This window comes from Crinia signifera, chromosome 7 (genome assembly GCF_055691185.1).
Source record: "Crinia signifera chromosome 7, ASM5569118v1, whole genome shotgun sequence".
NCBI classification, from domain to species: Eukaryota; Metazoa; Chordata; class Amphibia; order Anura; family Myobatrachidae; genus Crinia; species Crinia signifera.
In genome coordinates, this window is record NC_139223.1 from 19312759 (window position 1) to 19451210 (window position 138452).

At 50.1% G+C, this 138452-nt stretch overlaps 4 protein-coding genes and 1 long non-coding RNA gene across 13 annotated transcripts; 3 read left to right on the plus strand and 2 right to left on the minus strand.

The window, feature by feature from the left end:
- Window positions 1-2232: 2232 nt before the first annotated feature.
- SH2B1 (SH2B adaptor protein 1) lies at window positions 2233-23593 on the minus strand. 6 transcript variants are annotated; one of them, XM_083152545.1, is made up of 10 exons: window positions 22211-23591; window positions 16330-17168; window positions 14946-15047; window positions 11314-11405; window positions 8788-8897; window positions 8432-8620; window positions 8063-8274; window positions 7800-7971; window positions 6050-6149; window positions 4914-5073 (listed from the first exon to the last, which is right to left on the minus strand). In XM_083152545.1, the coding sequence occupies exons 2-10, from the start codon at window positions 17140-17142 to the stop codon at window positions 5055-5057; spliced, it is 1809 nt and encodes a 602-aa protein (XP_083008671.1). In that variant the 5' UTR covers window positions 17143-17168; window positions 22211-23591; the 3' UTR covers window positions 4914-5054. The 6 variants fall into 6 exon arrangements, with proteins under 6 accessions (XP_083008668.1, XP_083008666.1, XP_083008670.1 ...); XM_083152546.1 differs by having other exon boundaries at window positions 4935-5073; window positions 6054-6149; XM_083152542.1 differs by lacking the exon at window positions 6050-6149 and having other exon boundaries at window positions 2233-5073; window positions 8788-8894.
- A 28178-nt stretch (window positions 23594-51771) lies between these two features.
- Window positions 51772-82394, plus strand: ATXN2L (ataxin 2 like). The gene is made up of 23 exons (XM_083152547.1): window positions 51772-52216; window positions 61557-61590; window positions 62290-62346; window positions 67348-67419; window positions 67505-67655; window positions 67909-68033; window positions 68607-68698; window positions 68810-69010; window positions 69109-69287; window positions 69419-69520; window positions 69617-69784; window positions 72025-72111; window positions 72200-72264; window positions 73708-73967; window positions 76348-76417; window positions 76611-76754; window positions 76919-76988; window positions 77119-77294; window positions 77380-77506; window positions 77602-77714; window positions 77795-78004; window positions 78091-78292; window positions 81741-82394. The coding sequence occupies exons 1-23, from the start codon at window positions 52065-52067 to the stop codon at window positions 81788-81790; spliced, it is 2907 nt and encodes a 968-aa protein (XP_083008673.1). The 5' UTR covers window positions 51772-52064; the 3' UTR covers window positions 81791-82394.
- A 3677-nt stretch (window positions 82395-86071) lies between these two features.
- TUFM (Tu translation elongation factor, mitochondrial) lies at window positions 86072-93570 on the plus strand. The gene is made up of 11 exons (XM_083152548.1): window positions 86072-86201; window positions 87250-87287; window positions 89270-89429; window positions 89753-89919; window positions 90013-90117; window positions 90406-90570; window positions 90804-90936; window positions 92612-92716; window positions 92799-92950; window positions 93032-93151; window positions 93230-93570. The coding sequence occupies exons 1-11, from the start codon at window positions 86120-86122 to the stop codon at window positions 93401-93403; spliced, it is 1401 nt and encodes a 466-aa protein (XP_083008674.1). The 5' UTR covers window positions 86072-86119; the 3' UTR covers window positions 93404-93570.
- Window positions 93571-102119: 8549 nt separating this feature from the next.
- CDKL4 (cyclin dependent kinase like 4) lies at window positions 102120-129916 on the minus strand. 4 transcript variants are annotated; one of them, XM_083152552.1, is made up of 10 exons: window positions 129671-129916; window positions 125711-125902; window positions 119787-119908; window positions 115204-115276; window positions 109273-109363; window positions 108717-108917; window positions 107532-107620; window positions 107254-107310; window positions 106845-106967; window positions 102120-102850 (listed from the first exon to the last, which is right to left on the minus strand). In XM_083152552.1, exons 2-10 carry the CDS (start codon window positions 125876-125878, stop codon window positions 102749-102751), a joined length of 1026 nt encoding a protein of 341 aa, XP_083008678.1. In that variant the 5' UTR covers window positions 125879-125902; window positions 129671-129916; the 3' UTR covers window positions 102120-102748. The 4 variants fall into 4 exon arrangements, with proteins under 4 accessions (XP_083008678.1, XP_083008677.1, XP_083008676.1 ...); XM_083152551.1 differs by having other exon boundaries at window positions 129662-129916; XM_083152550.1 differs by having other exon boundaries at window positions 125711-125925; window positions 129671-129913.
- A 956-nt stretch (window positions 129917-130872) lies between these two features.
- Window positions 130873-132061, plus strand: LOC146021401 (uncharacterized). The gene is made up of 3 exons (XR_014450892.1): window positions 130873-130928; window positions 131877-131920; window positions 131981-132061. It is a non-coding gene; the product is annotated as an uncharacterized LOC146021401 (long non-coding RNA).
- The last annotated feature ends 6391 nt before the right edge of the window (window positions 132062-138452 follow it).

Here is a 138452-nt window from a genome sequence, read left to right on the forward strand (position 1 = left end):
GGGCGTCCTCCGCTCTCTTCAGCTGTCCGCCAGTCTGCCGCTTGGAAACTTCTGTGGCTCTAAGAATCTTCACTACCACGGGCCGCCCGGAAGCTGCACCTCTCTGCTAGTCAGGGAGGGAGTGTCACATGACTGGTTGTATGAGCCATCTAATGACAGATTGCATGTGCTTAAAAGCACATGCAATCTGCTCCCAATCCCAACTGATCTGACGTGCGGCACATCAGATCAGAGGACCAATCCTCCAATCTCCCAAGGCTGGGAGATTATGTGATTGTATGATCGTGTGCACACAATCTGCATAAAATCCATTTTACAATCCATTGAGATTGTATGATTGGGTGCAATGTCTTCCGGATGTATGACCATAACATTTCTCCAAAAACTCACCCATCAGTAAATCTACCTCATTGCCTTCAGGTGGGACTTTAACTCCGGTACTTGTTTCCTAGCACGACGCCCATCGCATCGCATACCATAAGCCATACAATGGTATGCGATTGGCACCCAATAAGATACAATTAATATTGTATACCATTGTTTATGGCATACAATGCCATACAATGCAATGTGATTTTAAATTGTATAAGCACCCTAATGGGTGCTTACAATGTTAAATGCACCCCCACAATGAACGTCAACTCGAAGCGTGGCGAACGCAGCGAGCCCACGAGGGGCGGCGGTACGCGTCCTCCGACCTTTTCACACCCCCACCATCCACGTCGGCGTGGAGTTGATTCTAGATAGTGTGGCAAACGCAGCGAGCCCGAAGCGTGGCGAGCGCAGTGCGCCCCGCGAGGGGACGCGGAATACATGTAAAGTAATATGCATCCGCTCACCACGCTTCGGGCTAGCCGCACTATATAAAATCAACTCCGTGGATAGTGGGGTATGAAAAGGTCGGAGGACGCATACCGCCGCTGCTCGCCACGCTTCGGGTTGATGTTCATAGTGGGGGTGGCGTGGGGATGCATTTAACATTGTAAGCACCCATTAGGGTGCATATACAATTTAAAATCGTATTTGGGGGACATTTAACATTGAATAAACCCATTAGGGGGCTTATACAATTTAAAATCCCATCACATACAGGAATATGGCATGCGATGTGATGGAAAAAAAGCCATACGACTGAATATCGTGGGCGCCGTGCTAGGAAACAAGTACCTTAACTCCATTGGCAGTTGCCGGCTAAGAACGTGTGCAAGCAATCATCCAGCAACCATGCCCACACTCCCAGGGCTGCCAAGAAAAATCCTGGGCCCCGGTACAACAACTTTCCGGGGCCCCCCTGGAGGGTGTTATTATCAAGAGCAATTTTCTCAAGGTTTTCTGTTCACGGAGATCTTTGATGAAAAATGTCCTGCGTGGTGCTGAAACGTCGGCCTACCTATGTTTGTATTGCAATAATACATTTGTACTTTGGACCCCGGAGGGCTGTGTAGCAGGTGCCGAGGCTACAGCACAGTGTGGGTTGCAGCCAGCCACATACAAGCACTCCGTCGCCATGTCTGCAGCGGGGAGTAGTGCACGTATCAGGCGCAGATGTGCTGCTTACTAGGTGAGATCAGGGAGCAGACACATACAGGCAGGGGATGACTATACCGGTGTGGGATCCAATATAACGGTTCAGACCCGTTCACACTGCACAAATAGCGGGTATGAACCGTGTAGGATCCTTCTTTTTACTGGTTTTAAATTACCGGTTTTCTTGAACCGGTAATTTAAAATTGGTACTTTCACACTGCAGCTCTTACTGTTTTAAAAGGCTAAGGGGTTTATTCTAGTTCATTGTTTCTGACAAAATCCTTCTTAGATGGACAAAACCATGTGCACTGCAGGGGGGCAGATGTAACATGTGCAGAGAGAATTAGATTTGGGTGAGTTATTTTGTTTCTGTGCAGGGAAAATACTGACTGCATGATTTTACACTTCAATATAGATCTCACTTTGAAGAAAAACCCCACCCAAATCTAATTCTCTCTGCACAAGTTACATCTGCCCCACCCGCAGTGCACATGGTTTTGTCCATCTAAGAAGGATTTTGTCAGAAAGAATGGACTAGAATAACCCCCTAAGTGTGAAAGGGGTATCTGTGTCATTTTTGCTTTGATTTGGACTTTGTAGTTCAAATCGGCCATGTGTTCACAGCATTACTCTGGTCTACCCTTGAGGAAGCGTAATATGGAGTGAAAGAAAGACAAGGAGACAAAGGAGGGAACAAAAAAAAAACATAGTTAAGTGTTTTTAATCTTGTTAAACAATACATTTTTTTTGGATGTTGAAGAAAGAAACTGCTCCTTTCCCCCGGTTTTTATTTTTTTGTATCTAAAACCGATCGAACAATTTTGTATAATAAATAATTTAAAGATATACTTTAGGCAAATAGATTTTTAAACGTAAATACGGTTTTACAAATGCAAAATAAACAAACAAAAAACCTTAGATAAAATAAAAAGCTTCAGAAACAAAACAAAACAAAAAAGTACCTATATGCACTATTACACAGTAGAAAAATAAATAAAAAAACAAAACAAAAAAAAGGATTACTTAATTGGGAGAATTATATATATAATATATTATATATATATATATACACACACATACATAGATAGAGCAGAATTAAAAGAAGCCCAACACCCTTGTCAAAATGTAGATTAAACATCCAATTGAAATGATGGACTGATGACGCACTGTTGAGGCAAACCGGCGCACGTAAGGGGGAGACGGACATTTTGTGGGTGGGGCTTAACAGCCATGACAACGCAGCTTATAATTCATTAAGAACTCAAGGCGGCGTGAGACAGAGAGCGGCACTCTCAAAGACTGTCCCCGCTCGTCCCTCAAAATGGCGGCCTCCGCTTAAAAGGTACATAACCAGTTTCTGGCGTGCCTATCCTCACCTATACGTTCTAACTCAAACATAAACACTACTTCTCTGCCACAACCCGCTGAAGGGTGAGCTGGCATTGTCTCAAGATGCGGAGAGGGAGGTGGTGGCGTTGCGGTCTCGTGTAAGCACATAGACACAGGGTTTGCTCAGGCTGTGAGAGGGTTAATGTTCCGAGTGTAGGGAGAGTCTTAGTAGTGACATTCCTTCCCTCGCGAGTAGTCGGCTTTGGGTCGGTCAGGCAATAACCCTTAGCGGTAGAATGGGAAAGACGTGAAGTACCAGGTAATGTATCCGTTAGATCTGAGCAGCATATGACCACGAAGCCTTTTTTCTTATACATCATCAACAACAAAAATATATAGCGCCCCCTGGGGTTAACGGAGGCCATGGAAAGACAAGCAGCCTATAATACGCTCGGTTTCCTTACATGTGTACCTAAGGGGAATTATATCAATGAAGAGGCTATCCCACCCCCCACAAAAACAAAACAAAATCATTATTTCCTCAGTATACTATGTACCGTTGAATTCATCCCCTAATCCCCCCCCCCCCCCCACACACTCCTCATTTCCCCAAATCAAAAGGTGAGACATTAAAGCAAAAACATTGGCTCTTGAATACAGCAATTCTCCGCCTTGTATTTATGTCCAGTCGCGCCCCGTAGCATCAGCGACAGAAATACTAGTGTAGGTTAGAGAAGACCGTGGCTGGTTTCAGGGCCACCAAATGTAGTGATTCCCAAATACTGCTATATTGTGATTGGAGGTCTGGAAAGTACCATAGATGATCCTCAAATAATCTGAAGCCCACAATGCTTGCCGCTTTTTAAGACCTTTACCGTTTCCACCAAATTCTTTTGTTCAGTACCTAAATGGTCTAGCCTGCGTACCTTTAAAGTGCTCCACATCCACTGTGCACTTGTTGCAGCGGCCGTTTAATGGGCAGAACTAATATCCAGCCTGTTATTTGCTGTTGCACTACCAAACGGATAATTAGACAGTCATACATTCCACTAACTGGCAGATGTGCTGTGGCTCCTGCTTACTATTGGCGTTACCTTTGTAACCTCTCTTCCCTGGGTCACTGCTCCTAGCACAGTAGGACCTGTATTTCAGCACTGCTCTACAGACCAGGATGTGCTAGAAGAAACACAGCAGAGTGCGACCTCCCAAGCAGGAAAGCAGAACTGCACAGGTTTTGAAAGGTGCAGGGTGCTAGGATGAACATGACTTGATCAATATTAGGACGAGTGGTTCATCAGCAGTTAGGACTGCAGAGCTTAACCCACAATGTTCAGATTTACACTTCTAACCCCCCTTCCCCAACCAAATGCGAAGCATATAAGCCCCACGGAGGTTGTAACGGTGACCGATAAGAGTTCTAGAAAGGCTGATGGGTGTAATTTCCCAGGGCTAACCGCTACAGCTTACACCAATGACAGACCATGCGGAAAGAAGTATTTAGGTGGCAGGAACAAGCATCATAAGATTAGCGGAATAGAATGTAAAGCGCCCAATCAGGTACAGAGTATGACTCACTATACAGAGAGCGGCAAGTTAGGGTGCATTTCACACCTCTACAAGCCGCGTAGTGTATCAGAAGGGGTAGTGCAGGCAGTAGTGTGTAACCAGGCATACTGGCATGTAGTGTTTCCTTTGACCTATGCACTAGGCCTGTGCTCAGCCATGGCATAACCATGCCCAGGCACGTTAGTGTGTGTGTGTGTGTGTGTGTGTGTGTGTGTGTCTGTTTGCGAGATCACATAACTGTCACGACAAGCTGCAATAAGCAGGCGATATAGGAGCCTAGACAAATGAGGAAAGGTTAAACTCCAAGTATGTGCGTTAAGTCATTCCAACCCCCCAATCATACAAAGGAATACTGGTTGTTTACAGCCCGTGCCCTCAGAGCTGCGTTGGCATCGCTTGTGTCCTCCGAGCTAGCGCCCCCTGGCTGGAGCTGCTGCAGGAGGACGGCAGCCTCCTCTTGGTCTTCGGCAGCTGGTGCCCCCTCCTCGTGCTGAGCGACTGGGGGCTCCGGAGGGGGTCTGCTGGCCAGGGGTTCCTCTTGGGGGGAGGTGCTGAGCGGATACCAGGGGGACTGCAGGCTCCCCTCTGCACTCTGGTGACGAGACAAAGGGTGGGGGGGCAGCGGGGGAGGGTTACGGCTGCTGGCTGCCTCTGTGGAAAGGAAGAGAAAACAACGGATCAACAACCTGTGTATAGACCGGTCCACACCCAGGAAACACTCCACCCTGGAGCCAAACACTCAACCCAAGAGTTACCAATGTAGAAAGGGACACACAAAGCACCGAGCAGGTGGAGGTCCTTGAAAACATTCACAAATAAGTATTTAAAAAATGTTTTTCTTAAACTCGGATTTCTATTGGTGGAAAGTGTTAAATGTGGGTGGAGTGTGATCTGGATTTAGGATAATGTTTCTGCTGTTGACACTTAATCCGATTCTAAAGCTGCAGATATTTTGTCCTGTAGACAAGAGGCAGTCGCTCATCACCGCCAGAGGTGGCGCTACACGGAACTTCTTTTATCTTAACCGTCTCAAATCTAGTCCACACCGTCAGTAAGTATGCGCGCTAAACAATGTAGCTACGTACAGATTCATGAACCCTTAAATACAATAAAACTCTGCAAATTGTAGAGTGTTCATTCTAGCACCCTGCACCTTTAGGAACCCACGTAGTTCTGCTTTCCTGCCTGGGGTGCCACTTTCTGTTGTGGCACTTCTAGCCCACTCTGGTCTGTATTTCAATGCTTAGGTATAGACCAGAGTGCGCTAGTTGCCACAAAGCAAAGGCAGGAAAAAGGAACTACGTGGGTTTTCGAAAGGTGAAGAATTCCAGAACAATCACGGATGTAGATGAGGGAACAAACCACCAGTACATGGATTATTTTGTTATAATGCCACCTTAGCATTTTCCTGGGACGCGATGCTCTGTAATGGCAGCCAGTAACCTGGTGTCTCTCTGGCACACTATGCATTTATCTTCAATACAATATACACAATGATCCCCCCCCCCTCCCATAGATGCTGGTGTACACCCTCTGCATGGACACCTTTCTGGGAAGACATTCCCAGCGGGAGGGATTGTGGTAAGGGGAACATATGGGGGCATGGATGGTTGTAGTCAGCACTTACATACAGTCATTCGTTCCAATGAAGATGGGATTTGATGGTGACTCGGGGATGCGGTGGGGAACCTCACACACGGTCGTTCTACTGTCAGCCCTGTCTCGGCCTGCAAAGAACAGACGGGGCCCAATCAGAGAAAAGGATGGGAAGTAATGCATGTATCGGGGATGGGTGGGATGGGGAGGGTGGAGAGGAAAAGCACAGAGGTCTCCTCCACTGCAGACAATAATAGGTTTCCTCCGCAAACCTCTAATAAAAGTAGCCACTAAGGGCCACAACCGGATGCCCAAAACCTGTAGGTAAACGTCAAGCACATGAATATACCACGCACTTGTATTACACAGTCATGTATCACTTTAGGGTAATCTAGAAAAACACTGAATATGCAATGGGTTTCCTACAGCCACTTAAATGCCAGGGAGTGAGGAGGAGACAGACTCAGCTGCAAATCTAGCGATCGGCAAAGATACCGTGTGTTGTAGGTGAATGTACAGTTCCTGGAGCTCTCATATTACCATGTAGCTGAAAGAATCCCAGAGGAACTAGAAGAGGATTCAGTATTGAATCCCGGCGTTCAGAATCCCGACGCCAGAATCCCGACGCCAGAATCCCGACAGCCGAAATGCCGACAAGGGGGGGGACGTGGATCGCCCCCCCTTGCGGGCTCGCTGCGCTCGCCACGCAGCGGGCCCGGTGCCTCGCTACGCTCGGCACACTAATTTATTCTCCCTCCAGGGGTGTCGTGGACACCCCAGGAGGGAGAATGTGTCGGCATTTCGGCGGTCGGGATTCCGGCGTCGGGATTCTGAACGCCGGGATCCCGACCGCTGGGATTTTAACTGCATCCCCTAGAAGATTGTGTTATTACTAAATGGAGGATGTAATGACTGCTCCAGTGGTTGCCCACATGACGCGATTCACTGTGGAATAGCCCACAAGTTCATCTGATGAAGTAAGTTGTGGATTATTCCACAATGAAACGCGTCAGTGTGTTACTTTGGCTGCTTTTAGTAAGCAAAAAAACTCTTACATATTGCAAAATAACTCACAGGTGGTGACCCAAAACCCCCCCTATATGAGTGGATACTGTCCCAAAGTGCGACAAATGACACCAACTGACTGATCACCTCCCTTATAATGAGCAGAAGAACACTGGGGCTCCAATGCTGATGCAGTGACAGATGCAGACAGCTTATGCAGTGATCCACCCTCAGGACTTCCCTCCACCAGTCAGGGGCTGAGACCATGACTGGTAGATGTCGTTATACCAAAATGTGCGTTACTCCAAGCGCACAAATAAATAATTAAAAGCCACTTTGTACCTTCAGACGGCTTTCACTTGCCTCCGCTTCCCATCATCCTCTGCTTTTCACCCATGTACTTATAGCATCAGCCATACATTGTGGGTTCCCAGGGACAAGGCAAAGCTCTATACTGTGCAGTTATAGGTCAGTTGCCAGGACAGATACATTAAGTAAATCCTCCAAATGATACAAAGCCAAGGCTAAAAGGCACAAAAACTAAAAACCCCAACTTGTTCATTTATAACGTAGGAGGGTACAGAGAGACAATACACGTCTACCCTAACAGTACACTAGGTAGATCTACACTGCGAGCTGGAAAGTAAAGGCCTCACAAATCTATCAATCCAAGCAGGCAGCTGCTGGGTGTCCTTACTTCCAGGCTAATGAACACTTCCACCGATCAATCTATTTTATAAGCAGAGCAAATGGGGCGATTCGAGCCCTGTTCTTACCGTGCAACCTCTGAGAAGACACCACATAGCTGATGAGGGTGACGTCGCTCGAGCCCCCAGACTCTAGGGGGATGGGGTGCACGCGGAAGTGTTCTAGCATGTCAAAGATGGTCTGAAACCAGAGGTGCTGGACCCGACACTGGCCGTCCTCGTTCAGGGACAGGCGGAGGTGCTGAGCGGGAGAAGGATCGCAGAAGGAGTGAATAGGAGAAATCTGGCAGCGGACAAAGCAGTAAGGAAGCAGTTCTGGATTCCAGACTCACCTTGGCTTTTCCCTGGAAATTAAAGGTCAGCACGTACTCTCCTCTCCGCGTCTCGCTCTGCCGCACCAAGAAGACGCCGTGGCTGTTGGTGCCGCCTGCTAATACAAGCTGTGCGGCTTTGAGACGTGACAGGGTGCCGTGGAACCACTGGTACTCGGATAACGGGTGGTCACCATCTCCTGGGTCTGGCTCTGCTTGGAACAGGAATGAAGCTGGAGAGAGGGTGGAATAGGGTGTAATAAACGCTGACAGCATGAAAACCCCTCCCCCCCCCGGAAGAGGACACACAGGCCGACTGCTCTAATCCCTACTATAGTACAAACCACTCGATTGGCGACGTGATCTTTGCTTCTGCTCGGAACATCATACCTGTAGTGTCAGGCGTATCAGGGAAGGAGCTGCTGATAGAATTTTGGGGTCTCTCCACCTCGTCGATGGGGGCTCTTGGTGGCAGCTCTGGTGGGAGGAGCTCCATAGAGTCAAAATGTGAGGGTGTCATGGAAACGGAACTGGGCGAGATGGAGGCCGAAGGCCGGTCGGAAAGGCCTCCGTAGGCTCCTGTCCATGCACAAAAGGACACGGTCACGGGGTGTATGGGCCGCAGCCTTTAAACACAGGTCATGCCACCCTTCTCATGCTATCTCCACATTACCCAGAAGCTGATCATCCTAATGGAACATACAAAAAGAAACCAACCCAGGCTACAGACGGGCAGAGAGACGTACCTTGGCTGAGCTGTTCGCTGCTCTCTGTGGGTACGAGAGGTAGATCCCTGCTGGGCATGCTTTCCGAATGGTTAACGTGTGGAAGGTCGGAGGTGTCGACCTTGTCCCTGCTGAGTAAAAGGGAACAGGTTACTATCGGAGCAGAGACGAGACACTGTGTTCTGCTGCAGGAGTTCCCAGGGCCAACGGAAATGAATACTGCAATGGTCATGTTAAGGACTTCTTTTTCTTTTTTTTTAGTGACGTGACTAAACGCGTGCACAGGGGGCAGCCGTACGAACGTGTGGGCCCTCTCCCAAAGGAGAAAGGCCCCATGGTTCCCCTGACCCCCCTCAACCATAAGGCCGAGGAAGGGAAAAAAGGGATCGGTGGGTCCTCTTCGCCGAAGCTCAGAGGGACCCGCGTTTCCTCCACCCCCGGAAGGGTTTCGGACGGTGGGTCCTCCGCAGCCCGTGCTTTGGAGAGACCCGACTTAGGCTTCCCTCCGCCTTGCGGCTCGGGGTTGCCCTCGAGGGAACCGGGACTCTCCCCAAAAGGTGAAGAGTCCCAGTCACGTTTGGGGAACGGAAGGCCTGTTAGGGACAGCCGCACTACCCAAATGAAAAAACGTGACAAACTAACGAAAAACGTGAAGTGCAAAACGTGCAAATCATAAAAAGAAAAGAATAAGGCCCTAGCCAGAAGGCCGGGGGGGGGGGGCTTAATAGCACATGCAATCTGCTCCCAATCCCAACTGATCTGACAGCAAGTCAGATCAGAGGACCAATCCTCCAACCCCCCGGGGCCACGTATTACACGATGATGTGCACACAATCTGCATACAATCCATCATACAGTCCCTCCAGATTGTATGATTGCGTGCAATGTCTAATACCTGGTACACACCAGAACAATGCAGGTCGTGAGCAGATCATAAGACGATTGGCTCACGATCTGTTGGAGCACATGATCTGCTCACGACCTGCACACAATCTGAATCCGATCTGATCTCGACCTGTACCCGGCTGAACGGTCGTTTCCAGATCCTACCCGTTGCAGGTAGGATCCGTGAAACGACCCGCGGGGCCGCGTGTCGGATTGGAACAAAAATGGCCCAAAACATGCCCAATTTACATACAATCGGTCGAGATTGTATCTAAAATGGGTGTTTTGAGGCAAAAATTGTTCTGGTGTGTACCGTACATTTCAGGTCTCCATCTGTGCTGAAGCCGGGATATCCCTAAAACCTGGAGAGATAGTGGGCCTTGTGGGATGAGGTTGGGATACAGTGTCGTAATAGTTAATGGCTCTATCGTATATGGAAATTTCAGACCTACAGATCCTTGGCCGGGGATCGCCTGCATGCCTGCGCTGGCGATCGCCGGAGCAGAGGCACTCCATCTGACTGGGACGCACGTGAATCTCACACGCACACGCGTCCCAGTTTCAGGAAGGCACCGCAGCAGCATCCTGCCCGTCTCCTTTTCAGGGAGACGGGCAGGGATAGGGGGGACGGCGAGGGGCACCTCTCGTGCGCGCATGCCCCTGGCGAGTGCCAGCCGCTGGTGGGGGCTGTCAATAGAATCGCCAGCCCCTGCAAAGACGGAGCCTGCTCCATCTGTACATGACTAACACCTGGCATCCTGATTAGCCTTCCCGTTAACAATGGCAGCACCGACTGCTCAATATAGACAATATAATATAGACACTCATTCCGTGGTTGTGCAGTAACTGCAAACTGGCACAAGTCAGAGTTCTCTTGGTGTCCCGTCCGGCCCAAAATCTTTACCTAGTTTATATTGGGACACCTACATACCGCAGCATTACAAAACAAAAATCTGGATGGAGTGCTTAGAAAGTATTGACTATAGGCCCGAAACAGACTCCGTCGCTGATCCCTGAAAATCGCCCCTGGACTTGCAGTGACTACAGTTGAAGCTGCGACATACGGGTAATGGACCGTTTTGTGGGCGTGGTCTGAACAACACAAGCGAGTGCTCGGGGTAAGGGCCACCGCGGCGGCTGAGCGCGACATCCATGTCCGGTCCGCGGCTGCCTTCGCTGCTGGGGGACAGTGGAAATGTGCAAGCGGTTCGCTATACTCGCACTTTAGTGATGTACATCGCAGAGCAGGACCCAGCCAGCAGGGCAATCAGGACTTGTGCTATTTGGCCAGGTACCCCACAGCCTGGCGCCACCAGTTGCAGTTTTACGAAGTGTCACAAAACTGCAATGGACTCTGAATCAGGCCCTATGTCTGTTGTTCTGTATTATTCTTTATATACAAAAGAAAGAAAAAAAATTACTCTATAAGAGATCTACACAGTGACCCTCGGGATTTAGTTCCTGTGAATATACAAGAGCAGATTCTCTCAGTTCATGGATTCAGTCACTCTGTGGTTTAGGACATAGGATTGATATTTAACAGGCCCCTTAGACATTTATCAGACAATGTGGTCAGCGGCCAACCAAACTGATCAAACTTCCATCCAGCGCAATCAGTTGGCCATCGGGAAGAAAGAGGTCTTCTCAAGTGGTGAGTCTTACCTGGACCTCATGCAGTCTTGTATGTCGGAGAGCCATGACCTCATCTGCAACGGGTCTACCGATTCCAGGATGTATTCTGAGGAATTCTCTGTCTAGGGAGGGGACACCAGGGAAATGACTGTTAGTATCGCGGAGAGGACAGAAACAACCACTAACCTGAGGGCCAAACGTAACAGCCTGTGATTGGCAGCCGCCAGCTTTACTGCAAAACCTACTGCTGATGTAAAACTAACGACTATATCGACGAACATGTGCAGATGCCTGCAAATCTAACGTTATTACATCTATGGAACCAGAAATGTTACAGACAGACATCACTGCTGGTTATATCAAGCTCTAAGATGTCCTAAATGACCATCGGTCACCGTCGCACCACAGATATAACATGTGTGGATGCACATTAATGCTTTCAGAATTCCTCTCAGTGGCTGCAGCATGAACCATATCTCCTCCTCCGGAGGCAACAACAAGCCCGCGGCGGTCCAGATCTCCCACACACACCCATGCCAAGCACCCACCATCACATTCCCCAGACCTGGTGACCAGATCAGGGATTGGGCATAATTCAGCGAGGGGAGTCCATTCATATACACAGAAAAGTCTCCAGAAGATACAATAGTATAATTTTATAGATAGGTTGAACTTGATGGACTTCTTTTCAACCTCACAAACTATGTTATTAGTGCCAGCATAAAAATAGGTATAGCAGCCAGGGATGACACGGTATAGCAGCCAGGGATGACATGGTATAGAGGCTAGGAGATGACACGGTATAGCAGCCAGGGATGACACGGTATAGCAGCCAGGGATGACACAGTGATGACATGGTATAGAGGCCAGGGATGACACGGTATAGCGGCAAGGAGATGACACAATGATGACACGGTATAGAGGCCAGGGATGACACGGTATAGAGGCCAGGGATGACACGGTATAGAGGCCAGGGATGACACGGTATAGAGGCCAGGGATGACACGGTATAGAGGCCAGGGATGACACGGTATAGAGGCCAGGGATGACACGGTATAGAGGCCAGGGATGACACGGTATAGAGGCCAGGGATGACACGGTATAGAGGCCAGGGATGACACGGTATAGCGGCCAGGGATGACACGGTATAGCGGCCAGGGATGACACGGTATAGCGGCCAGGGATGACACGGTATAGCGGCCAGGGATGACACGGTATAGCGGCCAGGGATGACACGGTATAGCGGCCAGGGATGACACGGTATAGCGGCCAGGGATGACACGGTATAGCGGCCAGGGATGACACGGTATAGCGGCCAGGGATGACACGGTATAGCGGCCAGGGATGACACGGTATAGCGGCCAGGGATGACACGGTATAGCGGCCAGGGATGACACGGTATAGCGGCCAGGGATGACACAGTATAGCGGCCAGGGATGACACAGTATAGCGGCCAGGGATGACACGGTATAGCAGCCAGGGATGACACGGTATAGCAGCCAGGGATGACACGGTATAGCAGCCAGGGATGACACGGTATAGCAGCCAGGGATGACATGGTATAGAGGCTAGGAGATGACACGGTATAGCAGCCAGGGATGACATGGTATAGAGGCTAGGAGATGACACGGTATAGCAGCCAGGGATGACACGGTATAGAGGCCAGGGATGACACGGTATAGAGGCCAGGGATGACACGGTATAGAGGCCAGGGATGACACGGTATAGAGGCCAGGGATGACACGGTATAGAGGCCAGGGATGACACGGTATAGAGGCCAGGGATGACACGGTATAGCGGCCAGGGATGACACGGTATAGCGGCCAGGGATGACACGGTATAGCGGCCAGGGATGACACGGTATAGCGGCCAGGGATGACACGGTATAGCGGCCAGGGATGACACGGTATAGCGGCCAGGGATGACACGGTATAGCGGCCAGGGATGACACGGTATAGCGGCCAGGGATGACACGGTATAGCGGCCAGGGATGACACAGTATAGCGGCCAGGGATGACACAGTATAGCGGCCAGGGATGACACGGTATAGCAGCCAGGGATGACACGGTATAGCAGCCAGGGATGACACGGTATAGCAGCCAGGGATGACACGGTATAGCAGCCAGGGATGACATGGTATAGAGGCTAGGAGATGACACGGTATAGCAGCCAGGGATGACATGATAGAGGCTAGGAGATGACACGGTATAGCAGCCAGGGATGACACGGTATAGCAGCCAGGGATGACACAGTGATGACATGGTATAGAGGCCAGGGATGAGACGGTATAGCAGCCAGGGATGACACGGTATAGAGGCTAGGAGAGGACACGATGATGACACGGTATAGTGCTGGGATAGCCAACCCTAGTCCTCGAGAGCTACCAACAGTGCATGTTTTGCAGGTCTCCTCACAGAATCACAAGTGAGCTAATTAGCTCCATCTGTGGATCTTTTAAAATGTGTCAGTGATTAATGAGTGCAGCTGTGCAGCAGCTAGGTTGTCTGGAAAATGTGAACTGTTGGTAGCTCTCGAGGGCTAGGGTTGGCTACCACTGGTATAGAGGCTAGGAGATGACACAATGATGACACGGTATAGCAGCCAGGGATGACACGGTATAGAGGCCAGGGACAAGACAGTGATATTACCCCTTTATAAAGCATTAGAAAGGCCCCACAGGAATTCTGTGTCCAGTTCTGGGCACCACACCTTAAATAAGATATTACGGAACTGGAGAGGGGCCAGAGAAAGGCAACCAAATTGATGAAGGGTTTAGAGGCGTTGGACTATGAGGAACGGTCAGCCAGGCTAGGAACAATTACATCGGAAGGAAGGCGCTGAAGAGGTTAATATCTATAAATACATAAGGGGTTAATACATAGATCTGTCAGGGGCCCTGATTACATGCGATACGCCTGGGCATCCCCTAAGGCTGGAGGACAGGAGAGGTCACATGCAGCAGAGGAAAGGCTTCTTCACAGTACAGGCAGTAAGACCTGGAATCATCCGCCAGAAACGGCTGTGACGGCCGATTCACTTCATATATGTGGGAAAGGGTTGGACCAATTTTCAGTGAAAACAGCCATTAATAATAATGCATAGCGAGAGGTCCGGTAGGGCTCAGAGAACGCTGGAGATAGGATGCTATAGTATAACTTTATAAATAGGTTGTACTCCATGGATTTATGTCTATTTCTACCGCACAAACTATAGGCCTGATTCAGACCTGCTCGCTAGACTGTGTATGTTTGCTGGTAAACGCTGCCCCGCTGGACATCTTACACATGCGCTCGCATGCGGCCGAAGGAGGAGACATCTTCCCATGGTCGCTCCACTGGTCGTATAGAGTCAGTCTGGACATGACTTTTCTACCGTACGCTTCGCGACGTGTGTGTTCCCCTGCTTCTGACCATGTGGAACTTGCTGAAGGCATTCGCTCTGGGAAACTGCACACGCGCAAACCTCATCCACCGGCCGCGGTAGCGAGCACGGCCCGTGCCGAACGGGTATGCACCGCCCTCTATGCTACTACTGAGTACTGGGAGGAACGTCCTAGACGAGGCAAAGCGAAGCATACAGCGGATGATTAATTATACATAGAACACCGTTCTAAAACCCAAACGCAGCGCGTGTCGAATTCTGTCTGTATCATTGATTCCTACCTTCAACACAAAAGTGTTTTCCTTGTCTGGCATCTCCAGAGGGGTTGTGGTCCGTACGTCGGCAATTGACGAACAAAGGATGTTGACCCGTGGCTTGGTGGCCTGAAAAACAACAAAAAGTTTTAGAAATGGCACCACACGCTACAAAGAACAATACAAGTTGTGTCAAGTGTTTGTTATAGTAAACTGCAATTTTTAAAAACCCATGCAATTCCTCTTTCCTGCCAGGGGTGATGCTCTCTGCTGTGGTGCTTCTAGCACAGGTCTGGTCTGCATATCAGTGCTGAAATACAGGCCACACTGTGCTGTGACTTCTAAATATTAATTACAGATTCAGAATCTGGCTGCTTAAACAGGCAGACAAATGTGCAACGCTAATCAGGCGCCTGTCATGCTGGCATCTCATCTCGCAAATGTTGAGGTCCGGACACCAACTAATTTGGGTCTGCTAGCGGAGGTTTAGTGTGTCAAGCAATTGTTAGGAGATCAGGTTAGGGGTGTCCTCTCCTCCAGCACCTCCAAACACAAAGCAGCCAGGAAAACCAGCACCCCAGACCTAGGTCATCTTGGCACTAACTAAACATAATAGATTCCTTAAATGAGTGGTGGGATCTTATGCTTATACCTCGAACACAGACATGTGCACAGTACTTGCAGTCATTATATCACCACAGGCCTGCTGCCTGCACCCCCCAGACCCAAGCCTTAAGACAGCTTTTATCACCCTGTTACAGGTGCAGGCACCAATAATCCTGCTCTCATGCAGAAGGCTTATAATCCTGAAAAAGCCTTTATGGGTGGAGCCCTCCCAACTATCTCACAGCAATAACCCCAGGACCCATTATGCAGCTTTTACTAAAAGCCAAAACTCTACTCAAGTCTGTTTACCAGAAACAGACGTTTCCTGATGTGGTCACTTAGATCACCATATCTGCCATTTAGATCTGTACCTATGCTTTTTCCCCCCACACAATCTCCATAACCTACAATTTTTCCATTTCATGTTTTTTTGCTCACCTCCTCACATAAGACGATTCTAAATCGTGAGAAGAGTTTACTTAAAGCAGCCAGCTATACATACAGAAATAATGCCCCATACACACTAGACGGTACTGGCCGTGGATGGTCGAATTGAGTGTACGCACTGAACGATATCGGTACACGCTGAACATGTGAGTCGTTAGCTATATAGCCAAAATCAACCTGCAATTTCAGAAGATGGGAGGAGTCCCCGACGATGCGTGGGAGCATGCAACAGTATTGAATTTACATACTAGACAATATTTTAAAAGATATCGCTCGTAAGGACCTATATTTTGAATAATCCTCTAGTGTGTATTTTGCTTTAGACAAAATTGTACAATAGAGGAAGAGACCAACGAACCTTGGGAGGAATGTAGAACTCCAGCAGGTAGCGATCACTCTCCGCCTTGCGCAGGAGGAGCCGGCACTTCTGCCACCTGGCCCGGTTGCTGCTGTTGACCTCCTCAGCCACAACGTAATTGAGAACACCTTCACGCCTCACGTCACGCAGCTCAGCCCTGGGGGCAGGAGGCCTGCCTAGCCGCAGCTTCTCAAACCTGTGCGTCCATCGTTCTGCTCCGGCCCGGCTGGCTGAGGAATTGCAGTTGCTGTTGGCCCCAGTCTCCTCCGTGGGAGACTCCGCCGAGCTTCTCCACTGCAGGATGCCCCGGACGCTCCCTCGCACGCTGCGGCTCACGTTGCGCAAGGAGAATCGCTTCTTCAGACGCGGCTTTGCAGTGGCTGAAGAGGTGGACACATCCTCAGAGCTATGAGACTGGCTGCTTGACAGACCAGACGTGATCCCAGAGGAGTCTTGCCGTGGCTGAGCCTCAACCGGGGAGGCCAGCGAGGAGTCGCTGCAGGTCTCCGACAGGTCCCTGGTGGAGGTGTGAGCTCCTGTGAATGGGGCGATGCTGCAGCGAGTGGGAGAGGGGCCATCAGGAATTTGGGTCTTATTCACTTCGGTCTCAAAGTGCTCCACAAAATGCTCCGCAAACCGTCTGGAGAAGTTGCTTTCAGCTCCTGGAGTGGCGTACTGCGGGTTCTCAGTCAGGAAAGCCCGGAACCGGTTGGCGAAGTCCAGGGCAGCAGCATGAGCATGGATTTCACAGAATTCCTTCCAGTTTGGAGAAGGAGAGGAGGAATGACCCTCCAAGGGCAGGCTACCGTTCATTGTGGGGGAACAGGCTGGATCAGCTCCTAGATAGGACAACAGCAGAAAAGTGTTACGTGAAAGACATGCATTGTCCCTGCATTATAGGTATAGACACAGAACAAGGCAATACGAGGGGACAGAGGGTGGAGGGTCCTGCGTGCGAGAGCTTATTCCCTGCACATGGCACTGGAAGATGTCCAGTTTAGTTTTCTTCTGTGACATTGGGCAGCTGTCAAACCCTCTAAACATTGTTAAAGGATGGGCTCAGGGTGGACATAACCTCCCGTGGAGTAGAAGGGCAACACAGTCCTTCTCACAGTCAGGTCCATAAATATTGGGACATCGACACACTTCTAATATTTTGGGTTCTATACACCCCCACAATGGATTGGAAATGAACCAAACCAAACCTGACTTCCAGCTTTAATTTGAGGGTATTTACATCCAAATCAGGAGAACGGTGCAGGAATTACAGCGGTTTCTATATGTGCCTGACACTTATTAAGGGACCAAAAGTAATGGGACAAACTAAACAATCCTAAATCAAACTATCACTGTTGATCATTTGCAGTCAATCACAGCCTGAAGTCTGGAACGTACAGACATCACCAGACGCTGGGTGTCATCCCTGGTGATGCTCTGCTAGGCCTCTACCACAAATGTCTCCAGTTCCTGCTTGTTCTTGGGGCATTTTCCCTTCAGTTTTGTTTTCGAGTGAAATGCTCAATGGGATTCAGGTCAGGTGATTGACTCGGCCATTGCAGAACATTCCACTTATTTGCCTTAAAACTCTCTGGTCGCTTCTGCAGTATGCTGCGGGTCATTGTCCATCTGCACTGTTAAGCGCCGTCCAATGAGTTTTGAAGCATTTGACTGAATATGAGCAGATAATATTGCTGGAAACACTTCAGCGTTCATCCTGCTGCTTCTGTCAGTAGTCCCATTATCAATAAATACAAGGGAACCAGTTCCATTGGCAGCCATACATGCCCACGCCATGACACTGCCACCACCACCACCATGCTTCACTGATCAGGTGGTATGTTTTGGATTATGAGCAGTTCCTTTCCTTCTCCACCCTCTTCTCTTCCCATCACTCAGGTTCAAGTTGATCTTTGTCTCATCGGTCCATAGGATGTTGTTCCAGAACTGTAAAGGCTTTTTTAGATCTGGTTTTCCTGTTTTTGAGGCTCACCAATGGTTTACATCTTGTGTTGAACCTTCTATATTCACTCTTGTGAAGTCTTCTCTTGATTGTTGACCATGACACCGATACACCTACCTCCGGGAGAGTGGTCTTGACCTGGCCAACTGTTGTGAAGGAGTTTTCTTCACCAGGGAAGTAATTCTTCTGTCATCCACCACAGTTGTTATCCATGGTCTTCCAGGTATTTTGGTGTTGCTCAGCTCTCCGGTGCGTTCTTTCTTTTTAAAAATGTTCCAAACAGTTGATTTGGCCACGCCTAATGTTCTTCCTATCTGATTGATGGTTAGTTCTGATTTCTCAGCCCAATGATGGCCTGCTTCACTGATAGTGACAGATCATTGGATCTCCTATTGAGAGTAGACAGCAACAGATTCCAAATGCAAATGTCACACCTGGAATCCACTCCAGACCTTGTACCTGCTTAATTGATGATGAAATAACGAGGGACTAGCCCACACCTGTCCATGTGGCTTTTGAGTTGATTGTCCCATTACTTTTGGTCCCTTAAAAATGGGAGGCACATATAGAAACTGTTGTAATTCCTGCACCGTTCTCCTGATTTGGATGTAAATACCCTCACATAGGCAGGTATTTAATGCGACCAGCAAGGGGGGGGGGGGTTAAACAGCGAGGATTGCAAAAAAACAGGGGTCCTCGCTGTTTAACCCCCTCGCCAGCCGCTCGCCCTATTCAATGTTCTGGGGAAATCCTCGCCATCACAGGACGGCGAGAATTCCCCAAAACAGCGAGACCCACGGCTAATGCAGAAAACTCGCTGTTTTTAGCCGCGAGTCTCGCTGGTTCTGGAGCCGCATACGCCAATTCCCCCTCGCTCCAAAAACTGAGCGAGGGGGAATTGGCGTATGAGGGGTGTGTGTGTGTGTGTAGAATACTGACAGGGTGAGTGGTGACAGCGAGCAGGAAGCCCTGCTCATTGTCACCGCTCGCCCACTGCATTGAATACACCCCATTAAAGCTGAAAGTCTGCGGTTAGAGCAAATCTTGTTCATTTCAAATCCATTGTGGTGGTGTATAGAGCCTGAAATATGCATTGAGCAGCATGGCCCTCATTCTGAGATAGTAGAAATAGACTGTACTGCAAATCATGGTGCAATTTTCACTACGTGGTATGCGATTCCACTGTAATCTATCCTCAATGCCAACTTCCACACCAACACTACATCCACCTCTGCTCTTCTACAAGCCCTTCGCTGGCTTCCCTTCCCTTATAGAATACAATTCAAGCTTCTCACACTCACTTCCAAAGCTCTCACCCACTTTCATCTCTGAACACATCTCCCTTTACGCCCCAAGCTGTCCTCTTTACTCCACTAATGCAGGCCGCCTCTCTTGCCTACTGATTACTTCTCTCACTCTTACCTCCAAAACTTCTCATGTGCTGCCCCCTTCATCTGGAACTCTCTACTTCAGACTCACCACCTTTCTACAAAACTTCAAACGGGCTCTCAAGATCCACTTCTTCACCAATCCCAGCATTTTCTCATCCTAACCCACTGTTATTTGCTCATTTCTACACAATCTGTGTCACCCCCTCCCCCTTTAGAATGTAAGCTCTCACGAGCAGGGCCCTCTTCTCTCGTGTGCTTTTCCTTCTCTTACTTAAGCCATCGCTGACGGCACCAAATCCTGCGGTTTTTACCACGCTGATACTTATTCCAGTGTAATCTGCTGATGCAGCTCTGTATATAGTATGTACCAATATAAAAGATCCCAAGAGAGGTCATACTTTTCCTATGAGTGTGCTTGTGTATTGATGGAATTTGCTATGTAAAAATCAGGAGGTGGCAGCTCAATGGGGGAGGTAGGAAGTAAATAGCGAGTAAACTTGAAAAATTGCACAAGCTGGCATTCCATGAATGATGGGAAGGCTGGCAAGGTATTGGGGAACAAACTTGCTTTGAGTAAATTAAATGTGGCAAAAGCGGGGGATTAGGTAGAAACCGAAACTATGCAGACTCCGAAATGCCAGACTGGACCGGCTTTCTTTAGCCAACTTATGACAGCTGTCACCGGGGAGGCGGACAGACACCAACCTCTCTGTATAGTCCAGGGATGGGGTAATAACCCCAACAGTCTGGACCATACAGGGAGGGTGTAATCTCTCCCTCCCCCCTGACAGCTGTCAGGACAGGCCACCCCATAGACGGGGAAGAACGATAATAAGCAAGACCAGCTCCGAAATTGCAACGTTTGCTGCGGGGAGCTGGTCCAGCGTTCCAGCTTTTACCTATTCCCCACAAGCTTGCAAAGTGTTCCTTACACAGAACAGACTGACAATATGGAAAAGATACAGGTCTGGAAATAGTCCAGTGACAAGAGGCACTGATTGGCAATCAGCGAGAGACAGGGGGCACTGCTTGTCAATCAGCGAGAGACAAGCACATATGAATGAGACAGTAGGCACCAGTTGGGAAGGAGCAAACTACAAGGAGCGCTAGCTGGCAATTAGCAAGCGACAGGGGGCCCCGGCTGACAATCGGAGAGAAAGCCACATGCAACATGGGCGCTGGCTGTGAATGGGTGAGCGACACGGGGCACTGGCTGGAAAGAGGCGAGCAACATGGGGTACCGGCTGGGAAGTATGATGTAAACATTACTGAGATATCAGATGCCACAAAGGTACCTGCACCCATCTTCACACCCCTGACATTTGCATAACGATCTGTTTGTTACAGAACTGCCGGCTCCCAACACTTGGGAATTCTTTTGCAGGACTTCCTTATAGACATTATAGCTAAATAAAGGCTGATGCTCTTATGCTGCCCAATCTGTACATAGTGTATCAATGAAATAGAAACTGAACATTAATTATTCTGGTCCAAAATATGTCTGGAGGAGACCTTACGCTAAGCAGACCTCCCAGTCCCCAACCTTACAGCCAATATCCCCCAATGAAAAAGAAAATACAGTACTGGGGCATCGCTGGCATTAACACAGCTTAGGTTCGGTACTGCGCTTGCTTTACCTGGAGGGGACACTATTCCAATGTTACCACTCAGTAGAGGAGCTAGAGAGAGGGAGTGAGGATGTCACTGAAAACAAAAGAGGTCAAAGGGGTGTTCCAAAGACTCTCTGCTGACTGCATCATGTGCCTGTGGTCACCATGGTAGCCACAATACAATGCATACAATTTACAAACCAGTAGAAATAAAGGAGAACTGACAAGCTGATCTTATAGCCTGCCACAATGGTTTATAATATTAATAACATGAAATTGATTCGGTCAAAGCTTCAATTTGAAATTATACAATCGAGTACAAAGGCTTACATCGGTACCATGCGCTAATCCAGTAATATACACAGTACTCACTAAACTACAGGACAATTACATATTGCATTTAGCACAGTCTTCTAACTCTGGTAACTGATAACACCCCAGGTAAATGTTGTAATTTGGCTATATGACGTGACCTAGAGCACAGTGTGTGTGTATATAGCATTTCGGCAGTAGTAGTTAAGGCTCCCAGATTCCCCAGCCCTGGTGGAGCCAGAAGTGTGAGTCACCGGTTAATCCGACATTCATTGATGTTAATCCCTGTGCACAGCGATACTAGTAATAATCAGCTGCTCCTCTATAAACAGCTGTTTCACTTTCTGCACAATATACTACCAAACCTGTACAGCCGGCTAATAAGGCATCTGCGACTAACGAGCCGTGAAAATGAATATCTGTGATTACAAGGTCACACCATATGTGCCATGTGGTATTAATCAAATCATCTGGCCGTGGAAGGAGGATTCATACACAGATATTGAGATGATTTGATAACAGGGAAAGGCCTGCACTGCAGGATCATAGCTGAGAACTGACAGAGCACATGGAAATACACACAATAAGAATGGTTAGGTTATATTTACCTGGCAGTGGCCCTTTTACCTCTCCCCATCCTGTCCTGGCTCCTCCCTGCACAGGGTCCACAGGATGTGGCCCCTGGCTGTGTGCGATTCTCCTGGGCTGTGGCCCCAGCCTTTCTGCTTGACCACTCACTAAATAAGGTTTAGCTTTATAGTATCTTGCTAATCCCAAGGTATTTGTGGGGGTTTCAGGACATTTAGGAACCAGTTTAAAACTAAGACTAGGAAGACAAGTGAGGCACGGTACAAAGGGTATATTTGTATCCCAGGCGGTGGGATTGGGGCTGGAGTAATAATGCCCAATATATATATAGTTGGTTAGACAGTGGGTGGTCTTCAAAACGAAGAAAGGAATCTCCTGTGGCAGAAATGGGTGGGATACCAATGTCACAGATACCTGAGCTCCCAAGTGAAAATAATAGCTGAGCTTCTGAGGAATACTACCCTATTATAGAAATGGGTACTCCTCTGTGGAAGAGCCCCTGTGACAGTGATGGGTGGGATCTCAAGGAAGAGTCCCTTTGAGAATGACAGCTCCTGAGAGTGGCTCTTATGACAGCTATGGCCTGCCAAGGACCTGTGACAGTGATGGGTGGGCTCCTGAGAATGACCCTAGTGACAGCTATGGTCTCCTGAGGTGTATGGCCTCCCAGTACTGGTACAGTGACGGGTGGCCTCTCAGTAATGGGCCTCTGTGACAGTGACGTTGGGCTTCCGGTGAAGGGCCCCTGTGACAGTGATGGGTGGGCTCCCAGTTATGGGCCCCTGTGACAGTGATGGTTGGGCTCCCAGTTATGGGCCCCTGTGACAGTGATGGTTCAGCTTCCGATAAAGGGCCCCTGTGACAGTGATGGTTGGGCTCCCAGTTATGGGCCCCTGTGACAGTGATGGGTGGGCTCCCAGTGATAGGCCTCTGTGACAGCGATGGTTGGGCTCCCGATGAATGGCTCCTGTGACAGTGATGGGTGGGCTCCTGGTGAAGGGCCCAGTGACAGTGCTGTGGGGGCTCCTGGTGTAGGGCCCCAATGACAAGTGGGCCTGTTCTTGCCTTTGTCGGGGCTCCTTGTGTAGGGCCCCAGTGACAGGTGGGCCGGCTCCCCCCTGTATCAGTGCTGTGGGGGCTCCTGGTGGCAGCTATGGCCTCCTGCTGGCAGTGTGCGCTGCGCTGCGCCCACCACAAGCCCAGATAAGCCGCAGTCTCTGCAGCCCCCCAGATGCTAGTTCTCGTCTCCCCGGTAACTCGGGGTCCCAGAGATGCTGCCTCCTGCTGCCAGCGGCCCCTCCCTCCTGCGCTCCCCGGTTCCTCTTGTTGACTGGCTCGGTCTAGACGCGTTCATGGGGCTGCGGCCTCGCTGCTACTGCGCCTGCGCCGTCCCCCTGACGTCACCACGAGAACCAGCGAGCTTGCATGTAAACAAAGCGAGAGCGGCCCACGTATACCATAGAGGCGGCGGAAGCGTCGCTCACAGGGTTTTGCATCTGTGGCGGAATGAAAGGCTGTGTGTGTGTGAAGAAGCCACAGTGACAGGCAGCAGAGAGGGTCTTCTGTGTACCCTACACTCACTGTGATGGCCCCTCAGAAAAATTACAGTCATACCCAGGGCTATTTTTCAGCAGGCTCCAGCAGGAACTGAGGCCCTTATTCTAGTTCACTCTTTCTGACAAAATATTTCTTAGATGGACAAAACCATGTGCACTGCAGGTGAAGCAGGTGTAAAACCCCACCCAAATCTAATTATCTCTGCACAAGTAACACCTGCCTCACCTGCAGTGCACATGGTTTTGTCCATCTAAGAAATATTTTGTCAGAAAGAGTGAACTAGAATAAGGGCCTCAGTTCCTGCTGGAGCCTGCTGAAAAATAGCCCTGGTCATACCCCATTGTGTATAAATGATGGGTATAAGAGTGTGAAGGGGCTTAGGGGGTTATTCTGCGAATAAGCAGCCTTGCGAGTCCACCAGACGGTATGCCCGCGCCCCCTCGCACGCCGCGTAAATTCGCACGGGCTGCGAATGGTGGTTTAGCAAACAGCCATTCACATCCCTCCCAACTCTCCCGCTTATCGCGCGAACGTCCCGGTTTTTTAAACGTTCCCACGTCCTGCCCAGGGTCAGCAGTGTCCCGCGGCAGGGGGGGGGGGGTGTGTGTGTGCATTTGGGAGTCCCCCCTTGTCACCCATGAATAGACGCTGTGCGTCAATTCATGGTCACTGGTTAAAGTGCACCGCGTCCCCTCGCCTGGCTTGCTGCACTCGCCATGCTTCATGCACGGTGCCTCGCTATGCTCGGCACGCTATTTTATTCTCCCACCACGCCCTAGTGGATGGTAGGACATAAAATACCCCCTGTCAGCACGTCGTGTCGACATGGACACCGAAACGTAGCACCGCATCCCCTCGCATGGCTTGCTGCACTCGCCATGCTTCTGGCACGGTGCCTCACTAGGCTCGGGACACTATTTTATTCTCCCACCATGCCCTAGTGGATGATAGGGCATGAAATACCGCATGCCAGCACATGTTGAGTCAAAAACCCCATGTCGACCTATTGACTGTCAACCTAGACCATGTCAACCTAATGCTTGTGTCGACCTAATGACCTGTCGACCTAGAACCATGTTGAACTTGACCCATGTCAGACTAGAACCATGTCGACCTAATGGTGTCAACCTAATGATTGTCGACCAACTTGATGTAGACCAAATGACCGTATACCTCTATTCCACGGTAATCCTTATGTTCCACTAATACCCCTTTCACATTGCAAAAAACAATAGTTTTTTAACACAAGGTTAAAAATCAAAGAGTGCAAAAGCGGCTGCTAATGGGGGGATGGTCAGTGCCCTAATAGTACAATAGATAATTTTGGGGAAAAAATAAACCTATTAAGGGAGGATGTATAAATAATATTACTGTGTGTTCTACGTCCTACTATTGGTATAAAATGGCGCTACCTCATATCCGGTTAGCAATGATTGGTCGAGAGAGCGCTACATCATCTTTGGCCTTTTAAAAGTGTGGAATTAATATAATTAAATACGAGAAGCAAATGTATATTAGACTTTATGTGTTTGATTCAAGATTATGCAAAGGATTTCTAGAATGTAAGTGCCCTTTTTAGTTATTTGTTTGTATTATATAATCATTGCATGCTAAATAAACTTCCGGACCCAGAAGTAATTGAAAAGGATAAGGTGCGTACACACGGGGCAATATGATCGCTGGCAATATATTGCTAGCAAAATATTGCTCAGCAATCATATTGGCCCTTATTCTGATCGGTGCGTCCTAAACCCCGCCTTCCATACAGATCGCCAACTCCGTCCGTACGCGGTAAGAAGCTGTCAGAACGGACCGCACGTGTATTTCTCATGAATACACCTCCTCCATCTCAGGGAACCTCCCCCATCATTCGATGGTCGCAGACCATCGAATGCAGGATCGAGTGGCCAGGCAGCTCCCGCAACCTCAGACCACACGGGCATTTCTCCGTGCAAAAGCAGGGATCTGGGCAGCTGACATCCGGCAATGTCATATGTCCGCCCCCTACACGTGCGTCACGGCCACATTACCATACGTACGCCCAGCGTTTTCATGGGAACGCCCATGAAACGCGGGGTGTAAACATATGGTAATGAGCCCAAACAGCCCTTCACGACCCTCTCCACCCCCTGTTCGTAGTGAACACATTTCATGCGGGATTTGGCCGTACGCCCCGCTCGCACATGCGCAGAGACGCCTCTGCACATGCGCAGACACAAAACAACGGCGGCACGAATGCACGCGGATATTACCGCACCAACCAGAATAAGGGCCATTGCCCCGTGTCCCGTTTTCATCTGCGACCAGAGATGGTCGCAGATGAAAATGTAAACACTGCTGGGTGAAGAGGCAGGGGATGTCGCTGGTTGGAGGAGCATGTTCCTCCGACCAGCGACCATTCAGGGGCTGAAAATGGGAGCGCGCACCCGGCGATTTATCGCTGGTGCACACTCCAATCACTGTCAATATAGTCGCTCAGCGACCATATTCCCAGCGATTTCAGCCCCTATCGCCCCCGTGTGTACACAGCATTAAAGTTAACTTGAGCATAAAAATGTAATTTGGGTACTTATGTAATATCTGGGCTCCCGTTTTTCTTATGAGACCGCGTCCCCTTGCGGGGCTCGCTGCGCTCGCCACGCTTCGGGCACGGTGGCTCGCTGCGCTCGCCACACTATATAAAATCAACTCCATGCGTAGTTGGATAGTAGGGGTATGAAAAAATGGGGTGCATTTAACATGGGAGCCCAGATAATATATAAGTACCGTAATTTGTACTAGGATTAAGCTGTTTTTGTGCAATCATGACACTTTAGTTCTCATGGTATAGTCTGTCTCCGCTAGAAATCACTGAATTTATTTATTTAAAATGTGTTTATAATAGGTGAGTCAATTATGCTAATTAACTCCAAAGGACTCTGGGTATAAATATGAGCCCAAGGCATACAACAGTACACCTAGATAAAGCTGGCATTTGGCAGTGAAACGCGTTGGTATTTTCCAGATCTGCAGTCATTACTATTGTACTCATTCATCTGACCATTAGGTCCCCAAAAACTGGATGTCTTTGGCTTAAGTTTCCTGACACAAACGGATACAAATCGACCTGAGGGTGTAGGTGGGCACTAATCAACATCAAGCCACTCCCTTAGATGGCGCTCAGGATGTATTATGCCGTGTGGACTCCACTGACCGGGACTGCTGCTTATTGGACAGTGCAGGTTATTATTTACCCAGCATTGGGTGCTATCTTACCAATATGCGATCTGGATTTATTACTGTTGTTTTTGTACATGCATTCTTATTGAGTGATCGGCGTGGAGTTGAGAATAGAATAGTGTGGCGAGCGTAGCGAGCCACCGTGCCCAAAGCGTGGCGAGGGGACGCGGATACCTTCACAGCTATACGCGTCCCCTTGCGGGCTTCACAGGTATCCGCATCCGCTCGCCACGCTTCGGGCTCGGTGGCTCGCTGCGCTCGCCACACTATTCTATTCTCAACTTCACGCCGACGTGGATAGTGGGGGTATGAAAAGGTCGTAGGACGCGTACCGCCGCCGCTCGCCACGCTTCGGGTTGACGTTGATAGTGGGGGTGGTGCACTATGAAAAATGGCATTTGGGGGCATTTCACTACTTTAATACACATTTCAATGCATCTGATGCATTTCAGTGCAAAAATCGGATGCCATTGCATCGGATGCCATCGTATGGCATCCGATGCAATCGCATACGATTTTTGAGCTAAAATGGTCAAAAATCGGTAAAACATTGTATCGCATCGTATGCCACTACATATGGCATACGATGCCATGCGATGGCATACGATTTTTGAGCAAAAATGGTCAAAAATCGGTAAAACATTGTATCGCATCGTATGCCATCGGATGCCACTACATATGGCATACGATGCCATGCGATGGCATACGATTTTTGTGCAAAAATGGTCAAAAATCGGTAAAACATTGCATCGCATGCCATCGTATGCCACTACATATGGCATACGATGGGAGCCGTGATACTCCACAAGTACCGATTTATTTTACACTGCAATTTAGATTTCAGTTTGAACTTACTCCACCCAAATGTGAAAGGAGCATAAATGTAACCTAAGTTCTGATTAAGACTTATGGAGGGGGTTATCCAATCAGCAGCGAAAAATGCTTGCAAGCAAAGAAAACAAAAACTGACTTTATTTGTCGGGACACGTCAGAGGCCACAGGCTTTACAGTGGGTAGTGGATTGGGAGAGAGCTTCCAGAACCCTAGAGGTTAAACTTTACTCCAGGCCAAGGGACTCAGTTTTTTCAAGGTGCTGGCAGGAGCCAGATGCACCTCATAGAGGGGCTGCTTTTTACAAGGACTGAGCAGCGCTGGGGGTCTAGCAGACACCTGCGCTGCTGCTCCATCACCCAGGTCTGGAGCTGCAGCGTCACTTGCGGGTAGGGACAGCAGCTGGCCCAGGCACTGGGGAGCCACAGCCGACACCGGGGACCTTCAGCGAAGGTAACGTGCTCCCCATTGAGAGTGCACGCGATGACGCTAACAAGCGGACGGCTGGTCCGGCACCCGCTCACGATGGACCACGAGGGTAACAGTTTGTGGGCTGCAGCGCAAATAAGCAGGGCCGCCCGGCGTACGCCGAATCCCCGCCATATTTACCGGTGCTGCATGTGGACACTTCCCTGGGGGAGGTCATTTGTTAGCATGGGAAGAAGGCTCCCCCCATGCATTGTATGCCTTTGTATGCTTGCCTGTATTGTGTGTACCATATTAACACTTTAGCTGCCTGCCAGTTTAGTTTGTGTTAAACTGTACCATATTGCCCGCCTGTATTTCTTTGATTATGTCCAACGGAGGCAAGTCCAAGAGGGCGGAGGCCCCAGCATTGCTGTCATGCACGGCCTATCCCCCCAGGACTATGTACAGGACGGCTTATGCGCATGTGGGTGTAGCCCCTCCGGCGCTGGATACACACTGGACCTGCATTCAGTGCCTGCAGATAGACGCAGGGCTTTAGTCAGGAACCCCCTGTCATCCAGGCTCCTCCGTCAGCATGACACTGACACAGAGGATGAGGACACTCAGGATGGGTATTGCTTGGAGGAAGCCATCGACGACGGTATTGACAAAGGGGAGGCCTGCGATAGAGAGGATTCCCCCATCTCGTCTTGATGTGCCGGCCTTGGTCACAGCGGTGAAAGAGGTCCTTAAATTAGACGACCCCTCTAAACCGCCTTCAACTTCGGGCCCTATATTCAAACGCCCTAAGTGTAATCTGGTTTTATTCCCTAAATCAGAGAACTTGACTAAGGTCATCAGGGAGGCTTGGGAGGTACCTAACAGGAAGTTTAGCTTGCCTAAGCGGTTTTCCTTCCTCTACGCCCTTCCCAGGAGGACAGAGTCCCCTGGGAAACTGTCCCTAAAGTAGACGCACATGTGGCAAAGTTAGTATAATCCTCTACGCTGCCCATTCCTACTGCATCCCTTAAGGACCCAGCTTATCCGAAGTTGGAGAACTTCCTAAAGCTCATTTCCACCACTTCCGGTGCAGCAGGTCAACTACTCTCGTGGCGGAGGCTGCCGAGGGGATGCCTGCAGAAACCCCGCTGCCTACTATTGATTTGGTGCATCAGGCTGCACCTTATCTGAGAGAGGCGGCTCTGGATTCTGCCACTCTCTTCTCCAGAGCGTCAGCTTCGGCTGTGGCGGCTCGCAGATCTTTATGGCTGCGCTCTTGGAAGGCGTACCTGGACTCTAAAAAAACTTTAGAAGCCCTTCCCTTCAAGGGTTCCCTCTTAATTGGACCGGAGCTGGATAAAATGGTAGCTATTGTAGCAGCTTCTAAGGCTGCTTTCCTGCCGTCTACCCCTACCCCACAGCCCCGGGTTCTTTTACAGTCCTTTCGCTTTCAGGGCAGGGGACAGGCCTCCTCTAGATCTCCCCAGGGTGCCAGATCCACCAAACCCAAGTGTAAGCAGCCACCAGATGCCCCTATCCTAAGCCAGTGGACAAACCCTCCGCATGACAGGGTGGGACCCCACCTGGGGGAGTTCTCGGGCATCTGGATAGAATCCACAACAGACGCTTGGGTTCGGGCCGTGGTCTCTCGAGGCAACTCCTTAACTTTTTCGTGACGCCCACCAAACTCATTCTTTTCTATGAGCCTCCCATCGGACCTGGAAAAAACGCAGGGCTTTGGAACAGTCCATTCAAAAGCTGCTCCTGTCAGGAGTCATTGTACCCATCCCCTTAGCTCAAAGGGGTTCCGTGTTCTATTCCAGTCTTTTTCTTGTCAAAAAGCCCAACGGATCCTTCTGACCCATCCTCAACCTGAAATGGCTCAACAAGTTTGTTTGAGTCCCGAAGTTCTGGATGGAAACTTTGCGCTCCATAGTCTTGGCCCTTCAGCCGGGGGACTTTATGGCCTCACTGGATATACAGGAGGCATATCTGCATATCCCCATCCGGCCGGAACATCAACGGTTTCTGCGGTTTGCCCTCCACAACCATCATTTTCAGTTCCAGGTCCTGCCCTTTGGCCTGTCTACCGCCCCTCAGGTGTTCCGAAAGGTCAGGGCTGTGATGGGAAGCAGGCTGTGCATCCAGGGTGTCCGAATACTCCTGTATCGACCTGTTAATTTTAGTGCAATCTGCAGATGTTCTCCACAACCACCTGGCCATAGCAGTGCATCTCCTGGAGCATCACTGCTGGGTCATCAATTGGCCCAAGTCTTCCCTCCTTCCAGCTCAGTCTATGGTCCATCTGGGGGCCAGGCTAGATACGGTTCATCAGAGAATCTTTTTTCCGGAGGAATGCCGTCTGGCTCCGCAGTCCCGGATCCGGCGTCTCCTCTTTCCCCGGCGGGCATCTGTGCATGCCTGCATGAGGGTCCTGGGTTCGATGGTATCCGCCTTCGACATGGTAGAATATGCTTACTTCCACTCCCACCCACAACATCTGGGCCCATCTCTCCCTTTGCTGGTGGCTCCTGGACCAGAACCTCACTCTGGGGAGGCCTTTCTGGATCCACCAGTGGACTCTTCTCACCACGGATGCCAGCCTCTGTGGTTGGGGGGGCAGTCACTTGCCAGAGATCGTTCCAGGGCCTCTGGATCAGTCTGGAGGCCCAGCTCTCCATCAACATTCTCGAACTGAGGGCAGTCTTTCGGATCCTCTGTCTGGCGGAACCCTGGCTGAGGGGTCGCCTGGTGCAAGTCCAGTTGGACAATGTGACGACTGTGGCTTATATCAACCACCAGGGAGGTGGGCAACCATGGCGGAAGCATCCCACATCATTCAGTGGGCGGATAAGAAGATCCCTGCTCTCTCAGCGATCTTTATCCTGGGAGTCCTGAATTGGCAAGCTGACTTCCTCAGCCGCCAGACCCTGAATGCCGGCGAATGGGCCATCCATCCAGAGGTTCCAGATGCTGGTACAACGGTGGGGCCTACCCGAGGTAGACTTGATAGCCTCTCGCCAAAACCTCAAACTCCCTCTGTACGGGTCCAGGTCTCGCGACCCAGGGGCTTGCCTTGTGGATGCCCTGTCCACCCTGTGGCCGTTCACACTGATGTACGCATTCCCGTCATTTTCACTCCTCCTGCGAGTGATCCGCAAGCTGAAGGCGGAGGATGGCATATTGATTCTGGTGGTTCCGCATTGGCCTATACAGATCTGCAGGCCCTGTCAGTGGCCCCTCCGATTCGTCTACCCCTGCGCCCAGACCTGCTCTCTCAGGGTCTGTGTCTACACCCGAATTTGAGGAATCTGGCTTTGACGGGGTAGCTGTTGAGACCTCCCTGTTAAGAGCCAGGGGCTTTAAGTCGAGAGTGATCTCCACCATGCTCAAGGCAAGGAAACCTTCCTCGGCGGGGGCTTATCATCGCATATGGAGGGCTTACTTTACCTGGTGTCGAACTCGCTGCTTCAATCCCAGGACTTACCGCCTGGCTAGGGTTCTGTCTTTCTTGCAGAAGGGCCTGGAGGCTGGGTTGTGCTTATCTTCTTTGAAGGTTCAAGTTTTGGCCTTGTCCATCTTGTTCCATCGACGGTTGGCGCTGTTGCTGGATGTCCACACATTCCTGCAGGGTGTCTTGCATATCCAGCCTCCCCTTGTTCCCCCGGTTGCACCGTGGGACCTTTCCCTAGTCCTGTCTGCTCTTCAGGGCCCACCTTTTGAGCCCTTACGGTCGGTGGACCTGTGTTGGCTCACCTGGAAGACTGTTTTCTTGTTGGCAATAGCTTTGGTCAGGAGAGTCTTTGACATGTCCACTCTGTCCTTTAAGTCTCCTTTCCTGGTCTTTCATTCTGACCGGGCGGTTCTTCGTACCATCCCTTCTCACCTACCAAAAGTGGTGTCCAGCTTTCCTGTCAACCAGGACATTGTCGTACCGGCCTTTCAACAGTTGGATGCTTCTACTGTATGGTCCTCCTTGGATGTTGTCCGTGCATTGTGCATCTATGTGCGCCGTACTAGGCTGTTCCACAAGTCAGACTCTCTCTTAGTTCTCTATGGGTTTCAGAAGAGAGGGTGGCCTGCTACTAAGCAGATTATTGCCCACTGGATTCACTCTGTCTTCAGGCAGGCTTACTTGGATGCCTCCATCCCGGTTCCACTAGGTCTGTTGGGGCATCTTGGGCTGTTAGGGGCAGTGCAACAGCTGAGCAAATTTGCAAGGCGGCGACTTGGTCGTCCACTAATACTTTCTTGCTCTTTTACGCTTTTGAAACGTTTGTCTCCCAGGATTCGGCCTTCAGCCAGAGTGTGTTGGCTGCATCCCCACCCCACCAGGCGCGTCCCCACCCTTAGGGGGCTGCTTTAGGACGTCCCAATGTAAAGCCTGTAGCCCCGGACGTGTCCCGACAAAAACAAGATTTATGTCTTATCTGGTAAATCTCTTTTTTTCGAGGACGTCAGGGGCCACAGGGATCCCTCCCTGCCGCTCCTGCTTTACTTTAGTTATGGTTAAGTTACTGTTATATTGTTCCCCTGTTGAGGGTTCTAGCGTGTTCAGAATGCGTTGTGTATGGTGCTTCTCTTCCTTCTCTCTTGTCTCCTGCCTTGGCTTGTTAAAAAACTGAGTCCATTGGCCTGGAGGCGGCGTAGAGGAGGGAAGGAGCATGGATGCCTGGGGGGCAGTGAAGTTTAACCTATAGGCTGCTGGAAGCTCTCTCCCACTCCACTGCCCACTGTAAAGCCTATGGCCTCTGACGTCCTCGAAAAAAGAGATTTCCCAGGTAAGAAATAAATCTTGTTTTTTTGCTCATTTTTTTTGCCAATATGTTTTTCAGCAATACTATTAGGATGCCCAATAACACGAAAACCAGGGTTGCCTACACTACCAGGAATGGCCGGGAGTCTCCCGAAAATCTCAATCCGAGTGTCTCTAAGGAGGGGGCGGGGCTAACATGTCATAGTCGCTTCATTTTAGCCTCGCCCCCTCCATGGAGATCTGCAAATCACGTTATTTTACATCCTGGGGCAGGGCTTGATGATGTCACACTCAAACCCCACCCCCTGAAGTGCTGATGAAAGTCTCCTCTCCGGGCTTCTCCCGGAGAGACTAGAAAAGTAGGCAATTCTGACGAAAACACAGTTTTAAGTGAAACCTGGCTGCTTTTGGGACTTTTGTATCACCTGCCTGAGGATAATTGAATAGCCCCGTGATATAATTACACATAGTAATTACTGTGGGTAATTGGATAACCCCTATATGATTCTTATGCATCTTGTGATTAAATGCTGATGTAGACGGAATAGTATTTTATATATATATGCTTGGTGGATAGGTCTGCACAACATGTCTGATCAATAGCAACCATTCTGTATATAAAACAACTAAAAAATAATTTGGTTTCTAGTTTCTAATTTTTTTCACCTACATGCTTGTTGCCAATGGTTTCTTGCTTGTTGCCAGGCGTTACATGCTCATTGCCAAGGGTTTTATACTCATTGTCAAGGTTTCTTTCTTGTTTCAGGGGATCCAGGGGTTACATGCTTGTTGCCAGGGGTTACATGCTCATTGCTAGGGTTTATTGTTTGCCCATATCAACCAATCAGATTCCATAAATTATCTTCTTGAAGGTGCTAAATAAATAAGAAGTAGAATCTGACTGGTTGCTATGGACAACATCACATCTTTAATAGAACTCCCATCTTGGTAAATTTGCCCGATGAGTGTAGATCCCCAGATGTAATGTGTGGTAGAAAGAAACCGCAGACAGGGTATAAGTGGGAGAGGGGTAACACAGTTTCAGGTTTGGTGCAACTGACCAGTAGGAGAGAATAGAGACTCGAGCAACAAAAGGGGAGGTGGTCACCCGCACAGGATCCTCATCATATTTTTGAGGAAATTCGGACCCCCCTGAATTTTCACAAAATGGCGTTAGCCTTTAATACAATTTCTATGAGAGGTGTGCAACCACTGGACAAGTTTGAGATAGCTTTATTTAAAAGAGAGAAAGTATGTCCTTATCTGGTGCACCTATTAGGTCCTTAAATGAAATAAAATTTAAACTTTATTAGACCTTAAGACGACACAGAGTTGACTGAGGCAATTTTGACCTAACCCCAGATGTGTAGATCTCCCAGGAGAATGCATATCATCCCATGGGAACAATAACCTGGAGGTGATTAGAGTATTTACATACAAACTAACCCGCTGCACGGCTGCAGGCATAATTTCTTACCTGAGCAATAAAAACACAGAGACACGGTATGAACCCAACAATTCATTTTTTGGTGCACATACACACGTGGATTCTGAGACAAATCTGTCAGATTATACCAGTGCGATACGAGTAGGCCACCGATTTTAAATAAACACACCTATCCTTCCCCTGTATTCACGTATAAATGTTACATGTGTGTTTGTCATATTTCGCTTAGTTTTAAGAAATTGTCTAATAAAGGTTAAATTTTATTTAATTTAAGGACCTAATAGGTGCACCAGATAAGGACATACTTTCTCTTTCTCTCTTTTAAATAGAATAGAGACTCATAGTGACAGTTGGGGGCTGAGTAAGATGGCAGATAAATATCAGAATATGGGCCTCTGGTAGTGTCTATTGCAATAGGGGGGAGATGATGTCATCTAAGAGAGATCACAGGAGTAAGTAATCCTGAGGTGTATGGAAGATGATGGATCAGGTCTGGAAGGCAACAGATGGCAGTAATACAGGGGTGGGGCCGGGGCAAATGTCACGCTGTGTGGCACCCTCCAACAAATACAGATGTGGTCACTCTCATCCTATTCACAAGCAGCATCATCATCATCATGTTTGGGACTAGACATAGCCTGTTTGCAGGTGCATGCACAGAAACAGCCATGTACATGTCCAGTCTCCTGCAGATAGTCAGTGGGTGACACAAGAGAAGTGACCGGGAAAGGGTGAGAGTCAGTGGATGACAGGAGAGAGAGAGGTGATGGGGAAAGGAGAGTCAGCGGGTGACAGGAGAGAGAGTTGACTGGTAAAGGGTGAGAGTCAGTGGGTGACAGGAGAGACAGGTGACCGGTAAGGGTGAGAGTCAGTGGGTGACAGGATAGAGGTAACAGGGAAAGGGTGAGGGTCAGCGGGTGACAGGAGAGAGGTAACAAGGAAAGGGTGAGAGTCTGCTGCTGCCAGGAGAGAGATGATGGGGAAAGGGTGAGAGTCATTGGGTGACAGGAGAGCGAGAGGTGACGAGGAAAGGGTGAGAGTCAGTGGGTGACAGCAGAGAGAGGTAACGAGGGAAGAGTGAGAGTCAGCGGGTGACAGGAGAGAGGTAACAAGGAAAGGGTGAGAGTCTGCTGCTGCCAGGAGAGAGATGATGGGGAAAGGGTGAGAGTCATTGGGTGACAGGAGAGCGAGAGGTGACGAGGAAAGGGTGAGAGTCAGTGGGTGACAGCAGAGAGAGGTAACGAGGGAAGAGTGAGAGTCAGCGGGTGACAGGAGAGAGAGGTGATGGGTAAAGGGTGAGAGTCAGTGGATGACAGGAGAGAGAGAGATAACAACGAAAGGGTGAGAGTCAGTGGATGACAGGAGAGAGAGAGGTTATGGGGAAAGGAGAGTCAGCAGGTGACAGGAGAGAGAGTTGACTGGTAAAGGGTGAGAGTCAGTGGGTGACAGGAGAGACAGGTGACCGGTAAGGGTGAGAGTCAGTGGGTGACAGGATAGAGGTAACAGGGGAAGGGTGAGGGTCAGCGGGTGACAGGAGAGAGGTAACAAGGAAAGGGTGAGAGTCTGCTGCTGCCAGGAGAGAGATGATGGGGAAAGGGTGAGAGTCATTGGGTGACAGGAGAGCGAGAGGTGACGAGGAAAGGGTGAGAGTCAGTGGGTGACAGCAGAGAGAGGTAACGAGGGAAGAGTGAGAGTCAGCGGGTGACAGGAGAGAGAGGTGATGGGTAAAGGGTGAGAGTCAGTGGATGACAGGAGAGACAGAGATAACGACGAAAGGGTGAGAGTCAGTGGATGACAGGAGAGAGAGAGGTGATGGGGAAAGGAGAGTCAGCGGGTGACAGGAGAGAGAGTTGACTGGTAAAGGGTGAGAGTCAGTGGGTGACAGGAGAGACAGGTGACCGGTAAGGGTGAGAGTCAGTGGGTGACAGGATAGAGGTAACAGGGAAAGGGTGAGGGTCAGCGGGTGACAGGAGAGAGGTAACAAGGAAAGGGTGAGAGTCTGCTGCTGCCAGGAGAGAGATGATGGGGAAAGGGTGAGAGTCATTGGGTGACAGGAGAGCGAGAGGTGACGAGGAAAGGGTGAGAGTCAGTGGGTGACAGCAGAGAGAGGTAACAAGGGAAGAGTGAGAGTCAGCGGGTGACAGGAGAGAGAGGTGATGGGTAAAGGGTGAGAGTCATTGGATGACAGGAGAGAGAGAGATAACGACGAAAGGGTGAGAGTCAGTGGATGACAGGAGAGAGAGAGGTGATGGGGAAAGGAGAGTCAGCGGGTGACAGGAGAGAGAGTTGACTGGTAAAGGGTGAGAGTCAGTGGGTGACAGGAGAGACAGGTGACCGGTAAGGGTGAGAGTCAGTGGGTGACAGGATAGAGGTAACAGGGAAAGGGTGAGGGTCAGCGGATGACAGGAGAGAGGTAACAAGGAAAGGGTGAGAGTCTGCTGCTGCCAGGAGAGAGATGATGGGGAAAGGGTGAGAGTCATTGGGTGACAGGAGAGCGAGAGGTGACGAGGAAAGGGTGAGAGTCAGTGGGTGACAGCAGAGAGAGGTAACGAGGGAAGAGTGAGAGTCAGCGGGTGACAGGAGAGAGAGGTGATGGGTAAAGGGTGAGAGTCAGTGGATGACAGGAGAGAGAGAGATAACGACGAAAGGGTGAGAGTCAGCGGGTGACAGGAGAGAGAGGTGACCCGGAAAGGGTGAGAGTCAGCGGGTGACAGAAAAGGTGTGACGGAAAGGGTGAGTGTAAATGATAGGAGAGAGGTGATGGAGAAAGGATGAGAGTCAGTGAGTGACAGGAGGGAGGTGACAGGGAAAGGAATTGTGCATCAGTAGAGATTTGATGGGGTGAGAGTCAGTGGGTGACAGGAGAGAGAGGTGATGGGGAAAGAGTGAGAGTCAGTGGGTGACAGCAGAGGGAGTTGATGGGGAAAGGATGAGTCAGTGGGAGACAGGAGAGAGAGAGATGATGGGAAAAGGGTAAGTCAGTGGTTGATAGAAGAGAGGTGTGATGAGGAAAGGGTGAAAGTCAGTGAGTGACAGGAGAGAGATGATGGCGAGGCAATAGGCATCAGTAGAGATATGATGGGGGTGAGAGTCAGCAGGTGACAGGAGAGAGAGGTGACAGGGAAAGGGAGAGCGTCAGTGTATGACAGGAGAGAGGTGACAAGGAGAGGCAATAGGTGACAGGAGAGAGAGGTGATGGGGTGAGAATATGTGTGACAGGAGTCCAAGACAGGAAAATGATGAGAGTCAGCAGGTGACAGGAGAGAGAGGTGACAAGGAAAGGGTGAGAATCGGTGGGTGACAGGGGAAAGGGTGAGAGTCAGTGGGTGACAGCAGAGGGAGTTGATAGGGAAAGGTTGGGTCATTGGGAAATAGGAGAGAGAGGAGATGGGGAAAGGGTGAGTCATTGGGTGGCAGGAGAAAGAGGTGATAGGGAAAGGATGATTCTGTGGTCGATAGGAGAGAGGTGTGACGAGGAAAGGGTGAGAGGCATTGAGTGACAGAAGAAAGGTGATGGAGAGGCAATGGGTGACAGGAGAAAGAGGTGAAGGGGTGAGAATCACAATGTAACAGGAGACAGAGAAACGGTGAGAGTCAGCAGGTGACAGGAGAGAGAGGTGATAGGGAAAGGGTCAGAGTCAGTGGGTGACAGGGGAAAGGGTAAGAGACAATGGGTGACAGGAGAGAGGTTACAGGAAAGGTGAGAGTCAGCAAGTTACAGGTAAGACAGGTGACAGGGAAAGGGTAAGAGTCAGCAGTTGTCAGGAGAGAGGTGACAAGGATAGGCAATGGGTGAGAGGATAGAGAGGTGAGAGAGTTAGTGGGTGATGGGAGAGAGAGGGATGATGGCCAGGGAGAATGGGTGACAAGCAGTGGGAAACTGCATTAATAAGATAAAGTAATAGTAACAGAACATTGTTAACATGGCACTACCCCCGCAAGCACACATTGCTGACATGGCACAACCCCCGCAAGCACACATTGCTGACATGGAACTACCACCACACAAGCACACATTGCTGAAATGGCACTACCCCTACAAGCACACATTTCTGACATGGCACTACCCCCCCTGCAAGCACACCCTTTCTGACATGGGACTACCCCCCCTGCAAGCACACATTGCTGACATGGCACTACCCCCACAAGCACACACTGCTGACATGGCACTACCCCCACAAGCACACACTGCTGACATGGCACTAACCCCCACAAGCACACATTGCTGACATGGCACTACCTCCCACAAGTACACATTGCTGACATGGCACTACCACCACACAAGCACACATTGTTGCCATAGCACTACCAATGCAAGCACACATTGTTGACATGGCACTACCACCACACAAGCACACATTGCTACGGATGGTGTAGTGGTTAGCATTAATACCTCACAGCGCTGAGGTCATGGGTTCGATTCCCACTCTAACTGTGCGGCGTTTGTATATTCTCCCCGTACTTGCGTGGGTTTCCTCCGGGTACTCCGGTTTCCTACCACAATCCAAAAACATACTGGTAGGCTAATTGTCTCCCAACAAAATTAACCCTAGTATGTCTGTGTGCGTGTACATGTGGTAGGGAATAAAGATTGTAAGCTCCTCTGGGGCAGGGACTGATGTGAATGTTCAAATATTCTCTGTAAAGCGCTGCGTAATATGTATGCGCTATATAAGAAACTGCTAATAAATAAATTGCTGACATGGTACTACCCCCCACAAGAAAACATTGCAGACATGGCACTAAGGGATGCAGTCAGCATCCCGGAGGTCAGGATGCCAACGGCCACTATACTGATGCTGTCATCCCGATTGTGTCAGAAGACCAGCGCTGCATCCACAAAAGGGTCAAGATGCCAACGGTGGAATACCGACAGCCAGCAAAACGATTGGTAAGTATGTGGCCCGGTGTAACGTGCAGCCGAGAAAGGGAGGGTTAGGTTAAGGCACTAGTGGAGGAACTTAGGTTCAGGAGAGAGGTGATGGGACGGGGGGCTGATATAGGTGAGAATACATCAATATGGGCTTTAAACGATGAGGAGAGGGATCATCCTCGGGGTGAGGACTTGGAAAGAGCAGCCATCTGACAGATTTAAGCCTACTCCACCACCTTGTAGGTCACTAGGATGAGGCGTGGGGGTGAAGGGAAGAGCTCTGTGAGATAAAGGGTCAGGTGTAATCGTGTCATGGATCAAAGTTTTAGCAACTTCAAGAAGGTTGAACTAGATAGGAAAATATTATGGATGTAAGTCTTTGGAAGACAGATCCACCGTGGTAGCAACAGGGGGAGTAGACAAAGAGATGAGAATGAAGTTGGGGTGTAAGTATTGAGTGGGACATTTTATGGTGGAAAGAGGAACATGAGCAGAAAGTGAGAATTGCATGAGGCCTGAGATTAGGGAAAGCAAGCAGGAGAAGGGTGCAGAAGAGGAACTGGAAGAGAGACATCTAGGGGAGTTCAAGCTCTTGTAATCTAGGGTTGTCCATCAACAGGTTAATTATCAATGATCAATGGGTTTTAATCATTGGGGGAATTATTGAATTTATTAAGTCAGGCGTGAGAGCAGAAACATCTCAGAACACGTGATATCTTCCTTGCATGGCCAAATATCCATCCCACTAGTGTCACCAAATCAGGTGGCTGGTGTCATGAACCCCGGTTCTCGCACTGCTCGCATGCGCCCCTTACCGGCACGCTGGGGTAGTGTCCTCCGTAGATCAGCTGCCGGCACAGTCGGCAATCCCTGGCGTGATGTCTTTTGTTTCCAAGTCGCCCCTGCGTCACTGTGAGCTCCAGGTGTATTCCCTGATCAAGCTGCGGGTCACATGATCCAGGTAAGCTCCAACTTACTTCCTGGTCTGTGTGCTGCTGCTGCGGCTAATCCCATCACCTGCGTCTGATTCCCTAATCACCTGGAGGGATAAAAACCTAGCTCACAGTCTCCTCCTTGTCTTGAACAACTCGTCAGTTTACCTGTGAGTTTTCCAGCGTTAAGCTCCTGTCAAGACTCCCCACGTGCTCCAGAGGTCCGGTTTTCTGAGTCCGCTGTCACCTGTGTTACTCTCGGCGTCCTGGTCATTCCACTCCTGCCAGAAGTCTCCATGTGTTTCCATCTGCCGTGTGATCCTGTCTTCTTGTGCAGCCCAGGTTATTCACTCAGTGTCCGGTTAGCAGTGGGTTCCGTGCCCGTCTCCCCTCGGCTCCCAGGCCGCTCCAGCGATCCCCAGTGATCTTCAGTATCGGCTCCCTAGCCGCTCCAGTGATTCCCAGTGTCTCCAGCGTCTCCCTGTGTTACCTCCGTGTCATCCCCGGCTTCCAGGCCGCATCTCACATTCCTCAAGTACCCTCCGTGTTGCTGTATAGCATTCAGTGCCATCGATCACCATTGATGGTTTTAGTACCCCTCTAAAGACTCTTGTTATCCTAACCCTGCCAAAGCCACAGGGGAACCTGGGCAGAGGGCCGCGACCTGGTCGGCAGTTGCAGCGAAGTCCATATCCCCTTGCGGGGGTCCCTGGTGAATACCACTGTCGGCTTAGACCCCGCGCCTCTGCTTTAGGTCTCAGCCAATCCTCTGTGTCCCCGGCAGGTCATCTCCTTCCAGCCTCCGTGCATAAACTCCAGCTACCTCAAGCCTCCTCGCTTCCAGTTCCCTGCGCCCTCCACTGGCGCACCCAGGTCAGTGCCGGGAACACAGACAGTCCAGGCCGTGACAGATTGTTCAAGACCGATGGACTCGGCACGTGACCATAGTGTGGGGCCAGCGGCTCTCCAAGATGTCACCTCGCGTATGGAAACACAAGAAGCGACGCAGCAGCAGGTGATTACATACCTCCAGGATGTGTCCACTCGTCTGGATTCCCTCCAGCAGTCTCTCCGGCCACCTCCGCCACCAGTATCTAATCAGCCTGCCACTCATGCCCCAGCATATATTCCTCGTCTTCAGCTGCCTACTCCTAATAAATATGATGGCAATCCCAAAGGTTGTAGAGGCTTTCTAAACCAATGTGACATCCAATTTGAACTTCTACCGCAGAACTTCCCGACTGCCAGAACCAAGATAGCATATATTGTCTCCTTGCTGACTGGCTCTGCCCTAGATTGGATATCACCCCTCTGGGAAAGATCTGATCCAATTCTCACCGATTATGACAGATTCGTCTCTACCTTCCGACGGATATTCGATGAGCCAGGAAGACCTGCATCAGCCTCTACAGAAATTCTCCGCCTTAAGCAGGGCTCTCGTTCCATGGGCCAATTCGTGGTTCAATTTCAGACTCTTGCCTCCGAGCTCAAATGGAACAATGAGGCGTTGACAGCCGCCTTCTGGCTGGGCGTCTCAGAGCGCATCAAAGATGAACTTGCCACCCGAGATCTCCCTGAGCAGCTTGAAGAATTAATTTCCTTGTGTGTCAAAATAGACCTGCGCCTAAGAGAGCGAGGTTTAGAAAGATTAAAGAAAGTAGTTTCCCGAGTTCCGCCTCCGCCTCAGCACCGTCCTGCGACAACCGCTACAGAAGAACCTATGCAAATAGGTAGATCCAGGATATCTACAGAGGAACGGTCCAGGAGGCAAAAGGAAAAATTATGTATTTACTGTGCCGCCCCCGGCCACTTCATTGGGTCCTGTCCTGAGCGTCCGGGAAACGCCAAGCCCTAACCTGCAGTGGGGGAGTCAGGTTAGGTTGTCTCAGTAAAACTCCTCCCACCACTGACTTGATTCTACCTGTTGCCCTTGTGTCCCCTGTGGGTACCCTGCAAGTCTCAGCCCTGGCAGACTCCGGGGCTGCAGGGAACTTTATCTCAGCCGAGCTGGTAAAAAAGTGCAAAATTCCGATTCTGCCTCTTTCCCAGCCTCACTACTTAACCGCGGTGGATGGAAGCAGGATTCCCGGAAGTGATATTGTGCATCGGACAGTTCCTGTCTCATTCCGCGTAGGGGTACTTCATCAAGAATGTATGGATTTCCTAGTCATTCCTAAATCCTCCTATGACCTTGTGTTAGGGTTGCCGTGGCTACAACTCCACAACCCCCGTATCGATTGGAGATCTCTCCAAATTGTGGAATGGAGCGAATATTGCCAGAAACATTGCTTGACTGAAGTAACTCCGGTTCGATCTTCTGCAGTTAAAAGCCTTCCGGGCCTTCCCTCTGTGTATCATGAATTCAGCGATGTTTTCAGTTAACAAGCCGCTGATGTGCTGCCTCCACACCGCCGATGGGATTGTCCCATCGATCTCCTCCCTGGGAAGTCCCCTCCTAAGGGGTGTACCTATCCTCTGTCAATCCCTGAGACCAAAGCGATGTCTGAGTATATTCAAGAAAATCTCCAGAAAGGTTTTATCCGACCCTCTACCTCCCCTGCTGGTGCAGGATTCTTTTTTGTAAAAAAAAAAGATGGAGGGTTACGCCCATGCATAGATTATAGAGGTCTCAATGAGATAACCATCAAGAACAGATATCCTCTTCCCTTGATCACTGAGTTATTTGATCGTATCAAAGGTGCAAAATTTTTTACCAAGCTTGACCTCAGAGGGCGTACAACCTAATCAGAATTCGCAAAGGCGACGAATGGAAGACTGCCTTCAACACTAGAGATGGGCATTACGAGTATCTAGTGATGCCCTTCGGTCTCAGTAATGCACCTGCCGTCTTTCAAGAATTTGTCAATGAAATTTTCAGAGATGTCTTATATAAATATCTTGTTGTGTACCTCGACGATATTTTGATTTTTTCTTCAGATCTCCAGTCTCATCGATCTCAAGTCAAAGAAGTGCTATCCCGTTTACGTGCTAATAAATTGTACGGTAAACTCTCTAAGTGCACGTTCGAAGTTCCCCAGATACCCTTCCTAGGGTATATCGTATCTGGTTTAGAGTTGCGAATGGATCCCGCAAAACTTGAAGCCATCAATAGTTGGTCCCAACCAACCACTCTCAAAGCAGTCCAACGTTTTATTGGCTTTCCAACTATTACAGAAAATTTGTCAAAGGATTCTCTACCCTCATCTCTCCCATCACAGCTCTCACCCAAAAAGGTGCCAACCCAGCTGTCTGGTCCGAAGAAGCCTTGTCCGCATTCCACCTGCTAAAGCAAGCCTTCATATCTGCCCCCATCCTCCGGCAGCCAGATACAGACAAACCCTTCCTCTTGGAAGTCGATGCCTCGAATGTGGGTGTTGGAGCTGTGCTCTCTCAAGTTACAGACGATGGCAAACAGCACCCCTGTGGGTTTTTCTCTCGAAAATTCCTCCCTGCCGAGAAAAACTACTCCATTGGCGATCAAGAGTTGTTGGCGATTAAACTTGCACTGGAAGAATGGCGATATCTGTTAGAAGGGGTCAAGTTTCCCGTGTCCATCTTCACAGATCACAAGAACCTACTGTAAGTCCAGACTGCCCAGTGTTTAAATTCCCGTCAAGCTCGTTGGTCCTTATTTTTTTCACGATTCAGCTTCAAAATTTTCTACTGTCCTGGGTCCCAGAATGCAAAAGCCGATGCACTATCCCGTTCTATGGAAGATGACACAGTGCTGCAAGAACAGCGTCCCATCATCAGTCCTACGGCTTTTGCCGCCACCCATGTGTCACCTGTGCCACCTCGAGGAAAGATGCTGGTTCTACCAGAGCTCCAGCCCAAAATCTTATCCTGGGCTCATGCCTCGCCCTTCTCTGGTCACCCAGGTGTTCACAAAACCCTGGAGATTCTTCGCCAGTCATATTGGTGGCCTCACATGAAAAAGGATGTCCAGGATTTCGTGGACTCATGTCCTACTTGTGCCCAGCATAAAGTCCATCGTCAATCCCCTGCCGGTGCTCTCCTTCCGTTGCCCACTCCCATGCGTCCCTGGACGCACATTTCCATGGACTTCATTTCCGAGCTCCCAAAGTCTCAAGAATGTAATACCATCTGGGTGGTGGTAGACTGGTTCTCCAAAATGGCACATTTCATCCCGTTGACTGGTCTACCCTCTGCTCCCAAGCTCGCTCAGATGTTCATCCAACATATCTTTCGGATTCATGGACTCCCTGCAGATATTGTCTCCGATCGTGGAGTGCAATTTGTAGCCCGCTTTTGGAGAGCTCTCTGTTCTGCCCTGAAGGTAAAATTGAACTTTTCCACAGCGTACCACCCGCAGTCTAATGGGCAAACAGAGAGGGTTAACCAAGATCTGGAAGCATTCCTCCGCCTGTATGTCTCCTCGTCACAAGATAACTGGGTCAGTTTACTGCCTTGGGCAGAATTTGCCCACAATTTCAGATACCACACAGCTACTGGCTACTCTCCTTTCTACGTAGTGTACGGTCAACACCCTCGACCTCCAAACTTTGAGCCTTTACCAGCCTTGGAAGTGCCTGCTGCATCTTCCACACTCAAGCATTTCTCACAAGTTTGGAAAAATGTGCATGTTTCTCTCAAGAAAGCCTCAAAAAGATAGAAGTTCTTTGCTGACCGTAAAAGGAGGGCAGTTCCTCAGTTAAAACTTGGCGACAAGGTATGGCTCTCCACTCGAAATCTTCGCTTACGAGTCCCGTCCATGAAATTCGCCCCACGATTCATCGGGCCATTCCCTGTGATTCAAAGGATCAATCCTGTAGCTTATAAGCTGAAGCTACCACCATACCTGAAAATCCCAAATTCCTTCCACATATCCTTATTGCGACCTCTTGTTCTCAACCGGTTCCAAAGTGCTACTCCTGAGCTCCCCAGAGTTTATACCCATCGAGGGGTTGAATTCGAGGTCGATAAGGTGGTGGATTCTCGCAGAAGATATGGAAACATCCAATATCTCATCGATTGGAAGGGCTATGGCCCAGAAGAAAGAAGCTGGATCAATGCTGCAGATGTGCATGCTCCCCATTTGATTGCAGCTTTTCATAAAGACAACCCGAGTAAACCCAAAGGGTGTTCGGTGCCCACCCTAAAAGGGGGGGGGGGTACTGTCATGGACCCCGGTTCTCGCACTGCTCGCATGCGCCCCTTACCGGCACGCTGGGGTAGTGTCCTCCGTAGATCAGCTGCCGGCACAGTCGGCAATCCCTGGCGTGATGTCTTTTGTTTCCAAGTCGCCCCTGCGTCACTGTGAGCTCCAGGTGTATTCCCTGATCAAGCTGCGGGTCACATGATCCAGGTAAGCTCCAACTTACTTCCTGGTCTGTGTGCTGCTGCTGCGGCTAATCCCATCACCTGCGTCTGATTCCCTAATCACCTTGAGGGATAAAAACCTAGCTCACAGTCTCCTCCTTGTCTTGAACAACTCGTCAGTTTACCTGTGAGTTTTCCAGCGTTAAGCTCCTGTCAAGACTCCCCACGTGCTCCAGAGGTCCGGTTTTCTGAGTCCGCTGTCACCTGTGTTACTCTCGGCGTCCTGGTCATTCCACTCCTGCCAGAAGTCTCCACGTGTTTCCATCTGCCGTGTGATCCTGTCTTCTTGTGCAGCCCAGGTTATTCACTCAGTGTCCGGTTAGCAGTGGGTTCCGTGCCCGTCTCCCCTCGGCTCCCAGGCCGCTCCAGCGATCCCCAGTGATCTTCAGTATCGGCTCCCTAGCCGCTCCAGCGATCCCCAGTGATCTCAAGTATCGGCTCCCTAGCCGCTCCAGTGATTCCCAGTGTCTCCAGCGTCTCCCTGTGTTACCTCCGTGTCATCCCCGGCTTCCAGGCCGCATCTCACATTCCTCAAGTACCCTCTGTATAGCATTCAGTGCCATCGATCACCATCGATGGTTTTAGTACCCCTCTAAAGACTCTTGTTATCCTAACCCTGCCAAAGCCACAGGGGAACCTGGGCAGAGGGCCGCGACCTGGTCGGCAGTTGCAGCGAAGTCCATATCCCCTTGCGGGGGTCCCTGGTGAATACCACTGTCGGCTTAGACCCCGCGCCTCTGCTTTAGGTCTCAGCCAATCCTCTGTGTCCCCGGCAGGTCATCTCCTTCCAGCCTCCGTGCATGAGCTCCAGCTACCTCAAGCCTCCTCACTTCCAGTTCCCTGCGCCCTCCACTGGCGCACCCAGGTCAGTGCCAGGAACACAGACAGTCCAGGCCGTGACAGCTGGGACCCGGCAAGGAGCATGATTTCCTGAAGAGCATGTTTTTGTGTAATAGTCCAGGCCTACTTTGTACTGTAAACTGGAATGTCCATAGCTCCAAAAACGACCAGGTCATTTTCTTGTATACCTGGTAACTGGGTCTGTATTCAACATAATATTGCATAGTCTGTGACCTGCGTACATTCTCTTCCTAGCAATTAGGGCCTCTGTGGGCAAGATATAGCTTACATTAGATGCCTAGGAAGCAGTTTATAGCGCTGTTACAACACTGGGTTCTCCACCAGATTTCTAACTTGTGACAACGCAGCTGCCTAGGGGCTCTAGAATCTTATACCTCCCAACTGTCCCAATTTTTGTGGGACAGTCCTGTTTTTTGGGGGACTGTCCCACATCCCACCTCGGGCCAGCAGTGGGGAATTGATGCTGTGCTCATATGAACAACATCTATTCACTGAGACAGAGGGGCTGGCCTCGCAGGAGTACTGCTGCCACCAATGTTGGGAGGTATGGAATCTAGGGGAAACCCCTGAGTCAGTAAAGGGTTGACAGTGTCAAGATCAGCATTTGTCAAACCACTGTGCCATAACCCACTATCGTGCCACCAGACTTGGAGATGTCCACACCAGTTTACAGCCACCACCAGTCCAACTGTTATATAGTGGTCTCTTTCTGCTCCTGTCCTTTCTATGGGGTAAAATAACTAAGGGGGTTATTGTAGTCCATTCTTTCTGACAAAATCCTTCTTAGATGGACAAAACCATGTGCACTGCGGGTGGGGCAGATGTAACTTGTGCAGAGAGAATTAGATTTGGGTGGGGTTTTTCTTCAAAGTGAGATCTATATTGAAGTGTAAAATCATGCAGTCAGTATTTTTCCTGCACAGAAACAAAATAACTCACCCAAATCTAATTCTCTCTGCACATGTTACATCTGCCCCTCTGCAGTGCACATGGTTTTGTCCATCTAAGAAGGATTTTGTCAGAAAGAATGAACTAGAATAAACCCCTAAATGTTCTAAAAGTGAAAAGTGTGGATGTTGCCCTAGCTATCATTTTTCATTGCACCCTAGAAAATGATCAAATCTGATTGGTTGGTATGGACAACATCCACATCATCAGGAGACTCTTGAGTCTGACTATCACAAAATGAAAGAGCTATCACATCTCAGAGCAGTGGGGGCATCGCTTCCCTGCTGCCTGATCAGTGGGGTTGGGGTAGTGGGGGCATAGCAGCCCGCTACTAACTTCCCTCTGCTGGCTCTCAGAACAGAGGGGGCATCACTTCCCTGCTGCCTGCGCTGCTTCCTGATCAGTGGGGTTGGGGGAACGGGTACATGCACACTCCCGCTGCAGTGCACTATATTGGAAGATAGAGCCCATAGAGGGAAATTTACTAAGATGTGTATTCTACTTCACATGTGATGTTGTTGCTATGGGCAACCAATCAGAATCTACTTCGTATTTATTTATCACCCTATAGTAGATAGTAGACAGGATCTGATTGGCTGCCCATAGCAACATCACATGTGAAGTAGAATACACATCTTAGTAAATTTCCCCCATAATGTTTTATTTCAACTTGCTTATTTAGGGGGAAATTTACTAAAGGAAATTTGTAAAAAATAGGTGTATTTGTATCCAGAAATACACTTATTTTTGACATTTACTATCCCAAAAATACGGCAATTCGTAGTTGTATTTATGTGCCGTATTTTCGTGTCCAAGACTTCTCTTGCGCTGCCCCCTGCAATGGAACAACCTCCCGCCACCCATCAGGCTTTCTGATTCCCTTACCTCCTTCAAACGCGCCCTCAAAACCTACTTCTTCCGACTAGCCTATCCCTCCTCCTAACCTCTTTCGCTCCTCCTATCCTGCCTCCCCTACCCCTCCATCCGTTCCTACTTATCCTGTTGTTTTTCGTTCGTCCACCCACCTCCTTTTAGTCTGTTAACTCTTATGAGTAGGGTCCTCCTGCCTCACGTACTCACCCTACCTCATTACCTCACCTGTGCTCCTGTCCTGTTCTTCCCTTCCTCTGCTTCATCTTCAGTCTCCTCGACAATTTCAACACCTACTTCAGAACTGATGCTGATTTTAGTTCAACCAGCTATACCCCTATTTATGCTGTATTTTATCACCACAACCTGTACGTTATCTTGTAATTTGTTTTTATTTGCTATGTATGGCGCTGCGGACACTTTGTGGCGCCTTATAAATAAACAAACTACTACTACTACTAGGATGAGCAGGCATACATGTGTAAGGAGTTGGGAGGGTATGGCTAATAGGGTTGACTGTATGTAGGCCAACATACATTAGGTTATTATTATTTTTTTTTATTATTACGGTTTAGCCTTTGGGGCTAGCTAGCTACCACAGCTCCAACTCTCATACCACCACCTTCAGCTCCTTTCCCTCCTCCCTTTCTTCAGTCCATGAGGAAGAGATGGATTGAGCCTCCCAACTGCATCCACACCTAAGCAGTTCCTGCTTCAGCCTCACTCGCCTGCAGAAGCCACTCCCAACCAACTGGCGTGACAGTCGGTAATGAAGATTTAGCATTTAGTCGAGTTTCTTTTTCTTTGGGCATAAATTGGCCAAACTGAAAGTAAATTAGATAAGAACAAGATTATTACCCATTGATAAATCTGCCCCTTAATCTTTTAAATTTCTTATCACCGCAGACTGGTATGAAGATAAATGGAGCATTGATCTGGGCACGAAGGGCTCAAGGGCTGCTGGCTCAGTTGTGGCAATACTGTAACTCTGACAAGAATCAGTTGAGCGGAAAGTCAAGCCAAGGACTGGAAAAGAACCATGTCACCCCAGCGTCTGGTAGAACAATTAGGAAATCACTAGCAAAGGGCATGATAGTTGGCTTCCTTCCCTCCCCTGAAGTGGCGAGACGATAGGCTGAGAGAGGCTTTTGTTGAAGCCAGCTTGGCAAATAAAGAATTGGCAGGAGTCTCCAAAGAGATGGAAACTGCCATGCTATAGGTTTGAACATCGATGGTTGATAGTTTAACATCTTCAATGTTTTTTTTTCCTCCTAGTGATTGTAATTTTTCCATTCTATGGTGGCTTTCTGATATTCACCACCATTGATGCTTTTCCTGTATTAGACCATTGTATTCTCTTCATGGGGTAGAATTCTCACACCACCGCTGCCACTGCTGGGTGCCCCCCCTCCCAAGAGACAATCGCAGTATTTTTCCGGAGGGGGATTAAAAAAAAAAAAGTGTACGATATTACTAATCCCCAGGGGCTAAAATGACATGGAATCTTGTCATATTAGCTTTTTAATATCAAGCTTGCCTTCACTCTTCTGTCAGTGGGGGTTCTCAGAAACCCCCATGTGAGTTACTTCCCCACCTTCACCCATGACACAATCAGAGCACCAATCCCTGGGAATAGGTGTTTTTTTACTTTTTTTTCTACAGTGATCAGCATCGGACAGACATGGCTAATCACACAGGCAGGGTCCCAGCACAGCTTTCTCTGTCAGCGTCAGGGAAAGTTGTGCAGGGGCGGGCACATCGCAGTGACCCCTGTGATTATGCTAAATGGGGATAACGTTATTATCACAGGGCTCACTGCTGAGTTTTTTGCTTTTATTGTTTTAGTGAATTTAGTGAAATACTTTGTATCAGACTCTAACAGCCCCCCCCCCCCACCCCAAAAAAAAAAGCACAGTTCTGAGACAATCAGGACAGTTTGGAGGTATGATTTGTAGATACAGAGATAGATATATCTATACTAGCTGAGGTACCTGGCGTGTTTCTTGTGCAATTAGCATTAATTGAAAATTATCTTTCTGTTGTTTTAAGCTTGACAGCTCTTCAAACAGACCCAGGAGGTGGCTGCCTGGTGTTGCTTAAAGTTCTCATCCAAATCCCTACAGCGGAAGGCCCCATGCCTATGATGTGACCAGCATACACCTCTCTGTGGTTGGCTCCCGGATCTGACCACGTTTTTTTTTAAACCCCATGTCCTCTACCCCCACTATGTTATGCCACATCTTGCTTCCCTGACCCGATTTGTGTCGTGGCGCGACCCCTTTTTGGCCCCTCAAAATCCCCACATTGTCAGGCTTCGAGGTCTTAGTGACTGTGAACCTAATCTGGACCCTACCAAGCCAAATCGGTCCAACAGTGTGCAAATGCATACCAGACAAACAAGCAGATAAGTCAAATCTCGCAACTTTTGAAACTCTACCGGCAGGACCTCTTTGTGCCCCCAAAAATTGGGGGCATGGCCTGGCAGTATGGGGGCGTGACCTATAAATTGTAGGACTCCTACAAGGCCACACCCTAATTTTGCTGCTGTGGGGGCATGGCGGCTATATGAGTTTATGGCCATGCACCCAGCCCCTGTGCCTGGAGTCACCCATTGTGCACTGCTCAGCGGGTGACTCCCAACTGTCCAACAGTGTGCAAATGCATACCGGACAAGAAGCAGGTAAGTCATACCTCCCAACTTTAGCAACTCTACCGACATGACCTCTGTGTGCGCCCAAAACGTGGGGGTGTGGCCTACAAATTGTATAACTCCCACAAGGTCACGCCCCTATTTGACCCTGTGGAGGCATGGCCAGCGGCTCTTTTGAGCTTCTGGCCATGCCCCCAGCCCCTCTGCTTGGTTGGGAAGTATGGATAAGTAATAACAGACGACAAATATGTAAGACATATATTATACATACACACATATATAGCTATATACACAGCACCCTTACCTCAGCCTCTCCAGGAGGGACACATTGCTCTGTTCCTGGCCTTCCCTGGCAATGTCTCCAGGAGCAGAGCATTGTCTCCCTGTAGCAGAGGGTCAGGTAGTCAGACATTATACACAGACAGCACACGAGGATGATATGGCAGGACAGCACCACACACACACACACACCGTAGCGCCATTGCGAGCTGCGCCGTGACGTCACGGCACTGAAGCCATGACGTGCGGGTGCAGGTACCGGCGATGACGCCGCCGCAGTGCGACACGGCGGCGCTACAGGGGGAGGAGGCAGTTATACGAGACTCCCGTCACGTCCCTCACAGTCACACACCGGCATTGCTTCAGCTCGCCTCAGTCGCGTGACGTAGGGGGCGAGGGGCAGGGTCTCCGCCATCTTGCGGCCCCGCCTCCTCCTCCTCCACACAGCCCATGCACGAGCTCCGATTCCCCAACCCTCCTCTTGTCGGAGACGGCAGCCAGGTAGGCAGCCGTGGTCCCGCCCAGCGCCTTACGCCATTGGCCGCGCTGCTGTCGCTCCTCCCCCCCAGCCCTCTCCCATTGGCCGGCACGCTCGGCCCAGGCCACGCCGCATCTTCGCCGCGCGCCGGAGGTAGCAGAGACTGGGCCAGAAAGCAGCGGCCTGCGAGAGCTCCCAGGCAGGGGATTGGCCGACCGTCGCCCCGCCTCTTCCCCCCTCAGCCGCCCGCTCCGATTGGCCGATCGCCGCTCCCCCCCTCCCCTCCAGCCCGTACGCGCGCAGTGTCGGTTGGAGCGAGAGTCAGGCGCGCGCGCTGCCGCTGTTGGTCTCCGTTCTCCCGGTAGCAGCAGCACCGGCAGCCCCCCCTCCCCGCCCGCCCGCACCGGAGCAGCTCTCCTCGGAATATGCTTAAGCAGCAGCAGCCGCCACCGCCTCAGGCCACCCGCAAACCTGCCGCAGCGACCATGGCGGTCTCCACGCCAGGAAGCGGCTCCCCGGGGAGCCCCAACGGCAGCCTCCCCCCGTCCGGGAGCCAGGAGCGAGTCGGAGCCGGAAGGTAAGCGGGATGTGCGGGGGTAATGCCTGATTACCGGCAGTGGGGAAAGCTCCGGCTGATTGATGGCTTCTGCGGCCAATGGAGCGGCAGCCGGGGAGGGGCGTGTCTCCCTGGGTCACATGGTCTGCTCGCCCCCCTCCCTGGCCTCCGCCGCAGTCTCAGCCGGTACCGGCTGCGCTTCACGAGCCCATCTGCGTGACGTCACGTGTACTGCCCGGCTGGAGCTCTGCCCTCTCCCCCTGTGCCCCCGATCTGCCCTCACTTACTCTACCCAGATCTATCCCTGTTCCCCCAGGTCTGCCACTGTCGCCACCTGTGCCCCCAATCTGCCCTCACCCACTGTACCCAGGTGTGCCCCTGCCGGTGTTGCCCCCTGTGCACCCAGGTGTGCCCCTGCCGGTGTTGCCCCCTTTGCACCCAGGTGTGCCCCTGCCGGTGTTGCCCCCTGTGCACCCAGGTGTGCCCCTGCCGGTGTTGCCCCCTGTGCACCCAGGTGTGCCCCTGCCGGTGTTGCCCCCTGTGCACCCAGATCTGTCCTTTCTCCTTGTGCACCCAGATTTGCCCTCTACCGCAGTGTCACCCCCTGTACATGATCTCCCCTCATTTCCTGCCAGTGTCACCCCCTGTACCTAGATCTGCCCTGCCAGTGTCACTCCCTGTACCCATATATGCCATCACTCCCTGTACACAGGTCTCTTTTCACCACATGGCACTGTCACCCCCAGTACCCAGACCTGCCTTCTACCCTGCCAGTGTCACCCTGTGCCCCCAGATCTGCCATCATCCCCTGTACCTTGATCTCCTCTCACCCCTGGCAGTGTCACCCTTTGTGCCCATATTTCCACTTGTCCCATGCCAGTGTCACTCCCAGTACCCAGATCCACCCTCACCCCCTGCAGGTGTCATCCCCTGTACCCAGATCTGCCCTGTCAATGTCACCCCGTGTACTCAGATCCAACCTCACCCCCAGTAAACAGAACTACCCATACCCTATGCCACCCCCCCCCCCTTCCCCTCCCCCGGTACTCACAAATGCCTCTCACCTTGTTCCACTGTACCCAGAACTGCCTGCGCTCCTGCCAGTATCTCTATCTGCAGTAATCCCCTACCAGCATCACTCCCCAGACATGTACAGTAATGACCTCAGTGACCCCTGCACCCAGATCTATGCTTGCCATGCCAGTGTGCCCCACCTCCAGATGTCCAGTCATTCTGTCTGTGTCCTCTGCACCCCAATATGCACTCGCCTGGGACAGTTCTACACCCAGCCATGCTGAGACTTTCCCAGTTTGCGCCATACCTAACTTTGTGTTTGCTATAGTTAGGTGATCACTGTACCCAGGTCTGCACAGATCAGCATTTGGTTGGGTTGGAAATCCCAGCACTCAGGGTAGGATACAGATGGCTAGAATTCCAACACATCCCCTACCTCTAATCTAATCTCTAAGTGACCCCCTGCCACAGTATAACCCTATACATTCGTGGCACAACATCCGTGGCCTGACCATACAACAGCATCACTCGCCAGTAATGTCTTACATTCAGCAACTCGTATACCCATATCTATGCTCACTGCATGCGATTGTTAATGCCTTGTGCACAAATCAATACATCCCTATGTTAAGAACTGCTGCCCACCTGAGATGTAGGGGCCACTGGATCGTAGGCCTATGGCTTCCTTCAGATGGTGCTGTTGCGGGAATCTGGTTAATCCTACCCCTGTAAATGTCCTGCTGGGGCAGAAGACACCACCCATAAAGGTCTAAGAGAATTTCTTTAATTAGTATCTTGCCCCCATTAAGCAATTAGTCGGTTTTGCTATATATAACATAAGGCACATCCATATCACAAATAATAATTCCTCTTCTACAACTGGATAGGAGGCAGATAGTGGAGTGGGGGGACGGGCGGCGATATTCTGACCTATCTAACAGCTTAGATCTTGGAGAGCTATAAGTACCAGCCTATCAGATCATAGCTACCAAGTTAAAGGCAGTGCTTTAACCCCTTGGGAGGTGCGCTGCCGCAGCGGGCTGTCCCAGAAATGTTCCTGGCATACCACTAATATGCAGTAAGTGCGCGCCAGTGGTATCCAGGTGTGCACCACCTCTAGAGCACTTGGTGTTCGTAAAAACAAACCTTCCCGGTCATTTTGGCAGCGCTAAACTAGCTGTTATGTAGTGGCCGCAGACAACCTACCGTGATGAGTAAGGGGTGTATTCAATCCTGGGGGAATTCCCTGGCCAGGTGAAAAATCGGCAAGAATTTGCAGATTCATGTTCAATCATGAGCGTTTTTACCCATTTTTGAGTGGTTTCACTTTTTTGGGGGGGGGATTGGGGTGGGCGAAAATGGCCGCGAATTCACCAAAATACCTGAATTTGGCAATTTTACTGATCCACGCAGTTTTCGACCATACTGAATTTTTCACCTGGGTTTTTGGGGTTTACTTAAATCACCGGCACTGTTCTGGAGATCGGCGAGAAGAACAATGATCACCCATGTGACCCCCTTACTTTGTACCCCCAGCTGGCTGCTCCATGTGCACGGCTTTTCAGCTGTGCCTACACAATGTGGTGACGCAGTGATATGTGTTGGGGGTTCTTTAGGACCCACCTGAGAGGCATCACAGGATCTGGGGGTGGCCCATTGAAGGTAACAGGTTAACGCTATCTGAAAGCAAAGCTTTGCGGGTCTTGTTTTATACCACCCCTAGAATACTGTGGGGATGGCTGGCTGAGATCCGATTAGTGCTCTCTGGATTAGTACATATAGTCAGACTTAATTCTGCTCCTTGATATCCAGGTAAGGCGTGTGGCTACTAGTGCTATACTAGTTCCCAGCCCATCAAAGCGATAGAACAACATAACAGTAATGTTAGTGCTGGAGTTTATAATTGCTCCATCTAGTGGTAGCCAGTGGGCATAACACTTGTATTGAGTGGTAGTGAGGAGCAGTGTTACCCTTTTATAATATAGGATTCGGGTAAGTATTCGGAGTTACTTTAAGGGAAAAGGGACTAGGAGCCCTGTTAGCAAGGGTAGTTCTAGAGCAGGCATGTCCAACGTTGGCCCTCCAGATGTTGTGAAACTACACATCCCAGCATGCTTTGCCACAGTTTTGCTATTAGAAAATGCTAAAATTATTGCAAAGCATGCTGGGATGTGTAGATTCACAACATCTGGAGGGCCAATGTTGGACATGCCTGTTTTAGAGCAAATGTGAGGGAGGGTCCTGTATGTAGGAGCTTACACAGTAAGAGGAGGGTCAGCAGCTGGAGAGGGAACTTGGTAGAAGAAGCAGGTCAAGAAAGCAGAGGAACATTGGGGTTTAGGAGGAGGGATATTAGGCATTCTCAGAGCAGGTAAGGAGCTGGCAAGAGGGAGTAAGTACCAGAGGAGAGGGGCAGAGACCTGAAGAGGAGGCAGAGAAATGGCAGAGGGCCATGGATAGAAATGACTAGAGGTGTAACAGTGGACTGGATTCTGAGGGGATGGGTATCCAGGTTGCGTTGGTGGGAGAATAGACCAGCTCAGAGCGGCCACAGAGGGATATGAAACGCATAACACAGGTGCATGTTATAAGAAGAGGACGGGACGCTGTGTGCCGTCCCCAAGGTCCCCCCTCACACGTGCTGAGACCACTACCATCATAGCAGCAATGCCTAGTGACTGGGTGCAGGGTGAGAGCCCCCTCTTGCTGCAGCAGTGACTGTAGGGAAAGGTGAGGTACCTGGGAGAGGCGGAGGTCCCAGTGGGCACAGCGGGGATGGAGTGTCTGGATAAGCAGGTTGGTGGCATTGGGAGTGGGCAAGGGGCTAGAACAGCCATGGTAAGCAATGGAACCAGGGACGATATAATTACCATTGTGTGTATATATCACATATATTGTGCTGACACGTTACACAGCGCTGTACGCCGATGGGACCATGACATAAACCGGAAACTAACACAAGGTGACATTGTGCGACTGGTCATGGATTAACGGATCGTCCGGGTTTTGCTCGACAATATCATGGACGACCACTAGGGGTCGACGGTGTCTAGTTAGACGTCTATACTTGGTTGTCTGCGTTTTCATAGACAGTGATGCTAGGTTGATGGGAGGAAAACATCGACAGGCACCTGGTCGGCAGTAGCAAGGTTGGCACAGGTTCCCGTCGATAGTTTCCTCCCATCGATCTAGCGTCACTGCCAATAACGCAGATGACTAAGGAGAGAGGTCTAACTAGACGCCATTCACCTGGTCAATCCGCTGTCCAGACACCATGTGGTCATGGGGTTACATTGGTACCAGTGCCCGCTGATGTTTCCTCACCCTGTAATGGGCGTACTATGGATTCTGTAGGAATGCTGCCACTAATTGGGCTGTATTCCTCTATCCCGGCAATTCAGGACCCTTTGTAAAGCGCAACGGAATAGATAAGAAACTGTTAATAAATAAATAATGTCTTCATTCTCCTCTATGGTAGCTGGTGCATTGCTAGATACAGGCACTGGGCCCCAGAGCAGGCAGTCACATGCTTACTATATTATCTGTGAGGGGTAGGCGGCCCAAGGAACTACATATCCCAGCATGCCCCAAACTGTGGCAGCCCGTGCTGGGAGGTGTCTGTCCCTGCTCTAAGCTGTAATGGAGCCATCCTGTTGCTAAGGGTTACCGCATGTCCATAGTTGCCTCTGCGCCAGCATTCACCGTTCAGGAATGTGCGGTCCGCAGTGCCCAGCTGGCCTTCATATACACCCTATTTGTGTATTCGGGCCACAGGCGTGAGGACACGGACTTTGACTTATGCTGCCACAGGTCACTCCCCATCTCTGTCCCCTTCCCAGCTGGTGTCGCACACTGCCCCTTTAAACCTGTTTAGTCTTCCCGATCCCCTGATCAAATGAAGACTTATATAGCAACACCACAAGATCCTACAGGATAACAATGACATTAAACACAAAATAACCCAAAAAACTAACTTCTGTATGTGCCAAAACAGGAATTCAGACGTGAAACGTGTAAAAGGCCAGTATTGTAGCATAGGACACCACGTCGGTGTTATACCCGCGTGCAGTTACATCCGGAGGTCATGGTAACATGTATGGGTGGATCACTGATGCCATACAGACCGGTAGTGCTGTACTAGGTCAGCCTGTAGCATAAGACACCTGGGCTGTCGGCAATAGCATCGGTGCCGCTGTCTTGTCCAGAGTGCTGGCGGCTCCGGGTATAGTGTGCAAATGTATATGCTTATATGTACGGGCTTGGTGGGTGCTCATCTGCCAAGTCTCCACTACGCTAGGACAGGCAGTCCTCGAATACTTTTATAGATCCAGATTGTGGGAATATTACTCAATTGGGAGAATCATCTAGGGAGCTAGAATGAACACTAGTATATATAGCTACACATGGGATACGTACACTGGGTTATGATGCTATATAAAGCCTTTATCCTAGTGTGAGACATAGCATGGAAACATTAGCCCCGAGATATAGGTGCAGACTCTGTAGTAATGTCAGCTATGCTGTCCGGGCCCTGGAGAGGACGATATATAGACCGATGTATCGCCAGTAACATACCATAGCATGTCAAAATGTTGAAGAGTTATTTTATGCCATGGGAACACATGTAAGCATGACGGGGTACATGATCTTAATGTGTACATACAGTAGCACATGCTGCTTTATCTATGACCGTCTCTGTTGCCCTAAAGCTTCTATCAGTGTAGCGTTACCCTTTCAAATATGATGCAGTTCCTCTTTTCTGCCAGGGGTGTTGCTGTCTCCTTTGGTGCGTCTACCACACTGGTCTGTATTGAGATACAGGCCACAATGTGATCGACACCACAGCAGACCGACACCCCAGGCTGGAAGGAGGAACTGCACATGTTTTGAAAGGTGCATGGGGGCCCCTGTAAGTCGCTGTTTTCTACTATTGCGCATCTGTTTATGTACTCTGCCAGGCACTGCAGAACCCTTGCTGCGCCCTGTAAAATATAATGATCTGTAAGTACAGGGACATTTTTGCAAATCGACAATACCATGCTGCACTGCAAGTGCAGAGAGTTAGATTTATGGGGTGTGTTCATACAGCCAGTATTTATCCTGCACAGAAACAAAATGACCCCCCTTCTCCAAATCTAACACTCTTGGACATGTTACACCTGCCATACCTTTCATACGTTAAATTGCATTTAATTATACAAATACACGAGATCTATTGGATCGATCAGTTTGGCGTATGTGGAGTAAGCACCAAGTTAATAATATATGATTTAGTGCAGGGGTAGCCAGCTCCAGTCATCAAGAGCTATCCAACAGGTCACATTTTCCAGACAACCTAGCTGCTGCACTCGTTACTCACTGACACATTTTAAAAGATCCACAGGTGGAGCCAATTACTTCACTTGGGATTCTGTGAGGAGATCTGGAAAACATTAACTGTTGGTAGCTCTCGAGGACTAGGGTTGGCTGTCCCAGATTTAGTGTTTATTGGATTATCTTGTAACATTGTTTGGGGTTCAAACCATTGTGGTCTTTGTAAACATTTTGGAATCTGCACTTTAGTTGTTGCTGACTAAATATCACTAATAACAAACTCCCGCCACAGCTTAGTACATAGACACCTATATATTGCACCTGTTATACCCAGTGGATGTTTTCTGAATTGTATCAAATTGATTATTGGTGAAGTATTGTTTTTTTTTGGGGGGGGGGGGGGGTCCCCTCTGTGTTTGTATTTTGGTTAGATCTCACTTGTACGCTAGTTCTGTTGTTCCGCGTTGGTCTTGTCACAATGTATTGGGCTTAGTACCGTGTACTATATATAGTGTTCCCTCTAAGCTTATTTTGCAGGGCGCTGCACCCTGCCCTTTTTGTGTGTGGCGCTGTACACCCATACGCTGCCCCCCACCATGCTAACATGCTGCTGAGAACTTTCAGTATGTGCCATCATGTGTAATGGGCATTATGGTGTGTGCCATCATGTGTAATGGGCATTATGGTGTGTGGTATAATGTGTAAGAGGCATTACAGTGTATGCCCTAATGTGTAGTTATCATTATTAGTGTTCATTCTAGCATGCAGTTCCTGTTCCCTGCCTGAGGTGTCGCTGTCTGCTGTAGTGCTTCTAGCACAGTGTGATCTGTATATCAACACTGATATGCAAACCAGATCTGTGCTGGAAACACCGCAGCAGACAGCCTCCATAAAATGGCCATTCCACCCATCACAGCGGGTCGCCAGAGTTAGGTATTAATCTCTTCGTTTTGCACGTACGTCATTAGTATTGCCTTGCGGATGCGCCGTTCGGTATTTGGTGGGGTGTTTTGATATCCCAGTCACTAGAGAGAGGGGCTTGATGTTCATTGACTGTTTTCATGAATGTCCCAACAGCCCGATTAGTGTTTGGTCCTAGAGGAGACCCTGGCGCGGGTGGTGTGGGAACCGAAGCTCTGTACTCAGAATCGCTTCAGATAAATGTTATATTTATCACAAAGGTGCCTGGCCCCAAATGTTGGTTCATCTATAAATATGTAATTGTCGTGTGAGTTGCACAATGATTTTATACATTTTTGTGCTTTTTTTTTTTTTAACGGCTGTTGTGAGCTGAGCTAGTCTGAGTGACCGGGCGTTTGTCAGGTGTCTACTGTTGTTGGTGGGATTCCAGTTCTAACCTAAAACCATGTAGTAATTTATTGATATCAGAGTTGGCATGAACACACGTACATGTGGGTTGGTACAGGGTAGGCCAAGTACACTTGATTTATGGTTGGTGCACATTGCTCGCTATGCAACGTTGCAGCAAGGTATGCACGTACCAGTCAGTTATATGGTTACCCCTTTCAGATCGCAAACACGGGTCGGACCAGGGTCTGGTTCTTTCACATTAAATCTGTGTCACTCATTATACAGAGGTCACTACGTCACCAATCTGGGTCCCAGGTGCGGTGGTAAAGGGACCTTAGTGTCTGGTAAGCCGCCTCATAGCAACGACAAATAGTTCATATGGCCTAGTGTATATGTACTATTGTGAGCCAACGGGAGCTAGCACATGTAACCTGGTGCATATTCATGAAGGATGGGACATAGTTCCCGGCTTTCTAGAAATCTTCCTGGTGTGTACAGGCATGGTCCAGGCTGAAGGGAATTGATGGCTAGATGTATGAAGCAGTGCTAAGGGAGAAGTGATAAAAGTGCCTGGTACTTTAGCATCGGCCAATCAGCTCCTGACTGTCCTGTTTTTAAACCCAGCCTATAACTTAACAGTCAGGAGCTGATTGGCCGGTGATAAATTACCAGACACTATCACTTCTCCCTTTTCACTGCTTCATACATCTACCCCTCTGTCTGACTGCGCAGGCGTGTAAGTAGGTGGGTGATTTGTGTGGTGGTTGAGGAAGCAGAACCCGCCCCCCCTTTTTTTTTTTTTTTTTTTTTTTAATCCCGGATTTATCGGAAAAATCTCCCCTCAGTCTCCGTCCCAGGATAGCTTTGTACACACGCATGGAACATGTGCATTGTACATCAGCATCATTTCTGACCCATTGGGTGCTGTTACGCTGGCAGTGAGTGGGTGTAATCCAATAAATAAGAGTTACATTGATTACACCATTGCTGGCGGGGGCTGGCTTGGATGAATTTGCTCTGGCCCGTAGTGTGGTGATCCAGTGACATTATAGAGATGTGTAACCCTTACTGCCCACAAAACTTCTCAGCCTAGATCTGGAAACTTCATGTTAGATCTCCCAGTAGATGTGAGTGGTTCAGCAGTGTGTGATTTGCTGGCGCTATACAGCGGATGGACATTACTACACATGATCCCAGCAGTGCATGATATGCTGGTGCTATACAGCGGATGGACATTACTACACGTGATCCCAGCAGTGTGTGATATGCTGGCGCTATACAGCGGATGGATATTACTACATGTGATCCCAACAGTGTGTGATATGCTGGTGCTATACAGCGGATGGACGTTACTACACATGATCCCAGTAGTGCGTGATTTGCTGGCGCTATACAGTGGATGGACGTTAGTACACATGATCCCAGCAGTACATGATGTTATGAGGGCAGGTAGTGCCCTGTAGTTAGATCTACCAGTAGATGTGAGTGGTTCAGCAGTGTGTGATATACCGGTGCTATACAGCGGGTGGACGTTACTACACGTAAACCCAGCAGTGGGTGGTGTTATGAGGGTAGGTAGTGCCCTGTACTAAGGTCAGGGGATTAGAACACCTGTGCAGCACAATCAAGGGACAGGATATGGGTCAGCGTTTAGCATTAAAGCCTCTGATCAATATTCATTGGGCTTTGTTTCTGTACATTAATCCCTGTTTTTCCATTACAGGGGCAGGAGCATAGTGAAGGGACTCCAGCCTCCGGTAAGTCATTCGCGTGTTTCCGCTAGTTCCTGATGTGTTGCTAAATGGGTTAGATGTAGTGTACAGCTTATGCTACACGGACCTGTTCACAGTATTGCCCAAAATATGGGAACTGGGAGGGCACCAGGCATATTAAGCGAAGGATTGGCCACCTCATTAATTAAGCATATGCGTAGTTAGGGGTTAGTGAGTATCCAGACTTTAGGTCAACCACGATTGGTTGATATGGTGAAATGGTTTGGTTGCAGCCATTCCCGTAGAAGGCACTGCAGCCTAGTCTCTCAGTTATTTGGTTTGTGCTTGTTCCCAGGTGAGTTTAGCTCTGCCTGCATCTGAGCCATTCAGTCGCCAAGCTCCCCAGTGGTCACATGATGGAGGAGGGGTTCATGCTGTGTTCTTTCCACTCTCCTGACTGCACTGTCATGTGACCAGTTGCCTTATTTGTCATGTGACACTTAGCAGTCACTGTGACTGTCCCCTTCAATAAAGGGAAAATAGAGTGCGGTGTTTACACATGATCAGCAAAGTGTTGTTGTGGGTTTTATTCCATAATGATTGTATTTATATGGTGCTCTCTCTCCAGTCAGTGTCAGTAACCTCAGTACTTGTGGTGGTATCTCTGGTTTGTGCCTTAATGTAGACCTGGGTGAGATTGCCGTTTTCTCAGTCAGTGCTAATAATGTTTTCTCTTTACTCCAGGTTTTTGAAGGCGTCTATAATAATTCTCGCATGCTGCATTTTTTAACTGCTGTGGTGGTAAGTAACAGGTTAAAATCTGATTATTCCCAATCTATGCTCAAGAGCGCAAACCTCCCCAAATTGACACAAGAACAAAATGAGGGCCTAACTGGTATAATAACGGAAGAGGAACTTACAGGGGTCCTAAAAACGCTCAAAGCAAATAAAGCTCCTGGCCCAGACGGGTTCACAGGATCCTATTACAAAATGCTTCATACCGAAATAACCCCCACCCTTCTGGAACTATATAATAATGTATATCAAAATAAACCCAACTACCCCTCCTTCACTTCTGCATACACTACATTAATACCAAAACCAAATAGAGATCCGCTCCGAGTAGACTCATACCGCCCAATAACGCTACTTAATGTAGACTTCAAAATTTTATCCAAAATCATAGCAAATAGGTTACAAAATATATTACCTGATTTATTAACCTCCCACCAGTTGGGCTTTGTGCGGGGACGCCACTCAGTCAAGGCCATTCGGACGGCCATCGCAGCAACAATAGCAGCGGTACAATCAAAAAACGCTGAGCATATGCTGCTAAGTTTAGACACACAGAGGGCGTTTGACACAGTGGCCTGGCCGCACTTGTTCCAAGTTCTGGAGACTAGAGGCTTTAATGAGGAATTCACAAAATTGATTCAATATTTTTACCAAAGCCCAATAACGACCCTATTGGTAAACGGGATGAGAAGTGCACCGGTGCAGATGCACCGAGGCACACGACAGGGCTGCCCCCTCTCCCCCCTCCTCTTTAATTTGTCTATAGACCCCCTTCTAAGAATGCTACAATCAACCGCAACATTCAAAGGTATCGAAATAGGGAATGAAGAGGTCAGGGTCTCTGCTTTCGCAGATGACTTGATGATATATATTGCCAATCCCAGAGAATCTCTACAAAAAATTTTAAAATTGCTAAAAGACTATGGGATTATATCAGGTTTTGAAATTAATTTGACAAAATCAATAGGTATGTACTTAACCCCTGGAATATCACACCCTAGATGGAGTACCCACCTACCCCTAAAATGGGCAACTTCGTACATAGTATATCTTGGGGTTAAACTCCCAAAAAATCCAGCAGACCTCTATAGAATCAATGTAACAGAGGCCATTAAAGTCACAGCCGCAGAATTAGAAAAATGGAAGACACTGTCTCTGTCATACTTGGGAAGAGCCAACTTAATTAAAATGACAACGTTCCCGCGACTTTTATATATATTACAATCTCTCCCTATTCTGTTAAACAATTCAGATGTCAATAAAATAAACAGCCTGTTCAGGAACTTTATATGGAAGGGGAAAAAACCCCGAATAGCATTAATAAAATTGCAACAACCAAAGATTAATGGGGGCGTGAACTTCCCCAGTGTTCAGTCATACAACTATGCGACCTTGTTGCGATTTTTGCGCGACTGGTTGCACAATGGAGAAACCTACGCTAACACGATTATCGAAAAGCAATTTTTACCAGAAGGTAATTTAATAAGCTTTCTCCATAAATTTGAGGCTGAGATCCCACAAAATATCAAGGACAATCCATTGTTGTGGACTACCTATAAATTATGGCATAAGCTGAGACACGCAAAATATTTAAATTCACACCACTCACTATTCTTAACGTTCGTGGGCAATGGAGACTTCCAGCATGGGGAGGCTGCCTTCCCCTTTACCCTGTTTAACAGAGAGGGAATCTCAAGTCTGAAAGACATTTGTGACCCCTCCCTAAATAAAGTACTAACCTTTCAACAGGCCTGCCAAAAATTCCCAATATTGAAAAAATTCCCCCTCGCCTACTTTCAAATGAGTCATTATGCGAAAATAACAATCAAACACCTTACAGACAGAGATTGGTATAACGACCTAGATGGTGTACTGAGAGCTAGTCCCGTAATCGAAAAGGCCATATCTATGCACTACAATTACCTTAGACCACTCATAGTACATGAGGACACAAGGTCAGGCGTGAAGCTGTGGCTAAGGGATTTCCCTGATTTATCATGTGAAATATTGCTAAAAGCCTTGATAAGCTCCTGTCGTATGTTGCCTGCGGCCCAATACCAAGAGCAATTCCTAAACCTTTTTCATAGAGCGTATTTTTCACCGCACAGACAGCTCCTGGCGGGAATGCCATCAGATGGGTCCTGCCCTCGTTGTGGTGAATCAGAGGCAGGGTTATTACACTGTCTCTGGGCATGCCCAATAACAAGAGGTTTCTGGCTGCAGGTGAGGAAATTCACGCTAGATAATTTAATAAACTACATTCCCTTTAATGCGGAGTGGGCCATATTTGGAATCATTCCTTCAGAACAGAGGGTGGCGAGGGGATGTAGAAAACTGGTGCTGGCTGTACAGGCAGCCGCTTGTAAAACAATTCTGCATGGTTGGGTGTCCACGCGGCCTCCTTCACTGGCACTCTTCAAAACTAAGCTCCACCACATCTTTCAGATGGATTGGTTGGAGACAACCTTAGATAAGGAAAAACGCACCCCAAAATTTTTTGAAACCTGGGAAAGTTACATTGTGACCCTACCAGCAGATTTTCAAAAGAGGATTCAAAACACCCTGCAACACACAGAGTGGTATGAGACAAGGAGGCTGCTGGGAGACCCCCCAATAGCGGTGGTCTAGACGAGGAGAATTCTTCGAATAAAGTTTGAATTATGAGAATGGGGTCATCATACTATTACCTTTAGCTGATGGGCTTGGGGGGATGGGGCCTCCAGTCACTCAAATAAATAATAAATAACAAATCACAAGAGACTTATTGGGGACTTTATATACTGTCTTTTAATGGAGAAGTGCGCGGAAGACATTTTGAATATTGTTAAGCAACAAGATAACGGAATTGTTTGATATGCAATGGAAAAAAATTGTATGATCACTATGTAAACTATGCAATGTTGCTGAAATGTTTGTTTTGCAATGCGATACACAATAAAAATAATTTAAAAAAAAAAAAAAAAAAAATCTGATTATTCCAGGTCTAATAACATGCAGTCCCTCAGCTACTGTAATGCAGTGATCGGATATGTTGATGCCAGTAGTGACTGTTACAGTGACAAGGTGCCCGGATCAGCCCCTGTAGCGAAGGCTCTCCTGTAACTGATGGGGGTTGTATGTTACAGTGACATGGTGCCCGGATTAGCCCCTGTAGCTAAGGCTCTCCTGTAACTGATGGGGGTTGTATGTTACAGTGACAAGGTGCCCGGATCAGCCCCTGTAGCGAAGGCTCTCCTGTAACTGATGGGGGTTGTATGTTACAGTGACAAGGTGCCCGGATTAGCCCCTGTAGCTAAGGCTCTCCTGTAACTGATGGGGGTTGTATGTTACAGTGACAAGGTGCCCGGATTAGCCCCTGTAGCTAAGGCTCTCCTGTAACTGATGGGGGTTGTATGTTACAGTGACAAGGTGCCCGGATTAGCCCCTGTAGCTAAGGCTCTCATGTAACTGATGGGGGTTGTATGTTACAGTGACAAGGTGCCCGGATTAGCCCCTGTAGCTAAGGCTCTCCTGTAACTGATGGGGGTTGTATGTTACAGTGACAAGGTGCCTGGATCAGCCCCTGTAGCTAAGGCTCTCCTGTAACTGATGGGGGTTGTATGTTAGTGACAAGGTGCCTGGATCAGCCCCTGTAGCGAAGGCTCTCATGTAACTGATGGGGGTTGTATGTTACAGTGACAAGGTGCCCGGATTAGCCCCTGTAGCTAAGGCTCTCCTGTAACTGATGGGGGTTGTATGTTACAGTAACAAGGTGCCCGGATTAGCCCCTGTAGCGAAGGCTCTCCTGTAACTGATGGGGGTTGTATGTTACAGTGACAAGGTGCCCGGATTAGCCCCTGTAGCTAAGGCTCTCCTGTAACTGATGGGGGTTGTATGTTACAGTGACAAGGTGCCCGGATTAGCCCCTGTAGCTAAGGCTCTCATGTAACTGATGGGGGTTGTATGTTACAGTGACAAGGTGCCCGGATTAGCCCCTGTAGCTAAGGCTCTCCTGTAACTGATGGGGGTTGTATGTTACAGTGACAAGGTGCCCGGATTAGCCCCTGTAGCTAAGGCTCTCATGTAACTGATGGGGGTTGTATGTTACAGTGACAAGGTGCCCGGATTAGCCCCTGTAGCTAAGGCTCTCCTGTAACTGATAGGGGTTGTATGTTAGTGATACGGTGCCCGGATTAGCCCCTGTAGTTAAGGCTCTCCTGTAACTGATGGGGGTTGTATGTTAGTGACGGTGCCCGGATCAGCCCCTGTAGCTAAGGCTCTCCTGTAACTGATGGGGGTTGTATGTTAGTGACAAGGTGCCCGGATTAGCCCCTGTAGCTAAGGCTCTCCTGTAACTGATGGGGGTTGTATGTTAGTGACAAGGTGCCCGGATTAGCCCCTGTAGCTAAGGCTCTCCTGTAACTGATGGGGGTTGTATGTTAGTGACAAGGTGCCCGGATTAGCCCCTGTAGCTAAGGCTCTCCTGTAACTGATGGGGTTTGTATGTTAGTGACAAGGTGCCCGGATCAGCCCCTGTAGCGAAGGCTCTCCTGTAACTGATGGGGGTTGTATGTTAGTGACAAGGTGCCCGGATTAGCCCCTGTAGCGAAGGCTCTCCTGTAACTGATGGGGGTTTTATGTTAGTGACAAGGTGCCCGGATTAGCCCCTGTAGCTAAGGCTCTCCTGTAACTGATGGGGATTGTATGTTAGTGACAAGGTGCCCGGATTAGACCCTGTAGCGAAGGCTCTCCTGTAACTGCGATTCAGCGGCATCTCTGCTCTGGTGGCTGGGTGATGCCTTAGGGTGAGGAGTTACCAAAGAATGGGGACTATGGAGTCTGTTACACTGAAATGGTCAATAGTAGACACTGCAGGTGTTTCTCCAGACCCACAGTAGTGCTGCACTGTGCACCAGATGTTGACCCCACTGGATGCAGCGATATTCTGTGGGACTGAGAGGAATGAGAGAATGTGTGTGATATGGTTATAACCCGGGGTTGGTAAAGCAATGCTTCTCTCTTTTAAAGGGATCCACATGTGATGTGAAGGTGAAGAATGGGACCATGTACCAAGGCATCTTCAAGACGTTAAGCTCCAAGGTAAGAGCAGAAGAGTGTAGCCTGCCACAGGGTGCCGGTGAGATCTGACAAACCACTGACTGTCTCTCTCTCTCTCCTACGGCAGTTTGAATTGGCTGTTGACGCAGTGCACCAGAAGACAGGTGATCAGGTGACCGGACCGAAACGCGAGGACATTGTTGACACCATGATCTTCAAGCACTCAGATGTGGCCCTCGTTCACTTCCACAATGTAGATTTCAACTATGCTACAAAAGGTAAGGCCGCAAGGGCCACGCAACTCTCCGTATAACTTTTAAGTGTCCGTCACTGATGGTGCAGGAAGACTCAATCCTCCTAGACGTTGCGTTGGGTAGGACTGGATGGATCGTGTCTTCCTGCTCTGTCTTCGGCAGAAGCTTCCTGAGGCCACTATCCGTTGTACGTACGAACCCGGCACGTGGCTAGTAATGAGAATCCTATCAGGATTTTATATTTGTATCTGTTACATCCGCTTCTCCTTCCCCACAGACAAGTTTACAGATTCCGCCATCGCAATGAATTCCAAAGTGAATGGGGAGCACAAGGAGAAGGTCCTAATGCGCTGGGATGGGGGCGAAAGCAACAGCGATGACTATGACCTGGAGTCTGATATGGTAGGTGGGAGTACGGGTTTTGGGGGTGATCTTGTGGTAGCGAGTCTCGCAAGTGCCCCTTAATCCTGCTCAGTGTTGCGCTAGCTATTTGAGACTCTAAAACGGGTGTGGTATGGCGATACGACAAGGAGGGATCCAGACAGTCAGTATTCAGACGTTGGAATCCCAACTGCCGTCGCTCCGACAGGGGAGTGAGCTCAAAGAAGCCCCTTACAGGCTCGCTTTGCTCGCCACAGGTTCTATTCTCCCTCTGTGGGGGTCGTGGACCCCCACAAGGCAGAATAGCCCCTGTGAGTCAGGATCCCCCGTCGGATCCCCTCTGTCGGGCAGTCATCTGGCACCCCTCTAAAACATCACCCCCCACTCACACAGTTTATGGTGTTCCTTTTCGCTACCAGCAGAGAGCATAGCACCCATCTCACCAGTTATGTAGTTCTTCTGTCATTTAATAGCTGGCTTATTAATTATTGCACTGTGCTAATAGCCTGGAGACTTTATTCCCGAGGGTTGTTAAGTATTATTGGCTTTCTGCTGGCATCCTGCTGCCTTCCTAATACATCATTTCTTTTTCAGTCTAATGGCTGGGATCCCAACGACATGTTTAAGTTCAATGAGGATAATTACGGAGTGAAAACGACATACGACAGCAGCCTCTCCTCATACACGTGAGTTATACTCTTGTAGCCTGCGGACTGAGTGTAATAAAGGGGTCCGTGCGGGTAGGGTGTGGAGAGCATTGTGCCTGGGAGGTATTATATATTCTATGTTCTCTTTAGGGTCCCTCTAGAGAAGGATAACTCTGAGGAGTTTAGGCAGCGGGAAGCACGAGCAGCCCAGCTTGCCCGTGAAATAGAATCCAGCCCCCAGTACAGAGCCCGGATCGCCATAGAGAATGACGACTGCCGGACAGAGGAGGAGAAACATAGTTCTGTCAATCGTCCAAACTCTGACCGGGACAGCCCAAGCCTTGGTACCCGGTGAGTGTATATACTGTAGGGCTGCACGTTGTTATCTGGGTGCAATATTATACAGTGTGATGTCTGGACTAACAAACGGCGCATCACGGTTTTCTCAGGGATGGAAAGTACATTCCTCTTCCACAACGGGTCAGAGACGGGTCACGAGGAGGACTACGGACAAACTCCACCAGAGGAGGAAGACCTGGCATGGGCTCCGTCCCTCCCCGTGCTGCCCCTCAACATTATCCTGAAACCAGTTCTAGCCCAGTGCCGGAGCAGAGAGGCATCAACGGAGGTGAGCATTGGTGGAGCATATCTCCACCACGGATGGTGTGGAATATTTCTATGGAATGCAGTTGGCTTCAGTTCTTCCTTTGGTGATCCACTTTCTGCATGAGGGTCCAATTTATATATTTTACCTATTAGGTCCTTCAAGGATGTCACCCAAATCACAGCGCCCAGTAAGGTGTACTAAGACCATGGCTTCTCCGTCCAGTCGTCCTATAGAAGTGTCCACATCCCCATCAGGTTGGTTTTCTCAAGCTCGACACTACTTAGAAGTTTCATCCTACTACAGATATGTACTTTAATGACTGAATTCTCTTCATCCCTGTCCTGATCCAGCTGCATCCCGCATCTACGCACCCCTGTCTCCAAAATCCGCCTCCTCCGTCAGTTCCCTGGACTCGTCTTCTCAGGCTTCCACTCCGGATTCTCGATCTGCTGTGGAACCCAGCTCCTCCGCTAAACCCTCCTCCCCAAAGAATGTCACTCCCACCTTGATAATAGAAGGTGAGGAAGCCTGTATACCCTAATTAACACATTGAAGTCCTAATACCTTTTTGTACGCATTTATATTGAATGTGATGCTCCCTAATTAGGTGTAAATAAAGTGGACTTTCTGCCAACACAGGATCTGTTATCTTCTAATACTGAAAGGGGTTGGGATCATTTGGTCTATTGCATTATGGTAGAAAGTCATTAGGTCGAATCCATTAGGTCGACATGCTAAAAGGTCGACATGACTCTAGGTCGACATGGGAAAAGGTCGACATGATTCTAGGTCGAAAGGTCATTAGTTCGACATGTCATTAGTTCGACAAGGTCATTAGTTCGACATTGTCTATGTCGACATTTATAAGGTCGACATGGGGTTTTTCACTGTTTTTTTACCTGAATGTCAACACAGTCGACATGGACACAGTTTAAAGTGCACTGCATCCCCTCGCAACGCTCGCTGCGCTCGCTATGCGTCGGGCACGGTGCCTCGCTACGCTCGGCACACTATTTTATTCTCCCACCACGCCCTAGTGGATGGTAGGGCATGAAATACCGCCTGTCGGCACATGCTGGCTCAAAAAACAGTGAAAAACTCCATGTCGACCTTGTGAATGTCGACATAGACAATGTCGAACTAATGACCTTGTCGAACTAATGACCTGTCGAACTAATGACCTTTCGAACTAGAATCATGTCGACATTTTCCCATGTCGACCTAGAGTCATGTCGACCTTTTAGCATGTCGACCTAATGGATTCGACCTAATGACTGTCGACCATAATGCAGTAGACCAAATGACCGCATCCCTACTGAAAGACATCTGGGAGATAGTCAAATGAAATAGGAGTAACAACACCGATACTTAGGATGCCACCATGCACTGGGTTTTAGCGATTAAGCTTTAGAAGCGTAACGTGTATAGACACTAACCTTGTGTGTATAAGTGGTTGGGCTGGGGCTCCCTTTCCATTTTTGATTTACTACAGAGTATTTTTGTCTTCAAAAAGATTGCAACTATATGAAATTTAAATTTTATAAATAAAATAATTTCATGTATCCATGAGGGTGATTTTATGTTTTAGGTGTTCAGGTGGTGTTCAGGAAGTCCCCAGCGATTCCCCCTTGATCCACCCAGGACGGGAGGACTGTATACAATGTATTATATGCGATCCTAGACCAGCCTTGGCCCTGCAGTTAATTATATAGTGCAGCCCATGCGATCTTCCGGCTCACGGGACCGCGCATCACATCGGACCTGATGTCAAACACATGCGATTTTTTACACTCTTCATCCAATTTCTCTCCGGAATCCGATGAAAAGCGCCCAAATCACCATGCGTCGCCCTAGCGCTGGGGTAGCCAACTCCAGTCCTCGAGAGCTACAAACAGTTAATGTTTTCCAGATCTCCTCACAGAATCACACGTGAAGTAATTGGCTCCACCTTTGGATCATTTATAATGTGTCAGTGAGTAATGAGTGCACCTGTGCAGCAGCTAGGTTGTCTGGAAAATGTGAACTGTTGGTAGCTCTCGAGGACCGTGGTTGGCTACCACTGCACTAGTGTATGGGCCTTTTTTGCATATAGCTTTTGCAGTACAGTAGGAATATGCATAATGAATACCAATATTTTAATTTCCCAAAACGTATTGGGGTTCATGTTGCACCCCACCTCTGTGTAACGCAGGATTATTGCTTACAGCATTAATGTCCAAGTACTCTGCATTCATTCTTCTGGGTTCCGTGCCTTGATGACTAGTTCCACTGCCTTTGGATATGACCTAGCTTTGCTCTGACATCACATATAGAAGTTGTTCAATGTCCTTTTTAAAGTCATAGAAAATGAACTCCAATGGATAATGAGAGCGAGAGACAAAAACACCATTTAAAAAAAATAGTCCCATTTAAGCCATACAGTGTGTCTGATTGGGGGGATGGAGAGAGTCATACAGGGATTTTTACTATTCATCCAGAAGCTTGATCATTGTGGTTCAGGATATTGACCAGAGCTGATCTTCCTCCTGATGGATAAGGTGCATTTCCCTTTTAGCCTCTTGTCCACCAGCCACCGACCCCTGAAATGGAACTTTTTGGACTTTATTTTTTTGCCACAGTACAGCTTTAAAGATAGAATATTTTTGGATCGTTATGTGTTTACGGTGAAGCGCTGTATAAATATGTTTCCCGTTTTGCTTTATACAGCCTCACTTGTTTTGGTCTTTTTTATTAAATTATTATTTTTTTTTTTTTTTAGGCAAAGAGGTTCAAAGCTCTGTGGTGAAGGAGCAGAGTCGGTCGTTGGAGCAGAACGCCCCATGCGAAGTGAAGCCGCCGTGTAAAGGTTTGTCCATCCGCGTGCCCTGTAGTCGTCTGGCTGGTATTGGTCTCCTAGTTAGTGTTTATACAGTTGCTGTCATTTCTCCGTGCAGTGCTGCAGACCGACCAGAAGAGGAATCAACTGGATGAGCTGCGGAAATTCGGGGCTGAATTCAGGGTGAGTGATTACAAGCGATTGATGGACCATAGTGCTTTAGTGTGGGGGACTGTCCAACACATCCTCATGCGTCTGGTAGGGAATATAGGACAATGTAATTATTATATGCGGGGGGCATTTTCCACTTGTCCTTAACCCACACCTCATTTTGGAGGTGGCCGCACCTTTTGGTGTGGCAAATTCTGATTTCTAAAGAACAAATGTTGGGGGTGTGCTAATACACAATATAACAAATTACTCACTCGGTGCAGTGTAACAGTTCAAAAGCACAAAAAACACTGGTTTTGGTCCAACCTGCCACTGTCAAGGGGCAGACTAGATGGGCCAAGTGGTTCTTATCTGCCGTCAAATTCTATGTTTCCATGTTTAAAGGGATACTCAATCCTTTTAAAGAACACAAACGAAAGAAATACAAAATAAACAGATTTTGGACCAAACCACAAAAGTTTATCACTATTTTTTTACTTACATACATACATACATACATACATACTCCTTTCCACCGGCCGGTAGAATAAAATAACAATCGATATAAAATAACAGTTATCCTCTTAAATACAGTGTAAGCATTCACAGCACTGACACAAGACACGGGAAAGTGGGTTATTAGGTCGACCGTGCCCAAAGGTCGACATGGCCAAAAGCTTGACATGGAAAAGGGTCAACATGAGCTTTTCACGGCCTTGCGTCTGTCGACATAGGTGGACACCATGTAAGTGTACCATGTCCACTTGCTATGATTCGGACACACTAGGCAAGACCCACTAACCCAGGGCTGGGCAATAGAGGCCCTCCAGCTGTTGATGAACTACACATCCCAGGATGCTTTGCATGTGGCCATGCTGAAACTGAAGCAAGACATGCTAAGATGTGTAGTTCATCAACAGCTGGAGGGCCGCTATTGCCCAGCCCTGCACTAACCCTCAGGATTCTTGCCTGGAGTTCAGGGGTATCCCCCCCCCGGACCCACTGCCTGGGAGTGCAGGGAGATAATTTGGAGTGGCTGCTTCGGGTGCAGGGAGATCATTTGGGGTGACTGCCTGAGTGCAGAGAGATAATTTGGGGTGACTGCCTGAGTGCAGAGAGATAATTTGGGGTGACTGCATGGGGTGCAGGGAGATAATTTGGGGTGACTGCCTGAGTGCAGAGAGATAATTTGGGGTGACTGCATGGGGTGCAGGGAGATCATTTGGGGTGACTGCATGGGTTGCAGGGAGATAATTTGGGGTGACTGCCTGAGTGCAGAGAGATAATTTGGGGTGACTGCATGGGGTGCAGGGAGATAATTTGGGGTGACTGCCTGAGTGCAGAGAGATAATTTGAGGTGACTGCATGGGGTGCAGAGAGATATGCCCTCTCGGACCACTGCCTGGGGAGATGCAGCGAGAACTATTATTTCTGCTGAGACGTTATTTGACGGTTTCCTATGTTCTTCTGTTCTAGCTCCAATCGAGCTCCTGCCCAGACTCCTCAGTAGAAACGTTCCCATCCAGGCAGCGAGAGCCTATAGAAAACAAGCTGGCTCCGCAGGACCTGGCGCACTGCGACGGGGCAGAGACGCATGATCTGGGGCATAAAACCTCAGAGCCGACGGAAGAGATCAAGGAGGAGCGAGTATGTGAGAGTAGCGAGCGCCAGGAGGAAGCGGCCAGTCCTGCATGCAAAGCGGAACCAGAAGAGAAAGAGGAGCACATAGTGTGCGAGTAAGTCCTACACCCCCCCCCCCCCCCCCCTCTGTGAGTGAGCGTGTATGTTCTCCTCTGCACCTGTGTATTGGCTGCTGTGAGCGTGCACGTAGGTTCCCAATCTGCACCTGTGTATTGGCTGCTGTGAGCGTGCACGTAGGTTCCCCCTCTGCACCTGTGTATGGGCTGCTTTGAGCGTGCACGTAGGTTCCCCCTCTGCGCCTGTGTATGGGCTGCTGTGAGCGTGCACGTTGGTTCCTCCTCTGCACCTGTGTATTGGCTGCTGTGAGCGTGCACGTAGGTTCCCCCTCTGCACCTGTGTATGGGCTGCTGTGAGCGTGCACGTAGGTTCCCCCTCTGCGCCTGTGTATGGGCTGCTGTGAGCATGCACGTAGGTTCCCCCTCTGCGCTTGTGTATGGGCTGCTGTGAGCGTGCACGTAGGTTCCCCCTCTGCGCCTGTGTATGGGCTGCTGTGAGCATGCACGTAGGTTCCCCCTCTGCGCCTGTGTATGGGCTGCTGTGAGCGTGCACGTAGGTTCCCCCTCTGCACCTATGTATGGGCTGCTGTGAGCGTGCGCGTAGGCTCCCCCTCTGCGCCGGTGTATTGGCTGCTGTGAGCGTGCACGTAGGTTCCCCCTCTGCGCCTGTGTGTTGGCTGCTGTGAGCGTGCACCTAGGTTCCCCCTCTGCGCCTGTGTATTTGCTGCTGTGAGCGTGCACGTAGGTTCCCCCTCTGCGCCTGTGTATTGGCTGCTGTGAGCGTGCACGTAGGTTCCCCCTCTGCGCCTGTGTATTGGCTGCTGTGAGCGTGCTAGTAGGTTCCCCCTCTGCGCCTGTGTATTGGCTGCTGTGAGTGTGCACCTAGGTTCCCCCTCTGCGCCTGTGTATTGGCTGCTGTGAGTGTGCACGTAGGTTCCCCCTCTGCGCCTGTCTATTGGCTGCTGTGAGTGTGCACGTAGGTTCCCCCTCTGCGCCTGTGTATTGGCTGCTGTGAGTGTGCACGTAGGTTCCCCCTCTGCGCCTGTGTATGGGCTGCTGTGAGTGTGCACGTAGGTTCCCCCTCTGCGCCTGTGTATTGGCTGCTGTGAGTGTGCACGTAGGTTCCCCCTCTGCGCCTGTGTATTGGCCGCTGTGAGCGTGCACGTAGGTTCCCCCTCTGCGCCTGTGTATGGGCTGCTGTGAGCGTGCACGTAGGTTCCCCCTCCGCTCCGGTGTATTGGCTGCTGTGAGCGTGCACGTAGGTTCCCCCTCTGCGCCTGTGTATGGGCTGCTGTGAGCGTGCACGTAGGTTCCCCCTCTGCGCCTGTGTATTGGCTGCTGTGAGCGTGCACGTAGGTTCCCCCTCTGCGCCTGTGTATTGGCTGCTGTGAGTGTGCACGTAGGTTCCCCCTCTGCGCCTGTGTATTGGCTGCTGTGAGCGTGCACGTAGGTTCCCCCTCTGCGTCTGTGTATTGGCTGCTGTGAGCGCGCACGTAGGTTCCCCCTCTGCGCCTGTGTATGGGCTGCTGTGAGCGTGCACGTAGGTTCCCCCTCCGCTCCGGTGTATTGGCTGCTGTGAGCGTGCACGTAGGTTCCCCCTCTGCGCCTGTGTATGGGCTGCTGTGAGCGTGCACGTAGGTTCCCCCTCTGCGCCTGTGTATTGGCTGCTGTGAGCGTGCACGTAGGTTCCCCCTCTGCGCCTGTGTATTGGCTGCTGTGAGTGTGCACGTAGGTTCCCCCTCTGCGCCTGTGTATTGGCTGCTGTGAGCGTGCACGTAGGTTCCCCCTCTGCGTCTGTGTATTGGCTGCTGTGAGCGCGCACGTAGGTTCCCCCTATGCGCCTGTGTATGGGCTGCTGTGAGCGTGCACGTAGGTTCCCCCTCTGCGCCTGTGTATGGGCTGCTGTGAGCGTGCACGTAGGTTCCCCCTCTGCGCCTGTGTATGGGCTGCTGTGAGTGTGCGCGAAGGTTCCCCCTCTGCGCCTGTGTATGGGCTGCTGTGAGCGTGCGCGGAGGTTCCCCCTCTGCGCCTGTGTATGGGCTGCTGTGAGCGTGCGCGGAGGTTCCCCCTCTGCGCCTGTGTATGGGCTGCTGTGAGCGTGCGCGTAGGTTCCCCCTCTGCGCCTGTGTATGGGCTGCTGTGAGCGTGCGCGGAGGTTCCCCCTCTGCGCCTGTGTATGGGCTGCTGTGAGCGTGCGCGGAGGTTCCCCCTCTGCGCCTGTGTATGGGCTGCTGTGAGCGTGCGCGTAGGTTCCCCATCTGCACCTGTGTATGGGCTGCTGTGAGCGTGCGCGTAGGTTCCCCATCTGCACCTGTGTATTGGCTGCTGTGTATGATACAGTACTACCTACATTACTGTATATTGGAGACAAACGAATCAGTCTGCTCATTAAAATGGCGTCTCCCCCCTTTTTTTTCAGCCAAGTAAAGAAATCCACCCTGAACCCCAATGCTAAGGAGTTTAACCCTTCCAAGTCTCTTCTGGCTGTGGTGAGTAGATCGGTCAAGGATCCATGTTGGTGGTGTGCTCGCTGAGAGAGCAGCCTATTGGCACATGGAGATACTGACGACATTGGTTCAGTCACAATACCTGCTGTCTCTGTTGGTGATGCAGATAATGGTTGCACCAATCTCTCCATACAGGTTCAATTTCTAGATGACTATTCAGACTTTTTTTCCCCAGAACAAGGCAACTAGCACCCCGACATCCCCTGGACCAAGAAACCATTCCACCACCACCATTCCGATGCTGACGGCAGGGCAGGGTGGGGTGTACAGCCAGTATATATCCTACATCCCTCAGATTCACATGAACCCGGCGGTGCAGGTGGGTTCACCCTAGATGCCACCTCTTCCCATAGCGCTACACCCTTTACGTAATCGCCCACCTGTTACATGATGCAGCCCCATGCCGGTCATTCAGTCTGTGCCGGTCATTGCTGTAGCAGAACTGTACAGAACCTAAACTGTCTGTATAACTGACTCTTCCAGGCTCCTCAGATGTATTCGTATCCGGTGTCTAACTCCGTGCAGGGCCAGCAGGGGAAGTACAGAGCGAAAGGTAAGGGTCTGGTGCCCTCAGCCCAGTCTGATCTCACATTGTAGAAGTAGGAATTGTTCCGTCCACCTAGCTGGACATTGTGCGATGTCTGTGTCCTCTGACCAAGCCTTCTCTCCCATTCCTCCTGCAGGTCCTCCACAGCGCTCTGACCAGCCCAACTCCGCCCCTCCCATAATGCAAGCAGCGGCAGCCGCCGGACCCCCTCTTGTGGCAGCCACCCCGTATTCCTCTTACATCTCCTACAGCCCTCAGCAGTTCCCAGGGCAGCCGACCATGATGCAGCCCATGGCTCATTACCCCTCGCAGGTAGGTGGGGCTGTCGCGCCGTTTTCCCGCGATGGGCTTGGCGTTTCTGTAACGGGACTTAGCGTTGTGCTTTCCTCCCCTTTAGCCCATGTTTGCTCAGATGCTGCAAGGGAATCCACGCATGCTGGCATCTGGGAACCACCAGGCCTTAGTGTCGTCCTCCAATCCTCAGTACCAGCCTACAGAGCAGCCCACCCCGCAGACCCTGTATGGTAAGTATCCCTGTACCTACCTGTGTGCCGCTGCTGTGGCTCCTCTGCCTCCAGTAACGGCAGCAGCCTATGGGTAATGTCTGTCTCTCTTTCAGCAACTGTCCATCAGTCCTACTCGCATCATGCAGCCCAGCTGCACCCGCAACCTTCCAGCACCCCTACCCAGAGCCAGCAGCAGTCTCAGCATGCCAACCAAAGCCCAGTGCAGGTGAGTGAGGGGCTTGTCTGCAGTGTAGTGTTGGAAGGGATAAGCCCAATGCACAGACTGACCTGTACATCTCCCTCCAGCACCAGGGCGGCCAACCCCCCCACATGGGCAGCGGACAGCCTCAGCAGAACTTGTATCACACGGCAGCCCTGACTGGCACTCCACCCTCCCTGACTCCTGGACCCCAGGCGCAGTCCCCACAGAGCAGCTACCCGCAGCAGGCCGTGTACGCAATCCACGCCCATCAGCAGCTACAGCACGGCTACACGAACATGTCTCACGTGGCACAGGTAATACGCAGCGTGGCTGCCATGACGGTCTCCCTGCTGTTCCCGGTGTAAACCGTCCTTCATAAATCTGCGTTTGTCTCTTCCAGGCGCATGTACAGAGCGGAATAACTGGAGCCCCTCCCCCTCCTCACCCCGGAGCCCCCCACCCATCGCACCCTGGAGGCCCTCACCCTACACAGGTCATGCTCCTACACCCTTCACAGACTCACGGAGGCCCTCCACAGGGTTCTGTCCAACAGACCGGTGTATCCAGCAATTCTCCATACGCCTATATACCCCATCATCAAGGTGAGTGCAGCCAGGATATGGCACTGTGCGGTGGTGACGCCTAGAGGGAACCAGCATGTTCAGTAATGAGTAGTACGCCTGCACGTGCAGCACTGTCTATATCTGCAGCGTACCAGCATGCTCAGTAATGAATAGTACGCCTGCACGTGCAGCGTTGCTATATCTGCAGCGTACCAGCATGCTCAGTAATGAGTAGTACGCCTGCACGTGCAGCGCTGTCTATATCTGCAGCGTACTCAGTAATGAGTAGTACGCCGGCACGTGCAGCGCTGTCTATCTGCAGCGTACCAGCGTGCTCAGTAATGAGTAGTACGCCGGCACGTGCAGCGCTGTCTATATCTGCAGCGTGCTCAGTAATGAGTAGTATGCCTGCACGTGCAGCGCTGTCTATATCTGCAGCGTGCTCAGTAATGAGTAGTACGCCTGCACGTGCAGCGCTGTCTATATCTGCAGCGTGCTCAGTAATGAGTAGTACGCCTGCACGTGCAGCGCTGTCTATATCTGCAGCGTGCTCAGTAATGAGTAGTACGCCTGCACGTGCAGCGCTGTCTATATCTGCAGCGTACCAGCATGTTCAGTAATGAGTAGTACGCCTGCACGTGCAGCGCTGTCTATATCTGCAGCGTACCAGCATGTTCAGTAATGAGTAGTACGCCTGCACGTGCAGCGCTGTCTATATCTGCAGCGTGCTCAGTAATGAGTAGTACGCCGGCACGTGCAGCGCTGTCTATATCTGCAGCGTACCAGCATGCTCAGTAATGAGTAGTACGCCTGCACGTGCAGCGCTGTCTATATCTGCAGCGTACCAGCATGCTCAGTAATGAGTAGTACGCCTGCACGTGCAGCGTTGCTATATCTGCAGCGTACCAGCATGCTCAGTAATGAGTAGTACGCCTGCACGTGCAGCGCTGTCTATATCTGCAGCGTACCAGCATGTTCAGTAATGAGTAGTACGCCTGCACGTGCAGCGCTGTCTATATCTGCAGCGTACCAGCATGCTCAGTAATGAGTAGTACGCCTGCACGTGCAGCGCTGTCTATATCTGCAGCGTACCAGCATGCTCAGTAATGAGTAGTACGCCTGCACGTGCAGCGCTGTCTATATCTGCAGCGTACCAGCATGCTCAGTAATGAGTAGTACGCCTGCACGTGCAGCGCTGTCTATATCTGCAGCGTACCAGCATGCTCAGTAATGAGTAGTACGCCTGCACGTGCAGCGCTGTCTATATCTGCAGCGTACCAGCATGCTCAGTAATGAGTAGTACGCCTGCACGTGCAGCGCTGTCTATATCTGCAGCGTACCAGCATGCTCAGTAATGAGTAGTACGCCTGCACGTGCAGCGCTGTCTATATCTGCAGCGTACCAGCATGCTCAGTAATGAGTAGTACGCCTGCACGTGCAGCGCTGTCTATATCTGCAGCGTACCAGCATGCTCAGTAATGAGTAGTACGCCTGCACGTGCAGCGCTGTCTATATCTGCAGCGTACCAGCATGCTCAGTAATGAGTAGTACGCCTGCACGTGCAGCGTTGCTATATCTGCAGCGTACCAGCATGCTCAGTAATGAGTAGTACGCCTGCACGTGCAGCGCTGTCTATATCTGCAGCGTACCAGCATGTTCAGTAATGAGTAGTACGCCTGCACGTGCAGCGCTGTCTATATCTGCAGCGTACCAGCATGCTCAGTAATGAGTAGTACGCCTGCACGTGCAGCGCTGTCTATATCTGCAGCGTACCAGCATGCTCAGTAATGAGTAGTACGCCTGCACGTGCAGCGCTGTCTATATCTGCAGCGTACCAGCATGCTCAGTAATGAGTAGTACGCCTGCACGTGCAGCGCTGTCTATATCTGCAGCGTACCAGCATGCTCAGTAATGAGTAGTACGCCTGCACGTGCAGCGCTGTCTATATCTGCAGCGTACCAGCATGCTCAGTAATGAGTAGTACGCCTGCACGTGCAGCGCTGCTATATCTGCAGCGTACCAGCATGCTCAGTAATGAGTAGTACGCCTGCACGTGCAGCTCGGTCTATATCTGCAGCGTACCAGCATGCTCAGTAATGAGTAGTACGCCTGCACGTGCAGCGCTGTCTATATCTGCAGCATGCTCAGTAATGAGTAGTACGCCTGCACGTGCAGCGCTGCTATATCTGCAGCGTGCTCAGTAATGAGTAGTACGCCTGCACGTGCAGCGCTGTCTATATCTGCAGCATGCTCAGTAATGAGTAGTACGCCTGCACGTGCAGCGCTGCTATATCTGCAGCATGCTCAGTAATTAGTACGCCTGCACGTGCAGCGCTGTCTATATCTGCAGCGTACCAGCATGCTCAGTAATGAGTAGTACGCCTGCACGTGCAGCGCTGTCTATCTGCAGCGTACCAGCGTGCTTAGTAATTAGTACGCCTGCACAAGCAGCGCTGTCTATATCTGCAGCGTACCAGCGTGCTCAGTAATGAGTAGTACGCCTGCACGTGCAGCGCTGTCTATATCTGCAGCGTACCAGCGTGCTCAGTAATGAGTAGTACGCCTGCACGTGCAGCGCTGTCTATATCTGCAGCGTACCAGCATGCTCAGTAATGAGTAGTACGCCTGCACGTGCAGCGCTGTCTATATCTGCAGCGTACCAGCGTGCTCAGTAATGAGTAGTACGCCTGCACGTGCAGCGCTGTCTATATCTGCAGCGTACCAGCGTGCTCAGTAATGAGTAGTACGCCTGCACCTGCAGCTCGGTCTATATCCGCAACGACTCCATGTTTGAGTTTTTAGGGTGACATCACTGAACAATATAGTTAATGGTCAATGAAAAATGCATCGTTTGCCCATGAGTCCAAGGGACAATATCGCTCATATCGTATAGGGTGTACTGAGCTTGGGAAAGAGATTTTGTGGCCCTTTGTTCAGACTAAAATGACATTCCATGCGTAAATCGGTAGCATTCAAAATGCGTCCGTCCAGCTGCTGTAGAACTACACACCTCAGCATTTCATGTATCAGTTTTAGCATGCCCTACTAGGAGCACTGTGCAAGGGCATGCTGAGATGTGTAGTTCCCCAGCAGCTTGAGGGTTAAATGTTGAGTACCCTCGGGGTAGACGCTGGATGCAGAGTTACAGTATAGGTTGTGGTACCATTACCCAGAAGCCTCGGTTTATTAAGCTCAGTGAAGTGATAAAGTGTCTGGTGTTTATCACCGGCCAATCAGCTCCTAACTGAAGTTACAGGTTTGGTTTGAAAAGTGACAGGCCGGTGATAAACACCAATCTGCTCCTACCTGTCTCTTTTCAAACCAAGCCTGTAACTTCACAGGTAGGAGCGGATTGTCCGGTGATAAAAACCAGACACTTTATCACTTCACTGAGCTTAATAAATCTGCCCCAGAGAATTGAGTAATGAAATGTCTGCCTGTAGCACATAACTTATGCTTAATCCGTTTTCTAAATGTCTTGTTTCAGTTCAGTCTCATCCGTCCCAGCAACTCCCGTTCCACCCTCCAGGTAACTGAGCTTTCTTCCAGGCTGCGATTCCAGCCTCCACAGTCATATAACCCCAGCAGCCAGTCCTGCCTCTGGCCCTACCCCATCCACATTATCCAAGGATACTGGCTGAGAGGCAGTGTCCACGGGCCCACTCCCCCCTCCCACCCCTCCAACAGACTTCCGCAGAAGCGCTGGGTGGCAACAGGGTTGTGGGGCCGGCATCACTTCCGATCGGAGAAGAGCGTTCAGCCACACGGAGAACTGTCCCAGGCGTGGAGCCCACAGCCGGAGGCAGCCTTAGTCCCCCTTATTGGCACCAGGAGGAGAATGTTTTAGCTTTTGGTTTGATCTGCAGGGGGGAAGGGGGCACAGCCCTTCTCTCAGAGACTGGAACAAAAACCAAGATTTTATTTTTTATTTATAACTAAAATCAGGCAGTTTCAAGGCAGAGTCCACTTTCATCTCCCACCCTCTTCCCCTTCATCTCCTCCCGTATCTCCCCTTAACTTGAACGGAGTGATGGACTACTTTTACTTTTTATTGAATAAAATATTTAAAAAAAGAAAGAAAAAAATCTACAAAAAAATTACAAAAAACACCAAAAACTAAAAAATAAAGTTTTAAACTAAACCAGGTTCTCTTTTCTTGGGTGATGGGGTCATTTCCCTACTCGGGTGAGTATGTATGATGATGTCGGGGTCTTGGCCTATTGGCATATTTATGAAGCGAATGGCGTTTGTGATTGCTTTGTGCGAAGTGGCCCATTTGCCCTCTTGGTGGTTATTTTGGTGATTGTTGGTTATTGAGATGGGCCTGGAGTCATTTAACTCCTTTACCTTGGCCGCCAGTACCGGACTCTCTGCATAGCTGACTGCGTAGTTCTTAGGATTCGTCCACACACCGCTCACAAAGAGCCTGAAAGCACAATTAGATGTACTAAGCTTGAGAAGTGATAAACCACCAGCCACTCAGCGCCTAACTGCCATGCTACAGGCTGGGCTTGAAAAATGAAAGATAGGAGCTGATTGGTGGTTTACCACTTTCCATTTTATTATTTTAAAGGTTTACTTCATCTCCCCTTTTGTCTTGTTTGTAGCAGAGTGAGTGGAGTCTTCGTGTAGTGTGATGTTCTCCTATACAGCCCTTCATTGTTGGTGCAGATGCTTGTCAGAGTATTGCATATGAATGCAGGGGGCAAGCACTTATACTAGTCTTTAAAAAGTATGATGGAAGGGAGCAGGGCAAAAGTCTGAAATGGCCAAGCACGGCATGTGGTTTTCTGCAATGCAATCTGTTGAATGGTCATTCATACTGGTGGGTTGACATCAATCTCTCGACTTGTTTGCAATGTTGACATCTGAAAAATCATAAGAAAGACCTTTTGAAGATGCTGACACAAAGTTAGGTGGAAAAGGTGGAACTGTCCCGTAGCTGCCGGGACCCAGAAGACGATCCTGGTTAAAGGTGAGGTCCATGGCCATTGGGTATTTATTGTTAACAGTTAATCATGTTGCCAACATATTCCCGTGGGAGGACCCTGTCACTATTGACAAGTCATAACCACACCTGTGGGCTATTTAGCTCAGATACTAAACTTGCGTCTCTGTGTCGGCATTTCTTCTGCTCTAAAGTACACAGTGTCCTGCATATAGCAGGACTGTCCCATCGGGACTGGCATAGATGGTCACGCTGAGGTCCCTCCAAATCACTGCATGGTTTTAATTGAACCGTTAATATATAAAATATGCTGCTAAAACTGTAAGGTTATAATGTGTACACTGCTTCTATAGAGAATAAAGGGATATATGTATTAAGCCTAATAAAAAGGTAGGTGATTGCACCAATTAGCTTTGTTTGAAGAAAATGACAGTTAGGGGCTGGTTGGCTGGTGCGTAACCTTACACTTATTACAACTGCCCCATGTGTGTTATGCAAATATTTTTCCGTTTCATAATTGTGACCTGAAATTTGACATTTATACCACTAGAGGGCAGCCTAGAACATAAGCAATTGGAAGTGCTTAAAACTGTGAGGTATAGGTGCATGTTTGAGGTGTCCTTGACATATTTTATGTGGTTGCAAATCAGTACAGGACAGAAAGACAACTCATCTCAAAATGCTAATGGGCATGTTATAACTAAAAACTTAAATAAGCACCGTTTTAGGATATCACACCTGGTGGTATAGGGAGGGGAGGATAATTGGCTATGCACAGCAGGTTTCCTGTCGGATACTCTGGTCAGTTTTGGCAGAACAAGGCACCAAAAACAAATACTTGAATACATACAGATGGCTAGTGGTCAGGATACATACGCCGGCATCCTGATGGAGGAAGTCTGGTAAGTATGCTCTCCTAACCCTCCCTGCCAGTACCTCACCTTCCTACCCTGCAACCTATGCCTGTGTCACCTACCCTGACTACATACCAGCGGGATGCCAGCAGTCGGATTTTTGCAGCCTGAATCTTCCTTGATGTTTGGATTCCTGCTCCGTCTACAAATACATAAAAAAAAAAAAACTTTTATATTGTGTTAGTACATTTATGTGGAAATATTGTTAGTATTATATAGCGGTAGTTTGGTATATAGTTTTGACGTGACGGACTGTATTGGCTGATCTGTGGTAGGCCGTACCCACTGTCATATTTGGTGGGTTAACCCTAGTTTAATGACCCAATTGCCATAACACATATGCATCTTCTACCCAACCTCTCCTACTCGCTTGTTCCCTAACGGTATATTGGGGGTGCATCCACCTTGTTTTCAGTGTCCTGTAGCTTCCTGCCTGCCTTCATGATCTTTATGATTGGCTCCACTTTTAGCATGTGCACAGTACATGTCACATTATACTTCTGTCTGCACATTCAATCTTTGCATACAGACAAGTAGAACCCTAGGCAAGTGTAAGGGGAAGATACTGTAGCAGGTTAATAACAGCACTGTAGTAAATACACCATAGTCCTGGGTGGTATAAGGGAACGGGTATAATTCAAGTGCACAGTTATCAACCTGGGCCCTAGAGGAGCGGGAGCCCAGAGAGAGGAACCCATACCTGTACCTCTGTGGGTCAGTCCAACCCTGTCTAGGGTCATCTACTACCCCCCTGCATATCTAGATGAGAGCTGCAAGACCACCCCAGCTATGCCATTCATACTGTGAATAAAGGCAGAAATGATTTCTTGTCATCACCAAATTCTGAAGTTCCAAAGGTGAACATCAAATCCAGAAGACATTTATGAGGGAATACCGAATGCAGGTTTTGTTCCCTGTAAAATACCCTGCGCTGCGATATTTCAGATGAAGAAATCGTACTGAAGAACAGGGAGCTGCATATTTAAGAGAGTCCACTCTCTTATACAAATGTATTTAACTAGGGATGACCTCTGCCATCGATGGTCAGGGGGAGAGAGAGAGAAATGATAGCTTGAATCTGATTGGTGGCTATGGGAAGCACCTCCCCTTATCTTTAGAAGAGTTCAGAAATGAGTTCAGTAGATGCTAAATTGTAGTGGGCTAAAGGACCTTTCACACTCGGGGGGGGAGCTAGGCCGGGGGGCCATTAGTAACCAGGGGGCGAGCGGAGCAAGCCACCGTGCCCGAAGCGTGGTGAGTGTCCGTTTGGGATCCTTTTTTCGACCTCCACCCCCTCTCCTCCCCTTTGACATCAAGAGGTCCTTTAGCCCACTATAATTTAGACCTAACCGTTCACAACTGTCCCTCTTGAGGTACATAAATCGTAGACCAAGGAGAGGTCTGAACACTCCCAAATACACCCAATCTCCCCTTCTCTGGGCTTTGGAAAGGAGGACAGCATGGAGCTCTACAATGTACCCTGATCTATATATATATATATATATATATATATATATATATATACACATACACACACACACAAACACACACTCAGGGCTATTTTTCTGGAGGCTCCAGCAGGAACTGAGGCTCCTATTCTAGTTCACTCTTTCTGACAAAATATCTCTTAGATGGACAAAAGCCATGTGAGGCAGGTGTTACTTGTCCAGAGATAATTAGATTTGGGTGGGGTTTTACACCTGCCTCACCTGCAGTGCACATGGTTTTGTCCATCTAAGAAATATTTTGTCAGAAAGAGTGAACTAGAATAAGGGCCACAGTTCCTGCTGGAGCCTGCTGAAAAATAGCCCTGCACACACTCATTTATTTATGTGTAGATATCAATCTCTATATATAACATGACAGCTGTAGACATCTGTCCCAGGCGGCAATGACCACACATGAGGTTAAATGGGAAGTGTGCCTCTACCAAGATGGCGCCAGCGGCTGCGCGTCGGCCGGAAGCCATCTTGCTCGTGGCGCAGGACGGCCAGTGACACCTCTATGTACTTCCGGTGCCCTGTCGTCACTTCCGCAGTCTCCAAGATGGTGGGGTGCGTGGTGCTGTCTGCATGCCGGGTGGCAGGTAAGGGTCACGGCCGGGATCCGGACATTGGGAGGTGGGTGACCGATGTAGGTTGGGCCGAGGCGGGCACTGGGGTATGGGAGGCTGTGAGGGGAACCAGAACTCCGGCTCGTTTAGCGAGTGAAGGTCATATTCATGTAAAGGTCACGATATCAGCTGTAGGGGGGCTGTCACTGACAGGCTAATTACCCCCCACCCTGCCCTCCCCATCATAGCGCATGTACCCCTCTTGTGCCCGTGTCCCTGCCCTCACCATCATAGGGCATTTACCCCTCCTGTGCCCATGCCCCTGTCCTCCCCATCATAGGGCATTTACCCCTCCTGTGCCCATGCCCCTGTCCTCCCCATCATAGGGCATTTACCCCTCCTGTGCCCATGCCCCTGTCCTCCCCATCATAGGGCTGCTACCCCTTCTGTGCCCATGCCCCTGTCCTCCCCATCATAGGGCTGCTACCCCTCCTGTGCCCATGCCCCTGTCCTCCCCATCATAGGGATTCTACCCCCCCTCCTCTGCCCCACTGTATGCCCACCTCCCCATCGTAGGCCGTTATACCCCACTGTATGCCCACCTCCCCATCGTAGGGCGATATACCCCACTGTATACACGCCTCCCCATCATAGGGTGATATACCCCACTGTATACACGCCTCCCCATCATAGGGCGATATACCCCACTGTATACACGCCTCCCCATCATAGGGAGATATACCCCACCGTATACACGCCTCCCCATCATAGGGCGATATACCCCACCGTATACACGCCTCCCCATCATAGGGTGATATACCCCACTGTATACACGCCTCCCCATCATAGGGTGATATACCCCACTGTATACACGCCTCCCCATCATAGGGCGATATACCCCACCGTATACACGTCTCCCCATCATAGGGCGATATACCGCACTGTATACACGCCTGCCCATCATAGGGCGATATACCCCACTGTATACACGCCTGCCCATCATAGGGCGATATACCCCACTGTATACACGCCTGCTCCTCTGTTCCTAGCACTCATCTTTTGCCTCCCTCTTGTGTTCCAGTGTTCAGCAGGCTCCCGGCCCACAGTCTGCGCATTGCGGTAAGTAGGACCTACAGCTGTGGATCAGCTTTTCCATGTGATATATATGATTCCTTTGTCTTATAGGCCCTGATGATTTGCTTTTTATTTATCATACCTAGGGGGGAATTTACTAACAGTTTTGTTTCACATGGGATGTTGCTATAGGTAACCAAGCCGAATCTAATTATTTAGCACCTTCTATCCAGAAGATAATAGGATCTCGTTGCCCATAGCAACATCCCATGTCACATCTTAGTGAATTCCCCCACTAGTGTTCATTTTAGCACCCTGAATCTTTCAAAACCTGTGCCGTTCCTCTTCTCTGCCTGCGGTGTTTCTAGCACAAGCCTGGTCTGCATATCAGTGCTAAAATACAGACCACACTGTGCTAGAACTCGGTTGCTGCAACCATTCCGCCCCCTCTCCCCGAAGAATACAATGCAGTATTGCTACAGTGAGTATCTTCAGTAGCAAGGTCACTGATGCATTAACACTTCTCAAATAACAGGGAAGAGGGGGGGGGGGGGGTTGGGGGGAGAAAAAAAATGTATCCAGATATTATTTGGGACCTGTCATTGTTTATTTATTTATATAGCGCATACATATTCCACAGCGCTGTACTTGAACATTTACAACAGTCCCTACCCCAGGTGAGCTTACAATCTATACTATGGGAGCCAATTAGCCTACCAGCATATTTTTGGATTGTGGGAGGAAGCCGGATTAGCCAGCGGAAACCCTCGCAAGCACGGGGAGAACATACAAACTCCGCACATTTAGAGCCATGGTGGGGATAGAACCCATGACCTCAGTGCTGTGAGGCAGTAATACTAACCATTACACCACCCTTGCTCACCCAAGTGGACTGCCATGTGCTAGTACCAGTATACAAGGAGGGGTGTCTGGGTTGCACATCCTGGTGTCCCCAAGCTCTTCTCACCAATGCGTTTCACCTGTAAAGGCTTCTTTAGGATCTTTTCCTGAGGAAGCCTTTACAGGTGAAACATGTTGTGAAGGGAGCTTTGGGCCACCAGAATTTGCAACCTGGATATACCAGTTTTGCCTGCAAGTCACCGTCCTTGTATACTGGTACTAGCACATGGCAGTCCACTTTAAAGAGATTTTTGTTTTTTTTTCTGCTGGGACTGATACAAATAAGGACCTACTTTTTATTTTCCCCTCTTTCCCTCCGTTGTCTTGTTATGTTGTTGAATGTTAATATCGGTTATCTCTTTTTCAAATTTTAAGATGTAATATTTTATCATTATATTCTATGCTAAATTATTATTTACACCACATGTTCTCAAACTTGGTCCTCAGGACCCCACACAGTGCATGTTTTGTAGGTCTCACAGAATCACAAGTGAAATAATTAGCTCCACCTGTGGATCTTTTAAAATGTCCACGCCTGAGGACCAAGTTTAAGAACCTCTGGCTTACACTGATAGATGTTTTGCACCGGGGTACCTATATATTTTTTGTATCCAGACTGATGAACTAGAGCTGAGATAGCCAACTCCAGTCCTCGAGAGCTACCAACAGTTAATGTTTTCCAGATCTCCTCACAGAATCACAAGTGAAGTAATTGGCTCCACCTGTGGATCTTTCAAAATGTGTCAGTGAGTAACGAGTGCACCTGTGCAGCAGCTAGGTTGTCTGGAAAATGTGAGCTGTTGGTAGCTCTCGAGGACTGGAGTTGGCTACCCCTGGACTAGAGGAACCCTCCTTCCACTAGCCGTATACTTCTTACATTTTACTCTGTAATCTCATTTAGTGCAGCCACAATAGTTTTGTGTTTGAAGATACGTCTTCGGTCTGCACTGGCAAATGGGAATAGGGATTAAAACTTGGTTTTCAGGTTTATTGAAGGTGGTTTAAGTCCTGGAATAAGCCGCCACTATTTCCTGCCGGTGTAAAGGGTCATCGACCAATAGGATGTGGTGTAGGTAAATACTTTTTGTTCCCTTTATTAAAGTTGCAATGAACTCTCTTCCGTGTAGACATGGCCCAGCCCTGCGGCTCGCTTCTGCCCCCTGCTGTACAGGAACTACGCCACAGAGGTCAAGAAGACCTACTCGAGGGACAAGCCCCACATTAACATCGGCACCATCGGGCATGTAGACCACGGGAAGACAACGCTCACCGCTGCTATCACGAAGAGTGAGTTATAACTGTGGGCTACATGCAGGGGGCCTGGCTGCTTTCTGGACATTATCTCTTTAGTACAGAATGCTAAGTGTGCAGTCTGATCTGGACTTCTTTTTTTTTGGGGGGGGGGTTGTGTATTGACATCACCATAATCCTTGCCTTCTCCTTTCTGCATCATGAACAAGCTAGAATACGCCAGGTCACTTGCTAGTTTTCGCGCAGGGTTGCAATTTCGTTGTACCCATCTCTCACCAGTCTGCAACCCCCCCCCCCCCCCCCCCCCATTCTTAGTGTGCTCGTGGGTGATTTGCTGACCGCTACTTGTGTTCCTTCAGTCCTAGCAGAGGCTGGTGGGGCTCAGTTTAAGAAATATGAAGAAATCGACAACGCCCCGGAAGAGAAGGCGCGTGGTATCACCATTAACGCATCTCACGTAGAATATACCACAGCCAACCGCCATTACGCGCACACAGACTGCCCAGGACATGCGGATTATGTGAAGGTGGGTACAGCTTGTGACAGGAGTACAACGCTCTGGATGTTGGGTTTTACGGCTTGTATATTAAATGGATGATGGTCTATCTGTACCACGCAGAACATGATCACTGGGACCTCGCAAATGGACGGCTGTATTCTGGTTGTAGCAGCCACGGACGGACAGATGCCACAGACACGGGAACACTTGTTGCTGGCTAAACAGGTGGGAATACAGTCCACTAGGGACGTTGTGCATTGTGTATGTCCATGTTGCCCTTTGTTTCTGTCCAGTGTTACTATCTGTATGCCCTGTACATGTCTTATTCCTATGATAACGTAATGTATGCGTTTCACCATTACACATAACTGCAATAGCCCTTGAAGAATTAGTGAGGCCACTGAGGGCCTTGTGTTGCGGACCTCCATGTCAATTCTATATGTGACCGAACATGCAGCACGTGACCGATTCCTACACAGAACAGCTCACACTCCTTTCTGTTTCCCACCACAGATCGGGGTGCAGCACATCGTTGTGTACATTAACAAGGCCGATGCAGTCGACGACAAGGAGATGTTGGATCTGGTGGAACTTGAGATCCGGGAACTACTGACGGAGTTTGGATACGATGGGGAAAACACGCCCGTGGTCTCAGGATCCGCCCTCTGCGCTCTTGAGGTAAATATGGGGCATTGGGGCCGGCTCTGTTCCTATCTTTTTTTTTGTTTTGTTTGTTTTCTCCTCGGAACCTCAGTGACTTCAGATTGTTGCCGTTTTTCCCATGATTGGTTTTGCTCCAGAATTTGGTGAATTCACAATTTGTTGGTTCAGCGGGTAAATTGTTTGGGGGTCACTCCTCTTGGATGGGAACAAGATTTCACCACACGTGACAAGTTTGTTTGCTTTTACAGAACCGCAATCCAGATATTGGCCTGAACTCTATCATTAAGCTGCTGGATGTGGTGGACAGTCACATTCCTGTCCCAGAGCGTGACCTGGACAAGCCCTTCCTGATGCCGGTGGAGACCGTGTATTCTATTCCAGGTACTTGGACATTGCGCTGAGTCACTCCTCTTTATTGGGAATGTAGGGGCAGATGTATGAACCAGCGTTAAGTGCAAAAATGCACTTAACGCTGGTTACTTGGGGGGGGGGGGGGGGGGGGGATGGGATTACGATTTTCCTAATGTATTACTAGCGCACCTTACATGCTAGTGACAGCCCGCCGAGTTACGCTCGGTGGGGCTGTCCCCTGCAATCCCCCCCAGTGTTTAGCGGCCGGGGCGATGTATTAACAGCCGCCCAGGCGTTAATTCGCCCCGGCCACTTTGCCAGCTCCCACTGCGGGGACAACGCTAGCCCTGCTTCTGGCTCGGGCTGCGCAGGAGATCTCACGCATGCCCATTAGAGCCGGACAGGGGGGGGAAGCGCACTGAGCATGCGCAGGACGCCGGGGGAGCCGATAAGGAGAGCCGTTAACGCTGGGCATAACGGCTCTCCTTATCGGCTTGGGGGGGGGTTAATACATTAGCACAGTGGTTCCCAAACTTTTTTGAATCACGGCGCCCTAGAGCATCAACAAATGTTCACGGCACCCCTAGGCGAATGTTTTGTTACTGAGAAATTCCCAAAACAATATTAAATTAAGTAAATTGTTTTTATATATCATTCTTAGGGTCATTTATGTGAGGGACAGGACTTGCTACTTATTGTCCCCATATGTCATGTTTGGCAGCCACGAGCACTGGGATTGCCTGTTAAATTGATCATAAATAATTTTAATTTGTCCTGGACCACCAATCCAGGGCACCCCTGCAAGTCTCCTGAGGCACCCCAGGGAGCCACGGCACACAGTTTGGGAACCACTGCATTAGCAAATAACGGGTGCCTGCTTCTCCTCGTTATGCAGGAGAAGCAGGACCCGTTATTTGAGAAGCGCTAAGGGGGGGGTTGGTAAATCTGCCCCATGGTTCTAGTGCTGCAGCTCTGTAGTCTAAGGCTAGTCGCTGACTTGGGCCCATGAGCAGCTGTGCTAGCAATAACCTATTACACCGCAATAATACATTTACTACACACCATGCAATACTGTCCTCAGTAAGTCATAGGCCTTTGTGTTACACATAGCACCACGATACACAGCTCTGCAAGTGCAGTCAGGAGGCCCCAGCGAGTTCACTGTGAGCATCACACTAATGGCTAAAAGATGAACTCCTTACAGCTAAGGGAATGGACACCGCTAATCGTGGCCCGGCCCGCTGTCATTGTACCTCAGGCGCGGGTAAGTGGCCCGGGCCGCTGTCATTGTACCTCAGGCGCGGGTAAGTGGCCCGGGCCGCTGTTATCGTACCTCAGGTGCGGGTAAGTGGCCCGGCCCGCTGTCATTGTACCTCAGGCGCCGGTAAGTGGCCGGGCCGCTGTTATCGTACCTCAGGTGCAGGCAGTGGCCCAGGCCGTTATAAGACACTGACATCTTAGAATTCTTTTTATTTGGTCCAGCAACTTATGGCACGGAAAGTCCGCTCCCACTTTATCCCTCATAGATATGGTGGGAGTCGGCTGTCTGATTTGTTTTCAAATGAATTACATCAAACGCTCACAAATTGGGCTCCTTAGAACATGGGCAGCCTCCAAGAACAAGATTGTTGTGTGAAGTGTGTTTGACCTACAGCTCTGTATGTGCATCGAACACCCGTGTAATCTTTCCTCCATCGTGTTACAGGCCGGGGTACAGTGGCGACTGGAACCTTGGAGAGAGGCACAATTAAGAAGGGCGATGAGTGCGAGTTCATCGGGCGTAGCAAAACTTTGAAATCTGTGGTAACAGGTACAGTCATAATTGTCTTTGTTATTCGGCTTCTGGTCCTTATGTCTAGCCGATACCTAATCCAGTGGTTTCTCCAACCCAGGCATTGAGATGTTCCACAAGAGCCTGGAGCGGGCTGAGGCTGGAGATAACCTCGGAGCCCTGGTCAGAGGACTAAAGAGAGAAGACGTCCGGAGAGGGGTGGTCATGTGCAAACCAGGCTCCATAAAAGCCCACCAGAAGGTGAATGCTCAGGTAGGTGTCCTCACGTACCCGGTCTTAGTGTCTCCGGCTGGTCCTCTTCAGCGTGGCCACAATTTGTGCTTTTCGTTGTAGGTGTACATCCTCAGCAAGGAGGAAGGTGGCCGTCACAAGCCCTTTGTCAGCAACTACTTGCCCGTGATGTTCTCCCTGACTTGGGACATGTCTTGCCGAATCACTCTTCCTGAGGGGAAGGTTTGTAGCGTTTCTCATACTCTTACCTCCTGTATGGAGACGTGACCCCAGGGTAACCTAAACCTCTCTCTCTCACAGGAGATGGTGATGCCTGGAGAAGACTCCAGTCTGGTCATGACTTTACGGCAGCCCATGGTCCTGGAAAAGGGTCAGCGCTTCACTCTGCGAGATGGGAACCGAACCATCGGAACGGGAATCGTGACGGAAATCCTGGAGATGACCCCAAAAGACGAAGAGGGCTGGGTGTCCTGAGCCCCCACACACACGGACTAGTCTCTTAGGGGGTGTTTCTGCTGAATTGTAGAAGACCGCCAAGCAATGACAAACGCAGCATCCAACGACCTCACTCGCCCCGGCCTCCTATTCCTCTGTACAATACACCTCATGCTCAATAAAATGAGTTCTGCCCCATTCACTCATGAAGGAGTTGCTGGATGGTTCTTGTGGTCTGGGATTCTATTTGCCCCACCTGCTAACACTGGAGACCTGTACGAGTCCTCCAGCTGCATAAGGAACGAGAGTGATACAGCACTGTGGTTGTTATGGCAACGCATCACGTTGTCATAGATACGGGAGCATTGTTGTAAAGTAAATGCGGATTTCATGCTTTTTTTTTTTTTTTTTTTTTCATTTCTGCTTGTTTCATTAAATATTTTTTTCAACAATGTGCAGACTAGACAAGGTGTAGTTCTTAGTAAGGGAGGGATATGGGTGAAGGATCCCGGTATTGCTATGAATACAAGAAAACTTACAAATGGGATCTTATCTTCTAGAACAGGCATGTCCAACCTGCGGCTCTCACATCCCAGCATGCATTGCCATCATTCTAGCATTCCCTAATAGCCAAATTGTGGCAAGGCATGCTGGGATGTGTAGTTTTAGCACATCTGGAGGGTCGCAGGTTGGACATGCCTGTTCTAGAAGAACATCCCCTGTGAACTAGAACTCCGATCTTCATACATTTCTCCTTCATCCACTAGGTGTCACTGGAGTTACACTGGGGAATAGAAGGCGACCACAGGGAGCATGGGCACTTTAAAATAATTAATCAGTGTGACCAACTCCTCCCCTTCTACTTCCCCTCCCAGGCAGTCTTAGATCGTGCCCAAAAGGGAGCAGGTCACATTTGGCTCATCTCCTGGGCTTTTTGATAATTAGGGCATAAAGCAGCAAGTTTTGCCTTTGAGGACAGGCAGATAGTTGCTGCTACTATCTGCCTGCGACGTGGGAGCCTGCCGGAGGGAGCCGGCTGCTGCTTCAGGGTTTGCGCCCGGCTCCCTGGCTGACAGAGACCACCGTCTCTGGAGCTGTAACGGGCGCCGCTCTCACGCAGCGTGCACCCGATACTCCCCCAGCCCCACCGCCGACGGCATGGCCGCAGCACTGTGAGTATTACCCTGCCTTCCTATTAGAGGAAGGTCAGGGACACAAACGGCGGTGCAGCAGAGGGTTTTTTAAACCTGGCGCCATTATGGGTGACGGAGCTGCCAGGCGGGGGGCGGAGTTACCGCGTGGTACTTCCCAGCAGGCCTTGGCATACCCCAGCGTTCCTGCAAGTCGCGGCGGCCATCTTGGACATTTGGCGCCGTTTGAACACGCTGCTGGAGGCTCCACAGTTGCGCTGCAGATCTATCCTGACTGCAGTTGGGCGATTCCTGTCCCTTGGTGACCGTCCTGCTGAACGCTCTATCCGGTCTGTGAGTTACAGTGGGGATTAGAGCTAGGTGGAGACAGTTTGGGCTGTGTCTCAAACTTAGAGCTATAGCGCTCCTAGGTATATGCCTTTTACTTTCACTGTCTCTCCCTTCCAGCATAATATTTTGCTGCCTATCCTATACCTACTATCTGTGATCAGTCTGGTAGTGTGTGGTGATTGCTGGGTGTTCTGTTGAACCATGGCAGGGGGTAGCTCCAAGAGGGTTACTTGCAAGAAGTGTGCTGTTAAATTTACACCTTCTAAGGAGGGAGACTCTGTATGTGATAAATGCGCTGCTTTACCCCCAGCTCCAGAGTCCCCCGTTCATACCCCTGTTTGGGCATCACAATTAGCTGATGTGATGTCTCATTTAGCTTGCGAGCTCTCTGCAGCTCAAAAGGACAGAGAAACTTCCAGAACTCAACAGGCTTCCTTGACTTCTGCTGTGCAGAGCTTAACAAAGGCCTTGACACCAGCAGAGGGCGCCATTGCTTCATCTTCTAGGCAAAATCCCCCTACCTTACTCAGGAAAAGGGTATTACAGCCCTCTGGGGATTCTGGGGAGTATGACGATATGCCTGATCTGGAGGAGGGCGAATTTGCCCTTCCAGATAATTATGATGATGATGAGGTGGAACCTGAGGCTCAGGCGTTAGTTGCGCAAGAGCCGGCCCCAGCCACTCCAGGTCTGGAGGACCTTATACATATGGTAAAGATTGCCTGCAAGGTGTCAGATGACACAGACATTCCTGCTCGTCCTTCTTTCTTTGGAAAGAGACAAAGGCGGTCACCCACCTTCCCCCCAGCGGAGGAGTTGGATGAACATATATTGCAGGCTTGGAATCATCCTGATAAAAAATTCCAGGTACCTCAGAGGTTTCTGGCTGCTTATCCTCTTCCACCAGAGGGTAGAAAGAGGGTCGAGATTCCTCCAGTAGTGGACTCTTCAGTCTCACGACTGTCCAAAAAGACGGTTCTCCCGGTGCCGGGTGCAACCACTCTTAAGGATACTTCTGACCGTAAGTTGGAGGTAACCCTTAAGAACATTTTTTCAGCAGCTGGAATTATTCAGCGTCCGGCCCAGGTCGGGTGCTGGGTAAATAAAGCCATGGGGGTATGGGCTTCTCAGATCCTAACAGAGGTCCGTGAGGGCTCTGACCCTGCTTCTATTGTTCAGTTGGCTGAACAGATCCAGGAGGCATCCAATTATCTAATAGACGCCTCTTCTGACGTCTGCATGGTTGCAGCCAAGGTTTCGGCCTTATCTATATCAGCTCGCAGAGCTCTCTGGTTACGCCAATGGCAGGCTGACGCAGAGTCCAAGCGTGCTGTGGAGGCCCTGGCGTTCAATGGGGAGGTTCTTTTCGGGCCAGAGCTCGACAAGTGGATCTCCCAAGCAACGGGGGGTAAGTCCCACTTCCTTCCCTCAGCGGCTCCTCCAGCTACACGCAGGACCCCTTAAAGGCCCTCCTTTCGGTCCTTTCGGCCTACGACCAGATTCAGAGGTCGTTCCAGAGGCGGAGCTCCATCTAGAGGCTCCAGAGGACGAGGCAGAGGCGCCTCGGCAGCTGTCCAGGAGCCCAAGTCCTCAAAGCCAGCCGCATGACTGTCCACGGTCCCATCTGGGGGATCCCAGAGTCGGGGCCCGACTGCTGTCCTTCTGTCACATCTGGCTGCAGTCTTGTCAGGACTCGTGGGTAAGGGATCTCGTGACCCAGGGTTACAAAATCCATTTCAGGTTAGTCCCTCCAAACAGGTTTTTCAAGACCGGTCTCCCAGTCTCAGGAGACAAGGCGCAACTTCTGTTGTCAGCAATCAACAAGCTGCGGACAACGGGAGTTGTGATACCAGTACCCGAGGATCAGCGTACTCAGGGATACTACTCCAGTCTGTTCCTTGTGCCGAAGCCGGATGGCTCGGTAAGGCCTATACTAAATCTAAAGGATTTGAATCCGTTTCTACAAGCGGTCAAATTCAAGATGGAGTCCCTGCAGTCGGTGATTCAGGGACTGGAACAGGGAGAGTTCCTGGTATCCTTGGATATCAGGGACGCATACCTGCACATCCCCATCTGGCCTCACCAGGCCTTCCTCCGGTTCGCTATACAGGAACAACACTGGCAGTTCCAGGCCCTGCCGTTCGGTCTCTCATCGGCTCCCAGGGTCTTCACCAAGGTGATGGCGGTGATGATGGAGGTCCTCAGGGCACAGGGGATTACCATCATCCCCTACTTGGACGATCTTCTTCTGAAGAATCGTTCGAGGGAGGCCCTGTTGTCCAACATACGACTCACCCAGGAGACTCTCATCAGTCATGGGTGGATTCTGAACTTTGCAAAGTCTCAGCTACAGCCGTCCCAACGTCTTCTCTTTTTGGGGATGATTCTGGACACCCAGCAGATGAAGGTTTTTCTACCGCCCGACAAAGTTCAGTCCCTGCAGGTCCTGGTCAGGTCGGTCTTGCGACGGCCACAGGTAACGGTGCACCTTTGCACCAGACTCTTGGGGAAGATGGTGTCCTCCTTCGAGGCGGTACAATATGGCCGCTTCCACTCGCGCCAATTCCAGTTGTCTCTCCTTCACCAGTGGTCAGGGTCCCACCTGCATCTTCAGCAGCGGGTGACCCTGTCTCCTCGAGCCCATCTGTCTCTGCTGTGGTGGCTCAACTCCGAAAACCTGCAAAGGGGCAGGAAGTTCGGCATATGGGAGTGGACTCTCCTCACCACAGACGCCAGCCTTCGAGGCTGGGGGGCGGTAACGCTGGAACACCAGTTCCAGGGTTTATGGACGAGGCAGGAGAGCTTACTCTCCATCAATGTGCTGGAACTCAGAGCAGTCTACTATGCTCTTCTGCAGGCGGGACACCTGCTGCGGAGCAGAGCAATCAGAGTTCAGTCCGACAACGCCACAGCCGTCGCCTACATAAACAAACAGGGCGGCACTCGGAGCAAGGCGGCGATGAAGGAAGTAAGCAGGATCATCCTTTGGGCTCAGAATCATGCTCAGGCCTTGTCAGCGGTGTTCATCCCCGGAGTGGACAATTGGGAGGCCGACTTTCTAAGTCGGCAACATGCCCACCAGGGGGAGTGGTGCCTCAACCCTCAGGTATTTCAGTCCCTAGTACATCGTTGGGGGTGTCCGCAGGCGGATCTGATGGCGTCCCGCCACAACTTCCAGCTCCCAACATACTTCGCGCGGACTCGAGATCCTCAGGCCGCAGGGGTGGACGCTCTGGTCGCCCCTTGGCCGTTCCAGTTCATTTACCTCTTTCCTCCCTTTCCGCTGATACCTCGGGTATTACAGCGCATTCGCAGGGAGGGGGTAACAGTGCTTCTGATAGCGCCGGATTGGCCCCGGCGCTCGTGGTACACCAACCTGACGGATCTTCTAATCGACGAGCCGTGTCCGCTACCTCTTCAAGAGGACCTCCTCAGTCAGGGTCCCTTCATCTACCCAGATTTAGGACGTCTACATTTGACGGCGTGGCTGCTGAGAGGTCCATCTTGAGACATGCAGGTATCCCTAGGGCGGTGATACCTACAATGATGAGGGCCAGGAAGGAAGTCACCTCCAGACACTATCATCGTATTTGGAGATCCTATGTGGCGTGGTGCGAAAGACGCAGAGTGTCCTCTACTCTGTTCAAGAAGGCTCGGTTGCTCCTGTTTTTACAGGAGGGGTTAAACTCTGGACTTAGACTGAATACACTTAAGGTGCAGGTTTCAGCACTTTCAGTTTTTTTCCAGAAACGTATAGCTCTCATTCCGGAAGTCCACACGTTTTTCCAGGGGGTGCTGAGGCTTCAGCCCCCTATTCGTCCGCCTACGGCTCCCTGGGACCTAGAGCTAGTCCTCAGGTACTTGAGGTCATCGATTTTTGAGCCGTTAGAAGAGGTGGATCTTCGATATCTCACTTGGAAGGTGGTTCTTCTTTTGGCTCTGGCCTCGGCCAGGCGCGTTTCGGAACTGGGGGCGCTTTCTTGTCGCTCACCGTTCCTCCAGTTTCACCCGGACAGAGCAGAGCTCCGTACCAGTCTCTCCTTCCTTCCAAAGGTGGTCTCAGCGTTCCACGTGAACCAACCCATAGTGGTTCCAGCATTCACAGAGGCTTCACCTGAGGATAGGACTTTGGATGTGGTGAGGGCCCTGCGGATTTATGTCTCTCGCACGGCCTCTCTTCGCAAGACGGATGTCTTGTTTGTTACCTACGACCCAGTGCGTCGTGGATGGCCAGCTTCAAAGCAAACGCTGGCCAGATGGATCCGTCTGACTATTCGTCAGGCATACCTTGCTGAGGCTCAGACGCCTCCTACTAACATAGGTGCGCACTCCACCAGATCGGTGGGTCCTTCATGGGCGGCTGCCCGTGGGGTCTCCTTGCAACAGCTCTGTCGTGCTGCGACATGGTCGGGTCGGCACACCTTTGTGCGCTTTTATAGGTTTGATACCTTTGCGGCACCAGCTTCTCAGTTTGGCCGCTCTGTTTTAAGGGGATCTCAGCGCTCACCCACCCGGGTTGAAAGCTCTGGGACGTCCCCAGTGTAACTCCAGTGACACCTAGTGGATGAAGGAGAAACAGGGATTTTGTACTTACCGTAAATCCTTTTCTCCGAGTCCACAGGTGTCACTGGACGCCCACCTCAGCGCTGTTCTCCACCTGTTACGTTCAGTGTTAGGTTCCTATTGGGTAACCTCTGGAGTTTTCCCTTGTCAGGGTTATTTAAACATGGTTATTACACACCTGTCTCGTCTGGTTTGACTCTGTGTGTGTTTGTTTTTTCATATATATATATATCTTTTTCTACTATACGTATTGAATGATGTTATGTTGTGATGAACCTCCTCTCGGATGTGTGTTATATCTTTCTGCTCCCTTTCGGGCACGATCTTTATGACTGCCTGGGAGGGGAAGTAGAAGGGGAGGAGTTGGTCACACTGATTAATTATTTTAAAGTGCCCATGCTCCCTGTGGTCGCCTTCTATTCCCCAGTGTAACTCCAGTGACACCTGTGGACTCGGAGAAAAGGATTTACGGTAAGTACAAAATCCCTGTTTTCCCAAGTGTTTACAAGTCGTCGTCTTATGTCGTTGTGCGTTCTCTAGCGAGCTGCTAGCGACAAGGGTTAAGCACCAAGTGAAATGTGTCCAGATTTCCTGTTTGTGTCTTTGGGACAAGAGCCGTGAGATGTTCAAGTGCAGTGGTAGCCAACCCTAGCCCTCGAGAGCTACCAACAGTTCACATTTTCCAGACAACCTAGCTGCTGCACAGCTGCAGTCATTAATCACTGACACATTTTAAAAGATCCACAGATGGAGCTAATTAGTCACTTGTGATTCTGTGAGGAGACCTGCAAAACATGCACTGTTGGTAGCTCTCGAGGACTAGGGTTGGCTGCCCCAGCTCAAGTGCAATAGACAGACCTATCATAACTGTTCCGGAACTGCTAACAGCTTGAGGCAAAAAATACTTTCCAATACAATACTGGCCCAATGCTACTCAGTGTCCAGGATGCACTGGCAGCACATGTTTTCCAGGTCTCCTCGTATGTTCACAAATGAAATAATTTGAAACGCTTGTGAAACTTTAATAGGTGTCCAAGTAATGAGTTACATTTCTTTAATATTTCCTAGGTCAGTGTTGGTCGCTCATCATGGTACCCTAATCATGTTTCTTAAGGTGTCCTCAGGAATAATTAGTGTCACTGGTAGATCTATTGTGTTAGGTAACACACTTGGATGATCTGGAAAACCTGCCTACATGATGTGGCTGTCCTGTGTGAATGGACACCATAGTGTCCATTGACAACTACTGTGCACGGCACAGCTTTTGGCCGTGTGGGATTTTGCCGCCCGGCAGGAGCCGGAGTGTGTGAAATAACCCTTAGGGCGGTATTCAATGAGGCTGATTCGCCATGTTTTTATGGCGATTTTGTGCTGTAAGGCGAATTTCTGACTAAAACGGTGAATCACCCTATTCAATGACCACATGGCGAATACATTTCAAGGTTTTTTTCGCCATGATTCACAGAGTAGCAATCGCTATCTTTTTATGGTGAAGTGGAAGGTGAACTTTTAAAATAAAGTGTTTTGTTTTTTACAATTGGTGTCAAAAAATCTGGAATTTTATTCTGAGGAGGGGCATGCTATTTTTATTCATGTGCTTACAGCTGTAAGCACATAAATATATATTTAATTTAAAAAAAAATTATTATTATTATTTTATTTTTTTACACAGAGCAGCCAGCAGGGGGCCGGAGCCGAGCCGCTCATTAGATATTCATATATTCACTTCACCCGATCATTACATATGCATGATCGGGTGTAGTGAATATACCCGGTCCCCTGCTGGCACCCCCGGGGGGGGCAGCCTGTGCTGCCTGGCACCCGGGGAGCCCACCTCTCCCCCACAAACGTTCTGGGGCAGGCAGGGTGACTTCCATCTCCCTGCCTGCCACCGTCCTCAGGCTCAAATTTGCCAGTCAGGGGCAGTGAGCCCCTGACTCGTTGAATACCGGAGCCGGCGAGGCTCCGGAACGCAGCGAGCAGTGGCGAATGTGCAGCGAATCCTAAACAGGATTCGCTGCACGTCGCCAGTATTCACATTGAATACCGCCCTTAGTGTTTGAGATTGTTACCAGAAATGGTTCTACCATAGAAGTCTTGGTAACGCTTTCCATCCTGTAAACTGGTCATCAAGTATGGCAAGGAGGACATTAGCTACGTCTTTATGAATACCACTACCAGCCCTCCCCCAGCCTACAGATGCGCGCCCCGTTGTGTAAGGACACCCCACTTTAAACGTTAGCCTGGCACTCCTTTAGACATCACCATCGGTCCTGCCGTAGAAACTTCGGGTGCTGGACGGCTCCCCAACAGTCGGGATTCCGACAGTCATTACTCCGACTTCGGAATCCCGACTGCTCCCTCGTGGGGGTCCACGACCCCCATAGAGGGAGAATAAAATAGGTGGGGAGCGCAGCTCGCCACCGTGCCTGCAAGGGGCTTCATTGCGATCCCCCCCGCTGTGCAGTCGGGATTCCGGCGTCGGAGAAATGACTGTCGGAATCCACACCCGAAACTTCTGCCTGGTCCATGCTGGGTGCAAACACCCGTCAGAGCATGGCCATGTGACGGTCTGAGTACACAACCACTTCAGCGACGCACCCATAAGGTGGGCCATTCCTCTCCCAGTAGAGCCCCAACTGCTGTTCAGGGGTCTTGTATGCACCCATTGCAGTCCCCCCCCCCCCCCCAAAAAAAAACATGACAAACTATTTAAAAAAACAAACAAACTTTTATTATACTGTTCCCTTAACATGTTTCTAGTGTGATATATTACTGTTTTCATTTTGGAACCTATTGCACTGGTTCACTACTGCCATGGTAATATATATATATTCTGTTTTAACCCCACTTCCACCAACATCACTTCTTGGACATGACTGATCTATGGAGGTAATGCGGCACTGTCTGTAAGGCCTGGACCCATGGAGAATTCTCACAGCTGGGTCTAATTGGCTTCTTATGGTCCTCTCTAGTGTAGAGACTCTGAGCTTCAAATGATGCTTGTATGCAGCAATTCACTGTTCCAGGTGGGTCATGTGACAATTGGGTGGGGCCTATTCATCTATAAGTTGGTTCAAAATGGGAACTAGGTAGTTAAATGGCCTGGTTGGCTTTTCTTGTGGCGCACGGACATGTCCCTCAGAGAACGTAGCAGAAGGGATAGATGGACTCATCAGAGAATAAGCCCCACACAGAGTAATGTTCTCATAGTAATCCATCTTCTGGGAATGTTGTAGGTGTGCAGAGTTAGACCCATGGCTGGCTCAGATCTCCATGTCCAGGTGGTAGTGACGGGCAGACATGTCCTATGGAGACCGCTCAGAGGTCTTTGAAGGTGCTAAATGTTAGGAAAATGGTCAAATTTGTGGGCCCGGGGCTTGTTTTTCCCCTCCGGAGCCGGAGACACGCCGTTACCAGGAATCTGAGGCAGCAGCTGCATCTGCAAAGAAAGGGAACCATTATATAAGTACTAGGTGATTCATCGCGCCCTACGGGCGCTCTTCACACCGTCGTAAGGGGCTGCGCCCCCTTAATTTGTGAACATTTGTATATGAGAAAGATGGTTAGAATTGTATGAAAGATGGCCTGTATTGCAACTTGAGTTATAGGTAAAATGTGTTAAATAGAGAGCATATGATGTGGAAGGGGGTGTGTATTGTTTTGTTTAATTAAAAAGCAGTTACAGAGTAAGATGTACATTGATAGTGTGGGTGGTACAGTGACATTTGTGGGTGTGGGCTGTGTGTGCATGTTGTTTAGGTGTGTGTGTGCAATATTATAGTAGGGTGTTTTTGAGTCAGCGGCTCCCCACCGGCAGAGGTCACGACACAGGAAAACAGGAGGCTGGGTAGTGATAGGGGTGTGTGGGCATAATGGGGGACTAAAGAGGAGGGTGGGAGATACTGTGCAGCTTCTGCCAGTGGGTGAGGGTCCAGCGTGGAAGTACAGGATGGTGGCCCTTAGTCAGTGTCTCCTCCTACTGGGTGGGAGTTCGGGTATATGAGAGCAGGAGGCTGGGCTATGAGGCATGATAGGGGCATGTGGGCAAAACAGCGACAGCGACTCCCCAGTGGTGGAAGTTACGGTTCAGGAGAGCAGGAAGCTGGGTAGTGATAAGGGTGTGTGAGTATACGGGGGACTAAAGAGGGGCTTAGGGGTGCCGTGAATTGCGGGAGGGGCGCGGGGGGGTGCCATGAATCAAGGGAGGGGGCGCAGGTGTCAGCGAATCGCGGGAGAGGGCGGGGGTCCGCAAAGTGTGGGAGGGGGTGTGAATTGCGTGAGGGGGGGTTGCGAATCGCGGGAGGGGGGTGCGCGGGGGGTCCATGAATTGCGGGAGGGGGGGGCACGGGGCGCGATGAATCACCTAGTTGGTTATATATTCTTGTAGAAGGATGGTAGGATGTTGCTGTTTCTTAATTTATTCAGAATGCATTTACATAAACAATAATAGTAGCAGTAAAAGGTCTGACTTAAAACACCTACAGTAAAACAGAACAGGTGTTATATATTATACAAAGAATTGGTTGATGATGTGTAGGTTGACGTGCACATAGTTCATAGTTGTCACTGGAAAAAAATTACTACAAGAAAAAATCAACACAGAAAGTTCAACACATGTAAATGTTGACATAAGTGTGGCACTTCATCGGTGTCCATGTCGACACATGAGAATATGAGAATGAATATGAAAACATTCAAAAAAAGAAAAATAAATCTTCAAAAACTCATGTCAACCTTTTTCATTGTCGACCATAGCCGTGCCAGTGTTTTGCATGTGCCATTTAATCCTGGGGTTGCCGTGAATCGCGCATGGGGGGGGGTGAGGGGTGTCTGCGAATCACGGGAGGAGGGGTCGTGGGTGGATGCCATGAATTGCGGGGTGGGTGGGTGTGTGGGTGCCGCCAATCGTGGGAGGGGGGGCGCGGGGGGTTGCAGTGAATCGCGGGGGGTTGGTGCAATGACAGGAGGGGGGTCAGGGGTTGGGAATCGCGGTAGGGGGGGTCGTGGGGGGCACCGTGAACCGCGAGAGGGGGGGGCCCGGGGGCTTGGCGCGAATCACAGGAGGGGGGGGGTGTGTCACGGGGTGGGGCCGCGAATCGCGGAAGTCACCGGGGTTGCCGCGAATTGCGGGGGGTGTGCTGCAAATCGCGGGAGGGGGGTCGGGGGGGGGGGGGGTGCCGCGAATCGCCACAAGAAAAAATCAACACAGAAAGGTCAACACATGTAAATGTTGACATAAGTGTGGCACTTCATTGGTGTCCATGTCGACACATGAGAATGAATATGAAAACATTGAAAAAGTGAAAAATAAATCTTGTCAACCTTTTTCATTGTCGACCATAGCCATGTCAGTGTTTTGCATGTGCCATTTAATCGTGGGGATGCCGTGAACGGGGGGGGGGGGGGGGGGGGGGGGGGCATACCCCACATGACCCTCTCCAGGAGGGGCATACCCCACATGACCCTCTCCAGGAGGGACACATTGCTCTGTTTCTGGACTTTCTTCTTAATTTATGGATTACCATCACCTGTGCTTAAACACCTTTCTTATCAATCACCCTGTTTAAAACAGGTGATGACAATCATAAATTAAGATGGAAGTCCACAAACAGAGCATTCTGTCCCTCCTGGAGAGGGTCATGTTGGGAGGTATGTGGGGCGCTCACCTGGTGTGTCTGGTGTGTAGCTGTGTCTTTGCTGTGTAACATGGAGAGGCAGAGGGTGTCTGGCACTGTCTGTGGGCTCACTGGGCTGGTTCTCTGTCATGTGAGTTAGAGGCTCCACCCAGCGTTACAGCTCCAGACACACTTTGAGTGACAGATGTAGCCAAATATATAAGAGATTAACAAATAAATGAATGTGTAACCCCCAAGCTCCCCAGATAACGGCAGCAATCCACCCAGATGCACCCACTCTAGATATCTTCCTTTTTCCTTATTGGGACTGTGGAGATATATGTATTCCCTGTGGTCCCTAAGCTGGAGGACCCTGTACTGTTCTGTAGTTGGTTTGTTGTCCCTGAGCTGGAGGATGATGTCCAGTCCTGTAGTCGGGCAGTTGTCCCTGAGCCATACTTGCCTACCTGACCTTCTCCATGAGGGAGAAAATGCTCTGCTCCTGGCCTTCCCTGGTAATGTATGATTGCCAGCACCTGTGGTGACACCTTTCTCATCAATGACCTAGCTCCCCACAGGTGATGGCAATCATACATTACCAGGGAAGTCCAGGAACAGAGCATTTTCTCCCTCATGGAGAGGGTCAGGTAGGCAAGTATGCCCTGAGCTGGAGGCCCCTGTCCGGTCCTGTAGTCAGACAGTTATCCCTAATCTGGAAATAATTTATTCAAGAAACTTGCAAAAAAAAAAATACTAATCTGGAGTCCAGTGTCCGGTTCAAGCTGGAGGACTCTATTCAGCCCTGTAGTCGGGCAGCTGTCCCGTCTCTGAAGGGTCCTGTACAGTCCTGTAGTCGGGCAGTTGTCCCGTCTCTGAAGGGTCCTGTACAGTCCTGTAGTCGGGCAGTTGTCCCGTCTCTGAAGGGTCCTGTACAGTCCTGTAGTCGGGCAGTTGTCCTGTCTCTGAAGGGTCCTGTACAGTCCTGTAGTCGGGCAGTTGTCCCGTCTCTGAAGGGTCCTGTACAGTCCTGTAGTCGGGCAGTTGTCCTGTCTCTGAAGGGTTCTGTATAGTCCTGTAGTCGGGCAGTTGTCCCGTCTCTGAAGGGTCCTGTACAGTCCTGTAGTCGGGCAGTTGTCCCGTCTCTGAAGGGTCCTGTACAGTCCTGTAGTCGGGCAGTTGTCCTGTCTCTGAAGGGTCCTGTACAGTCCTGTAGTCGGGCAGTTGTCCCGTCTCTGAAGGGTCCTGTACAGTCCTGTAGTCGGGCAGTTGTCCTGTCTCTGAAGGGTTCTGTATAGTCCTGTAGTCGGGCAGTTGTCCCATCTCTGAAGGGTCCTGTACAGTCCTGTAGTCGGGCAGTTGTCCCGTCTCTGAAGGATTCTGTATAGTCCTGTAGTAGGGCAGTTGTCCCATCTCTGAAGGGTCCTGTACAGTCCTGTAGTCGGGCAGTTGTCCCGTCTCTGAAGGGTCCTGTACAGCTCTGTAGTCGGGCAGTTGTCCTGTCTCTGAAGGGTCCTGTACAGTCCTGTAGTCGGGCAGTTGTCCTGTCTCTGAAGGGTCCTGTACAGTTCTGTAGTCGGACAGTTGTGGCTGCTTTGCACTGTAACCTGGAAGATACCTAGTGACGCCACCCAGACAGACCTCCAACTGCAGAGACTGCCGGGTAAATACCCCTCAGCAATACTACTGGTTAATTTGAACCAAAACGAATGTGAACGTCTTTAAAACAATTGTAATCAAGTAAAATCTAGCATCCCTCTGCTGGACATGTCATCTCAAAGCCATCCAATAGGATAGCTAGGAGGACATGGGTATGATTACCTGCTGCCTCCGCCTCCCCTTCCCCTTCCTCTTCTCTGGCTCCTCACGGGCGGGGTTTAAGTAGTTACTCTCCAAGAGCTGCTCGCAGGACAGTCTGTCATCAGGATTCATACGCAGGCATCCCTACAAAGAGGAGTCAGAGGTGTGAGATGGCCTGCACCGGAAACTACTGAATGCTCCGGCTCTTGCGCATGTTTGCAAAGCGGGTGGATCAGAGGCAGCGCAGAACTGTGCATATGGGGCAACTATTTGTATTTAGTTCCAAATCACACTGATGCAATAGCGGCTTGTGCGCAACTCTGAATCTTATGGCAGAAAATGACACAAAAGCCGATGTGAGAATGAGGCAGAGGGAGCGCCAGTGTGTGCTCTTTCCCAGAATCCTCTTGGGAACCATCAGCCACCTTACCTTCATAAAGCCCATGGCCATAGGTTGAATATTTGGGAACTTATCCTGGAGGGTCTCCTGCAGAAGAAAAATGGAATGGGAAAAAATAGATTTAAATCCAAAATTGACACCAAGCAGAGGGGACACTTTCTAGCACGTTTATCCGGACAGGTAGCGGGTCACACAGGACTTTCTCCTTGGAGTGATACATGATATAACAGTATTTGAAAATAACTGGTACAAAAAAATACGCCCAGGCCACACCCCCAATACACATAACCACACCCCTGTGTACTTACCACATCATCCGGGTCAGGCTCTGGGATACTGACTCCCTGGAAGAACTGGTTACTGTGGAAAATGTACTGGTGTCTGGGGATGAGCTTTCCTGTAAGAGAGATAAAGGTTGGGTGGAAAGTCATCCAGCATTATTAATAAATCTCAATATTGCAGCAATCATACACAAATCAAGAATGACTCTAACCGCTGCATTTTTTGTGTAGCAGTATGAAGTATACTGTGAATAATTTCTTCCAGCAATGACCAGAATTCTGCTATAGCTACCAGTATAACGCTGATAAGGGACAAAAAGCTCAAATGGCAAAGCAATGCATGTCAGTTATTTTGACTAAAACCTGCTATCACTGGCCATTCTATTCCCATAGATAGAGGGGCAGGGGGCGTGGCTAGCAGCTCCAATAGTTCTGGCTATGCCCAGTGGTGCATGCAGGGGGGGCTTCTGAGTACCCAGAAACTTCCCCTGAAAGAACACATTTTTTTTACACCTAATTTAGACCGTGGCCACGGGCCCCAATTAAGTACCGCCCCTTGAGAATTTGCTCCGCCCCCTACTAACAACCACGAATCGCTGTATAGGAAAAGATCAGATACCTCCAGTCCTTGCTAAATGTATACACAGCTGCTGCTGGGATTTATACCAGGTATATAATGGTTCACCTCAGTCTCAACTCCCAAGTTTTGCTCCACCCATCTCTGGAAAGCCCCACCCCCTGCAAATCCTGCATTTGCCCCTTATACCCCCTTTGGATATGGGGCGTGGCCTTGCAGGAGTGACACAATTTGTAGGCCACACCCCAAATTTCAGACGTGCAGCGGCCCAGCGCGACGGTCCTGCATATTCCACAAGTTGGGAGGTATGGTAAAAATAATGCAGCCATTATTTACTCTGCACATAAACAATATAACTCACCCAAACCTAACTCTCCGTGCGTATGTTACATCTGCCCCACCTACAGTGCAGCATGGATTTGCCCATTTTGATCAGATCTGAATTAGGCCCTTAGTTTAATACATCGGTACCCTATGTAAATAATTGTACTAGCATATGCCCATAACTGGGGCACAAACAATGCAAGGCCTGGGCCTGGGTTGGCTCAGAGTCCACAGAGCAACATGGCTGCCAAGCGTGGAAGTGACAGGCCTACAAGTAGCGGCCATGTTTGGTGTACATCTGTCTACCCTACCCAGGGTCCTGATGATCAGGTAAAGCTGGTCCACGTCCGATTTCCCCGGCCACAGAGGCTGCCCAGACAGCAGCTCAGCAAAGACGCAGCCGATGGCCCATACGTCCACTGCGGCTCCATACTGTGTGTCCCCAACCAGCAGCTCAGGGGCCCGATACCAGCGAGTAGCCACATAGTCCGTGTAATCGTCACCCGGCCTGGCTGTGAAAATGAAAGACAAGAATAAGTCATGGATAGCAAGGACTCCCCTTTCTGCTGTCTATTCCTGCCAAGTGCCAGCGGCTCTAGTATGTAAATGATGGGGAGGAGTCAGGAGCTGCTGCCACAGAAATACAGCTGCAGTTGGTGCAGTTCGAATTTTGTGGAACTGAACCAAAACCCGGACCGGATGATGGGGAAACGCGCTGTAATCACCACATGGGCAGGGACTGATGTGAATGGCTGAGCCTCTGTACAGCGCCATGGGATATGTGCGCACTATATAAATCATGTTTAACCGATTAATAATAACTTATTCCCGGAAACAGCGGCGCACATGTCTGGAGACGTCACTTACTCAGGATCCGGGCGAAGCCGAAGTCGCACAGCTTTATGACGCCTTGTTTGGTCAGCAGAATGTTCTCTGGTTTGACATCTCTGTGAATGCACTGCGGAGAAGAAGCAACAAGGTCACAGCTAATAAATAAGCGTCAGGGCAAAACCGCGGCACACCTGTCCTGTGTGACTGTAACGGGACACGCCTCCCATGTGTGCCTGTAACGGGACACGCCTCCCATGTGTGTCTGTAGCTGGACACACCTCCCATGTGTGCCTGTAACGGGACACGCCTCCCATGTGTGCCTGTAACGGGACACGCCTCCCATGTGTGCCTGTAGCTGGACACACCTGCCCTGTGTGCCTGTACCGGGACACGCCTCCCATCTGTGCCTGTACCGGGACACGCCTCCCATGTGTGCCTGTAACGGGACACGCCTCCCATGTGTGCCTGTAACGGGACACGCCTCCTATGTGTGCCTGTAACGGGACACGCCTCCCATGTGTGCCTGTAACGGGACACGCCTCCCATGTGTGCCTGTAACGGGACACGCCTCCCATGTGTGCCTGTAACGGGACATGCCTCCCATGTGTGCCTGTACCGGGACACGCCTCCCATGTGTGCCTGTAACGGGACACGCCTGCCATGTGTGCCTGTAACGGGACACGCCTCCCATGTGTGCCTGTAACGGGACACGCCTCCCATGTGTGCCTGTAGCTGGACACACCTGCCCTGTGTGCCTGTACCGGGACACGCCTCCCATGTGTGCCTGTACCGGGACACGCCTCCCATGTGTGCCTGTAACGGGACACGCCTCCCATGTGTGTCTGTAGCTGGACACACCCACCCTGTGTGACTGTAACGGGACATGCCTCCCATGTGTGCCTGTAACGGGACACGCCTCCCCTGTGTGACTGTAACGGGGCACGCCTCCCATGTGTGTCTGTAGCTGGACACGCCTCCCGTGTGTGACTGAAATGGGACACGCCTCCCGTGTGTGACTGTAATGGGACACGCCTCCCGTGTGTGACTGAAATGGGACACGCCTCCCGTGTTTCTCTGTAATGGGACACACCTCCCATGTGTTAATGTAATGAGACACACCTCCCTTGTGTAACTGTAACGCATACTTGCCTACTTTTGAAAACTAGTTTCAGGGAGATTATACTTGGTAATAGCATTTTGCACAGCGCCCCAATGAGGGGGCGTGTCATGCTCCTCCCAAAGGGCGTGTCTAGTTCCATATATGGAGAGATTGTGAACGTGGCACCCAGAAGCGTGGGTGTGTACTGCTACATCTGAGAGGAATCTTATAAAATGACTTATATACAAATGTAGATGAGCCGCAAAGCAGTTAGTAAGAGCTACTGTACTTGGTAAAGTGCTGGGAAATGGTGCTGATGATTCATTGTAAATGTATCTGTCTCATTCCTTTTTTCCCCTGAAAGATTTTACAGTGTAATGTGGGTTAGGTGAAATGAGGGAGATTGCTAGACTTATGAGGGAGAGAGGGAGATTGCTCTTATTTCAGGGAGTCTCCTGCAGAATGCAGGAGGGTAGGCAGCTATGCTGTAACACTGACGCCTCCCGTGTGTGACTGTAACGCTGACGCCTTCTGTGTGTGACTGTAATGCTGACGCCTCCCGCGTGTGACTGTAACGCAGACGTCTACTGTGTCTGACTGTAACGCTGATGCCTCCCGCATGTGACTGTAACGCTGACGCCTCCCGTGTGTGACTGTAACGCTGATGCCTCCCACGTGTGACTGTAACGCCGACACCTCTCGTGTGTGACTGTAATGCTGACACCTCCCGCGTGTGACTGTAATGCTGACGCCTCCCGCGTGTGACTGTAACACTGTCGCCTCCTGTGTGTGACTGTAACGCTGATGCCTCCCGCATGTGACTGTAACGCTGACGCGCCTCCTGTGTGTGACTGTAACGCCGACACCTCTCGTGTGTGACTGTAACGCCAACACCTCTTGCTTGTGACTGTAACGCTGACGCCTCCCGCGTGTGACTGTAACGCTGACACCTCTCGTGTGTGACTGTAACGCCGACACCTCTCGTGTGTGACTGTAACGCCGACACCTCTTGCTTGTGACTGTAATGCTGACACCTCCCGCGTGTGACTGTAACTCTGACGCCTCCCGCGTGGGACTGTAACGCAGACGTCTACTGTGTCTGACTGTAACGCTGTTGCCTCCCACGCGTGACTGTAGCGATGACGCCTCCCGCGTGTGACTGTAACGCTGACACCTCCTGTGTGTGACTGTAGCGCTGACGCCTCCCGCGTGTGACTGTAACGATGACGCCTCCCGCGTGTGACTGTAACGCTGACACCTCCTGTGTGTGACTGTAGCGCTGACGCCTCCCGCGTGTGACTGTAACGATGACACCTCCTGTGTGTGACTGTAACGCTGACGCCTCCCACGCGTGACTGTAACGTTGATGCCTCCCGCGTGTGACTGTAACGCTGACGCCTCCTGTGTGTGACTGTAACGCTGATGCCTCCCACACGTGACTGTAACGCTGACGCCTCCCACGTGTGACTGTAATGCTGACGCCTCCCACATGTGACTGTAACGCTGACGCCTCCCACACGTGACTGTAACGCTGACGCCTCCCATGCGTGACTGTCCGAGTTCCCCGCGTGTGACTGTTACGGGACACGCTTCCTGTGTGTGACTGGAACGCTGACGCCTCCCGCGTGTGACTGTAACGCTGACACCTCCCACACGTGACTGTAACGCTGACGCCTCCCACGTGTGACTGTAACGCTGACGCCTCCCATGCGTGACTGTAACGCTGACGCATCCTGTGTCTGACTGTAACGCTGATGCCTCCCGCATGTGACTGTAATGCTGATGCCTCCCGCGTGTGACAGTAACGCTGACGCCTCCCCCGTGTGACTGTAACGGGACACACCTCCTGTGTGTGACTGTAACGCTGATGCCTCCCACGCGTGACTGTAACGCTGACGCCTCCCGCGTGTGACTGTAACGCTGACGCCTCCCACGCGTGACTGTAATGCTGACGCCTCCCGCGTGGGACTGTAACGCTGATGCCTCCCGCGTGTGACTGTAACGCTGACGCCTCCTGTGTGTGACTGTAACGCTGATGCCTCCCACACGTGACTGTAACGCTGACGCCTCCCCCGTGTGACTGTAATGCTGATGCCTCCCGCGTGTGACAGTAACGCTGACGCCTCCCCCGTGTGACTGTAACGGGACACACCTCCTGTGTGTGACTGTAACGCTGATGCCTCCCACGCGTGACTGTAACGCTGACGCCTCCCGCGTGTGACTGTAACGCTGACGCCTCCCACGCGTGACTGTAATGCTGACGCCTCCCGCGTGGGACTGTAACGCTGATGCCTCCCGCGTGTGACTGTAACGCTGACGCCTCCTGTGTGTGACTGTAACGCTGATGCCTCCCACACGTGACTGTAACGCTGACGCCTCCCACGTGTGACTGTAATGCTGACGCCTCCCACATGTGACTGTAATGCTGACACCTCCTGTGTGTGACTATAACGCTGACGCCTCCCACACGTGACTGTAACGCTGACGCCTCCCATGCGTGACTGTCCGAGTTCCCCGCGTGTGACTGTTACGGGACACGCTTCCTGTGTGTGACTGTAACGCTGACGCCTCCCGCGTGTGACTGTAATGCTGACACCTCCCGCGTGTGACTGTAACGCTGACACCTCCCGCGTGTGACTGTAACGCTGACGCCTCCCATGCGTGACTGTCCGAGTTCCCCGCGTGTGACTGTTACGGGACACGCTTCCTGTGTGTGACTGTAACGCTGACGCCTCCCGCGTGTGACTGTAATGCTGACACCTCCCGCGTGTGACTGTAACGCTGACACCTCCCACACGTGACTGTAACGCTGACGCCTCCCACGTGTGACTGTAACGCTGACGCCTCCCACGCGTGACTGTAACGCTGACGCCTCCCGCGTTTGACTGTAACGCAGACGTCTACTGTGTGTGACAGTAACGCTGACGCCTCCCCCGTGTGACTGTAACGGGACACACCTCCTGTGTGTGACTGTAACGCTGACGCCTCCTGTGTGTGACTGTAACGCTGACGCCTCCCACACGTGACTGTAACGCTGACGCCTCCCACGTGTGACTGTAACACTGACGCCTCCTGTGTGTGACTGTAACGCTGACACCTCCTGTGTGTGACTGTAACGCTGACGCCTCCCACGTGTGACTGTAACGCTGACTCCTCCTGTGTGTGACTGTAACGCTGACGCCTCCCACACGTGACTGTAACGCTGACGCCTCCCACGTGTGACTGTAATGCTGACGCCTCCCACGTGTGACTGTAACGCTGACGCCTCTCATGTGTGACTGTAATGCTGACGCCTCCCACGCGTGACTGTAACGCTGACGCCTCCCGCGTGTGACTGTAACGCTGACGCCTCCTGTGTGTGACTATAACGCTGACGCCTCCCACACGTGACTGTAACGCTGACGCCTCCCACGTGTGACTGTAATGCTGATGCCTCTCACATGTGACTGTAACGCTGACGCCTCCCGCGTGTGACTGTAAAGCTGACGCCTCCTGTGTCTGACTGTAACGCTGATGCCTCCCGCGTGTGACTGTAAAGCTGACGCCTCCTGTGTCTGACTGTAACGCTGATGCCTCCTGTGTGTGACTGTAACGCTGATGTCTCCTGTGTGTGACTGTAACGCTGACGCCTCCCACATGTGACTGTAACGCTGACGCCTCCTGTGTGTGACTGTAACGCTGACGCCTCCTGTGTGTGACTGTAACGCTGACGCCTCCCACACGTGACTGTAACGCTGACGCCTCCCACACGTGACTGTAACACTGACGCCTCCTGTGTGTGACTGTAACGCTGACGCCTCCTGTGTGTGACTATAACGCTGACGCCTCCCACGTGTGACTGTAATGCTGACGCCTCCCACGTGTGACTGTAACGCTGACGCCTCTCATGTGTGACTGTAATGCTGACGCCTCCCACGCGTGACTGTAACGCTGACGCCTCCCGCGTGTGACTGTAACGCTGACGCCTCCTGTGTGTGACTATAACGCTGACGCCTCCCACACGTGACTGTAACGCTGACGCCTCCCACGTGTGACTGTAATGCTGATGCCTCTCACATGTGACTGTAACGCTGACGCCTCCCGCGTGTGACTGTAAAGCTGACGCCTCCTGTGTCTGACTGTAACGCTGATGCCTCCCGCGTGTGACTGTAAAGCTGACGCCTCCTGTGTCTGACTGTAACGCTGATGCCTCCTGTGTGTGACTGTAACGCTGATGTCTCCTGTGTGTGACTGTAACGCTGACGCCTCCCACACGTGACTGTAACGCTGACGCCTCCTGTGTGTGACTGTAACGCTGACGCCTCCCACGCGTGACTGTAACGCTGACGCCACCCGCGTGTAACTGTAATGCTGATGTCTCCTGTGTGTGACTGTAACGCTGATGCCTCCCGCGTGTGACTGTAACGCTGATGCCTCCTGTGTGTGACTGTAACGCTGATGTCTCCTGTGTGTGACTGTAACGCTGACGCCTCCCACACGTGACTGTAACGCTGACGTCTCCTGTGTGTGACTGTAACGCTGACGCCTCCCACGCGTGACTGTAACGCTGACGCCACCCGCGTGTAACTGTAATGCTGATGTCTCCTGTGTGTGACTGTAACGCTGATGCCTCCCACGCGTGACTGTAACGCTGACGCCTCCCGCGTGTGACTGTAACGCTGATGTCTTCTGTGTGTGACTGTAACGCTGACGCCTCCCACGCGTGACTGTAACGCTGATGTCTCCTGTGTGTGACTGTAACGCAGTTGTCTCCTGTGTGTCACTATTGTGCCTATATTACAAGGCACAGCTGAGAATGAGAGGTGACTGTACAGGTCTGACTCCTGGTAACGTGTAGAGATATGGATGATGGCGGTCGGTACACTTACGTTGTTCCTGTGGCAGAAGCTCACAGCCTGCAGTATCTGCAGCACAATGTTCTTTGTCATCGCATCCGGAACCCTGGAACAGAAACCACAGGAGGGTCAGGGTGATACCAGGATACACTGTGTCCACGGGGGCAGATGGGATAACGCAGCCTGGGGCGCACTGTACAAGGATATTAGAAGTCCGCCCTGGAAGCCCAGGTCACTGATCTAGAGCGGACCGTTCAGCGACTGAGGGATATTTCCAATCTTGAGCAAAGCCTAAATAGAACGGTGGAGGAGTTGCAGATGGGGTCACTGGTAGAGGAGGAGGATCAGGTAGCCAGCTGGGTCACGGTTAGAAGGGGAAACAAGAGGGACAGGAGGGACAGGAACGACATCTCGGATCTATCACACCCGAACAAATTTGCCCGGTTGGACGAAGTTTCGGGGGAGGATGGAGACGAAATGACGGAGCTGGAGGAGACGGCTCCCTCTAGCAACCAGAGGAGCGGTCCCTCTAGCTCAAACGGGATGACAGTTAGTGAGGTACCAAGGCAGATAGTGGTGGTAGGGGATTCCATCATTAGGAGAACAGACAGGGCAATCTGCTATCGGGACCGCGATCGCCGCACGGTCTGTTGCCTCCCGGGTGCTCGGGTACGGCACATCGCGGACCGAGTCGACAGATTGTTGGGAGGGGCTGGGAGCAACCCGGCGGTCTTGGTGCACATCGGCACCAACGACAAAGTCAATGGTAGGTGGGATGTCCTCAAGAAAGAGTATAGGGAATTAGGTAAGAAATTAAAGGCGAGGACATCTAGGGTAATTTTCTCGGAAATATTACCAGTGCCACGCGCTAGCTCAGGGAGGCAGAGGGAGATCAGGGAGGTAAATGTGTGGCTTAAGGATTGGTGTAGGAAAGAGGGATTCGTGTTCATGGAACACTGGGCGGACTTCTCGGTCAGGCGCCATCTTTTTTGCCGTGATGGATTGCACCTGAACGAGGAGGGGGCTGCGGTGCTGGGGGGAAGGATGGTTAGAGGGTTGGAGGAGATTTTAAACTAGGCGACGGGGGGGTGGGGGCAGCAAGACATTATGGGACCATCAGGGAGAGAAGCCGGACTGGGATCAGGAATCATATGGGGGAAGGAGATGGGGGGGGGGACGGAGACATAGACAAAGCCCTGGGACATAACAAGGGTATAATCGGGGGTGACTCTCAGGGTGCATCAGGAATGTCATGTAATAAAATGTTATGTTGTAACAGTCAAGTTACCCCATTACAGTTCTTAGGTACAGATGATCTTAGTATACGGGAAGGAGGGAATGACAGAGGAATAATTCCCGGAACTATGGAGAGGGCAGGCAGTGTGCATGGTGGGGAGGCCTGTAGAGAGTCTATTGAAGGGGAGAGGGGAAAGAGGAAGCTAGTAAAGAATTCAAATGGGTCCTGGGGTGAAACTAATCACAATATTAGAGCCATATCTAAAAATAAACATAAATTAAAATGCTTACTGGCTAATGCAAGAAGCTTAGTGAGTAAAATCGGGGAGCTTGAAACGGTGATCAGTAGGGACGACTACGACATCATTGGTATTACAGAAACATGGTGTAATGAGTCGCATGACTGGGCATTAAACATGGAGGGATATACACTCTACAGGAAAGACAGGGAAAATAGAAGGGGCGGGGGTGTGTGCCTATATGTAAATAATAACTTAACATCCTGTGAGAAAAATATGAGCACAGACCTGGAAGACGACAACTCGGAGACAGTGTGGGCAGAGATCACCGACAATAATAAGAAACCAAAAAACAAATTTATAATAGGGGTATGCTATAGACCACCAAATATAAATGAAAGGGAAGAGTCTCTTCTTTTAAACCAAATCAAACAAGCATCAAATCAGGGTCAGGTATTAATTATGGGGGATTTTAATTTACCCGACATTGATTGGGAAAACGAAACAGGTAAATCAGCAAGAAGCAATGGGTTCTTAAGCTTACTTAAAGACCAGTTTATTACACAAACGGTAGAAACTCCAACTCGTGATGAGGCGCTCTTGGACTTAGTATTAACAAATAACACAGACTTAGTTTCAAACACGAAAGTAATTGAACAATTAGGGAATAGTGATCACAATATGGTTTCACTGGAAATCAACTTCAGTAAATTACATCAAAAAGGATCTGCAAAAATACTAAACTTCAGAAAAGCGAACTTTGAATTATTCAGGGAAGCCCTAACAGGAATTGGGTGGGAAACGGTTATGGAGGGGAAAAATGCAGAGGAAATGTGGGATACTCTAAAAAAGGTGCTTGATTCACTAACTATTGAATACATTCCTAAAGTAACTAAAGGTAAATTCAACAAAAAAAAGCCACCATGGTTGGACAAAGAAGTAAGGTCAGCTATCAACAATAAAACCAGAGCCTTTAAATTCTATAAAAATAACTTGAATGAGGAGGCGTTCGCAAAATACAAAGAATCAAACAAAACTTGTAAAGGGGTAATCAAAGCAGCTAAAATATTATATGAAGAGTGCATAGCCACTGAAAGCAAAATCAACCCAAAGAAGTTTTTTAAATACATAAATAGTAAACGTTTAATTAAGGAAAACATAGGCCCACTAACTGATACTAGTGGAAAAAGTGTTACTGAGGACAAGGGAAAAGCAAAACTGTTAAATGAGTTCTTCTCATCAGTATTTACTAAGGGAGAGCAGATTGTGGAACGAACATTTACCACAAACGGGACAAATAAGCCAGATCTCATTGTGGATTTCACGCCAAAGGAAATAATACTGAGGCTAAGCAAACTCAAAACAAATAAGTCACCAGGGCCAGATGGGATTCATCCGAGGGTATTAATGGAATTAAGGGATGAACTAGGTACCCCCCTACATTATATCTTTAGCAAGTCACTATCGTCAGGTATAGTACCAAAAGATTGGAGAATAGCAGAGGTAGTGCCAATATTCAAAAAAGGAAAAAAGGAAGATCCCGCTAATTACAGACCCGTTAGTTTAACATCAATTGTGGGTAAACTATTTGAAGGATTTTTAAGGGATGGTATCCAGGAATATTTAGATCATCACCGTCTACTCAGTACTAACCAACATGGGTTCGTGAAAAATCGTTCATGCCAAACTAATCTACTAGGGTTCTATGAAGAGGTTAGCAAAAACCTCGATAATGGAAATGCTGTAGATGTGATTTTCCTAGATTTCGCTAAAGCATTTGATACTGTCCCACACAAGAGATTGATTAATAAAATGGAGAACCTAGGATTGGGTGAAAATATCTGCAGATGGGTAGGGAATTGGCTATGTAATAGAGAACAAAGAGTGGTTGTGAATGGTGCCGTATCAGATATGATACCAGTACTAAGTGGAGTGCCCCAGGGTTCGGTTTTGGGGCCCATTTTGTTTAACATTTTTATTAACGATATTGGGATAGGGTTACTCAGCAATGTATCCATCTTTGCGGACGATACAAAACTTAGCAAAGTCATCAAATCACCAGAAGATGTCACCATGCTTCAAAATGATCTTGCAATTCTAGATGAGTGGGCAAAAAAATGGAAGATGAGGTTCAATGTAGATAAATGTAAGGTTATGCACCTTGGGAGACACAACCAGTGTGCAAGTTACAACCTTAGCGGAGAGGAACTGGGTAATTCCATACTTGAAAAGGATCTAGGAGTCCAAATAGACAGCAATCTAGGATGTAGTGCCCATTGTAATGTAGCTACAAAAAAGGCCAACAAAATTCTGGCATGTATTAAGAGGGGAATGGAAACTAGGAACTCAAGGGTAATTATGCCACTATATAAAGCATTGGTGAGACCTCACCTAGAGTACGGAGTACAGTTCTGGGCCCCACACTATAAAAAGGACATCATAGAATTAGAAAAAGTCCAAAGGCGAGCAACAAAGCTTATTAGGGGAATGGAGAATTTAAGCTACGGGGAGAGATTAAGCAATTTGGGACTATTTACATTAGAAAAGAGACGTTTAAGGGGGGACATGCTCAACATGTACAAGTATATCAAGGGCCAATATAAGGAACTGTCACACACCCTATTTTCTACTAGAAAGGAATCTAGGACGCGAGGGCATGAGTATAGATTAGAAGAAAAAAGATTTCATTCAGCTAGTAGAAAGAATTTCTTTACGGTCAGAACAGTCAAACTCTGGAACTCTCTTCCCAGAGAGGTGGTAACGGCTGGCTCATTAAATGCGTTCAAGGCAAAGTTGGACAATCATTTACTGGAGAAAAACATCCATGGGTACAAATAAGAAATATAATTTGTCTGTAAAATACCAGAACCTACCAAATCAGCAATGGATATCTATACCAGGTTGAACTAGATGGACGCAAGTCTTTTTTCAACCTTACCTACTATGTAACTATGTAAGTCACCGATGATCGCAGTGCTGCCTAAGCCGCTGCGCTGATTGCTGTTTCTGTTTTGTTTTTGTGGGTTTTTTTAAACAGCGGAACTAAATGAATGACGCCCTAAGTGGCAGCATGCAGGGATTCAGGTCTCTATACTCCATTCACAGCCGCATAGACACAGGATCCTTCTCTTATGTACTAACCCGTTGGGGTGTTTCTCCAGCTCATTCAGAACGGTGTGATCACAGTACTCAAAGACCAGATGCAGCTTCCTCTTCCTGCGGAACACCTCCAGCAGATTCACCAGGTTGCTGTGCTTCAGTTGCTGGAATAAACAGGGCGCCAGGTGTTACTGCAGACTCCGGGGACATCTATGCTTACTGCAGCACAGAGTATATCAGGAGATGAGTGATGTGTCGGTGAGGACAGGGCTGCATGAGACAGGGGCAGTGACATGATGTGAGGAGGGGAATGGGGGCAGCAGGAAGCCACAGACTGAGAGTTATATAGTGGGAGGAGCAGGTCCCCAGCAGCACAGAGTATATCAGGAGATGAGGGATGTGTCAGTGAGGACAGGGCTGCATGTGACAGGGGCAGTGACATGATGTGAGGAGGGGAATGGGGGCAGCAGGAAGCCACAGACTGACAGTTATATAGTGGGAGGAGCAGGGTCCCCAGCAGCACAGAGTATATCAGGAGATGAGTGATGTGCCAGTGAGGACAAGGCTGCATGTGACAGGGGCAGTGACATGATGTGAGGAGGGGAATGGGGGCAGCAGGAAGCCACAGACTGAGAGTTATATAGTGGGAGGAGCAGGGTCCCCAGCAGCACAGAGTATATCAGGATATGAGGGATGTGTCAGTGAGAACAGGGCTGCATGTGACAGGGGCAGTGACATGACGTGAGGAGGGGAATGGAGGCAGCAGGAAGCCACAGACTGAGAGTTATATAGTGGGAGGAGCAGGGTCCCCAGCAGCACAGAGTATATCAGGAGATGAGTGATGTGTCAGTGAGGACAGGGCTGCATGTGACAGGGGCAGTGACATGATGTGAGGAGGGGAATGGGGGCAGCAGGAAGCCACAGACTGACAGTTATATAGTGGGAGGAGCAGGGTCCTCAGCAGCACAGAGTATATCAGGAGATGAGTGATGTGTCAGTGAGGATAGGACTGCATGTGACAGGGGCAGTGACATGATGTGAGGAGGGGAATGGAGGCAGCAGGAAGCCACAGACTGAGAGTTATATAGTGGGAGGAGCAGGGTCCCCAGCAGCACAGTGTATATCAGGAGATGAGTGATGTGTCAGTGAGGACAGGGCTGCATGTGACAGGGGCAGTGACATGATGTGAGGAGGGGAATGGAGGCAGCAGGAAGCCACAGACTGAGAGTTATATAGTGGGAGGAGCAGGGTCCCCCAGCAGCACAGAGTATATCAGGAGATGAGGTATGTGTCAGTGAGGACAGGGCTGCATGTGACAGGGGCAGTGATATGATGTGAGGAGGGGAATGGGGGAAGCAGGAAGCCACAGACTGAGAGTTATATAGTGGGAGGAGCAGGGACCCCAGCAGCACAGAGTATATCAGGAGATGAGTGATGTGTCAGTGAGGATAGGACTGCATGTGACAGGGGCAGTGACATGATGTGAGGAGGGGAATGGAGGCAGCAGGAAGCCACAGACTGAGAGTTATATAGTGGGAGGAGCAGGGTCCCCAGCAGCACAGTGTATATCAGGAGATGAGTGATGTGTCAGTGAGGACAGGGCTGCATGTGACAGGGGCAGTGACATGATGTGAGGAGGGGAATGGAGGCAGCAGGAAGCCACAGACTGAGAGTTATATAGTGGGAGGAGCAGGGTCCCCCAGCAGCACAGAGTATATCAGGAGATGAGGTATGTGTCAGTGAGGACAGGGCTGCATGTGACAGGGGCAGTGATATGATGTGAGGAGGGGAATGGGGGAAGCAGGAAGCCACAGACTGAGAGTTATATAGTGGGAGGAGCAGGGACCCCAGCAGCACAGAGTATATCAGGAGATGAGTGATGTGTCAGTGAGGACAGGGCTGCATGTGACAGGGGCAGTGACATGATGTGAGCAGGGGAATGGAGGCAGCAGGAAGTCACAGACTGAGAGTTATATAGTGGGAGGAGCAGGGTCCCCAGCAGCACAGAGTATATCAGGAGGTGAGTGATGTCAGTGAGGACAGGGCTGCATGTGACAGGGGCAGTGACATGATGTGAGGTGGGGAATGGGGGCAGCAGGAAGCCACAGACTGAGAGTTATATAGTGAGAGGAGCAGGACACCAGCAGCACAGAGTATATCAGGAGATGAGTGATGTGTCAGTGAGGACAGGGCTGCATGTGACAGGGACAGTGACATGATGTGAGGAGGGGAATGGAGGCAGCAGGAAGTCACAGACTGAGAGTTATATAGTGGGAGGAGCAGGGTCCCCAGCAGCACAGAGTATATCAGGAGGTGAGTGATGTCAGTGAGGACAGGGCTGCATGTGACAGGGGCAGTGACATGATGTGAGGTGGGGAATGGGGGCAGCAGGAAGCCACAGACTGAGAGTTATATAGTGAGAGGAGCAGGACACCAGCAGCACAGAGTATATCAGGAGATGAGTGATGTGTCAGTGAGGACAGGGCTGCATGTGACAGGGACAGTGACATGATGTGAGGAGGGGAATGGAGGCAGCAGGAAGCCACAGACTGAGAGTTATATAGTGGGAGGAGCAGGGACCCCAGCAGCACAGAGTATATCAGGAGATGAGGGATGTGTCAGTGAGGACAGGGCTGCATGTGACAGTAGCAGTGACATGATGTGAGGAGGGGAATGGAGGCAGCAGGAAGTCACAGACTGAGAGTTATATAGTGGGAGGAGCAGGGTCCCCAGCAGCACAGAGTATATCAGGAGATGAGTGATGTGTCAGTGAGGACAGGGCTGCATGTGACAGGGGCAGTGACATGATGTGAGGAGGGGAGGGGAATGGAGGCAGCAGGAAGCCACAGACTGAGAGTTATATAGTGGGAGGAGCAGGGTCCCATGCAGCACAGAGTATATCAGGAGATGAGTGATGTGTCAGTGAGGACAGGGCTGCATGTGACAGGGACAGTGACATGATGTGAGGAGGGGAATGGAGGCAGCAGGAAGCCACAGACTGAGAGTTATATAGTGGGAGGAGCAGGGACCCCAGCAGCACAGAGTATATCAGGAGATGAGGGATGTGTCAGTGAGGACAGGGCTGCATGTGACAGTAGCAGTGACATGATGTGAGGAGGGGAATGGAGGCAGCAGGAAGTCACAGACTGAGAGTTATATAGTGGGAGGAGCAGGGTCCCCAGCAGCACAGAGTATATCAGGATATGAGTGATGTGTCAGTGAGGACAGGGGTGTATGTGACAGGGGCAGTGACATGATGTGAGGAGGGGAATGGGGGCAGCAGGAGGCCACAGACTGAGAGTTATATAGTGGGAGGAGCAGGGTCCCCAGCAGCACAGAGTATATCAGGAGATGAGTGATGTGTCAGTGAGGACAGGGCTGCATGTGACAGGGGCAGTGACATGATGTGAGGAGAGGAATGGAGGCAGCAGGAAGCCACAGACTGAGAGTTATATAGTGGGAGGAGCAGGGACCCCAGCAGCACAGAGTATATCAGGAGATGAGTGATGTGTCAGTGAGGACAGGGCTGCATGTGACAGGGGCAGTGACATGATGTGAGCAGGGGAATGGAGGCAGCAGGAAGTCACAGACTGAGAGTTATATAGTGGGAGGAGCAGGGTCCCCAGCAGCACAGAGTATATCAGGAGGTGAGTGATGTGTCAGTGAGGACAGGGCTGCATGTGACAGGGGCAGTGACATGATGTGAGGTGGGGAATGGGGGCAGCAGGAAGCCACAGACTGAGAGTTATATAGTGAGAGGAGCAGGACACCAGCAGCACAGAGTATATCAGGAGATGAGTGATGTGTCAGTGAGGACAGGGCTGCATGTGACAGGGACAGTGACATGATGTGAGGAGGGGAATGGAGGCAGCAGGAAGCCACAGACTGAGAGTTATATAGTGGGAGGAGCAGGGACCCCCAGCAGCACAGAGTATATCAGGAGATGAGTGATGTGTCAGTGAGGACAGGGCTGCATGTGACAGGGGCAGTGACATGATGTGAGGAGGGGAATGGAGGCAGCAGGAAGCCACAGACTGAGAGTTATATAGTGGGAGGAGCAGGGTCCCCAGCAGCACAGAGTATATCAGGAGATGAGTGATGTGTCAGTGAGGACAGGGCTGCATGTGACAGGAGCAGTGACATGATGTGAGGAGGGGAATGGAGGCAGCAGGAAGCCACAGACTGAGAGTTATATAGTGGGAGGAGCAGGGTCCCCAGCAGCACAGAGTATATCAGGAGATGAGTGATGTGTCAGTGAGGACAGGGCTGCATGTGACAGGAGCAGTGACATGATGTGAGGAGGGGAATGGAGGCAGCAGGAAGCCACAGACTGAGAGTTATATAGTGAGAGGAGCAGGGTGCCCAGCAGCACAGAGTATATCAGGAGATGAGTGATGTGTCAGTGAGGACAGGGCTGCATGTGACAGGAGCAGTGACATGATGTGAGGAGGGGAATGGAGGCAGCAGGAAGCCACAGACTGAGAGTTATATAGTGAGAGGAGCAGGGTGCCCAGCAGCACAGAGTATATCAGGAGATGAGTGATGTGTCAGTGAGGACAGGGCTGCATGTGACAGGGACAGTGACATGATGTGAGGAGGGGAATGGAGGCAGCAGGAAGCCACAGACTGAGAGTTATATAGTGGGAGGAGCAGGGACCCCAGCAGCACAGAGTATATCAGGAGATGAGTGATGTGTCAGTGAGGATAGGGCTGCATGTGACAGGGGCAGTAACATGATGTGAGGAGGGGAATGGGGGCAGCAGGAAACCACAGACTGAGAGGAGCAGGGTGCCCAGCAGCACAGAGTATATCAGGAGATGAGTGATGTGTCAGTGAGGACAGGGCTGCATGTGACAGGGACAGTGACATGATGTGAGGAGGGGAATGGAGGCAGCAGGAAGCCACAGACTGAGAGTTATATAGTGGCAGGAGCAGGGACCCCAGCAGCACAGAGTATATCAGGAGATGAGTGATGTGTCAGTGAGGACGGGGCTGCATGTGACAGGGGCAGTGACATGATGTGAGGAGGGGAATGGGGGCAGCAGGAAACCACAGACTGGGAGTTATATAATGGGATGAGCAGGGTCCCCAGCAGCACAGAGTATATCAGGAGATGAGTGATGTGTCAGTGAGGACAGGGCTGCATGTGACAGGGGCAGTGACATGATGTGAGGAGGGGAGGGGAATGGAGGCAGCAGGAAGCCACAGACTGAGAGTTATATAGTGGGAGGAGCAGGGTCCCATGCAGCACAGAGTATATCAGGAGATGAGTGATGTGTCAGTGAGGACAGGGCTGCATGTGACAAGGACAGTGACATGGTGTGAGGAGGGGAATGGGGGCAGCAGGAAGCCACAGACTGGGAGTTATATAGTGGGAGGAGCAGGGTCCCCCAGCAGCACAGAGTATATCAGGAGATGGGTGATGTGTCAGTGAGGACAGGGCTGCATGTGACAGAGGCAGTGACATGATGTGAGGAGGGGAATGGAGGAAGCAGGAAGCCACAGACTGAGAGTTATATAGTGGGATGAGCAGGGTCCCCAGCAGCACAGAGTATATCAGGAGATGAGGGATGTGTCATTGAGGACAGGGCTGCATGTGACAGGGGCAGTGACATGATGTTTTTTTTGTCGCATTGGGGGCATGTCCAGCACTTATCATGCTACCCTGAGTCCCTATCCATAGTATATGGATGCTGTGTGCATATGCCAGGCATCCATTGACTGTTGCTCGGCAGGAGGAAAGAAAGGAACCTCCCAACCTTGCCCTCACCCCTGTTGGACACAGCGGCCCGCGGAAGGGATGGCGGGACAGTGCCAGAGAAGTGGGACTGCGCCGCCAAGATCAGGGTTGGTGGGTCTGTAGACAAGGGTGTCAGATCCATAGTTAATGTATCCAATTTGTCGTTCTCCCCCATGGCTCACCCATAATCTCCATGATAAGTGATTTTAGGAAAAGATGACCTCACCTTCAACAGCCGTATCTCACGTAAGGCAATCTTTTTAATGACGGGGTCATCCTCAGACTCCACAAACTTTTTGATGGCTACCACTTGCCCGGTCTCCTTATTCCGACACTTGAAGACCACCCCGTAAGATCCTTCACCAATCTTGGCCAACTTCTCGTACTTCTCCATCCCTGGGGTGCAATGGCGGTCTACCTATCCAATTATATCACGCTGTCCTATCAATAGTATAATGTGTATAGCTGTTATAGTGATCATACAATCTATAACTGTATTACACAACAATAACAACATGCAGTATATACAAGCAAATACAACTGGCAGGTAGTAGAAGGTTAAAGGACGGTCTTTGTAAATGGTGGATCCTAACTGGCTGATGGTATAGTACTCATTGCTGATTGGATTTGAGAAATGAACCAAGTTATTGGAAATAGGCAGCTACCAATCACATCCCACCATCTACAGTTACCATCCAATCACATTCTACCTGCTCTGTCCATCATCCAATCACATTTTACCCACACCACAATTGCCTGTCTGCATATACAACCCTATAAATGGATTATTAAGCAGGCAGCAGCATAGAAGATATTACTTCATTAAAGAGACTTATACCCCATTCACACCAGAAATGCAGGGACAAACCCGGGAATTCAGTTCCCGGGACAAGCAGGGACATTCCCGGGTTTGGACCCATTCACACCAGAAATGTCCCTGCATTTTCTGGTGTGAGAAGGGGATGGGAAGGATGCCGGCAGGAGGTGGGGAGGAGGGGGACAGTCGGCGGGATGGCGTCGGGCAGTCGGTAGGCAGTTGGCGGAGGTGGGGAGAATACTCACCAGGGGCGGGCTGGGCCGGGGGGCAGAGTGCCATATGCCCCCCGGGCCGCTTACCCACCCACTGGCTGCGGGCCGTGCTGCGGCTGGATCAGCTTCTCCAGACCTCCTGCACTGGCCGCGGCTTACAGAACACGGCCGCGGCTACAGGAAAATGGCCGCCGGCCCCCTGCACTGAGGACATGTTCTCAGTGCAGGAGGCCGGCGGCCATTTTCCTGTAGCCGCGGCCGTGTTCTGGAAGCCGCGGCCAGCGCAGGAGGGCTGGAGAAGCTGATCCAGCCGCAGCACGGCCCGCAGCTAGCGAGTGGGTAAGCGCTCTCCCCCCCTCCCTCACCCCAGCATATGTGTTTCTGTCACTGTGGGGGCATATCTGGCACTGTGTGGGGGCATATCTGGCACTGTGTGGGGGCATATCTGGCACTGTGTGGGGGCATATCTGGCACTGTGTGGGGGCATATGTGTATCTGGCACTGTGGGGGGCATATCTGGCACTGTGGGGGCATATATGTATTTGGCACTGTGGGGGCATATGTGTATCTGGCACAGTGGGGCATATGTGTATTTGGCACTGTGGGGGCATATGTGTATCTGGCACTGTGGGGGCATATGTGTATTTGGCACTGTGGGGGCATATGTGTATCTGGCACTGTGGGGCATATGTGTATTTGGCACTGTGGGGGCATATCTGGCACTGTGGGGGCATATGTGTATCTGGCACTGTGGGGGCATATGTGTATCTGGCACTGTGGGGACATATGTGTATCTGGCACTGTGGGGGCATATGTGTCTGGCACTGTGGGGGCATATGTGTATTTGGCACTGTGGGGGCATATGTGTCTCTGGCACTGTGGGGGCATATTTGGCACTGTGGGGGAATATGTGTCTTTGGCACTGTGGGGGAATATGTGTCTCTGGCACTGAGGGGGCATATGTGTCTCTGGCACTGTGGGGGCATATGTGTCTCTGGCACTGTGGGGGCATATCTGGCACTGTGGGGGCATATGTGTCTTTGGCACTGTGGGGGAATATGTGTCTCTGGCACTGTGGGGGCATATGTGTCTCTGGCACTGTGGGGGCATATGTGTCTCTGGCACTCTGGGGGCATATCTGGCACTGTGGAGGAATATGCGTATTTGGCACTGTGGCAGAATATCTGGCACTGTGGCGGCATTTGTGTCTGGCACTGTGGGGGCATATGTGTATTTGGTACTGTGGCGGAATATCTTGCACTGTGGGGGCATATCTGGCACTGTGGACATCACATTGTGCGGTGTAATGGGCATCATGGTATGGGGCGTAATGGACATTACGGTGTGGGGAGCATTGGGTAATTGCCATCACAGTATGGGGTGTAATGGGCATCAAGGTGTGCAGCATAATGTGTAATTAGCATCACAGTGTGAGGTGTATTGAGTAATTAGCATCGCAGTGTTGGGCGTAATGTGTAACTGGCATCATGGTGTTCAGCATAATGTGTAATTGGCATTACGGCATGTGGCTTTATGTGTAATGGGTATTACAAGGTTCGCTAAAATGTGCAATCTGCAGGTACACAATACAATCATGGTACAGGCAACGCCCCTTATGATAGGCCACGCCCCTAATTTTTCGGCGCGCCTACGGCGCGCAAAAGCATTCCTTCCGACGGTGACTTGGCTGATTATGGGCCAGTGCTCTGGACTTGCCCCCTAGGCTAAAAGTTGCCAGCCAGCCCCTGATACTCACCCCGGTTGCTGGTCCTCCGCACAGGCCAGGGATCCACACAGGCGGCGGCGCAAATGACGGGACAGGTGGCGGATGTAGATGACGCAGCTCTCCGGCGCCCTCACTGCCGCCGGAGAGCTGCGTCATTATCATCCACCGGCTGTCCCGTCATTTGCGACCGCCGCCTGCATTAATTCCCGTCGGACAGGACACGGAGGACCCGGCAATATAACCTGTACCTTTCACACCAGCCAGGTCCCCGGCTTGAACCCGGGAACAATCCTGGTACCTAGCCGGGTTGAAATTAGACTGGGATTTTGTCCCGGGAACCTTTCACACCAGCGCTAGTACCGGGTTGTTCCCGGACTCAACCCGGGAATTTAGGCTGGTGTGAATGGGGTAATAGAGGATGCTCTCCTGCTGCGTCTCTTCTATATTGTAATCAGGAATACCTGACTGTGCAGAAAGGGATACAATGGACAAGACAAGATAAAACTTGTAGGGATGAGACCGATAATAATTATAATGTCCCCGTATCAGCCAATAAGAGAACAGTTGTCGTTCTTTCACAGCTATTAATATTACATGGGATCCTATTATAAATTTACAGTATTGACTGAAGAATGCAACACCGACAAAGGGGTTTCCCTTCTTTAACCCATTGAGTGCCAACATCTCTGTGGTGAGAGATATGCAAAATATCCGCTAAAAATAGCAGCGTCGCTAAAAAATGTTAAACAAACAATAATAATGTTAATAATAATAGCAGTAAAAAATAGAAAATCAAATAATTTATCCCGCAGGCCTCAGATCTCCTTCTGCCAGTATCCTGCAATGTTGCCGGCTGGATACGTCAGCATTTTGTATTTATTTGTGGCAGTGACCAAACAGCGATAAAATCTGAGTCAATATTTGCCCACAGCACAGAGCGCAGTCCGCACCGGCTCACCTGGTGGTGTAAACACATTACAGACGTCCTTCCCCCGATTCTATATGCGTGCCCCTGTCAGGTATTGCAGAATGCGTGTGGAGTAGGCAGAAAAGTGATAAAAAAACTAAATAACCCGCTAAAATGACATCACTATCACATACAACTTTCTACCTCACCAGCCACTTCCCAATAAAATGACATCACATAAAACTTTCTACCTCACCAGCCACTTCCCGATAAAATGACATCACATAAAACTTTCTACCTCACCAGCCACTTCCCGGGAATGGATATAAAGTGACTTTTATCGCTGATTTATGCCTTCCACAGAACATTTGTGTGTTACGAAGAGATACGTAAGTATATATTCCGCTGTATATAACACACCGGCTTCACAAAGCATAAACAAAACTCAAAGGTCAGACACCCCACCAAGCTGCATCGGCATTATATAATGTGCAATGTAAAACATTATAACATACGTCACCCACTGGCTGGTGCAATCCAAGAGGAGGCGGCTGTCCCCAAGAATGTGGTAGATTCCCAGTGTCACCTGTGGTCACTCACTATAAATTCTACACCAGCAGTCCTTCTAGTAATGGGAGTCTATGGGTTGCCAGGGGCAACCGTGCACAGGCTGCAGGGGAAAGCACTAGGCCGTGACGGCCTCCCTCCCTCCCTCCTTCTGGAGACTGTGCGACTCTTTGTTTGCAATGTCAGGCAAGGAGTTTCTATGGTGACGCTGGTATGTAGGCCTAGGATCGCATTCAGGGCCTGTCCTGTCAGCAAACAGCGTGTAGGATCCAAGCGGATGGCTAGCTAGGAACGTGTTACGGTCACCCCACCAAATCCTGAATGTGTACATTTACATACACTGTGCAAATCCATTTCCTGACACCATAGAGCTTTCTGTGTATGGGCCATTAGGTAGACCAATATTACATCGACATGGCTTATGTTGACACATGAAATAGGTCGACATGCGTGGAAGGTCGGCACAAGCATTAGGTCAACAATGGGAATGTTGACAGTCAAAAGGTTGACACAGTGGATGGGCACCGTGTCAGTGTACAGCGTGCATCCCCACGCATGGCTCACTGCGCTCAGCACACTATTCTATTCTCCCTCCACGCCAAAGCGGATGAGGACCGCTACCTGAAATGCTACATGTTGGCACATGTCGGCTCAAAAAAAGTGAGAAACTAATGTCGACTTTTTGCCCGTATCCCGCTTTTTCTGAGTACATTTTTTTCTCGCACGCTCCTGACGGTTTTAAAAGGTCAGAAAATATTTGACGGTAAAAATGTAGGGACTTGCTCAGAACCCCTAATGACAGATGGACCAATACTTACACGTCATTCTAGGGGTTATAAATAAATGAATAGCCTCAAATTACCACAACATCAATTATTGTGCACAGCATAGTGAATGAAAGTATTTATTTCAACAAATAAATCATTGCTTTTAAGATGTTTTTATAATTGTTTCTACCTTTTTTGTATTTTCTTGTTAAATTCCCTTTTTTTTACTTTAAAAAATATGAAGCCATCTAACACCTATTAAGAGCATCAATTACTTTAAGGCCACTAACACATCGTATGGTCCTAACACAGTTGCCCCTTGTTTGGGGTTGAGTGTACAACATCTGCAGTAATGGTTCCTGAACCGTCCCCAAAAACTAAAACCCCCTGCTGCAGGTGCACAGGTGTACTCATTACTCACTGACACATTTCCCAGGTCACCCATCAGGTGCACAGGTATACTCATTACTCACTGACACATTTCCCAGGTCACCCTGCAGGTGCACAGGTGCACTCATTACTCACTGACACATTTCCCAGGTTACCCGGCAGGTGCACAGGTGTACTCATTACTCACTGACACATTTCCTAGGTCACCCAGCAGGAGCACAGGTGTACTCATTACTCACTGACACATTTCCCAGGTCGGTACTTGTGAGTTAACTGGGCGCCCGATTTCTAAATCGGGTCGGATCGGGCACATCGCATCGCATCGCATGCGACCATCGGATGCGATGCGATGCGATACGATGACCCGATTTTTCCATAGGAATCAATGTTAAAATGGACTGAGTCCATTTTAACATGGAATTCAATGGGAAAAGGGGTCCTTTTCATACCCCTACTATCCAAGTGGGCATGGAGTTGGCGAGCGCAGCGAGCCCCGCGAGGGGACACAGAATACCGTCCCCTCGCGGGGCTCGCTTCGCTCGCCACGCTTCGGGCTCGGTGGCTCGCTACGCTCGCCACAGGTTTATATCCAACTCCATGCCCACTTGGATAGTAGGGGTATGAAAAGGACCCCTTTTCCCATTGAATTCCATGTTAAAATGGACTCAGTCCATTTTAACATTGATTCCTATGGAAAAATCGGGTCATCGCATCCGATGGTCTCATGCGATGCGATGCGATATCGCATCGCATCGCATCTGATTGTATGCCTTAACTTAAGGCATACAATCAAAAAATCGGGCGCCCAGATAACTCATAAGTACCCCCAGGTCACCCATTAAGTGCACAGGTGCACTCATTACTCACTGACACATTTCCCAGGTCACCCGGCAGGTGCACAGGTACACTCATTACTCACTGACACATTTCCCAGGTCACCCGGCAGGTGCACAGGTACACTCATTACTCACTGACACATTCCCCAGGTCACCCGGCAGGTGCACAGGTGCACTCATTACTCACTGACACATTTCCCAGGTCACCCATCAGGTGCACAGGTATACTCATTACTCACTGACACATTTCCCAGGTCACCCATTAAGTGCACAGGTGCACTCATTACTCACTGACACATTTCCCAGGTTACCCGGCAGGTGCACAGGTGTACTCATTACTCACTGACACATTTCCTAGGTCACCCAGCAGGTGCACAGGTGCACTCATTGCTCACTGACACATTTCCTAGGTCACCCAGCAGGTGCACAGGTGCAGTCATTACTCACTGACACATTTCCTAGGTCACCCAGCAGGTGCACAGGTGTACTCATTACTCACTGACACATTTCCCAGGTCACCCATTAGGTGCACAGGTGTACTCATTAATCACTGACCCATTTCTCAGGTCGCCCAGCAGGTGCACAGGTGTTGTCATTACTCACTGACCCATTTCCCAGGTCACCCAGCAGGAGCACAGGTGTACTCATTACTCACTGACACATTTCCCAGGTCACCCATCAGGTGCACAGGTGTACTCATTACTCACTGACACATTTCCCAGGTTACCCGGCAGGTGCACAGGTGTACTCATTACTCACTGACACATTTCCTAGGTCACCCAGCAGGTGCACTGGTGCACTCATTACACACTGACACATTTCCCAGGTCGCAAATAGGGATAGTATCCCGCACAGGACAAAAAGTTTGGTACAATGTAGTTATAGAACCAACTTCAATACTATTGAGTCTTAACAAATATAGACAGTATTAAGTGTTGGAGGTGCCCCCAGGAATCAAGTACTAGTATACTTAAACACAGGGAAACAGTGGTCCACAAGTAGAGGGCCACCGTTCACAGAAAGAATTCCTTTTTGGAGGCACACTTTTGAATAGATGATGATGGTGTTGAATGAGTGAAGTAAAACTTAACTTTTATTTCCAATGATTTTGGTGTACCTGGTTAATTCATATATATATTTTTTCGTAAAATTACTTTTTGACGATACGAAACAAACCAGTAGTACAGACTTCTCACAGACGCTGGACATACTATCATTTGGGCCTATTGGGGACCCTATTTAATCATTTGTTAACAACACATGATTACTTAATAACACCACTTATCGGCCACCCTATTGCTATTAATTCATGGCCATTTGCCTTCATGTTGATAAAAATACGTTATTAATTTTGAGTGGCCCACCCCTGTTTTGTTTTTCCACTTTTGTTTTTTCATTAAAAACTTAAAAAATTCTTAAATAATTATTTTCACGCATTTAATTCTCTATGATAAATTATGCATTATATGTAAACATAGAGCTAGCATTATTTTAAAAAAAATCATTGGAAATAAAAGTTAAGTTTTACTTCACTCATTCAACACCATCATCATCTATTCAAAAGTGTGCCTCCAAAAAGGAATTCTTTCTGTGAACGGTGGCCCTCTACTTGTGGACCACTGTTTCCCTGTGTTTAAGTACATTTCCCAGGTCACCCATTAGGTGAACAGGTGTACTCATTACTCACTGACACATTTCACAGGTTACCCGGCAGTTGCACAGGTGCACTCATTACTCACTGACACATTTTCCATGTCACCAGGCAGGAGCACAGGTGCAGTCATTACACACTGACACAGTTCCCAGGTCACCCAGCAGGTGCACAGGTGCACTCATTGACACATTTTTCATGTCACCAGGCAGGTGCACAGATGTACTCATTACTCACTGACACATTTCCCAGGTCTCCCAGCAGGTGCACATGTGTACTCATTACTCACTGACACATTTCCCAGGTCAGCCAGCAGGAGCACAGGTGCAGTCATTACTCACTGACACAGTTCCCAGGTCACCCAGCAGGAGCACAGGTGCAGTCATTGCTCACTGACACATTTCCCAGGTTACCCGGCAGGTGCACAGGGGTGCTCATTATTCACTGACACATTTCCCAGGTCACCCATTAGGTGCACAGGTGTACTCATTAATCACTGACCCATTTCTCAGGTCGCCCAGCAGGTGCACAGGTGTTGTCATTACTCACTGACCCATTTCCCAGGTCACCCAGCAGGAGCACAGGTGTAGTCATTACTCACTAACACATTTCCCAGGTCACCCAGCAGGAGCACAGGTGTACTCATTACTCACTGACACATTTCCCAGGTCACCCATCAGGTGCACAGGTGTGCTCATTACTCACTGACACATTCCCCAGGTCACCCATTAAGTGCACAGGTGCACTCATTACTCACTGACACATTTCCCAGGTTACCCGGCAGGTGCACAGGTGCACTCATTACTCACTGACACATTTCCCAGGTCACCCATTAAGTGCACAGGTGCACTCATTACTCACTGACACATTTCCCAGGTTACCCGGCAGGTGCACAGGTGTACTCATTACACACTGACACATTTCCTAGGTCACCCAGCAGGTGCACAGGTGTACTCATTACACACTGACACATTTCCCAGGTCACCCATTAGGTGCACAGGTGTACTCATTACTCACTGACACATTTCACAGGTTACCCGGCAGTTGCACAGGTGCACTCATTACTCACTGACACATTTTCCATGTCACCAGGCAGGTGCACAGATGTACTCATTACTCACTGACACATTTCCCAGGTCACCTAGCAGGAGCACAGGTGTGCTCATTACTCACTGACACATTTCCCAGGTCAGCCAGCAGGAGCACAGGTGCAGTCATTACTCACTGACACAGTTCCCAGGTCACCCAGCAGGAGCACAGGTGCAGTCATTGCTCACTGACACATTTCCCAGGTTACCCGGCAGGTGCACAGGGGTACTCATTATTCACTGACACATTTCCCAGGTCACCCAGCAGGTGCACAGGTGTACTCATTACTCATTGACACATTTCCCAGGTTACCCGGCAGGTGCACTCATTACTCACTGACACATTTCCCAGGTCACCCAGCAGGTGCACATGTGTACTCATTACTCACTGACACATTTCCCAGGTCACCCGGAAGGAGCACAGGTGTACTAAATACTCACTGACACATTTCTAAGGTCACCCAGCAGGTGCACAGGTGCACAGGTGCACCCATTACGCACTGACACATTTCCCAGGTCACCCAGCAGGTGCAAAGGTGCATTAATTACTCGCTGACACATTTCCCAGGTTACCCGGCAGGTGCACAGGTGCACTCATTACTCACTGGAACATTTCCCAGATCACCCAGCAGGTGCACAGGTGTACTCATTACTCACTGACACATTTCCCAGGTATCCCAGCAGGTGCACATGTGTACTCATTACTCACTGACACATTTCCCAGATCACCCAGCAGGAGCACAGGTGTACTCATTACTCACTGACACATTTCCCAGGTCTCCCAGCAGGTGCACATGTGTACTCATTACTCACTGACACATTTCCCAGGTAAGCCAGCAGGAGCACAGGTGCAGTCATTACTCACTGACACATTTCCCAGGTTACCCGGCAGGTGCACAGGTGTACTCATTATTCACTGACACATTTCCCAGGTTACTCAGATCACACGCAGATCTCTCCGTGTGTATGCCCCAGCGCAGATCTCTCCGTGTGTATGCCCCAGCGCAGATCTCTCTGCGTGTATGCCCCAGCGCAGATCTCTCTGCGTGTATGGCCCAGCAGAGATCTCTCCACGTGTATGTCCCAGCACAGATCGCTTCACGTGTATGCCCCAGCACAGATCTCTCCACGTGTATGCCCCAGCACAGATCGCTCCGCATGTATGCCCCAGCACAGATCGCTCCGCATGTATGCCCCAGCACAGATCTCTCAGAGTGCATGTCCCAGCACAGATCTCTCCGCGTGTATGCCCCAGCACAGATCTCTCCGTGTGTATGCCCCAGCACAGATCTCTCCGTGTGTATGCCCCAGCACAGATCTCTCCGCGTGTATGCCCCAACACAGATCTCTCCGCGTGTATGCCCCAGCACAGATCTCTCCGCGTGTATGTCCCAGCACAGATCTCTCCGCGTGTATGCCCCAGCACAGATCTCTCCGCGTGTATGCCCCAGCACAGATCTCTCCGCGTGTATGCCCCAGCACAGATCTCTCCGCGTGTATGCCCCAGCACAGATCTCTCCGCGTGTATGCCCCAGCACAGATCTCTCCGTGTGTATGCCCCAGCACAGATCTCTCCGCGTGTATGCCCCAGCACAGATCTCTCCGCGTGTATGTCCCAGCACAGATCTCTCCGTGTTTATGCCCCAGCACAGATCGCTCCGCGTGTATGCCCCAGCACAGATCTCTCCGTGTGTATGCCCCAGCACAGATCTCTCCACGTGTATGCCCCAGCACAGATCTCTCTGCGTGTATGCCCCAGCACAGATCTCTCAGCGTGTATGTCCCAGCACAGATCTCTCCGCGTTTATGCCCCAGCACAGATCGCTCCGCGTGTATGCCCCAGCACAGATCTCTCCGGGTGTATGCCCCAGCACAGATCTCTCCGGGTGTATGCCCCAACACAGATCTCTCCGCGTGTATGTCCCAGCACAGATCTCTCCGCGTGTATGTCCCAGCACAGATCTCTCAGCGTTTATGCTCCAGCGCAGATCTCTCCGCGTGTATGCCCCAGCACAGATCTCTCCGGGTGTATGCCCCAGCACAGATCTCTCCGCGTGTATGCCCCAGCACAGATCTCTCCGCGTGTATGTCCCAGCACAGATCTCTCCGCGTGTATGCCCCAGCACAGATCTCTCCGCGTGTATGCCCCAGCACAGATCTCTCCGTGTGTATGCCCCAGCACAGATCTCTCTGCGTGTATGCCCCAGCACAGATCTCTCCGCGTGTATGCCCCAGCACAGATCTCTCCGTGTGTATGCCCCAGCACAGATCTCTCCGCGTGTATGCCCCAGCACAGATCTCTCCGCGTGTATGTCCCAGCACAGATCTCTCCGTGTTTATGCCCCAGCACAGATCGCTCCGCGTGTATGCCCCAGCACAGATCTCTCCGTGTGTATGCCCCAGCACAGATCTCTCCACGTGTATGCCCCAGCACAGATCTCTCCGCGTGTATGCCCCAGCACAGATCTCTCAGCGTGTATGTCCCAGCACAGATCTCTCCGTGTTTATGCCCCAGCACAGATCGCTCCGCGTGTATGCCCCAGCACAGATCTCTCCGGGTGTATGCCCCAGCACAGATCTCTCCGGGTGTATGCCCCAGCACAGATCTCTCCGTGTGTATGCCCCAGCACAGATCTCTCCGTGTGTATGCCCAAGCACAGATCTCTCCGTGTGTATGCCCCAGCACAGATCTCTCCACGTGTATGTCCCTTAGCTTAGCACACGCACACGTACATGTGTTGGGGATGGTCAGTAACGTTTCTGTAACTCAGGACAACCAAATCCTCCACCCAGCACAGGAGGTGCTCTGTGCAGTGTTCTAGCACCTTCGTCACACTGTCATAGGACTGACACGTCAATACCCCATATATATATATTACTGTATATATATGGTATACGGTCACTAGGTAGACATGCATTGGGTCAACCATTGAAGGGCATCACATGTCAAAGGTCAACATGGCTTATGTCGACAGGGTCAAAAGGTCAACCCACACAGTAGGTCGACATTGGGAAGGTCAACAGTCAAAAGGTCGACACGGGTTTTTAACACCGACATGTGGCGAGCCATGCAAGGTGATGCAGTGCACTTTTCCGGTGTCCATGAAGACTGTGTCAACATTCGGGACATAGAAAATGTGAAAACCCCACGTCGACGTAATGATCCAGACCCAGACTCACTACGTAGTTGCAGACTCAGGTGCAGGAGATCAGCACTGCCTGCTGGTGGCGCTGTGATCTCACAGAGCAGGTCCCGGATCCGGATGTCATACACATGGGATGTAACTCGCTCTAGGAACGCTGCTGTCAGTGTGGGTCCGGCCTCCGCCGGGGCAGGGATAACGGTGACTTATTGGTGTACATTGTGTTGGCTCTGTCTGTCTGCACACCATGGGATGGGTTATAGTTATAATGCCTCAATGTCTGGTATCTAATCTTATAATCGGGTTACGACCATTTCCTATTTGTTATTTTATTACTCATATACTTTGCATTGACTCTGCTGCAATCTGTATTACTCTGCTTATTATTTTACTATGTTACTTTTTTGGAAACCACCAATTAAATAACGACTTCATTGAACAAGTAAGTGCTGTATACACTAGGGTAGAGCGCGTCTGTAGCGGGGGCCAAGCCTGTGTGCAGATGTTATGCACAGTGATCAGGATGAAATCTCAGTGTGGCAACGTGCAGGGAATAACCCAATCACAATACTATAGAGTTCTTGCTGTAGTACCAACATGCACAGTGCCAACTGCTCTCACTCTGCAGACATGATAATGTACTTAGGGCCTGATTCTGGTTCACTCGCAACAACAAATTCTCTCTAATGGACAAAACCATGTGCACTGCAGGTGGGCAGATGTAACATGTATAGAGAGAGTTACATTTGGGAGAGTTATTTTGTTTCGGTGCAGGGTAAATACTGGCTGCTTTATTTTTACACTGCAATATAGATATCAGTTTAAAGTAAAAACCCCACCCAAATCTAACTCTCTCTGCAGGTG

What these genes read in the sequence shown, in the direction of transcription:
- SH2B1 (XM_083152540.1), bottom strand. Translation starts at nt 17,142, where the DNA reads ATGAACGGTAGCCTGCCCTTGGAGGGTCATTCCTCCTCTCCTTCTCCA. An exon ending in AGTTCTACATTCCTCCCAAG is followed by an intron (nt 15,048 to 16,329) that starts GTTCGTTGGTCT and finishes GTTGTTTTTCAG; the next exon opens with GCCACCAAGCCACGGGTCAA. An exon ending in CAAGACTGCATGAGGTCCAG is followed by an intron (nt 8,898 to 11,313) that starts GTAAGACTCACC and finishes CCTTTTACTCAG; the next exon opens with CAGGGACAAGGTCGACACCT.
- ATXN2L (XM_083152547.1), top strand. Translation starts at nt 52,065, where the DNA reads ATGCTTAAGCAGCAGCAGCCGCCACCGCCTCAGGCCACCCGCAAACCT. An exon ending in CCAACCAAAGCCCAGTGCAG is followed by an intron (nt 77,715 to 77,794) that starts GTGAGTGAGGGG and finishes ATCTCCCTCCAG; the next exon opens with CACCAGGGCGGCCAACCCCC. An exon ending in CTATATACCCCATCATCAAG is followed by an intron (nt 78,293 to 81,740) that starts GTGAGTGCAGCC and finishes GTCTTGTTTCAG; the next exon opens with TTCAGTCTCATCCGTCCCAG.
- TUFM (XM_083152548.1), top strand. Translation starts at nt 86,120, where the DNA reads ATGTACTTCCGGTGCCCTGTCGTCACTTCCGCAGTCTCCAAGATGGTG. An exon ending in GTCTGCATGCCGGGTGGCAG is followed by an intron (nt 86,202 to 87,249) that starts GTAAGGGTCACG and finishes CTTGTGTTCCAG; the next exon opens with TGTTCAGCAGGCTCCCGGCC. An exon ending in CCCACAGTCTGCGCATTGCG is followed by an intron (nt 87,288 to 89,269) that starts GTAAGTAGGACC and finishes TCTTCCGTGTAG; the next exon opens with ACATGGCCCAGCCCTGCGGC.
- CDKL4 (XM_083152552.1), bottom strand. Translation starts at nt 125,878, where the DNA reads ATGGAGAAGTACGAGAAGTTGGCCAAGATTGGTGAAGGATCTTACGGG. An exon ending in CTGGAGAAACACCCCAACGG is followed by an intron (nt 115,277 to 119,786) that starts GTTAGTACATAA and finishes TTTCTGTTCCAG; the next exon opens with GGTTCCGGATGCGATGACAA. An exon ending in CCTGATCATCAGGACCCTGG is followed by an intron (nt 107,621 to 108,716) that starts GTAGGGTAGACA and finishes TCTCTCTTACAG; the next exon opens with GAAAGCTCATCCCCAGACAC.